Source organism: Aulonocara sp. 'chitande type north' Nkhata Bay, linkage group LG1, assembly GCF_057382095.1.
Source record: "Aulonocara sp. 'chitande type north' Nkhata Bay isolate Kocher_YH1m ecotype deep benthic linkage group LG1, A_spYH_male_GT1.1, whole genome shotgun sequence".
NCBI classification, from domain to species: Eukaryota; Metazoa; Chordata; class Actinopteri; order Cichliformes; family Cichlidae; genus Aulonocara; species Aulonocara sp. 'chitande type north' Nkhata Bay.
Genome location: NC_141344.1, coordinates 11,358,891 through 11,467,983, shown reverse-complemented (window position 1 = coordinate 11,467,983; position 109,093 = coordinate 11,358,891). Strand labels below are relative to the sequence as shown.

General features: G+C 40.5%; 2 protein-coding genes across 7 annotated transcripts; one reads left to right on the top strand and one right to left on the bottom strand.

Annotated features, from left to right (window-relative positions):
• Nucleotides 1-3,224: 3,224 nt before the first annotated feature.
• ubl7b (ubiquitin-like 7b (bone marrow stromal cell-derived)) lies at nucleotides 3,225-10,502 on the top strand. 2 transcript variants are annotated; one of them, XM_086269615.1, is made up of 11 exons: nucleotides 3,225-3,401; nucleotides 3,600-3,801; nucleotides 3,958-4,077; nucleotides 4,171-4,256; nucleotides 7,203-7,287; nucleotides 7,376-7,433; nucleotides 7,521-7,654; nucleotides 7,825-7,874; nucleotides 7,986-8,162; nucleotides 8,338-8,451; nucleotides 8,625-10,502. In XM_086269615.1, the coding sequence occupies exons 2-11, from the start codon at nucleotides 3,627-3,629 to the stop codon at nucleotides 8,763-8,765; spliced, it is 1,140 nt and encodes a 379-aa protein (XP_086125741.1). In that variant the 5' UTR covers nucleotides 3,225-3,401; nucleotides 3,600-3,626; the 3' UTR covers nucleotides 8,766-10,502. The 2 variants fall into 2 exon arrangements, with proteins under 2 accessions (XP_086125741.1, XP_086125660.1); XM_086269534.1 differs by having other exon boundaries at nucleotides 3,225-3,412.
• A 3,730-nt stretch (nucleotides 10,503-14,232) lies between these two features.
• On the bottom strand, nucleotides 14,233-108,191 carry shf (Src homology 2 domain containing F). 5 transcript variants are annotated; one of them, XM_086269209.1, is made up of 8 exons: nucleotides 107,513-108,191; nucleotides 93,078-93,210; nucleotides 39,526-39,744; nucleotides 38,612-38,704; nucleotides 35,600-35,650; nucleotides 24,493-24,667; nucleotides 24,269-24,388; nucleotides 14,233-18,415 (listed from the first exon to the last, which is right to left on the bottom strand). In XM_086269209.1, exons 1-8 carry the CDS (start codon nucleotides 107,942-107,944, stop codon nucleotides 18,229-18,231), a joined length of 1,410 nt encoding a protein of 469 aa, XP_086125335.1. In that variant the 5' UTR covers nucleotides 107,945-108,191; the 3' UTR covers nucleotides 14,233-18,228. The 5 variants fall into 5 exon arrangements, with proteins under 5 accessions (XP_086125335.1, XP_086125475.1, XP_086125277.1 ...); XM_086269349.1 differs by lacking the exon at nucleotides 35,600-35,650; XM_086269151.1 differs by lacking the exons at nucleotides 35,600-35,650; nucleotides 38,612-38,704 and adding an exon at nucleotides 30,494-30,640.
• Between the last annotated feature and the right edge of the window lie 902 nt (nucleotides 108,192-109,093).

The window sequence follows — 109,093 nt, the reverse complement described above, 5'->3', positions numbered from 1 at the left end:
TTGGTCCATCAGCCAGCCACAGAGACAAAAGCGAAATAAAAATAATGGAAACTGTCCACTGCAGCCACTGTCTGCAATATTCATACAATGTTCAATTATTTGTAATATCTTTGATGGGCTTTTTGTGCTTCTTCCATTCTTGGTGGATTCTGCTGTTTTCTTCTTTTTCTTTTCCCTGTTCTGGTCAGCATTCGACCTATACACAGCACTACCCACATCCAGCAATCTGCAGTTGAGATTGTGGAGGACTGCACTGGAGCACTTTTAGGTTGATTGAAAACCCTTCTCCATAGCCAAATACATATGGAAATGGACACACTCATGGTGCCATAAATTAAGCATTATTTGGCACACTTTTTTCCCCCACATGCAGTCATCGACTTTTCTTTCCACATACAGCATTGCTGTATTTCATAAAACACAACATTCAGAACAAAACAACACAATAACAGAGGGGTGTGCTACAAAGTGATATTAATGGCTTGGCAAATTAATTTCACTTTGATCTGCTGACAAACTAAAGTTATGGGCTATGGGATGGTAAAAATGTATCTTTAAATTGATTAAAGTTTGACATTTCAGAGCTCTAATGTGCAGATGTAAAAAAAAAGAAAAAAATATAGTGGTATTTAGAGTGCGCTCAGTGATAAATATACATACATACATATATATATATATATATATATATATATATATATATATATTTTTTTTTTTTTTTTTTTTTTTAAACTGGAATTAAATGTTTACCACTCTTCATGTAAATTGTTAAATTGTTAAAGCCCAAGATAAACTATTTTATACAGTATTAATCTTTTGTCTCATTTGCAACATGATTGCATTTTACTGTTATATTTTAGATGTTCTTTATTGATTTTTCATCACAATTTTATCATCATCATCTGCTAATGTCTCTTATTGGAGCAGTCAGCGCTCATAAGGATCATTTTGTGTGAAAGAAGAGTTATGCAACCCATGAAATGCACTTTTTCTTGTGAGCAAGCACAGAGCCTGAAGCAAAAAGCCTAGCTTAACTGAGAAAGTTGATAACCGCTGTCATGATACCCATCATATCCAGCTGGGTTTTGAATTTTGTCGAGCCAGCTACGGCAAAGAAAGCTTGGTTGTGTTGAAATACATTTATAGTATACCCTTCAGGAGAAACCAAAATTATTTGTCAAAAAGCTTGAAATTGGGGCCTAGATGCAGACTGAGAAGGCAGGCAAAGTAAACACACACAAAACGCACCTTTAGTAGCGAATGGATCTCATTCGCTACTAAAGGTAATGTTTTGTTTGTTGCTTCGATCCAATTCAGAAATGAAAAAAGTCCACAAACATGCAAGAATAAGAGTGGGAAACACACTAGAAGGATAAACATGCATGGTGATAAAGGCTGAGGAGAAGACAGTAGACTTTAATATACATAAGGGTAACCAAGAGAAGTGGACAAAGCAGAGTAAGCACACAGATGATAAAAAATAAAGACAATGAGACAGGAGTGTAAGCAAACCTAAACACAAAACTTTAGAAACAACAAGCAAAATAAGACAGAAAGAAATTTCTACAGAGGCCAGACCCACACAGACACCTAAGAGCTGCTAAACAATGAGGGAAACTGGAGTGAAAGAAAGCTGAGAATGTGTCGATAGTTGTGCACATTGTCATTTGGTAGGATATTAGCAGCAAATACAAGCAATGCAAGGGATAATACATAAAGGTTGTTTTTTTGTATAAAGGGTATAATTTTTTGATAAAGTCTATCAATGATTGCAGAACTGGTGATAACAAGGTGATTACAGAAGTGTATAATTTAATGGTATTAGCAGCAGTAGGACTTTTTTTTTCCAGTTATTCCCCGAAATTTGATTTGCATTATAATACAATCCTGATTTTATGAACTTTAAAAAGCATGTTAAAAATTTTCTTTCCCCCTTCCTTTTCCTTCAGTGACAGATTAGTAATGGATAGGTACAGCTACAGAGAAACAGGCTGACATATTTCCTGTCAATTATGTTTTTCACAAATGTTTACTCGTTAATTGCTCATCTAAAGTAATTGATTAGCTACCCAAGGGCACTTATTGCTCATTCAAAGTGGCCACTTACACTTGTCTAGCGGTTTATTGGTAATTCAGACTAGTCTTTTAAATGTTGTAGCACATGTTAACCAATCAAATCAAGATTTCTAGAAAATAATTGTCTCATTTAATATAATCTATTATTCATAGTATTGTTTACCTTTGTGATAATAGCCCATAGCCCATCCCTGTTTTGTGAGATGTTGTTTTATTTGCTTTGTTGATGTTGATTTTGTGATATGGAAGAATGTCATTATTAATCTGCTTTATGCAACAGACATAGATAGTGACTGATGAATTTACATATTAATGATTCCTTATATTAGAATATTTGCATGTTTGTTTATTCCAATTGGTAACACTACCAGTTCCCTCAGCAAGGCTCTCAAAACACTTTCCTCACACCTGGAAACAATATTCAGAGTTTTACATGTTTCTGTGTAAAACCTTTCAATACTGCATGTAAAAGTGGACTAATTAACCATTCAGTGCAGTATATACTGCATGCACTTTATTGGACAGTCAGTCCAATATAGTTAAGTCAGCATCATCAGAAAACAAAGAAAATATAATATAAAATATAATCTATCCACAGCTGTTAACACAAAGTCATTAATAATCTCTGTCATTAGTAATCTCCATATCAGTAAACTGATGCCCATTCTCTGAATACTGATTTCAGAGCATGAAAGCCCATTTTGGTATTAAGTGAATCCCTACTACAGCGATCAAGGTAGTTTTAAAAAAGTGGTTTACAAAAGGTTTATCAGTTGAGGGCTGGGGAATTTTGGACTGATTCCATCTTGGACAGGTAGGATATGAAAGTCATTCTATGTGGTGTTCCCACAGATGACGTGGGATAGAGATACTGATGTAACAGTCTGACCGAGAGCTAAGTTGGATTAGCATTTATTTTTCATTTGTGTGTGTGTGTGTGTGTGTGTGTGTGCGTGTGTGTGTGTGTGTGTGTGTGTGTGTATTAAAGAGTCATCACAAATATTCGAAAATATATCTATCTATGAATATCATAGAAAAGTGAAAACTCCTTCGTTTAGACAGTGGACGTAAACGCAACCTAGACACGTGACTAAAACCAGGAAGTGAATTCAGTGTCAACAAAAGGGTGAGTGTGCAGTTATTCGTATAGAGTTTTAGTTTTATTCTTAGTTCTGTAAGGCTCAGTTATTTAAAAAAAATGTTTTAAATCACCCAAACTAAACGGCATGAAAAGTTTAATTTAGAAAATTCGGCATGCTTCGTGAGCAAACGCTAGGCAGCTAACCGGGTCGAGTGGTAACGTGATTCATTACAACCTCGTAGAAAAGGTAATCGTCAGGTAATAGCGCATTTTGTCGTGAGTTCCTCCTGTGGATCATGGGTCTGAGGTTTATTTTGTGTCAAAAAGACCTGCCTTATCTTCACACTGAAGCAGAGTGAAGTGTAATATTATACTGTTAGCTAACAGTGTATATGTTGTGGTCTACCCCACTGTGTTAAGCTTGTGTTCTGTGGACTAATTGCAGGTGTGTAGGGTTATTAAACAGGAAGAGATGGCCTCGTCAGAATGGAATCTGTCTTTGAAGCTGGTTGATCAGCCCAAATCTACCTTCCACTTCCCGGAGATGATGCCAGGTGATGTTCCACCTGGAGGATACAGGGTCGCCACCCTGAAACAGCTTGTTGCAGCTCAGTTCCCAGACTCCATCCCAGACCCTGAACTAATAGGTACACCCAAAAACCTCCACTGTTAAACTTGGGTTGATATGAGACCTTGACATACAGCATGAAGTGCATGCTTATTGTTCATCATCCTTTAGCTGTCAGTGAAATCTGTGCATGTCTCTATGTGAAAATCTCACCACTCTTCTGTGTGTTTACCAGAGTTGGTCCACTGTGGACGCAAACTTAAAGATGACCTTACACTGGATGCCTGTGGGATTCAACCAGGATCTACCTTACACATCCTCAAAAAGACGTGGCCAGAGCCAGAGAGTAGTCCAGGTCTGTGTGTATGCATCATTTAAGCTTAAAACTGTGTTTAAGCTGTAAATGACATTGAACGTGTGAATCTGAATGTGTGTTTGTATTTTCCAGAGCCAGTAAACAGGGTAACTGCAGCAAGGGAGTTCAGGGTGTTTCATGCTGCTCTTCATTCTCTCAGCTCGGCCTACAGGGACTCGGTGAGTAGAGGAGAGGAAACACACTGACGGTAACTGAGCTGCTTAGGATTTCAGCTAATTTTTAGTGAGTGTTAAAAAGAACTTGATCCTTCATTCACTTCTTATGAGATTTCTCTCTCTCCACAACAACCATTTTGGCTAATATCTAAATTTTGTTTGAGGAAAAGAAGAATCAGAGATCTTTTGCTTGTTAGGCAAATGTGTAAACAAGCTGCTGTTTCAGCAAGGCGTGAATGCTGTTATGCACAGTATATTAGATTAGTTAATGACTTTTAAAATTAACATTGGTTTTCCAGTGTTAGTCCATGATGTGTTAACTCTATTTGAAGTAAAGTACCGGAATAAGAAACTCATTTCAGCACCTGCAACTGACGCATGCAGTAGAATGGGACCACTGAAGGTCACTTTGAGTCTCATGTCTTGTCCTGAAGCTATCATTAGCTTCTTTACTTTCTATCATTAGCTTCTTTACTTTCCAGAGCCCTGCCATTAGACAAGGTAGTTCATCTTTCAGAGAAAAGTACACAAGTGTTGACATTTTGTGTTTTTGAAAGACATTGTACTCTTCCATTAATGACAAGTATGCTTAAAACAGTTGGCCCTAAATATGAACCACTCAGCTGGAAATATTTTGTGGTGGTTTCACAGCTGCTTCTTGTGCTTTTTTTTTTTATTATTATTATTATTTTTACAGTGATTACATGCCTTGAACAGACAGAAGTGTAGTTCCAGAAAAGAAATGTTTTGTGTTGAGTTAAGGGAATAGTTATCAAGTGAAAACATGAATCAGCTGTAAGAATGGAAAAACAAAAATCATTCATAATTCATTGGCTTAGCTCTTTATTTTTCTTTTTTTTTTTTAGGCCATGTGGCTTCACAGCTTGCATAAAGTTATTTGACACAGGCACTAAATTTTATTTTTGTCATGCCTTAAACTAAAATAAATACATAAATAAGTAAACAAATAAGCGTTTGTCCTTGACCATGCTGGAATCTTCTCCACTGTCCTTTGGATGATGTCACATCTTTGTTCAGTGGTGTTTACCTCTGATTGCATCACCCTAGTTGCATGTCGGAGCTATGGATAAACAGACCCCAGGCCACTAGGAGCTGCTTTAAACATAAATGAGTTTAACTGTTGCAGCCTTTGCAGCATTCAATCTCAGCAACATTACAGCATGTTGGCTTAAAAAAAGATTGGACTAGGTGGATTCTACATAAACTGGTATAAATAAGTCACTGCTATTGATAGTGCACTATATGAACAAAACAAGTGTGCCACATATGCATTACAAGAGCTGCTTGGCCTTGGTCCACTGGAGCTCCAGGGGCACCTTATTCAATTATTAAATCTTTCCCCCATAAAGACAGCATTTGATGAACTCCCCGTACCCTTAATGATGAGTTTTCTGACACCCCAGAATAAATCTTTTTTTTTTTTTTTTTTTTTTTTAAGAGATGTTGTTTAACATCCATTGGAATTGTTTCTGGGTTTTTCCAAGCTGCACAGGCAGAGACCAAACCCAGTAATCTTGTTCTTTAAGCAGGCCTGACATATGGCAGAAGCCATTCACTTCAGAAAAACAAGTTCAACCGTTACTTATAGTGACCTTTAGAATAGAATAGAATAGAATAGAATAGAATTCAACTTTATTGTCATTGCACATGCACAGGTACAGGGCAACGAAATGCAGTTTGCATCCATCCAGAAGTGCTTTAGTGATATCCTTTCAGTCCTTTCAGGGAGTAAAGAGTTATGAAGTGTTTGCCCCAGTTCTTTGGTCCATATAGTGTAGCTCATAAAAGTCAGGTCAGATGATACAGTAGGTCCTGTAGATGTATATAATCAGACGTACTTGTTAGTTCACATGCTTTGGGTGCTGTGTTATGGCCCTCAAACATCATTGCTATCATCCTCAACTTGTCATTTACATTCTATATAATGTACTGTATTTGAACAACTAGTACTTGCCCATGCTACAGTATTGCTTGGCCTGTTTGTACTTTTTGGCATACTGATAGACTGCATTGCCACGAGAAAAGTGAAACAAAAAAAAATCAGGTTAATAGATGTTAACCTATAACATCTACAGTAGATTTAATAGATGTTGTTCCCAACAAGCTCATCTATAACTGGAAGGTTGCCGGTTCGATCCCCGGGCTCTCTGTCCTGGTTGTTGTGTCCTTGGGCAAGACACTTTACCCTACCCTACTGGTGTTGGCCAGAGGGGCCGATGGTGCGATATGGCAGCCTCGCTTCTGTCAGTCTGCCTCCACCAGTGTGTGAATTTGAGAGTGAATGAATAGTGGAATTGTAAAGCGCTTTGGGTGCCTTGAAAAGCGCCATATAAATGCAATCCATTATTATTATTATTATTATTATTATTGTTATTATTATTATTATTATTATTGTTGTAGTAGTAGTAGTAGTAGTATTATATGCTAAAAATGGGTAATTTTAGCCAATTGCTAACTGGTTGCTAGACATGTATAATTCAACTTTTGAGGCTATAAATGAGATGTTACTGGCATGAAAATAAAACAATAAGATGCTTTCATGTGGCTAAAAACAGGTTTTTTTTAGCTCATTGCTTGGTGGCTGCCAAGACACTTGATGACATAATATATCATGAATAATACTACAATTTAGTCATTTTAGTTTGCTAGTTGGTTGTTAGGCAACAGGATGATCTTATCATCTCTGATATCGATTATAAACTCGAGGGTCCTAAGATGCACCCTTGTGCCAAGTTTGGTTACTTAAACTCTTGATGGTCTCTGAGGAGTTTGCGATCAAAGAAACAAAGCTAACCCTAACAGAGAGGCAGAAGTTTCATATGTTATCGTAAGAAAACACTAGTAAATACCACAGCTGTTACTGTAACTGCTGCTACATCACCACTTCTTCTTCTGCTACTATATTTATTGTCTTTTCCCCTCTCATAGGTCTATAAAATGCTGACAAACAAAGAGTCTCTGGATCAGATTATTGTAGCCACACCTGGACTCAGGTCAGACCCAGTTGCTCTAGGTAAGGTCATTCTGAGTTTTATGAACATCTTTAAGCGGGTTTTGTTGTACCATGCAAATAGTAACAATTTCCTTAAATCCACACTCAGGAGTTCTCCAGGATAAAGATCTCTTTGTACAGTTTACAGACCCCAACATGTTGGATGGGTGAGTATGGCTTTCCTCTGATTTCAGCTCTGTTATGACGCATAATATTCATGTACAGTGCGGTGGATGGTTGTCTGTCTCTCATAGGTTAATCAGTTCACATCCGGCCCTTGTCAATGCCATCATCCTGGTCCTGCATTCTGTGGCAGGCAGTATGCCCGCTCAGTCCAGTGCCAGCTCTTCTCGCAATGTATCAGCCAGTTCATACAGCGATATGCCGGGTAAGCAATATAACTGAACTGAAGGAGGAGCATATCGATAAAGTAGTTCCAACTGCAAAATCATCTAAAATTCATTGTGCTGTTTCTTCCTTTTAATAATATTGTGCGTGTTTCTTTTAAGTGAATGTCCAGGTTATTAATCAGACAAAGCTTTTTGTGTTTTTTGGCAGGAGGCTTCATGTTTGAGGGCATGTCAGATGATGAGGATGAATTCCAGTCTGTAAGTCAATACAAAACTGCAAAGATCATGTATAGAAACACTGATGCCGTGTGATGTTTAATGTTGTTAATAGCCATAACGTCACTTGGTGTGCCTAAATATGTGTGACAGAGTAGCCCAGCAGGCCCCTCTAACAGAGGCGGAGTCTCTGCAGGAATGCGTCCAGTGTCCCTGAGCCATAGTGGAGCAACAGGACCGAGACCTATTACACAGAGTGAGCTGGCAACTGCACTGGCCCTTGCTAGCACTCCTGATAGCAGCGCTGTCACTCCGACAACGGCAAGCCAAGTGAGGGTTATTTCCATTTTGCGATAGATATTCAAAAACATGCTTAAATCTTTAAAATAGTACATTTATGCAAAATTTACTTAAGATTATAATGTTACACATTAAAAAAAATTACAAAAGCATTATTCCTAACACTCATTGCTTGCTTTTATTTCTCATCCTGTCTTTGATTAAGTCGGACCCCTCCAGTGGCATAGCCCCCATGCCAGCAGGGACACCAGTCAGTAACGATCTTTTCAGCCAAGCACTACAGCAAGCTCTGCAAGCCACCAACATGTCTGCTCTGCAGGTGAACTAACTGAATAAATCCCACATGTGTTCAGTTTATGGAGAAAATAATAATATAACTGCCATTTTCCTCAATGGGTATTGGCTTAGGTATGTAGTGCAGCTGCAAGCTTGTTTAGACAGGGCTATGTGTGGATAAAAGATTAGGCCTTGAACATGTTTTTGTTTTGCTAGGGCCGCTGGCAGTCCCAGATGCAGCAGCTCAGAGATATGGGGATTCAGGATGAGGAGCTGATGCTGAGGGCGCTACAGGCCACAGATGGTGACATCCAGGCTGCCCTCGAGCTCATATTTGCTGGAGGCCAAGGACTCTGAGCCCGTACCCCACGGACAGCCTTTTATAGATAAGAGAGCTTAAAAAAGCTGGTCACCCTGCTGCCCAGAAACAATAGAGCAAATTATGAGTGACAGTGTAAGGATTGCTTAACGTTTCCCAATAAAGAACAGAAGCAATTCAGCTCATCTCCACAGGCCATTTTGTTTCTTATTGATGAGACAAATCTTCTAATAAACTTGTTCATAATTACCATTCAAGCATTGTCCATGCCAGATTTATAGTTTGTTTGCAGTATTAAAACCTTAAAGAATACAACTCAAAGTTCATTTAAAAAGGTATTGGCTATATTTTCTTTACTACCATATATACCATCATTAATAGAATTAATTGACTCGTCAGGTTTAAATGTTGATTTAATTTTGTAATGACTAAAATTAACAATTTTTTATTTGGTTTCTTTTCTGCCTAATGACTTGAAGGTATGCACAGGCATATGGCCCATTGTAGATTTTTAACATTTCCCACACCTCTATAAAAGATCAGTTTTCAAGTTGTTGTTTCATATAAATGTGTTAAATAAAATCTTCTTTTATTTCAGCTCCAGAAGTTCCATTTAATGCACGTAACACTTATTCTGTATTTACATTATCCTGCCTGCATATGCAATTCCCCTTTGTGTACACTAGATGGCAATGCAGTAGTTTAGTACTGTGGAGAGTTGCCTGATTATCATCTTAGCACACTTGCTGCCCTTTACCCCCCCTATTAATTTAAAGTCTTGGGTTTGATCAGTTTTTTGCTGAACATTTCTTGGTAAATGGTTTGTGTTTGAAGTTGTGTGCCTTCATTTCCTTCAAAGGAGCACAATGCGCCTAGACAGACATCAGCATAAAAGAAAAAGTTGCACAGATAAGGTGAAAGCTTTATTAGCATTCTCTGATATTCCTGTGCTTGTTGGAGAATTGTTACATTAGTTAAGCCCCCTTTCCCCCCCAGCATTATTACAGACGGATACATTTGCTTTGTTTTGTTGTCTCCCGTTGGGGTATTCAAGGGGAGGACATATTGTTAAACCCCCCCCCCCTAAACACGCACACACATACACCCTTCCACCCCCTCTTCTTCTGCTACCTACCGTTCTCCATCTACAGTAATTGCCCTGCTTAGTTTTATTACGGCATCTGTGAATGTGACAGCTCAATCAGTGGATTGGCCTTTCATGAGCACAGCACCCAAACAGCGCTTTGTGTCTGTCTGTCCCCATTACCATTTTATATGCACGCACACCTGCGGGCAATTTCCACCTCCAACTGCCTCCAAGGGTATTTTAAAAATAAAGCATTTCTATTGTGCTGAAGGAAACTGTGTCACAGGTTCAAAAGAACAATGGTGAATAAAAGTGCCATTGCCTTTCTTGCATATTAAAAAGGAGACCGTTTCAGTCTTTCAGAAAGAATTGTTTAATTTGAAGCCAACAGAGTAGATGTGGCTTATTGGTGCTTGCTTTAGCTGCAGAATAAATTCAGTTCATATTATATATACTGGTGTTTTGAATGCATACTACTGTATCTAAAGCACAGCTTCCATACTATTCTGAACAGTTTACTGTGGCAAATGGCACTATGAGAAGTTGTCATGGAGATGCTCGATGGTGTGCGAAATGCTGCCACACATACAGTATGGAAAACATGTTATTACACACCATATTTAAGTCCCTTTTGTTGGCAGCTGTAGTATTGACTGTGTAATCCCTGAAATTATAAAACACTATTGAAACTGTTGGTACCTGTCGACTCTGTTTTCACCTTTCCATCTATATATATATATCTATCTATATATCTATATCTATATATCTATATCTATATATCTATATATCTATATCTATATATAGATATATAGATATAGATATATAGATATAGATATAGTAGGGGTGCAACAATACACAAAATTCACGGTTCGGTTCGATATTTTTTTGATACAAAAAAAATGTTCATGCCTTTTTAATTTGTCATTTATTAAATTTTCACGGCACATTCCGAACCACATCTCTGTGCGTTCATCATTTGTTTGAAGCCAGCTCACCTCCTGCAACTACTTTTCCGAGAATACGTGCTTCTTTTGTGGTTCGGACTCCTTCTGACATTTCTTTGGAGGTGGAGGAACATAACAGTAATTGCTTAAAGGAGCTTGCTTCTTCGACATCTTTAAGAGTTCTAAACAAATGTCTGTCCTCCTCCTGAAAATCTTATGTACGCAAACACGCATTGCAACTTCTGATCTTGTGCCCGTTTTTTATTTTGACAGCGAATGCGCACCTGCGGACCACTTATGTGCAGCCCTGGTTATTTCGCTTGTCATATTGCAGCCACAGAAATTCTTTTGTCCATGAAACCATAAAGCTGCACTTTCTTTTTGCCTTATCGTCTGATTTGTCATAACTTTTCCGTTTTGTGGTAAGCTTTTCTTTGGCTGTCACTTCTTCACCCCGACCTGTCTTATTTGTCTCAGCAGAATTAAAATATTGTGGCGAGCTCAGACAAGGAGGAGACGAAGGTGTCGTTTGGTCTTGCTTCCCGAGCTAGCCAGGGAGCACAGCCGTTTATTGACATCTGCAGAAGAACACTGCCGCTAGCTAACTGCTCAGCGCGGCAACAGCACAGCAACAACAACAACAACACACAGGGCTCCCTCTGACCCCGGAAGGACACACCGTCGCAGCGAGAGGGCGTCACCCGTCACTATAGCAACATAAACAAAACATAACTGTACAAACAGAACCCCGAACAGCCCTGACCCGCTACATAGCCCCCACCTAAGGGGTCAGTCGTCCCCGACGACCCCATTACCCCACACAAAGTCCTGCAAATGTCCAGGTGCCTTCTTTTGGCGCACCGGCTGGTCACGACCGGCGGGGGAAAAAACACTCGGGTCAGAACAACATGGGGTGCCACCATCATCCCACTTCTGACACCAATGTGGCGAGTTCAGACAAGGAGGAGACGGAGGTGTCGTTTGGTCTTGCTTCCCGTGAGCTAGCCAGGGAGAACACTACCGCTAGCTAACTGCTCAGCGAGGCAACAGCATAGCAACAACAACAACAACACAGAGGGCGCCCTCTGACCCCGGAAGGGCACACCGTCGCAGCGAGAGGGTGTCACCCGTCACTATAGCAACATAAACAAAACATAACTGTACAAACAGAACCCCGAACAGCCCTGACCCGCTACAATATATATCCTGCTGCTTTTACACACGCACTCACATAACGCTCAGCGATTCTCTGCGCGATCAACCTCTCACATGTTTAAGCTGCAGGAGATTTCACTTGTCATGTTTGCATAGTAAGCTAACGATTGATAAGACAACGTCAGAGGAATTGGTGCGCAAATTATCATCACTCACCAATCAGTGCTGTCGCTCTCTATACACAGTTCGCACGATTGCAAAGTGAAAGCAAAAAACAAGAGCAAATTCAAACGCGATTTCAATATGTCACATATTGGCAGTGGCTCACCGATGCCAATGACATAATTACCCAGCTACATTTCTGAAAGAATGCAAAAGCATTGACATATATTTTTCCTTCCTACGATAGCCCGACGGGCAGGGCAGACTGGAAAAATCGCTAGCCCCAGGACATGGGGCTAGCGACTTTGCGAGCCCTGTATCTGATTGAGGAATCACTCATCTTTGGAAAAGAGAGTTTATTACAGAGAAATGTCTCTTTCCAAAATAAAAGCTATACTATCCGCTTCTTCTGGGCTATATTCTCAGCAGCATATTAAACATATCAGGTCCCCATAAGAAGAATCATGTGCTAACGGCTGTCTAAATGACTGGGGTAAAGTTTGTAGCATGCGTGCTTGTTGTTTTTTTTCTGCTTCCACTTGTCTTTGCACTAGGATGATGTCGGTGTAAATGTGCAGTCATATTTGTTGTGTTCCCACTCGTTGACATGACATTAACGCCACAACACGGCAAATCTCCGTTAACGAGCTACCGAAGATCGCCCATGCATGGGGCTGGACAGCCAACACCTTAACGAGCTAACTGCGCTAACACACTAGCTCCCACCCATGTAATTGAGCATTGCGTGGCACATCCAACATACTGTTTTACTTTATTCCATGATGCGCTTACCTTCAGGGTCATATGTCACATGAAAACCAAAATAGTTCCAAACGCCAGATCTGAATGAGGGTGGGGGAGGTTCAATTTGCCATGTTGGAAGGAGAGCTTAACTTCTGTCTCGCTAGCTTGCCCTGCGCTCAGTGAATCTGCGTTCGACTACTCCGCTTAGGCTGCACTGTCGAGCGCAGATCCACTGAGCGCTCAACACAGACAGCATCGTCAGGAGGAAAGTTGATAAAATAAATTATATATATACATATATATACATATATATACATACATATATATATATACACATATACATATACATATATATACACATATATACACATATACACATATACATATATACATATACATATATACATACAGATATTTTTAAGACATGGACCAGAAATGGCTTAAACAGTTGGAAAAGGGTCCTTTTTAATGAATCAGGCCCTGAGCTTTGAAGCTGGCACAAATCTGCCCAATTATTCCCACAGTGACCTGGGATTCAGGTAATGAGCAAGGTTCTGGAGCGTGTCATTAAGGGCAATATATTAGGCCAATAGAAATCATCAATATCAGGCCTTTTGAAATGGTGTAAAAGCTTGTCTAATCAAGCAGCTTCACAGACAAGCAGAACATTACCAACACTATTCTCTAGATGAAATCCTCTGACGTGCTGTTGCAGGAGGATGGGATAGGGCTGGTATAATGGCTTCCATGCACTTTTGTTTTTCTGAAAGGAGGCAACTCACAAGTTATTAACATAAGGTCTGTTACCTGAGATTGCTTTCTGCCCATCGTGACTGAGCAGAATATGAAATGAGCTTCTGATAGACACGAGGCCATTTTATCCCCTTGTGGCCCATTCATTGCTTTCAAGCCATGCTTTTATTCGTTAGCCTTCTTTTGCGGCACACTTTTTGCCCACAAAAGGTTCTTTGATGCATTTCATCCAGGGTGCTTTAACCCTTCACGGAGCTTCTCTTAAGGAGAACAGAATTGAAGCAAAGAGAAGGGTAAATATTCTAGAAAAACTACTGAGGGGAGTTTCTGAGGGTACAAAGCTTTCTCCAACAATCCAAAGACACGCATTTCAGTTTAACTGGTGATTCTAAATTGGCTTTAGGCGTGGATGTGAGAGTGTGAGATTGTCTGTCTCTCTGTGTTAGCTCTGTGATGGACTGGCAACCTGTTGAGGGTTTTCCCCATCTCTCTCTGTGGCAGCTGGGATAAGCTCCAGTTCCCTTCATGAACCTAAGCTGCGTAAGTGGTTAAAAAAACTGAAAATGCAAAGTTCTGTTTTAATTGTCTCTTTTTGACCGAGGTTGTAAGTCAGATTAATTTGTGTTGGGTATGAGAAAATGAAGGAAAATGTAAACCGACAATGTTCACTGTCATTTTTTATTTTATAGTTCTGCTAAGAAATTGCTGAAAAAAAAGAAAATACACAGAACAATTTGATTTAAACTAACCTAAAGTTGTGGCTTTTGCATAGTTCACCGTTCCAATTACCTTCAACAGCTGGACTCAGTATATGATAGTGCCATGGTGAACTGTCTGGTTGAAAAGTAAAGAACTAACAGAAAACAGTGCAGCTTTTATCCATTTACAGGAAGTACATTTTTTAGAAAAGTTAAAAAACAAACAAACAAAAAACTTGTCACATTAAACAAATTAACGGCACTGATTTTTTTTCTTCTTTCTAGCAGTTGTTTCAGAAACCTTTACAGACCTATGAATAAAACCATCACCAGGGAAAATTAACAGTTGGCCAAGAAATGGCTGCTCAATCTGTCACTTGAGGTTTTTTCCAAATGCTAAAAAAAAATTATGTATTATTCACACTCTGTAAAATCTAGGATGGATGAGTACACCTTACATATAATTCTGATGTACAATAAAGGCCGAAAGATGTGATTAAAGGGAACCGGGAAACTAAATGTAGGAAACGCTGCCAATTAAACTTCAAAGGCAAGTCAAGATAATTGTACTGGAATGAAGAACAGAGTGAAAAATATATTACGAGACTGCAACAAAGTGGATCAATAAAGAACAACAAGGGTTTGCAGTACTGGCTTGATAATAGCTTCAGCATTCTGTCCTTGACTCAAACAATGGTCGCTCTTCACTGTTTATTGAAGGGCCTCACCATGGTAACTGGTCATGGCTGAGATTCTGAAAAGGGTCTTTTCCCCCCGCTTCTTTTACCAAATAATTACGAGTTTGCTTTATTGATCTGAGTCAGTGTAAAACAGGGACTGTCAAATCAAACCCAACTTTATTTTTGAAATGTATTTATTTTGTATTTATTTTGAACCTTGATGCCTCTATGTCCCCATACAATACATTCAATATATACATTTGGCCATGAGGGACTGTACAGAGATATGTTGAAGTAGTGCATACATACATGGCACGAAAATGTACACAAAGAAAACTCAAAGTTTCCACTTTACCACAGTCAAGTCTCAGGGCAAGTCTGTGGCTGATGGCTGCTTACACCAGTGCACACACATGCGCGCGCACACACACTCACTCATTCAACAAACACTGCTTCAAGCATGCACATTGTGTGTGTACGTACACCAACACACACAAGCTTTAAGACACTTCCGAGGGAGGAGAAGGGTTCTTTCAGGTTCTCATAAATAGATACACAAACGTAAAGAGAGCGTCTGCTGACTGCATCACCCTTTTTTCAAGAACACCCTCTCCTCTGTCTCCTTTATTCTTCTTCTACATCTTTCCATCTTCTTACTCTCCAAAGCTAAGGCCTCTCTCTAGACAGTGCTGCCATCATACGCAGGATCTTTCCTATAGTAGGGTAACACTCATCAGCAGCAGTAACTTAATAAAGAGCTACTTTCAACATTTGATCTCTTAAGTAGTGAACATTCGCAACATAAAGAATTCAACACACACACGGTTAATTTTAAATTTGCATTTCCTATTTGGATATCTTCTCTCGAGAAGCACATAGGTCCACTTCAACAATGCACTATTCCTCGATAAAGCTGCAGTGCCATGATGAGACACCCTCATGCGATAACAGCACCTGTCTCTTCACTTAATGCACCAGCAAAATATACCTCTAAATACATACCACATTCTGCAGTTTATTTTTTACTAATGCCACTCTAGTGATTAAATTTCTTCCTGGCAGACATCTTGTACCATCACATTTGTCATTAACATTTGTAGGAGGCACACACCTGACATTTTCCCTTCAATGACTGTAGTTTATAGTTGCATAGCACACAGCAGAGATAGTATTAAAGCCAAAAGTTAATTTGGCTTTATACAGAGTGGTCATGCTCACATAAGTCAGTTTCTAACTCTTAGTGTCTGTGCGACTACTGTTGGAAAACCGGCTTCTTCGGCTTATAATTTGCCAGTAACATTAGAAGCAAGCATGTCATTACTTTGAGTTGTTAAAATCCAATCAGCTTAATGAAAGAATACAGGAAGAAAGGGGGTAAAAACAACAACAAACAAATAAAAAAAAAAGAAAAAAGTCAGCCATAGGTGGGGGGGGTAGAGGTGACAATCTAAGAGGTTTGAGCTGTACCTGTCACCAGGGGCCAGCGGGGTTAAAAAAATAATAAGAAGAAGAAAACGACTGCAATTCTGAGTGTGTGCACACATTCTCATGTGCATACAAATACTGCACACACAGACCTGTTGGACACATGCATACTCACGCTTACACCTAGTATAGACATCTGGAGATTTTAATGAAAAGTGGAAGCATGACAGGTTGAAGGTAGGTGATTATCCGGTTTGGACACGCTGGACTGTAATCGATGTGTGTGCGGACGGGTACGCAATCGTCTCTCACACGAGGTTTGACAATCCTGTCGGACAGGAGACGCGGTGACTTGTGTCCCAGAGTGAGGCCACCGAGGCAAACTTGCACTTAGCAGAACTGGAAACAACAAAAATGCTGAAGCACCACAGCAAAAGAGGCTGGAGTAGTCCCATAAAACACGATCACGTTGGCACAGAACGATGAGGGTAGGGGTGGGGGGGAACGGGCCAATCACAAAGGAGTAACACATCAGTAATAATCACCCCAGAATAAATTACAGTCACAGAACAATTGTTAAAAGCAGAATTAGAAATCGACTGATCTAAGCGGACTGATTTGACCCATGCATTTTATAAGGCATTAACCAAACATTTCTTACGTTGCACAGTATTATAATAGTCACTATACATACAGTTGCTGATCTGAAAAAACAAAAAACTGCTTGTGTTTTCATTAAACAAATCTCAGATTAATTGTATAAAAAAAAAAAAAAAAAAAAAAAAGCATATTCCTAAAACTAATGATGCATTCTTTAAGGGAATTGGGAATGTCGAAGAGAGAGCAGATCAATGTCTGCAATCCCATTGTACCTATTGATCTGCACATGGGCGAATGAAATTGATTTTCTGAGGTAGACAATACAAGCATATTTCATTCTCCCGATGCAAAGCCATTCTAAGCAGGGGTAGTGGGGATAATTTGGTCCATTTGGACAGGCTCTGGTCTTTAGCCTCAGCCAAATGTACTGTGTCAGATGGGTTGACCCATCCATCATGCTCTCCTGCCTGTCTCAACACCACGGTACTTACATCGTCACTGGTGTGATACACCCACTCAATGATGGATAGCAGACAACATGCACTATGACAAGATAGAGAGATCAGTCTGCACAGCTCACAGGCTTGTTGTTTCCACGCAGCTGGGGACGCTCCATTCATACACAGCCAGTTTATTTAATATCCCGGCCACTGTATGAGGCACACGTGGACAATATCGTTCGACATGCATCATAAATGTTGCTTCCCTTACAGAGGTCTTATAATCTTCAAATCCCCTTTGCAATATGATTACAGTAGCAACAGAGCCTAACCGAATGAGACACTCAAACAAACATTTCAAATATAATCGTCATTTTGTGTACTCACAGGGTACAACAGTTTATGCTAAAAGGCAAATCCCAGTGACAAACGTTAAGTTGTACCTTTCTTTTTCTTTACGTCTTAAGTGCTATGGGTAATCAGCTCAACAGTCAGTGAAATGATGTTCTGTAGATAGTCAGTCTGATCTACTAAGCAGATGTCTATCATAAATAAAATAACATAACATAACATAAAATAAAATAATAAAAAACTTCTGCAAATCTGAGTCTGTATGTATGAGATAGTAAGCAGAGGGCCTTCAAACAGGTCTGGAATCTGTTGGCCAGTGAGGTGAGTCAAGATCAGCAGTTTAGGATGCCACTGTTCATCTTCCCGTGAGCCTAGTGGGCTCTTTCCAGAGGGACAGGAAACAGCGAGCCACAGGTTGGCCCAAAGTACTGCAAAGTAGATGCCTGCAAGAGACCTGGAGCACTATAGTGTCCTGATGGCTACAGGGTAGAGCAGGGACATATGTTCAGCACCTTTGATGGGCAGCTTGCGGCTGGAGTAGAAATGGATGATCTCAGGCACGCTGTCGAAAGGGCAGCTGTTCTGGCCCAGGATGTACTTGTTCTCCTTGGTCCGTGACAGCTTCATGTGCATGAAGCCCTGGCTACTCCTGGAGACAGAGGAAGACAGAAAAAGCTCAAAACAAAATTCTGATCTTTACAAGACAAAACCAGATTATTTTTATCATGCTCTGACACAAAAAAATCTTTGAAAAAAATAATTTGTTTTGTCCCCACTTCCTATATTTCAGGAGCAAAGAGGCCTTTCCTTGCTTCAGGCTCTGTCCTTTCACCCAAAAAGGAATTTGATGACAGTTCATTCAGCTGACGTAAAGACATTTCACTCAAAACCGTCGAAAACAGTCGAGCCAATTTGTAGAGGTTCTAAATACTGTAGTTGGGAGATATCAGTATGGATCAAAGCAACGTATTGACCGATTAGCGAGCAGACTGATATTGCCATTCCTGGAGTCACACCACAAGCATGCCTTAAAAAACACTAACAAGAGACAACAAGTATGTCAAAAGCATCAATCTATGGGAGTCCCAACAGATATCCTCTTTTGTCAGCTTCCCCTCATTTACTTCTCCAGTAGTTGTTCCCCACAGTATGTGACAGCGCTCTGAAAGCTGGATTACCTCTGATAACTTTGGAGGTGTCAGGGGAGGGGACTAAAAGGCAGGTTGCTTAAGGTGCTGGGTTTCACATGCAGTGCATAAGGATGAGGCTAATGAACCCCCAGGATAAATCACTCAAGCTGCAGCAATAAATGCACAGCAAATTAAAAGCTCCCCGCGTGTTCCAAGGAGCCTTCGATCAATACATTTTACAGCTTGCCAGTAATCTTCTGCTTTAAAATAGAAAATTACTTTTTTTTTCCCACTTGGGAAGAGATGCAACAGTAAGCTTTAGCGAGTAAGTGACACAAAACTAATGTTCACTGTAGCATGTTTTGTAAATATTCTCTTTTAGTAATTTGACTTTACAGACTAAATTAGCATAACAGCTTTTTCAATCAGCAGCTAATACCTCCAGCAGGTTATGATTGCTTTAGGCACAGTTCATTGACATTATAACCTGTCCTCAAAAATAAAGTGCACCAGCACCTGCCTAACATTTATTTTTTGGAAAATAAACTCTCGTGCAAAAGGTAAGAGGGGATAATATGTTAACCACATGTAGTAATAAAACTCCTATTTTTCACTAACCTAAGGATAACAGCTGTAAAGGTATTTACTTATGAGGCCAGTCAGTATAATCTACACTATTCCATTCTGTGCTTCAAAGTTTATACCGAGCAGGGCTCTTGTGAAAACTGTGAAAATGCACTAACCACAACAGACAGGAGCAGTGGGCTGTCAAGGCTGTTGATGAGGCTGCCACATGAAGCAACTACAGCAAATAAATTGATGTTTTTCCACAGTAAATATATGCATATTTTTGTAGTTATGCCCATTATCTTTGATGAACAGGAGTGACAACTTGGCTTTAGGCACCTGAAGCATCAGGCCGTTCTTTACTTATCTCCTAATTGCATGTATGATGCCGGTGGATATGTTCTCTCTCTGATGCACAGAGAAAACCCAGAACAAAGATAGCAATAAGATGAAAGGAAAAACAAAAAAACCAACAACAAAATACATATACACATATACATACATATATACATATAAATACATACACATATATACATATACACACACAGGTTCAATTTAGGGACACTGATCAGGAATAAAGCACAGATTTTTCTTTATTTTAACAGATAAGTGCGTGTTTTGGGGTTAGCATGATTGAGATTATTACTATAAATATCCAAAATATTTCAAAGCTAGTTCGGAGCTTTTTATGTGTAAGAACTGAAACAAAAAGCTGCAGGATTTCTAAGCCATTAAACTGAAATACACACGAGTGCCACCTCTCCATTATTGTGCAGATTTCCAAATCTCCGTTGCCACGGGTCTCAAAAATGCTATGATTCTGCAAATGGTGCTTTCAGAGCTCATTTACAAAAAAAAAAAAAAAAAAAAAAATCTTTCCTGCAAAGTGCATTTGATGAATCTTCACATGGAGCGCTGGGAGAACGGTGTTAGGTTACACAGAGGCACACTTAAAAAGGCAAACACATCAATAGCATCATTTTTAGATTCCCAGCTGATTTTCCATTTGGTGCTCAAAGCTGCTTATTATGTTACAGTCCTGCAGAGACAGAAACCAGGACAACAGAGCAACACGGCAGTGTTGCTGATAAAATAAAATGAATACGGGGCTATTTTTGAAAAGACAGGCCTTTGTGGTGTTATCATAACACTGCGTTCGTGAACTTATATTTGTCTAATCAGGATTAATCTGACTGGGGAGGTGTGCTGTCTTGTTTATTGAGGTTTATGACTTTGATTTAAACCGAGTACCACTCAGAGCAGGAACAGCCTGACAGCAATCACAGCTTATCTTCTCCTTCCATATATTGGATGGCTTCATGATTGATACTCTCTGTGTTATGAATCTAAGGCAGCAGAAAAAGCAAAGTCATATGCCAACAAGATAGTGAACCATAGCAAAAGGGCTGACCTCTTTAAGCCTTTCTGGGCATCGGATGTCGTATGTACTCATGATTTTATATTAGCATACACTAAACCTCCCTGGGATGATACCATTCTGTACGTTATCGACGCTAAGGTAAGTGGGTGAAGTGGCAGACAAATAAACATACAAACAACTCTTGGCATAGTTTTGTTCTTCGGCTGAGAAAGGTCAGGCTAATTTTTGTGCTCCATGCAGTCATTCGTCTATTATGTGTCATAATATGAAGCTGACATTTTGCATCTAAAAATGTTCAAAAATAGTGTCTTTGGAGGTGTTCCAGCGATAGAACACACCAGTAAGTTGCTAACTTACCCCATTTACCCCACTGGCATCAAACAGTCTTTGGGATACATTTCCCCTCCTCAACCAGTGGAAACAGGCTCTGCAGAGCTCTCTCGTGACGTGAAAAATGAAATGACACTGTGCTTTGAAAGCCCTGTGAAGGCTTTAATACAACTCAAATACCAAAAAAAAAGGTTCTCTCCACTGAGAGTAAAGAAGAGGAGCAGGTGGGGACAGGTGAACATAAAAAGGGGTTTAGGAGGGAAAAGCTTTCCGTAAGGCCAGAGGACTCTTGAGGCAGGAGGTCTCAGTGACGTCTGTCTTTATCAATAATGCAATACACATATGTGGCACCTCGCGGCCTCATACATTTTTCAGTAACCTCAGACATGTCGGATCTTCACCTTGGGTTTCCACTCATTTTCTGTGGCAGCAGGGGAGACGGGCTTGAGTGAGGAGGCTGAACTCATATTTGTAGGGACATGCCATTTCCACAAATGAGCATGACGATCGTTTTCTAGGTTTCAGCTGGTTTACATCAAGAGCACAAGATTCTATAACCCAAATGTGCTGACACACAGTTACACAGAAATTATGAACAATCTGCTGTTATTTAAGTCTATCAATACAAAAATAAGAAGGTTAAACTCCTAAGATGTTTGGTTGCTTACAACTTTAAGATCTCATATGGTTAAAGTGAGCTCCCGCAACAGGGTGTGGAATAACAGGGGGAAACCACTGATTTCCAGTGCTATTGGCAGACCACAGCTATTCCCAGGCAACATTAAACCTCATTCTACTTAAGATTCCAAAAAACCTTGAAAGTAGGCCCTGGAGCGAAACGCTCTAACAGACAGTGAAAAGGTATTCCTAAAGTGCTCGAGACACTTTATTCTATAGTTCTCACTAAGTCGAGACGAGTAAATAATTCTGCATCAACACTAATGACCTCATCGGCATGGCCTTTGTCCTCTCCTTGTTTTCAGACTGACAAACAGCTATTAAATGTGTCACAGAAGCCAGTCAACGTTTTATCTCTTAAAAGAGTAACCATCAGAAAAGCGCAGTAACAGGGGAGCAGAAGGATCCGACCTCACAAAAACACTTTCCAAACTGTTCTCTGATAGTACAGGCCATTATTATAAAGGTCCATCTGAACATCCTTTAAATGTGGATTAGTGGAATGAGACCATTACTGAACTAGAAGGTTAAAACATGTTTTAACCTCTCATCACTAAATACAACTTTACTGACCATTGCTCTTATCGTGGCCTGGCTGTGTTCAGTATAGAAAAAAAAAAGCTAAATAAGTTTCATGGCTCCAGGCCTTCCTCACTCCCCCGCCTCCCTTCTCCCTCACTCAATCTAACAATCAGCTATTTCATTACTGGAGGTAACCCCAATGGCATTAGACGGCCAGTCTCTTTTTAAACATACGAGAGAGATGGATGGATTAATACTCTCAAGCCTGGCACAAATTATACACTACATTTTCATATTTCAAAATGGGGCTTTTGCTTATTAGAGAGGCTTTCGTCAAACTCGCTGTCTTCATCATTACTCTGCATATCATCATCCCGCAGCAAAAATATTCACTTGTTATCTTTACCATTTTGTTAAAAAAAAAAAAGCAGACTTTTTACTTTTCTAGATCACATATTCAGGTTTGCACTTTACACACATCAATATGTGTCTTTTGAGTGCTAAACAAGTTATTTTTGTTGCTTAAACTGACATTATTACATATTCCTAACTCCAAGGAAAATTATTTTGGTTTTACTTTCCCAGTAACTTCATATTAGACTGTTTTGTGTGCCAGTCTTCTACAATGACTATGCAATAAAACATCTGTGCATTAACTGTTGACATGTCTGTTTGTCTTTTTATAGTGCTTAGCTTTAAGCATGCATTTACGACACAATGCATTTAATTCAAAATGACAACATTTGGGACAATTGTTACATATTCAGACAAATATTTTTCTCCTGCTGTTTGCAGTCATCCAAAAGCCAGTGTACTAAGTCAGCATCCTAACAGTGCGTCTTCTTTTCAGTCAGCAAGGCAGAACAAGAAGCAGTCATACAGATGATCAGCCAATGAGACAGGGAGTTACACAGGCAGTCGACTACGGTACTGTCAAGAGAATTGGAGCAGCAGCAAGCAGAATTATTATCTTTGTCTTCCAAGTTATATAAGCCTCCAGCAGGCTGACTCCACTCAAAGAACAAAGGCTAATCAATGTGTCTCTACATACTACAGTTTTATTTCATCTGATGGCTCCCACATAGTTGCAGAGATTTTTCTAAATGTCATGGGACTGAACCTTGCCTGCAATGGTTAATGGAGCATATATAAAGTCAGTTTGACAAGACTATTTGGTAACAGATATCGAAGCCGGTTAAACACTGTTGGTTTTGGAAGACTTTCAGGCCGTTTCATATTTCTGATTATGTTTCCGACGCCGTAGTCGTGACACCTGGTAGCAACGATCGTCAAAACAAATCCAGCAAAACTCCACATTCCTATCAAAGCGATGGGACTGCACTGTAGGACTTCAGGCTAAAGTAACCTCTTCCAACTGTCAGGCTACACGTAACATTTCAGAGTAGCTTTTTTTCGAACCCTCTGCTGGACGCGGCGGGGATCAGGAGGTCAACGATGAAAGTGCACCATTAGCCAAGTTGCGGGTACATCAGCAATTCGAGGAGCAGATTCTGTCAGAGGGGTTACTGAGCGGAGGTGGAGGACGAGCCACGGGCAAGGTGTACAGCAGGTGGGGGATAGAGGTCTGAAGGGTGAAAGCTATTACCATACAGAAACGGAAGAGTCAGCAGGTATGTCCGCACCTCGACAGGGAATGATGTTACACTAGTCCACTGTGTGTACTCTGCCACTAAGTAAGTGTAGCTACTATGATAGGTCACACTGTTTCGTGAGTGTGTGTTCCGTGTACAAATCACTGACACAAGTTGTCACAACAGGCAAAACGGCCCCGAGTATTTGGAATCACATTTTCACCAAGGCTGCCAACCGAAACTGTGCATCTGATTATACTGTTTGTGGATGGTCATTTAGGAGACGAGAGCAGAGTTCTTACTTGAGAGAGAGGGAGTAGTCGTTCTTGCTGGTCTCGCTGTTTCTCACAAGATAGCTGGCCTCCTTACAGAGCCTAAGCAGAGACTCTGCATCTGTTCGGCTGATGGCTCCATGGTACCAGCTACAGCAAACGACAGGAAACGAGGATGAGAAAGGAGGAGGAACAAAGGAATGTTAAGTAAGAAAGAGTCAAAGCTGCTAAAGAAAAACCAAGATTTGACTCACAACTGGCTTTCCAGCGGCATTGTGGGATCGATACGTTCCCCGAGAGAGGAGCTGCAGTGGTCCAGTGAAGTCATTTTGGTGTTGACCAGACAGCCACTGGAATGTCGCTGCAGCGGCCGAGTTTTCCCCTCCTTGGTGGGCGACATTCGAGACTTCTCCACACCATCAAACTGGACTGTAATAAGAGAAAATACAGCTGAAAAGATTTCATTCTGGACAGATTTGATGGTTCAAAATGGCTCTTAATAAAGACAAACACCTGTAAACACCATTGAGCTACACTTCAGATTAAGGTCACTTGGAAAAACAAATTGTGTTTACAAGTTACAACATCCACGGTGTCACATGTATCAATTAAACTCGACTACTGCAAAGTGTGAGAACCGAAATCCACGCTGTGCTTTTACCAACTTTCACACACGCGCACACACAGAGCCGCTCTGTTTAACTCATCCTACTGAAGGACATGTACACATGATGAAAGAGACATAAATCAATCTAGCTTGCCCGTGTACACATTCCAGTTAGGCAAAATACACACACACGCAACCTTCCTCCAAAACAAGCTCATGCGCCTGTAAATAATCCCATATATACTACTGTATGGCTGAGCATTTTCACTCTTTAAGTACACGCAAATGTGCACACACTTAAGTGCACGCCCAACTCCAACACCCAGGTTCTGCAAGTTAAACATTGAACTAGCTTTTCAAACTCTCACGGTCAACTGTGGACATGACAAGCTCTCTTGGCAGCCTCACAGGGAAGTGTTTGATGGTGTTTGGGGGCTTAAAGTGACCTATGCGCACACATGAAATGCCAGGGGTCACGGGGCAACTTCACAGCCAATCAGCAAACAGAAGATAATGCTCTCAAGGACAAATTAAATGTGAATTTACACTTGTGGGAAAGAGTTGCACAAGCTAAAGGAATAAAAGGCTGGACAGTGGATGTAAGAGTAATTATCATGCGTCACAGGCAGCTGAGACATTTTTCCTCAGTAATCCATCACTGTGCTTCATGCCATAACATCTAAAGCTTCTGAAATCCCCCCCCCCCCCAAAAAAACCAAAAAAAAAAAAAAAAAAAAAAAAAAAAACTATTTAAAGCTACTGACACGCTTCTCAAGCAATAACAGAGGGGCGGCTTCCTACATCAACCGTATGACAAGCTTTTCCTGGTTATTGTCGCCTGCTTCTATATGGCTCAAGACCAACAGATAGCCGTTTTTGTTTTTTTGATGGAAGTGGTTAATGTCATATGAAACTCGCATCTACTAGGCAACATCAATCTTTGCTGCTCTCTGTCACTAATGGCCATCCTTGCATCTAGTGTTTAATTACCAGGCAGAACATGGCAGACACTATACACAGAGACAGGCAGTGTGATCTTAACAACACGTCTACATCTGTCTAGACTCTGCATTCCAGTCAGAGGATAGCATTACACTTTACAGATTGTGAGCTTGCCAAGTGCCTCTGTATCACACTGAGTGGAAGGGCTGACAGTTTAAATCAATTCAACACTACTTACTACAAGTAGTTTACTTGAGTATTTAGATGTTGTGCCACTTTATTGCTCACCTCTATGACATTTCAGCTACAACTGATACATGTGTTTCTATAGAGCCTGCTCTTTTTCAAGATATTTCATTTAAAAAACCCCCCAAAAAAAACCCCCACATGATCAGCTTATAAAATGCAATTAAATGATAAAGAGTGTTACCATTCAAAAAAAGCTGGTTAGTGGTTGCTGTCATGTGTAAAGTTATTCAATGTTTAATTACCAGCAATTAAAACAAGTATTTTAATTATAGTAATTAAAAGAAGTGCCACTTCCATTAACAGTGAACTACTGCTTATTAACTCAGGATATCGGAAGAAAAGCTTGTAATGAAGTATTTTTACAGTAGTGCAGTTGTAGTCCTTTAGGAATATCTTTTCTTTTTCGAATACTTTCTATGACATACCATGATGTCATCGCAAGCAGTGCTTTTTTTTGACAGATTACAGCTGTTTCAGGTCTGACCACTAGGGGCTCCCCTTAACCTCCACACTCTACTTGCGGTTGAACTCGTTGGCCTTTGGCTCAATGATGCGATTCCCCAAACATAAACTCGTGGAAATGATTATTTCAAATCATTCCGGCTGTTATCTTTGCCTCTGCACATTTGTTCATTAAAGGCCGACAGCGGGCTGGTAAAATGACAGCAAAATTGTACTGTTGCATGACAGCTGGGTAAATTCTAGGTCTCACCCTTGGAAGAATACAAGTTGCTGATCCATGTCCTTGAGGTCTGTCGCTCCTAATATAGTAATTCACATTATGATCCCGTGTTGTGTCTGCATTATTTTATATCATAGAGTCCATTTAAATTACATGCTGAATACTGGGAATTTGATCCAAGTCAGATGAATATATTGTATATGTGTAAAGGTGAGAAATGGCGTTTCCATGGAAACTGACCAAGGGGACACGGAAGATGCATGTTTGTTCCATTCAGCTCCTGTCAATGCTGACAGATCACAACATGAAGATGGAGCCAATTGCTCCCTGTCCTTTGCTTTCGATTTCTCTCTGTTTGCATGTGTCCAACCTTCTTCTGCCCTTTGCCTTCTCTTCTATCACTCTTGCCTCATCATTCTAACTCTGACTTTTTCCCCGAGCTCTCTTGCCACTCAGTGGTAGAAACAGATAGGGGAAAATGGACTGTGGAGGAATGTCTCCACAGGAAAAAAGGGGTGTTTTGATCTGTTATCTCTGATGGTCCCACTGCAGGGCAGACTGTCGCCAATTACACCTACTACTACAACAAAACCCTTAAACAGTCTACTTGCACTTCCATATTGAGAATTGACTGTGAACATAATATTATCATCTCTTCACTGATTAGTGACGCAACCATAAGAGGCTGGAAAAGGTATCAGACATCGTTAAGGATACAGGATGCAATCTTGGCTTTTCCCTACATAGATCAATTTTGTATCTACAATCCACTCACCCATGTGCCTGACCTCAGCTCTTCACATTTCCCTCCTCTTACCCAGACACAACAATCAGTGATTTATTTGATCGTGATTAAACTGTTTTCTCCCCCCTCTCCGCTACCAAGAAAGGGTGGGTTGAGTGGCTATTCTTAGTGTAGCTCACCCCGTCAACCTTTCTTGTCAAAGTGGAGGCTTCACTGCAGGCAGAGTGCAGTGCTCTACAAGGAGAGTATTACCCTGAAGAAAGAGCCCCCCAAACTAAACAAAAGCCATCATTTTTATTTGCTCAAGAGTGAATGGACTCATGTCTGCTTTGTTAGCTGGGCGCCTCACCATCACCATTCCGAAACTGATGTAGAGTTATGTTTTAAGGCAGAAAATCAGTGGGAGTGAGGCAAACCAATTCCCCTCTCTCATTCTCCAGAGCACACAGTTCGAAACATGGACGACAGGAGATTGACTAGAGGATTGGCCCACGGGGGAACAAAAGCCGTATGAGGAAGCTTAAGAGGGACGAGAGGGTGAAAACCTCCACACGCACGCACACACACACGGTAACACACTTCTCTTGAAATAAACACATAAAGGCACATGGGCAACTGTGTATGTTATCAGAATTGTTGCTTGTAAAGCACTGCAAATGGAATTTGTGTATCAGATTGAACTGTCAGTCAGATGGTGACAGATGGCTGAAAGACCTGTCCCCTTCAGACACACAGCTTCCTTTAGAGACAACTATATAAAAAAAAGAAAAGTAAATAACACGCACACACACACCCCACACACATAAGAGGATGGGGAAAGAGTGCATGACAGAGCGAGCTGATTGGCTAAGGCACAGATTAAAAAGAAATGGCAAAAGGACATTCCACGATTACAAACCACGAGATAAAGCACTGCTATGTAATATAGTGCTGCAGAGCAAGGCACAGGTCAGCACAGTACATAATAATGTCACTGTCTAACAACATAAAAAACACTCCAAAGTAGAAGTCACAGTAATCAAAATAAAAACGAAGGGAATCAAAAAATAAAAACCACAAAAGTGTAGTGACATCTGTCACTGACGACTCAGCACAATTTAACTACTACTGTCTCCTCTTCCCCCTGTGCACAGATTTCTCTAATTAAGCAGGCTAATTAATTCTCATTTATTAATGATACTCCTATTACAAAGGATGACTAGTCTGAGGGGCAAAGTGTTTCATCGGCTGCTGCATTGTGAGGTGAAAATTAAGTTTTCCAGCTAGGACTTGTGAAATGATTAACAGGTTTCCAGCTTATTAGAATGCAGTGCACGCTAAAAATAGGATTAAACTTTTACGCCGATATTAATTATATGCACCAGGAACTAAAATAATTGCTGCATGGCTTTTATAATACTATATTTTAGAGCCCCACTGTGGCCGTTTGAAGCTATAAGCTTTATCTCTGATGAGTCAACCATCTAGGAATACGCTCTCTTCTTTTAAATAAATTTCAAAAGGAAATTCCAAATTAGGTTTTCCAAGACAAAGGAGTGACCCTACCAAGTGTCAGCTGGGGAATTCATTTAAAATTAAAACTGGATACTTTTTAATTACTTTGGTTTCTTAGATTAAAAGAAAAACGAGGTAAGATAAATGCTTCAAAGTACATATAATTAATTCATGTTAAAAAAATTAAAAAGATAGGAATCTCTGTATCACATCCAGAAAAAAGTGTCTGGGCGTAAGGTGTAGATGTATTATTTGTTCTGCTGATCTGCATTTGAATTTTGGTAATGATGTTATATATCTAAGGACTAAACAAATGACCCTATCCAGCTTTCTAGTCTGGCTGACTCATGTAACAGATGACTAATGTCTTGATGTGTGACTGAATGTCTGCCTATATGCTGAGGTCAAGAGAGTACATTGCAACTGTATTCACAAGGGTTGTGGAGGCCATCAAGCCCCCTCCCCAAGTCTACCACTTGGACCTTTGACCCCTAAAGATGTAGACTAGGGCCATACCGGCTGAGACAGAGAGGGGATCACTTTACAGCTGGATGCCGATCTTAAACCCACTCACTTCACCGAAGGAACCAGAACCTTTCTCATGGATTTACGGGCATAAATCAACTCCTCGCCCTGTCCTCGCCTACAACACACATTGGTGTCCTCTTACATGGCCTCACTAAGTCTTTCCACTCTGTCAGGGGAAATCCCATTCCTGAAATTAGTTCTGCTACATGTCCTTCTTTTCTCTGGATAATGACAGCAGACAGAGGGCAAGTGTGTGAGAGAGCTACAAAAATAAACTAATGGCTCTCTCAGTTAAAAATAGGTCAATTACTTATCCACTGCATGCAATGAAAAAGGTAAATATGGCAATAAGTCAAGAACTGAATTCGTCTCCAATGAGTTTGATTTCCTAATTCGTGTGAGCCACTTGTAGAGAACAGCAGACCAGAGGGACATCTGGGATGGTTACGAGTATGTTGACAAGAGGAAATGGGGGTCACAGCGAATGGCAATTACGCATGCAGAAGGCAGTTCGGCACAATTAAAACTAATGAGGCTTCAGCCTAAAACCTGCAAAAGAGTTGGTGATTTTCTGCCACATGCATTCCAGATGGAAAAGAGCAGTCATTACAGAGCTAATACCTATAGTCAGATTTTTCAGTACTTCTCACATATGGTAACTCTTTCAGTACGTCTTCAGTGACCAGAAAATTTGGGACAAACATAATCATACATTGCAGTAGCAGACTAACCCTACCTATGTTTTGGTAGCTGCATATGCTTGGCTAGTAATGTTTTTTAAATGTTCAGTAGAACTAAAATACTGAGCTGTATGCTATGTAAAACACCATGCCTTCATTAATTAAAGACGGATGGATGGATGGATGGATGGACGGACAGATGGACGGATAGACGGATGGACGGATGAAAAAATGGACGGACAAACATGCCAACAGGGAATAGGAAGATGGACTGGAGTGCCAGGGTAACTGATGGAAAGGATGCTGGACAATGAACACCAACACCCACCATGGTGGTGCTGGTCACAGCTCGTCTGTCCTGGCGAGGGCTGAGCTGTCTGGGAAGGAGACTCAAGCTCCTCCACTGGGGGAGGGCTGGTGTTGAGCTGGCCGACAGGAGGGGGCCATGGTAGGTCCTTGATCACTTTAATCTCTACTGCAAGTGTCACCAGAGGAGAGATGGAGGCAAGGAAACGATAGCAACAAGAATAATAAAGAAAGGAAGTGAGTTAGGAAAGGGAAGTAATGACAGAAAACAGAAGAAAAAGACAAAAGGTAAAAGGGGTAAGTGAAAAATACTGTGGATAAGAGCAGGAGAGTTGGTTTATACTGTGATCCAAAATTCAGCAGCAGCTGTGGGCTAGAAAAGGAAGGAATACAAGAGGACTGGAAAGGAAGGAACGTTAGTTCTAAAAGTAGGGCTGGATTTTATATCCGCTTCCACTCTGATGCAGAGCTGGATACTCAGATTGCTGAGAGGCCCTGAAGGTAACAAAAGGAATGTGAACGTTTTCAATTATCAAATTCAATAATACACTCAGATTCAGCCAATAACTACAGTCTCACCTTGGGAGAGATACACTAGATAGATGCAACAAGAAGTTCTTAAGGCCGAATTGTTCAAGCTCTAATGCATGATACAGTGCATAATATCCTTAAATAACATTCAGGCCCAAGTAATAATACTGTACTTTTAATGAGCAAACTATAAAATATAAACCTGCCTTAAGCCAAACTAGATGATCAGTGAAAACAGCGGAGCTGCATACACTCTACTGTAACAGTTGGTGCTGTGTTTGATGACAAAGACCCCAGGCCTCTATATTAAGCCAAGTCAGAGTGTAGACAATATCTGTAGCTAAAAAGTACCTAAGAGTAATCCATGAAGGCAATGGACGCTACCCTGGCTTTGCCCCTTAAATAATGTATGCCTCATGCAGTTGGGGCTTTACCAGGATAATTGAGCACTCATGCAGCAGCACATCTGTTTCCAGCACAGGGCCACTTTTTAACCAGCCAAGGATAATTAATGAATGAGACAGAAAGGGGAATGTTTTTCTTCATACAAGAGAAAGCCAGTGATCGAGCCAAGGCTAATAAATAAATGCAATCCATGGGTAATAGCTTTGGTGAACGACTGCATGTTCCTCGGGTGGTTGTGTTATTTTTGCTTAGATTTTGCAGAGGTCTCAAAAGACATCTTTGTGCCATCAAAGCCACAGCGATTGAGCAAATTCTAAGGTCACTGTCCATGGTGCTGGAGATTTTATTCCAGTTACGAAAGTACTGTAAAAGAAAAGAATTTTAATGTGCAGCTACTTTTGGCACATAACTATTAACGGTTTCTTTTAAGGTCTTATAAGTTAAAAACAAAACCAAAAAACAAAACACGCCATCCTATTAAATACATGTCATCCTTCATTCTCTTATCTCCTTTATCAAAACCAAATGCATTCGATGAGTACGTTAAGTTTAAAGTACGGAACAACAATGGCAAGAAAGGCTCTCAGAACAAACCCCAAACATCCGAAACCCTCATTGTGACTGATATACAGCAAATATTCGGTCATCTGTCCAATAAAGGGAGTGGCAGAATTGTTCAAACATGGACAAACAACAGGCAAATAGATGGGTTGATGCAAATCAGATATACTATTAACGCTGGTGCACAGACTAGTTTTTAGTAGGAGGATGAACATAATGTTATGAACCTGTCTTCCTCCCTGAAAGGAATTGAACCATGGTGGTGGTACAGGACATGTTAATGAGAAGCAATATCAGCAAGCTAGATGAAGGGGAGACTGGAGAATATTCAATCCGACAAGCAATTAAATAGCCGGGCCTGGGGTGTCAGGGGGCTAATCTAGAGAAAGGTGGCTGGAAGGAGGAGCTGCTTGCTGTCTGTCCTGATGGGAGAGGTGTAGGCTAGAGGAGTGGATACAGAAGGTCAAAAACTCTGCTAGATAATATAACTTCCTCTACTTTGGGGTGAAGTAGGGGACTCTCTTCCTATGAGATTAAAAGCCTAATACTCATTTCACATTGCAGATTAGCGTGTAATTGTTTGGGGGAGCAGAAGGCTGCCTCCACTCTGCAGCCTCAGTGTGGGGACGAGGAGATGATTTCAGCGAGCGTGGTTCAGACTCGCTTGGTTGCACAGCTGAATAATAGCATTTAGCACTGTGAAAATTAAGGAAAACTGATTCAATAGTCAGGGTTTTGGGTGTGTTTGTGTGCGTTTTTTTAAACCTGGGTGCCTCACCTTGTGAAGCATTTTAAGGTATTGTTACTCCTAAGGTTGTCACTGACTTTAGATGCCACGCTGCTGCACAGATGAGTGCATCTTTACACTGCAGGGACAAATTCATATTCAGCACCGAGGTGACAACAGCAGTTCAGGTGATTTACACATGGACCTGAAGGCTTAGCACACTGCAGCCCACATTTTCACAGATCACACTGCCCACACTGGCTCTATCACACTGCCCTCTATCAATACATACCTGTTTACAGCTAATGTAGATTTAGACCCATTATCAGGTCTGTGGGTGGTAAATTGTACTCTGTGTACAGGTTAACTGCATCAGAGACCGCACACGCATATCAAGTAGAAAATGTAAATCATGCTCAGTATGACATAAATACTGTGCATTTTGTAGGTTAGGTTAGTTATATGTGTTAATAATCTGAGTCATATTTGCACAGCACCTTTCTAAATGAAAAGAGAAATAATGCAGAGCCCAATTAATAATTCTGAACGTTCATGTGAATACATCCGATCTTTTTTGTCGTCTAACCTTCCTCACCTGGATAATCCTCATTCAATATTAGTACACACCTCCTCCTGTCGCTCAAAAGTGGCCATGTTAAAAATTTGAAAAGAAAACCCATCACTCATGTCCCTCCCATTGTACTCCTCCCTTTGGATATGTACTTTGTTTTGTGTTGACAGTGTAGTAAATAAAAAGAATAAAAAATAATGGATAGGGGTATGTGCTTTCCTTTCCTTTGTTCTTCCAGGAGCCGTTCTTTTTTTTTTTTCCTCTCAAAGCCAGGTATTTGTTTACCCGGGCTTTTCATTAGCCCATGGCACTTCATCACTGTAAACAGTGCAGCACCATAAATCACCAGCTATGCTTGTTTTCCACCAATGCCGTTTAATTTAGTTCTGCTTAATTTGGCTGGCTAATTGCATGCATATTCAAAACAAGCTGGAGTATTGTGATGTTTATGCCGCACATTATGAGCGGAAGAGCTCGAAATACAAAAACAGCCTCTTCCGAAGACGTGTTTGTTCCATCTGCACTCAAATCATTACAGATAACAACTGTGTAATGCTCCAGGGGAACTGAAATGCCACTTCATAATTTTTCCGGTATACTGTATCCATCACATTACATAGTCCGGCTTTCTTTTGAAAGGACCTGCGTTTGTATTAAAAATGAAAGTGACACAGAAAATGGGTGATGGTTAAGAGATGACAGCAAGGCCTTTTTCCATGCTCTTCCATATAGAGAGAAGGGAAAGATGGGTTACTGACAGCTGGCCAGCAGGTGCTTCCATGGGGGCTTTCTGGCAAAACGCTGCTTCTACACTTATAGCGGGAGGTTTACAGTGCTGTTGTGTGTGGCCAATGTGTGTGAGTGAAGATAAGACCCATGGCAGCAGCGCTCCGTAGAGAACGGTGGGACACATTTGAGGCTCATGAAAGAGGGCTGACAGGAAGGTTATCAGCAGGGTGTTGCAGCAGAGGCCAGTAGGACGAGACAGCGCTGCAGAGTGACAGGCAGCGGTGGGGGATATCGGATCAGCCAAGCACAGAGAAACTGAACCCCGACACCCACAAAACAGCTGGCTTTAACCCTGTTGCAAGACACCACGGTAGGACTGTAACTGAATCAATTATTTATTTTAGAACATTAGAATCAGATCTCAGATTTCTAGGTCGTTAAGTCCATGAAGATTCATTAAAAAAACCCATAAAGTTTCCCAAGACCTGAGGGGCTAAGCGACTACACTGCCTCTGATCTTCAGTGTTAAATGCACGGTACCCTGCAGGCCAGGAGTCAAGTGAAAGGAGTTAGTAGCAGGTAACAGGGCAAGGAGATTAGGTAACAGTGGCTCTTAGTCCCACTCCTGCTGAGACAGCACTCGGATTTCCAATGGCGACGTGTCCACGTCTGGCTGTGAGAGGGAGGATACTATATGCAGAGCCAAAATGTACAGGGTGATAGACATATGGACAAACCCTACACGGGCCTCATATACTAACGCTTCATATATGGTCAAATTCTAATGCATCTTGGTCACACTTCACCTCCAGAATCATCCATCACTTACTCAGCATCCAGGGAGTAAGGATAGAGGTTGTGTCGAGTACCTGTGTTCGGCAGCCGAGTATGGTGTGGCGCTGGGGTGGAGAGGGACAGTGAGGATGAGTGATTAACTAAACCGCAAGTACACAGCCTCCCAACCCCCTAACAAGGCAGAGGATTTACATTCCATTGCATACCTGTCAGGAGATAGTTCAACAGTGAATAATAACACCAGACCAAGTGTTGTGAACAGGCGTGCAGGCAGGCTGTGATAGGGACAGCTGAGGAAAAGGGGGCTGCAGCAAGGAGCATTACTCTACTTTGCCTCCCCAGCATTAATGAAGACAAATAGTCTTTTATACAGATTGCATTACCGTGTTATACCACTGTGGGAGGGCGTAGGCGGCACTTGGTACTTATTTAATTGTTTTTTTTCCTTTATTTTTGAAACACTTACTGCACAATTTAGCAAGGTTGTTCATCTTTTTTCATTATGTGCTAATACTTTGTTTGGCGACATTTTCATTTCCCACATAATTGTGGGAATATGAACTGTGAAGGTTTTGATGGGTTCAGAAAACCGCTTCTAAATCTAAATGGTGAACAATATCATTAATCATTTATATTACACAGGCGTAAAGTGCTTCAGCAACTATAGAAATGTTGCTGAGGAGAAGTGCCCTCTGGAAACCTAAAAAGCCCACTGAGCTATAATTAGTCCTATTTTAAAAAACAGGCTATCTGAGCACAGAAAGGCTGGAATCACAACTTACCGCAGCCTGATAACGTATTTACTTAACTGCTGACATCTGGAGGCATGGCAGCATCACCACAATGGAAATCAGGGAGATCTGAACATGAACAGTCAAACAATTACAAATCTATATATAAAACAAATAAAAATGTTGTCATATTCTGCATAAAACAAACTTAAATCAGATTTAGTCCTACAAAATCTGATAGAAATTTACAATGGAAAGCTTGGAAAATATAGTTACTTCTTTAAATTGGTGGTTTGGGTAATATTTTTAAAGCTTATGATAAAAATTAAGCCAAGGTTTTTGTTTTACATGTTCATGTATGTTTAGTTTTTAATTTGGACCTTTGTTTTTTTTCTGTCAAAACATCGACTTTTCTGCAAAATGGTTAGTGGTTCTGAAAATCGAACAATCACTTCAACTACAACTAGGTTTGGTAAATTACAAAAAAAGGCGTTTAGGCTTCTCAAGCTCTAACGCACAGAAAGTTCATGATCTAAAATTACAGGACCGCCCGAGTAACCCTGTCTCGACTAAGGGTGTAGGACAATTCCGTATTGGATCTGTGACTCATTTATGCCACAGATTTCCTGGCAATGAGAAAACGAATGGATCCAAAATATAATCGACAGCGGTGCAATAAAGCATCTCTGGGAAAAGACAAGAGTAGCTGGGCCCTAACCTAACTCTTAAAACCGTGCCAGAAGAGATTAAATGGGGATAACTGCTAAGCATTTGGCTCACATGACTTAAACATTGAAGCAATGTATAATGTCCTGAAGTCGCAGGTAAGCTTGTTGCAAAGATCAGAGACATGGGTGCAAGCACACAAACTTCAAGCTTGAAAGGTATGAAACTTTCTCTAAGCCCCTTGATGTCAGGATCCAAGGCTGGTCTGCACTGACACCTGCGAAAGCAACAAGCCCATGCTGACAAGGCTTGTCCTAGAGATGTCTTTCTTCTTTTTTCCTTTCTTCCCTTTTCTGGTGTTCAAATGTTGGGGAATTATTTCGGCTTGACTTAAGCATAAAACAGAACACAATCCAGTAATAAATCAAAGTACTTTTTACACTGCAGCTTTCCTTGAAAGACAACTTAAAGACTTATCTCTTCAATTCCAAACCAATATACTTTGACATGCACTGGAAATTGAATTAATCATCATCAAAAGAGGGACACTCTCTGTAAGAGGGGGGAGTTGAAAGAGGGATGTGTTGGTAAATAGTGTCTTAAACAAACTCTCCTGAGTGCTGCTTGACAGAAAAATAATGAGGGAGAGAAGGAAAGTGATTAAGAATGCAGCATCCCTTATTTAACTAATCACTAGCACAGGCAAAAGAACGCGACTCCTATGAAAACCTCGGGGCCGAGGGTACACAGAAGTAAACAGGAAACAGAAATTAAGTGGAAACATGGAAGGATGACAAATGAACACACTGACAAATTTATTTTATACATTTGCCTACAGAGTCTCACTACACTCTGCCTAACATGAGCCAATGAATCCCTTAAATCACAACTCCTGCCACAGTCAGATACATCTAGCTGAATGCTATCTATCTGTGGAAATCTTCAAAACTAGCCCAAAACCTCTCAGTGGACAAAGATAATTTTCTCATTTATTTCAAGAACTTATGCTATCTGTAAGCACCATTGATTGGTACATACCAGTACTCTCATTACCTGCAGGTATGCACCAAATACTCTTATGAGACTATTCTCCAGCAAATGAGATTCATGAGTTTGTTTCCTTTGCAATGCCACATAAGACTTTACACGTACTTAAAAATGAGGGAGCAGACCTTCTCCATCATTAATAACATTACAAATAATCTACACAAATAGAAAAGTGCGCTATTCCAGCGATTTGGGATGGATCCGTTTTGAAATAGTCACTAGCTCTGACTGGCTCTTCGAGGCATTACATCCAAATTAGATTCAACAATTGTGATGAAAGTGGGTTGGAGATGTGGCATTAATTACATGCTTTATTGTTGGATATTAAAACGTAGCTGTGCATGTAAATGATATTTATGGAATAATTCCCTTCAACTGCGTGACTGTGTGAAGTCCATTGAAACAACCCATTAACAGCACAACACCACAAGGGATTAATGCCTCTTTCATCTTCTGTATTGTAACCGTTTTACTTTATTGCAGTGCACTTCATCTGTGATTTCAGAGCACAAAGGGAAAAATAAAGGACACATAAAATAGAGACATTTGTAGAAAAAATTTAACTATAAAGAAATTTAATTACAAAAATGTGAATTATTTTTGTACTTTGCATCACAGTGAGTTTTGATTTACGGTGCTATACCGCGCAATTACTTTTGCATGTCGAAAAACCAAATTACAAGCTTTGCCACTTGTTCCCCCCCTCAACTATACACCAAAATGAGCCTTGAGGCCATGCGTGGTTTTAATAATGCATGCGTGTTGTTTTTATTTTGCTGTGCATCAGAGACCACTTTGCCATATTTTCAGTTTGTATAATGATCATTTCCACAGAAAGCCAAACCGCACTATTCTTGTCATGGAAAAAGAATAATTAACACTGCAAAGGGTGGACGAGTAAACACAGTTTGCTTCACTTCCACCCCTGCACCCTTCAACCCCATTGCCTCTTCTTTTAAGCAGTGCTACTGCACTTGCTAAAATTGTGCGCCTGCTGAAAGACTAATCTGAAGTACTTCTACCATGCCTTTGCCTTTTTTTTTTAGTCCACTTCAAGCTCTGGGGGATTGTGCAAGTAGCATACTGATAATGTCATTCTAATTAGCAACATTTTCCAAGGCGTTTTTCAGTAGGTGACCGCTGGGTTCATTTGGAGAAAACAGCACTTAGGATTCAAATGTTAATCAAATCGTGACATCGCTAATAAACTGTAAAACAAGCTTGTAATTTTAAACAGCATTTCCAGAAAGTAGAGTGCAACCCAGAGGTTCAGGCATCAGTTTCAAAAAGCTCTAAAAACATCATACAAAAAAAAAAGAAGAAAAAAAGAAAAAGAAAAAAAAAGGAGACAATCCCCAGTCCCGCCTCCATTGGTACCTGTGAGGGATTTGGAGTCCTTTCTGCCGTAGGGATCTGATCCAGTGCCATTTACAGAGCCCTCGTAGCTAATGCAGTCATAACAAAGCAGAGCTGTTCAAGGATGAAAAAGAACAAAAATATATATATATGAAGAGAAAAATGGGGCGATTGAAAAGTCAAGGACTGCTGATTTTCTTGAAAAAAAGGATAAAATACTTTTTTTTTTTTTAAATTTGGGGTGCATATTTATATTCTGGCGGCATATCTTTCCAGGAACAGCCCTGTTTGATGTTATGGCTGTTTTAGCCATGCTGAAGCTCTTAAAACCACAGTGACTACCTGGACCTACATGCACCTGCGCAACCAATCATGCCTCCCTGAGCAGCGTAGGTATCAACTTAGTTTAAACAGGCAGGAGCTGGATGAAAACAGTAAACAGTGTTCTGGACACCTGCAAAATGAAAGTAGCAGGTGCAGAGGAGAGGGGGGGAAAAAGCTTAAACAGAAAGGTAAAGGCAGCAGCAGCAGCAGCAACGGGAGCCTCATAACCTGACAGAAGCCATAATCAAATTTGTTAGTGCTGGAAAAACAGACGTCTGGGTTAGTAAAGAGAAACAGGTTCAGATTACGTTGTGTTAAAAGCTTGACAGTTGAGCCGTTAGATTCAGTCTCTGAGCATTTGACATTAGAACAAAGACTGCGAAACAGATCGAAATGAAATTCTGTTTGTTTTTTCCCCCCTTTTTAAAGATACTTACTAAAAAGGTAGAAATAATGTTTTCAGAGTAAAAGTGCATTATGCATCTCTTGTTCAAAAGTCTTCTTTGCAGTACTTTCAAGATTTATTTCACTTACTTCTCTCTGTGCCGTAAGTTACAGTGAGGTTTATATTCTCCTTCAGTGGTCATAACAATTCGGTCAGTCAGTCCTACCTGCAAAGGCTTTGGAAATCCTCTCCTTCTTCCACTCCCAGGGCTGGTCGTACTCCTCAGGGGGTCGCTCATCATCCTGGGGCAGTCTGCTTTCTCTGGGGCAGCGCAATCGGTCAGGGTCTGAGTCGCCACCGTTCTCAGCTGGCTCGTATGGTGTGTCGTACAAGGGCAGCTGCCTCACGGGTCCGTCCTTAGGACCTCTCCCGCCAGACCTGATCTCTAAAAAACATGAGAAAGACTCATTGTTAATGCTAGGTCTCTGACATAAAACTTTATAGATGAAAGCTATAAAGTTATGACTGTAGGTTCACTGGCAAACACAAAGGCAACATATTTTATCAGGCCTGAAGTGGATATTTCTTGTAAAGCACGGAATATGGAAGAAATATGGAAGAAGTAGCCTCACATTTACACTTTTAGCATCTGTGTTAATACAGGAATAAAACTGTGACCAGTGACATCAGTTTGATGGCCAAAGGGCACAACTAGCATCACCTATCAAGCTGAAGACTAGAATCTTGTTTTCTATGTGTTCAAATGAGAAAGTATCCATAGGCTGAGCAAGTCCCTCACTTAGTGGGTTTGGCAAATTTACAGTAATATAGAAATAATAATTAAAATATAATAATAAATTTAGAAAATAAACAGCAAAAAAACAGACTAACAATGTAGTAACTTGTGGTGAGCCAAGTTATCAAAACACTGTTGTACAATATTAAAAGAATGTGCTTTGTCTAAAATACCAAATGCATTTCTTGTACAACAGCTAGAAGCATCTCAGTCAGAGGCCATATGTAAAATAGCAAGGCAATGCAATAGTTAATACCGGCATAAGATGGGTGCAGATAGCACAAGTCCTGCGATATCAGGTACAGAGCACTGTCAAAAGCAGGCTATTCTCACTGAAATCTGCCATCAACAATAGTCAGAAAGCAAAATTGGGCATGAATAAATTGAAAGGCAGGGCCTCCTACAACTATTATTCAGTGAATGGCAGTGACAGTTTGCTGTTGCTATTTGCAGAAAGTGGGAAGCGAGTCTGCACTGAAATAAAAAAAAAAAAAAAAAGGTTGAGTTCATGCAAAAGCAGCTCTCTGCATAAAGCGTAGAAATCACACAGCGGTCCTCGATGAACATGCCCATCACTGTCAGAACCGAGTTGAATATAAAGTACCAATTTTCTTTCTCTCTGTAACATTTAACAACTCTTTGAAACCAACAGAAACCGTCACAAGCGTTAGAATAATTTTGTCGTAAATTATGTGAAAATGTCAAAGGGCCAAATAACGCCCCTGATCTTGATGTCACAAAAGCGAAGCAAGCTGTGGTTTCTTTTAAATAAAATGTTTTGTAGCCTCAATTTAGTTCTCAAGCCACATAAAGCCTTAAATCCTTTGAGCCTATTCCCTCTAGTGTAGAAATACTTTAATCATTGGTTTTGGAGGTGGATCCCAGAATAACTATTGATATAATACAGGAACGACAGGTTAGCCACAATAATAACAGTGTCACAAAAAAAGCAATTCCCAATACACTGTAGAACAATTTTCCATAATATCTGTATAACTGAGTAATAAAAAATAGCTTGAAAAAGCAGACAAACACCTATTATGTAGTGATTCACTGCATTATGGCGTCACCACACAAAGTGGTTAAGTACTGACACACGACATGCTCGTTTTAATAATACAAAAACACAGAAACAGTGCTACAGTGTATTCATCAAGTATCACTTGAAGAAGAAATATGACATACTAGATATTTTCCCCACAACCTACCTAATGTATGATTTCATAGCAACCTTTGTACTACTTGTCAGCATTTCTCCATCAGACTTAAATTCTTGGCTAGACGCACAAACAGAAATGATGACCACCTGGTGACCTAATGCATTAGAAATTTTTTTTTTTTTTCCAGAATGACCTCTCTTCAAGAAACACGGATGTTTGCAACTGGCAGAAAAGATGTGGGCACAACCCACATCCTCAACCCTGCTGTTCAACCCAGAAAGGGATTTTCCTTATGAATGTGACATCATTTAGCAGCAAATACTTATTGTATTAAGTTTATGTGCCACCACTCAGGAAAAGATGAAATGCAGGAGAGGATTTACAGTGCCAGAAAAGAAATAGCAGGATCAAAAAAAAAAAAAAAAAAGAAGGAGGAGGAGGAGGTGATTTTATCTATCATGGTGGTTGGACAAAAACAAACGTGGGCATAATGACATTATACTTTGTGCAATCTTTGTAGAGTTCAAGAAAGGGCTCCGTTTTTAAACTTTGGTACCCTCCTGGAACATACACCATTAACTGGTTTCTGGAACATTGCCAGTTTGTCTATAGACATCAGTTATAAAACGTCTACGTTTTCTTTTGTTTACATGTATAATCATCAGTGAAACAGAAGGCATTGAACGTTGCTTTGTTGTTCAAAGGCGGTGGAAATACAAAGTAAAACATCTTAAGCGTGTTAACCAAATATGACTTTCCCCCTGTAACTGTTGCATGCAAGGAGCAAAACTGTCAATCCAGTGTACATTTTTATACTCATGAGTCACGTCGCAAATCTAGTTAACATCACCTGACCACAACTAAAACGCATGCCCACCCTTTCACTCTCCATGTAAGAAGGTGAAAAAGACCTGACGATGCTAATGAAGCATCATGCCCTTGAGAACTCTCCTCTCCCTCTTCCACCGCCTCCTCCCCTCTCCAACCTTCCTCTTCTCACATGAAGTTGTTAGCAGCCTGCACCTTTCCTCCTGGGCCACATGAAGCTGTTAGCGGCCAGAACCACCATAGAGCAATGCGATGTGAAGAGAATGAAATATTATGCCACACTACTGCATAATTGCCTCTTGGCCCAAGGGAGCTCTTGCGGAAAAATGAGCAATGCGTTGAGCCTAATGGAGCTACCCGCCACTGGTGGTGGTGTAGGGGTGGAGTGAGGTGAGGCTGCCAGGTCCCGTATCTGAACGTAATCCCGCATTAGACAAACTTGCACTCTTTGATCTTGGCAGTTAAAAGCCTTGGTGTTATGAGATCCTACCACGATTAGGCCCTACCTTTGTTGCAGAAGAACAAATAACTCTGGAAGAAGGGAAAGAAAGCAAGTTGCAAGGAAGGGGGAAAATTAATGGGGGAGGTGTTACATTGGTGGGGTGAGTACACCATGTGGAAAGAACCCTTTAATTGAAGGCATGCTGCCTTCAATAAACTGTTGCGGTGGACTGAGACTCCCTGCTAAACCAGGCTTGTGTATGGAGACAGGAGCCTTGTTGGCCTCCTTACCTTTATTTGCATTTAAAAAAAAAAAAAAAAAAAAAAAAAAATTCTTCCTCCCAACCTTTCGTTCTTCCTTCTTTCCTACTGCTCGTCTTATTCATCTCGTCAGTTCCTGTTGATACACGTTTAGTAAACAGGGAGGGGGCACATCTGTCAAGACAAATTGCAGAGACTGGCCTGACCGTGGGGTTGCATGTAGCAACACTGCTGCAGCCTATATTTTGCATTTGACCCCTACCCTCTGATCAGGGTCAGAAGTCAAGCACCACACCCTCTCTTGATCTACCTCATACCTTCCCCTCCCCGGATGTCAGAGTTCCTGTCCAGATGCTGCACTTCCACTTTTTGCTTTTTACAGCCACCCCCCCAAAAAAGCTTGCAAAATGTGATTTATAAACCTCTCTAGGGGGCAGCAACATTGTTTTTGTATGTTGGAAAAGCCCTAATACAGTCCACCACCCTCAACAGGGTTTTCAAAAGTCATGTAGTGGCAGCAATCTAACACCCACAACCATCTGTTTAGTGCTACTAAAAAATATGTTTGCGATGGCAGCACACTGCTGAGAACCGAACATCTGCCTTTGCACCGAGAAGCAATTTTCCCTAATGAAAAATGACAAATACTGCATGCCAAAATAATAGGTGTCCACAACTGAAGGCAAAAAAACCAAAGTAAAATAAAATAAAATAGGAAAAAGAAAATTTTATCTCCAAAATAAGAGGCAGATCCAATCTTTGTTTTCATTTTTCTTCCTGTGGTTCCAAACTAAGGAGATTAATTCTGAGAGAGAGGAACATGTTCCTTGCTATAAATCCAGGGAGGCTCCTGTTCTACTTACTGCATGAGTAGCCCTCTGGGCATATTATCATGGCAGCGCAAGGGCAGTCAGAAAGCTCTGGATTAAATCAAAAAACATTAACTGCAACAAACCTGGCAGCCGCATCCTGCTGCACATAAAGAACTGATCAAACCATCCTGCCATCACCATCATCCAGACCGATTCTGTGTTATTTTCCTCCATTTCCATTATTGACTGTCAGTAAATTCACTGCATTTGCAAGAAAGTAGCAAACAACTACATAACCGTGCTTTTATTGCGAGGCTAAAGAGTGTAATATGTAAAAGAAAAACACATTTATCTGCCTCTCTGGTTGACTACCACCCACCCACTCACACTGAGCCAGAGAGAATTTGCTGCTGTGAGGCGCTTTCAGGGGCACAGGGAATATCTGGATTTGATTGAGGGCATCTCTTGAGCACTATTGAAGGATTAAATGTGACTGACTTTACACCCCTAGAAAACAATGCGCAGAAAATATCCAGGCTTAAGGATTTGCTCTGCCTGCTCTACCAGCTAAATCACTCTTAAAAGAAATCCTTTATCATTTGAGTTGGCTTGCTTTTTAACAAGGTGAATTTCTGCTGACAGCAACTCCTTAAAGTGAATTACAAAATATCACAAGTGAAACTGGATGTAGAAAATGAGACTAAAAATGGCTTTTTTGTTCATGTATTAAACAGATACATTTAATTGCATTTGCTTTCTGATTCGCTAAAATAATAAAAGACATGGTCCTCCCAAAGACACATATTTAACAGAGGTAGAAAAGGAGCTGATGAACAAAGCTTTGATTTCGTTCCGTTTGATTGGCCTAGTCTGTGACGAGAAAACGGGGTTGATCTGGTGTTCAAAGCCAGAGATTTGAGCAATATCGGGGGCCACCCACAGGTACTGTGTGTCAGTCAGAAAGCTCACAGACAAGTAAAGGTGTTTGTTCATTGACCCATGGCGCCTCTGTGTTGAGTATAAATCTGCTTAGTGACTAGAGCCAAGAGGAGGCTCTTGCTGCTGACGGTTCCCCACAGATCTCTGGGAGAAAAGTTTCAGTAAACAAAGACACCACAGTCCTGTCATCTTTGTGTCTGTATCTTGGCTAAATTATGATTTCATCTCTATGTTTTATAGAACAAAAAGGAGAAAAGACAAACATGAATACATTTATGTATGCCTTTTTAACAGTCTGAAAATATCAACTTAAAAAAAAAAAAATTCATAATAAATATATATTATAAAGAGTTTTTGTGAACCACTCAGCGTAAATGTTTTTCCTATCCATGCTCATGCTGTGACACGTTTGTCCACGTGTGTGGAGGACGTGCATCTGTGTCTCCATCAGCCTCCTGCAGATGGAACAAAAACAGCCATGTCATTTGTTCTCTCGCTCCTCCTTTCTCCTGGCTTAACACTGCACTTGAGGTGGATACACATTGAGGCCTGTGACAGTCTCACACACACACACACACACACACACACACACACACACACACACACACACACACACACACACACACACACACACACACACCTATGTATATATATATATATATTTATGGGAAGCCTGGAAACTAAGTCTCAGATCTAGTCTATTCATGCTTGGTCCAGAGAGGAGAATATTTTGGGTCTTGCCACACTATTTTTGGTTCGTTCCTTCCTATAATTTCTGTTTCTGTTGAAGGCTGTACTTACTGAGAAACAAATGACACACAGTGACAGGCGCTTGTCAGCAAACCCACATAATTGGGTCACCTTTGTGAACTGGTGAAAGAAAATCTATTAAAATTATTTAATACAAGACATAAATATGTACTAATTTGTTCAGCGATGGTACAAAAAGAACCTTCTATCAAAATAGCAAAACATAAAAGAAGGCATTGGAACCAGCCAGTCACATATCATATCCCAGCGAAGGCATGCCTGTGTTAGTGTGTGCACTTTATGCGTAAATTGTTTGTTTCTCTAGGTGGCCTGAGGGAGTAGAAGATGAACAGTGTCTTCCACAGCACTCTGACATGTATATGGATTCATTCCCTTACTGGAAAAGAGAGTAAGCCTAAAGAGACAACATACACAAAGCAGAAAACAAGACAGAGGCGGGCGGTGACGGAAGTAAGCCAGACAAAGTAGCGGAGACAGAGAGCGACGAGGGGAAGAGAGGAAAGCATCGGAAGCAGACAGTAGGGATGTATTTAAAATAAAAAATAAAAAAAAGACAACAGTGACAGCGAGTGAATAGAGAAGGGGAGGAAAAAAAAGAAAATTAGAGACAGTCAGGTGATGCAAGTTTGCCACAGAGAGAAATATAAAGAGAGAACATCAGGAAGTTGAGGAGAATGAAAGCAGGAAGCACAGATGGTGGGAGAGTGTGGCAAGAATAAATATATATAATAAAAATACATAACAGCGGACAGCTCTAATGAACACATATCACTTGATATTTGAAGCTCAATATTAAGAGACCACTGCTTCTGAAGGGTCAGGAGCCAAGAGGAAGCTTTTGCTGTGAACTGGTTTTAAATATGAAGGAGATGTAAAAATCCTCTTCAACATAGTCTTCTTGCTTTAATTCTCATAGGAGGGGAAATCCTTACTAATCAGTCACACCATTACCAACTATAACTAATACACAATACTCTAAATTTTACCAGCCTCTAAAGAAAAAACATCTTCAGATTTCCTTTACTGCATTTCTTATGATGCTTTTAAACTCATGTTTAAGATGATTTCTTTCTGTAGAGTGATCCATGTCTAAAGTGCGTAATATGAAAACAGTTTTTTCCCCAGATGTATCCGAGGTCTAAGCAAATCAAAAACAACCATTTAGAGGAGCACACTTAACTATTCGTATCAGGAAAGGCTACAAAGAAAACAAGTGTACCTAGTATTGCTTTATAGAGAAAAAATATATATCAGTGCTGCCTTCTGCAAGTCATCAGTTGCAAGATTTATGACTTAATTACTTTGGCATGCAGACTAGAGGAAGCGGGAATCAAACCACTGAACCTGTAACTGGTAGACGATCAGCTCTACCTCTTTAGCAATGTTTACATTCAAGAGAAACACCATGAACCCAAATACTTGTAGGTGTGGTGGAACAGATTTAGTCTCAGAAGTAACAATGCTAAAACCATCAAGCGTGGGTGGGTGAGCTTTTGACTATACCATAAATTTTGTCTTTTGAACATTTACAACCATTTACATTTACAAATGCAGTCTGGAACTCTTGTTCTGCCTGCTCTACAGAGGTGGCATACATGTATATAATCGCATCATCAGCCTAGAGATGTACTTTTGCTGGAATGCTTGCGCCAAAATAAATAGAAGATAAAATCAGTCCGAAAATGACCCAGCCTCTAAACTCCCCAAATTCCAATCTGATCACTTCTTTTGTATGTCCAGAATGAATGTGATTTCTAGATGCACTACTTTGCAAGTTCTGTAGGTTGTGCCCCTTGCTAGACTCCACAGCGTACCCTCGGAGATCCAGTATCTGGACTGTGACAGATCAGGATGCATGATGGGAATTTTCACAACACTGGTTTCAAACATTGTCTGAGAACCATGAATGTTGTCTACAGCAGGTAAAAACCTAAGAGATCAACAAAGTCATCCAGAATTCATAATACAGTTGGCAAATTGTTATGCAAATATTTTACAAATATCAATCTGACTGTGGTGCTAAGACACATTGAGAGATTATCAGTCAGCAGGATTCAGGTCATATTTAAATTTTGGCCAAAGTGTTGGACTACTCCCAACTCACTGACATCGTCATCACTGTCAACAAACTACTTGATGAGGTCAAGCACTCAACACACACAAACTTAACACTTGAATAAGTCTTGAGTTAAGCCTAAGAGCTTCCTGTTTTATTTAAAGGATCAGCTTAATAGCTGACACAGTCTGGCAGTAATGAGTAATTAACTGGATTTTCTGATTACCATGGGATCATTTAACACTGTAAAATCGACTCCCTGTGATTTGATTCTCGCATCACTGTCTGATTGGCACTGCCTCACCTACATAAACGCCTGCCCACTGTAGGACCAGCGCATATAAGGTGGCATTGATTCTTTGCGTAGCTGCAATCACAGCTCATTAGGACTGAGGTAAAAGCTCATTAATAGAAGATTAATGGGAACAGTGGCTTGGACAGGTGCCTACCTAACAACATGAATCACAGCATAGTCCGAACAGCTAATTTATACCGCTTCATGGTGAACAAACAAAAGACAAGCGACAGATCAGCATACTGACACAATGACAGCAAGCACAGATACGAGAAGTCATTTGCTCTGGCTGTCAACTGCACTGCAGTAATAGAAATTCCATTTCAACCGACAGTCAAACACACAGAAGCCGAAATAATTTCTCGACAAACAGTGAGGAAGACTTCATGTGAAGCAGAGACAGGCTGCTTGGCTGATGCTGCTGGATGCAGTGTCCCACAGCCTTATGGGAGCAGAACATTTTTTCTGACGACTGTAGCTCTGAGCCATGCTACACTCTGTAGCTATTGTTCCTGAGCTGAGATAAGACATACGGTGGATTAGAGGGGAGTGCATCCAGAGTTCAGGTTGTGTATAGCTGGTGAAAGGAGAAGACAGCATGGGAATGGGATTGGTTTTGGGAATGGAAATGGGAAGAAGAGAGTGGTAAGCACCTTTTGTCCTGATTCCTGGGTGGTCACAGAAGAGGGGGACAGGGGAGTCAGATGACACGTGGATGTGGCTATGATGTATTGCCACTTCATGCCTCTACCCCATTGGGGGTCAATAGCCCATTAATGTTGAAAGGCCTCCAGCAACAGTCAGCAAAGACCCACTCGCGCCCCCACCACCTTGCTGCCACAACCTTCAACTAGCTCACATTCCTCCCGGGAATGTCAAGACAGCTCATTCTACTTCTCTTTTAGAAAGAAAATGCGTTGGAAAATGGACTGGACATTGGAAAGGAAAGTGCTATATAGGGCCTACAAGGGCTGTCTTATCCTCCCCAAATTATTTGCCAATATAAACAAACAAAGAAAGATTTAAATTGTAAAATTTTACATAAAAAAGATTGATAAAAAAAAAAACATCCAAAAAACCCCAAAGATTACAAATTTCCCAAATATCACCATTCAAAAATCATACAATTCCCAATTAAATATATAGTTTATACGATCTGCAAATCATCTTCTTGTGTTTTTGGTTCACAACTTTTTAAAGATAAGTTTGTATAATATACAAAGATAATCACGTTGGATTTCCAGTTATACTTCCCCAAGAGTCTAGCTTCAACAAATAAAAACAGAAAAAACAACACACGCACTAAACACTTAAGCGGTGAAGGCGCGAGAATCTCATGCTTTTAAGTCTATTTTTTTTTTTTCTACATTTTGCCTCATTGTGTGATAATCCGATAATCTCCCCCTGCAGCACAACAATGCAGACAGAAGCCGCAGCCTAGAAATATGAGGAAAATTAAGTTCTATCACCTCCGCACTTAACGGTGCTGACAGACACCGCGCTCTCCTTAGGCTGTCTCTCATTAGTGGAGATAGATTCATGCTCAAACGCTGACATATTTTACTCTCAAACTGGGTTGCAAACAGAGGACAGAAGCAAATCATTTCTTGTGGCAAAATTATACAACCTGAACTGTGCGTGACCTCAGTTTTGCTACTCGTAATTCACAGTAAAGTCTAAACTACAAATACACCCAATGAGCATTTAAATAATAAAGCATAATGCCACTCTTACTATTCCATCACTTCAAAGTCATGGCTCATTTATGAGTCATATTGCGCATAAATGAGGACGCTATTGCAACGAAGTAGGAGAAATAGTGTAATTAGCTCAACAGAAAGGCATAAATATTTATTATGTCCAAAAAAAGTTAGATTTTCAGGCTAAAGGGGGGGTACATAGGGAGACGCCAGAGTGCTTGGTATTGATTTGTTCTCTTTATCCGAGATAGCTACTTCTGCTGGTGCAGCATTGTGACCTGTGTACCAATCCTGCTATTCCAGAGGACGTACGTGTCCTTGGGGAAAACGTGCATTAGCGAGGCTCGGGCAATGCAAATAGTTACACAGCATTGACCGTGGTCTCTCTTGACACTTGTGCTGTTTTGACCTTCAGATGAGTGCTGCCTCTTGGTAGGTGTTCCCCACTTGATTACACATGAGGAGAAGTAAATACAGTAAAGGCGGATTACCACTGTAAGCTGCTAACAGTGTTTACATGACTGCCTGTGATCTGATCCCTGTCACCCTGCTTCTGAGCAAATGAAACAACATGACTGCCAGCAGATTAAACAATGGGGAACACCAACAGTCTTAGAGAAAGTGGGTTCGAAATATTTTACAAAAGGATAGTTGCAGTCCACTTATCAGATTTCCACAGCAAACTGCAACATATTGAGCTAAAATGCAGAATGAGCAATACAAGTCTTTTGGCAAATACACAAAATAAACTTTCAAAATTGGACCTTTGTTCAGGAAATGATCGAATTTTTACTGAAGTGTATTTTGCCAACAGCATTCAGAAAACAGACTCCCTTGAGGTCAGACGTAATTGATAACTTGATCACTCAGGCATTTGTGCTGCGCTGGTTTTATTTTAGCCATTCAACTTCATCCTCTATAAAAAGAAAAGATGTGGCAGAGATGTGGCTCTAACGATATAATGGGAGAGTGGATAATGTTTTTCATGTTTTATGTTTCTGGTGGAATGCATTTTTTATAAAGCCCACGCTCTAATATTGAAAGCATCCAGTCCAACGATCAGACATGAATCATTGCAAATAGCCAAAGCCTAATTAAAACCTACTGTAAAAGTGTCTGACTACAGCTAGAGACTGCGCTGTCGGTTACTCCAGCTAAACTTTACACATATGCACTGGTTTCAAAAAGCAAACAAAAGAAAAAGAAAACCAATAACATATCGTAAAAGCTTTATATAAGCAAAATGATTAACGTCATACACTTCACTCCTCTAGCGCCTTTATGTACTTTGGTCTTTGGATCTGCAATATATCCAGTGAGCTGCACAAGAGTGAAAGTCTACCCTGTGTGTGTATGTTAGTGTGTTTGTTGTCTGTCCTCTTCAGCTTCCATTAGATCAGACATTAGACAGCCTGGAGAGAAACCTCTGATAAAGTCCAGTCAGACCTCTCAGCTCTGTCCAACCTGATTCAGTCTGACAGGGCTGATAGACCAGAGCTGGGAAGGCACATGAAATATGAGCTAGCAGTAAGGGCCACGGCATTTCTTATAAAACTAAGGTAAAAAGGACCGAGCAATTTGCAATAAAACATCCAAATGTGCATCGTTCTTTCTCTGTGCAACCAAACCACATTAAATCTGGGTTTTAGAAAGGGAAGTGCAGTAAAGTCCTTATATGCTCCCACGAAATCTCTCTTCATTTTCATGGACGTTTTACCCGCATGCCTACCAGTTGGCACAAATATGCTAACCAAGCTCCCAACAGGTGTAGCTGAGACCAAGACCTGCCTGACTACAGCGCAGACTGGAAGAACAAACACCGTCGTAGCAGATGGTCATTTGCATCATTTTCTCATGCGCCATTGTGGCACTGAGGAAAAGGCAGAAATGGAGTATAACAGCAGGGGTTTTTACGCAATATTTCACCATTCTTATAAGATGTACAGAGAGCGAAAGTAAACATGAATGTTGGTCATGCTAATGAATGCATCCACAAGCTGGAATGCATTTGTGTCACAGTACAGTTGTTGTGTTGCTGTGATATTCAGATCCAAACAAGAAATTTATAGCATATTTTTATCTCATGAATTTGTACCCGTGCCTTTTATTAACTCACATGATGTATTGATTTCTTTTTTATTAAAGCTTTTCTCTCTTGTTTTATTACATCATCTTTCATGACACTCAAAAGCCTTTTGATTGATTTGTCACACTGTATCAAAATTAAAATTCTTTATCCCTTGTTGGTATTTAGGTCAATATTTGACAACAGCGAATGGGATGATGCATATTTTTTGTTTCCATACAAACAATACATATTAAAATTTCATTAGCTTTCACATGGCTCACTGTTAATCAAAGCGTTTTAAAATTCATGGCACGAGCTTACACATCAATACTGCTGAGCACCTGCCCTTGAGGAGTAAACAAGACAATGCAATAGCTGGCAAAAAGAAGAAGAAAAGAAATGTCATTTCAAAAGAAAGGACAAGAATACATTTCAACACGGTTGTCAATTCAAATCTTGTTTCCAACCAAAGTCGATTTTATTAAAAAAAAAATTGTTATAAAAGTTGACGTGTAGTTATGGTGAAGATTAAAGGCACATGAGCCAATGTGTGCTCATGGTGACGGTATGTAATGAAACTCAAACGTCAGTTCAGTCTCACTCCAAATGAAGCTCTTAATTTTACTCTTCTTCAAATTTGCTTTATTCACACTCTACAAGGAGCTATCCCATAAAAGCGAGCTCATTTTCCTTAATGAGTCAAACACAAAACAAAAACTCCAGATGACTGAACAATGAATGCTAATCGACCCCAAGAGTGCACTGTAGAAAATGAGCTCTTGTAAACAAAACTGATTACCAGTGAAAAAAAAAAGTTGCAAAGTAAACCTGGAATAAACTAGTTCTATCGCTCCTCATGAATACATTTCTTAAACACCTAAACGACTTCCACAGCGCTCGCGTCCTTAAGTGGGGTATGACATGTGGCACTTCATAAACTACAGGAGCAGGAGTAATTTATGGACAGCTGATTGATGGTGTGTGGGAATTAGTGCTAAAGATTTTCGACTTTTTTCTATGTGTCAGGTTAAAGTACTACCATAACAAAAGGGCTCGTCAATAAAGGCTCGTAATGACCGACCCTAGAATTAGTATACAATTTTGACGACAGGATCTCTGCTTTGCATTTTCTTGTGGAAATATTAAAAAAAAAAAAAAGAAATTCAGCAGAAGTTTAACTTCACTCTTAACCTTTTTTTTTTTTATTGTTTTTTTAGCACAACTTTTTGCTCATTTATTTACACTTGTAACGTTATTCTTCTTACTCTTAGTTTAAATTTTATTTATGAGCTGCTGACTTTAATTTAACAAAGTATAAATTGGCCTTGCAGACAATCTGAAATCATAAGTGCATCCCAATCTAGTCTTTAAAAAAAAATTCAATCAAATATAATTTAAAAAATGTGCAAAACTGTATAATAGGTACGAACATGATTTAATCAGATAGGATTGAGGAAAGACAAACATAGCTGCCTTGATTCGCAGTAAAAAACAGCTCGCAACGTAATAATACGATGTCAGTGTCTGCTATGCCAGGTCCCACACCTTTTTTACACTTTTATGACACCTCTCTGTTGGCTGGACCCCAGACATGTGCCTGCAGTATGCCATGTGGGCTTCTCCACAAATTTGCCAGCAGCAACAGCAGCAGCGCTGGTCGTTCCTCTGCCAAACATCCGTCAGCGCTCTCCTGATTTTTATAGTTCAAGTTCCAAAAAAACACCACCAATGAAACTACAGTTTGCCAGCGCTGTATTTTGGGAAAGAGTGTGTCACTATTGCAGAACAGTTATTAACATTTGACCGGAATCAGGCTCAGGACTTGCGTTAAATGTCCCTTAAAATATATTCATACCCCGCCTTTAAAAGTCAGCGGGAATCCTGTAAAAACACTCATGCCAATAAAAACTGGATAATGCTGAGTGAGTAATTTTTGCCTCATCCCTTTCCCGGATCCAATAATGGTCCATGCCATTGCAGAGAAAACAAAAAACAAAAAAACCCAGCAGAAGGCTGAAAGAACTGCCAAGCTATAAGGCTCATCCCACTGATGAAGCAGCAGAAGTTGGTGTGACAGTACAAGTCAAAAGAACGGCTTGTTTGCACTGCAACTAACTCTTTGTGGCAAAAAAAATAAATAAAAAATGCACTTTTACATTTATAGTATATACGGAAGCCATTGCAGGCAGTCAACATGTAGTAAAGATGAGCCAAACTAGGTTTTACTCTCCCACTTCTTCCACTGTTTCCCTCAGGAGTGTAATCATCCTCCATGTGGTTTGGCCGCCTCCTTCAACCCCAGCAGGAATGCCTTCTCCATTGCCAAAATCCCTTTCACAAAATGTGGATGCAAGCAAAACACAAAGAGCCAGGCCGTGGAGCAGGATGAAGCTCATTCTGTCACTAGGGCAGGGAGCGTGATATCAAAGTGTTATAAGCAGCTGCCGAGTATGTTTTGTAGGAATGCTACTATTGATTTAAGCCAGCTCCCTCTGTATATCACGCTAGTTGGAAGGAATGACATGCTGGCCTTTTTTTAACAATAGTTATTCACATACTCAAGCATGCACGAGAACACACATACAGAGAACTCCACCTTTTAGGTCAAAACCATCTATTACTGTGGTCTAAACTACAATATCATGGCTTCACAAGGCTGCATACCTGCTATTAGTCTGGTATTTAGCTGGTTATAGCACTAGCGAGTGGGAGGCTTCTGGATTTGTCTCCTTCTGCAGCTGTGTGGGCGACTGTATTCAAAAAAGGCCATGTTAATGAAAGGTCACCTGGTACGCACAAATATGAGACAAGTAGCTACATGAACACATTTGACGCCACAGACGATTGGCACAAATGTGTGGAGAGCACACAAGATGCATACCAGTGGCTGACAATCACACGCATGGATGTGCCGCACTGCCACGAAAAATACTCCCTACCCCACCTCCCTACAGAGTAACAGGGGTGGGCTGACAAGACCCATCCCGCTCAGAGCTGCTAACACATTCTTGCACCTGCTGCCTCACTCCCGACTGCTCCTCATGCGCTCTCTTTAGGGAGCACACACGCCGGATTCCACACATGTGTCGCGGCTGACTGTTGAACGGTCATAATCTTTCTGCTATGCACAGTTGTGCTGTTAACTTCTGACAAGTGTATTTCTAACTTGAGCGCTCTGTTTTCTTCAATGAATAAAACATAGTTTTGCTGAAAAGGAGCCTCTACGGGACTGACAGGACATTAGGCAAATGAAGAAATGTTAGCGGGGAGGAAGGAAGCAATCTCTGCCATCTTATGCGAGGAGTAAGACTTTTGATTGTAGGTCTACTTGTCTATATACGTGTGCGTGTGTGAAATGTGTGACAGGGAAAGAAACAAACATGTAGGCAGGCCCTGCCCTACAAAACATACGGAGGAGACAGGGGTTCTGTGTTCTAGTTCTGTGGGCGTGGAGATGAAAGACTGAGAAGTCTGACTTTTTGCACTTCCTGCTGAGACATAGGAAGCTACCAAAATCCTGTCAGGAACAGGAGGGGCCAATTTCTTCTGGCTCAAATTTTCTATAACTTGTCAGCCTCTGCTTCACACACTACAGAGAAAGACAAAAAAAAAAACAAAAAAACCCAAGATTGCTGAATGACATTATCACCTTTCTTGTGTGTACTCTATATGCGATCATGTCACAAGAGAAACAGAACGATTCAACACTTACAGTCTAAATAACAGTGGGAAAGACGAGAATATTGTCGGAAGCGTCTTATCATCATGCTCTGTGTGTACTGACATTTTCCACTGCTGTTGTGTAAATTCTTGTGGACACAGTGTGGAGGATGTGGCACCAGCGAAAGCATTCTCTGCTGGCTAAATGATACCTGACCTTTCCACTGGCAGTCTGCAAAACAGGGAGCCCAGCTCACAAGTGAGTCTTGATAGGACACAAGGGGCGGAGCGGCAGATGAGGCTGAAAAATATTTACGGCTCCAAGAACTCATGAATACACGCGTGAATGGATGAAAAAGATGACACGGTTGTTGCAGATGAGGAGGATTATCCCATCCTTACGCTTTTGTTCCCTTGAAATGGTTAATTTTGAATGGCTGTCTGCTTGCATTAGCAGGCTTCATTAATAACATTCATTAGCCATTCAGGGTCTATTTGAACAGAGCATCAAGAATCTTCAGCCTCCCCTGGCTCCCGTCCTGATACACTTACATGGACCATGTAATGCCTGCAGGACAATTCAATTAGGAAAGAGGCATTTGATCACCATTAAGACTTAAGACTCACATCTTAAAAGCATAATTTATCACCATCAAGGTCTATTGTATGACAGTGCTAGATTAGACGTCCTGAGCATTTTCTGGAAGGTGACACATAGCTTCTTAGAACTGTTAGGGGTAAATGAGATTAGCCTAGTCTCCTCCTCTCTTTAAAAAAAAAAAATGGAGCCCCGAAGAACTAATGATACAGTCTCACTTGTTTTTTATTGTTTTTACCTACAATAGATCATGACTGAACACAAGCCATTTGTTGTCCTTCTCATCATAATTACACAGTTTCCAGGAGAGAGCAGCAGAGGCAGAAACAATCAATCACAAGAAGCCCATCTGCAGATGTCTCTTTAAATCATCCACAAATCAAGGCCATGAACAATATCCACCGAAACCAAAAAGGGGAGTTGTATTGAAACAAAACCACTCCAAGGTCCATTTGCGGTGAATGAAACCTTGCCAAGTGGAAGGAGAATGAGCAAGAGTTGAAAAATGGGATGAAAAAAAAAAAAAAACAGAAGAGGGGAAATGAAGATGCCAGGAAGTAAGGCAGGGTAGTGTGTGAACAGCCCTCTGTGCCAGCTGACCCACTGTTGGCAGGTCTGGCTGCTGGGCTCTTGCTACTCTCAACAGCACCCAGACGCAGAGGGGAATCCGAGGTAATTTGTCCACTTGTTTGGATGATCCACCATCTGCCACACTGCGAAAGGCCTCAGGCCCAACCTTAAGGCTCAGTGTTGGACTCAAATGCTAAACATATGGGGGCAAGCAAAAATGAAGTCCAATTTTTTCTCAGGGCACCACAATTTCAAAACAAGACATAATCAGGGAGCTCCAAAACAAAAATCGAAAAAGCATTCTTTCTGGACAAATCAAGCATGATTTATGATGCAACATTTTAGTCCATTTAGTAGCATTTTAGATAATTAACGTTTATTTTCCAGGTTTATTTTTAGAATTTGGGATAATCGAAAGCAGCAGATTTTCTTTACTTCTTTTAAGTGTTTATAAGTGTGAATATTTTGCACAGGGCAATAAGACATGGACTGCAGCTCAGCTCAGTTATTGCTTTCATCTCTATCGAACATCACAGGTCAACTCCAATTTGGTGCTAGCTGTTTTGTTTGCTAGCAATGGCTAAAGCTAATTTATTTTTATTCAGTTCAAGTCTGTTTCCTTATAAAGTCCCAAATCCCAACCACGGTCAAAAATGATCTTTGATCAGTATCAATGCAAACTTCAGCCTTATTTGGCAAGAATTCTATGTCATTGCTACACAGTAACTGCAAACTTCTACAATATAACCTATGACGTAACCTGCCATCTGCATTTCGGGCTACTTTTTGTTGCAATTTTTGAGTTTTTCAGTAACAGAATAACAACCATGTCACAGTATATGGAATACAAATCATACAATTAATATAAAGACTCACAAATGTTAGCAAATTCCTGAAGAGCGATTGAAAAATATTAGAATGTAGGTGAGGGAACGTAAAAGGACAAAAGAAGAAAAACATGTTTGCACCCTGAAAACAAAGACGACGACGCTGGAAGTAAAAAAGTCCCAGCACTTTACTTGTTTGCACTGCATATAAAACTCTGGGACATGAGCACAAGTTAACTGACACATAATCTACCAGCACAAGCATAAATGCAAGCAACGCTGTCAGCCACTTATGTAGGTTATGTATTAGACTCCACAGTGATTCACAGCAGGAGTCTAAATCAGGCCTCAGTTAACACATTTTTTCGTTTGTCTCCAAATAACCTGGTACCATTCTAATATTCATGAACAACATCGAATTAGTCAGAAAAACACGATATAAACCAACAAATGCAACAGCACAGCACATTTGTAAATGTGCACTTGCAGGATGTAAAACATGCTATTACGGGAACTCCAAACTGCAACTTTACTAAAGCAGAATCTGTAAACATAGATAAAAACACACACGCTCAGTGATGCGCAGTGACTATCCTTCATTATTACTGTAGGTTCAATCAGCTGTTGGTGCTGCAGTTTCTCCAGCAGTGAACAATTAAGAGACAGACAACCTCTTAACTGCACTCTCTTGGATCAAAGACCATCCTGGTCTTCTGAAGTTGCAACACAGCCCAGCACTTAACATTCTCTGATGTGAATTAGAGAAAGCTGTAGAATAAATTCATAATATTTAAATAGAGATTGCAGGTCTGCAGGTCTGCAGCACCCACACTGGCACAAGGGAAACTATATTTGTACCACCAAAAGGAGGATAGCAAAGCGTACTGAAATGTCATGGAAAACCCATTTCAGGAAGGTTTACCATTCTATCAAGAATTATTGCTTTCAATTTCCTGGTTGTTTATAAGGATAGGAAATGGAGGAACATGCGAGGCTTCATCATTTACATGACTGGGCCCTCAAATGACCTTTGAAAAATAGAAAATTACTTTCCAGATTCTGGAGTGAAAGGAGAACACAGTTGTAAGAAGTGAATACTGAAAACAGCAATATCCAAGTCTATCATTATCAAGTGAATAAACATGACAATATTTTGGTGCGGTGAACATCATCCTTTGGAAATTAAGTTCTTAAACCAGCTTCAGCGCAATACAGGTTAGCTTACTGCACCTCAAAACAATGAAGAAAAAAATGAACAGGTAAGCCGACAAGAGTGGAATGAAACACAGAGTGAGACTTGGCAGAAAGAAATCCAAACAACAACACTCTTGGTCATATGCCTAAGATTGCTCGCCACACTATTTCTCTGCTGTATTTCTTTTGACAACAGAGTGTTGCGGCAGCTACTCACAGTGCTTTGAAGTGCCGTGAAATGACACAAACAGTACTTTCGTAAAAGGATGAACTGAGTCACCGGGCAGTGGCGTGACCAGGTCTGGAGATGATTACTGCGAGGAGGCTGTGAGGAGAATAACTTTGGTGAAGAGTGTTCTGCTTTTTGGTCCTTAGCTTGGCTGCATGGCTGCATAGTTAACAGGTTCCCCACTAAGAAGATGACTTTGATTTATAGTCAAATGAAGTAAACGATTATCCTGGTGATCAAAGCCTGGATTTCCCCTCAAGTCACCAACATCTGCTGGTCTTACATAAACATTGTGCCCTTAAGGAAACATCACCGTGTATCTATTAATAACTGATGATTTTCTATCACTAGCTTTAAGTCACACAAACACTGCATATTTCCTGTCAGAATTTTTGATTTTCCACAATCAAAGCAGGTCAACATTCTATTCTATTCTATTATTAGCAGGAAACCATTGCCACAAAATGAACTGAGTCAGCAGATTACTGTTTGTATCGCACACACGTTTTGCTGCCATCTTAACCGCATGCAATGAACAACTTCTTCCAGTTATGGGTACTAGTGCAGGGAATTAAAGTTTCTGTAAGGCTAGCATGTGCTGAGAGCAGCTGGATCCCCAAAGACTGTGCTCATCCATATAGGCAGTGTCTGTATGGATGGACACAGACTGTGCTCATCCATACAGAAACTGCCTATGAGAGATACTTAAGAAGTCTGCATTTTGGTTTAACACTGAAGCAGAGCATTATGGCTTTATCATTAAAACCATTTATTTAAAAATACTGAAAACAGCTATGCCTCTGAGGAGTTGTAGTGGAAATTAGAAGTCTTCATAGGTCCGGTCAGACCTGTCTTTTTGAACTCAGTTGAGTTGGAAAAGGTACAAACGCCACTTAGTCGAATTGGGTCAGGGAAGATCCTTTACAGGATTTGTGGGTCAATATGTAAAATGTCTGGATTAATTTTTATATAAAATTATGAAGCACATAAGCAAACTATTTTAGTTCCTTTTAGTTCTTACTCGCTGCTCGTGTTATTCCTTGTGCTGCCGATGAGGTTTCTGTTTTCTCTCCATTACAGCCTCATTATGGACTGGGCTCAGCTATCCTTCGTTTCAGGTAGGCTGTTTGTTGGGTTCAGCTATCCCTTTTTTATTGGAATCCTAATGTATGCAGATCAGATTCCACAGGTCTGCTTCAGATGGGGTCCAACGTTTTTGGAGCAATGAAAAATCTCAACCGCAGACCACCTGCCAAACTGCAACAAAAATCCAATAAGTTACAAGGTCTGGGAGAAATCCCGTCTGAATTCTCTTGTGCCATAATTTGCATCTCCTATTGCTCGTTCCAGCTAGGCCATATGTAGACAAGTGAATGGATGTGTTCTGGTTGCCCAAATCTGTAATTTGACAAACACATTACATGGAGTTCTCAATGTTATCAGAATTACTGTTGTTTTTTGAAGAGCGGGACGGGTTCATTTTCTCAATGCTTACCGGTGCAACTTGAGCATCTGCATGCTCTCCCAGACTGCTGAATGAGTGCAAATTGCTGTAATGAAGCTATTTCATTATGGGGATGAGCAGTGCTGAATAAACAGGAACAACAAGGCAGAGTGCTTCATTGAGCCATCTGTGGAAGTACTTTGGCAAAGAGTATTGCTGTGTTTACAACACTGATGGCTGGCAGTAGGACACAGATGACTTCTTGCTACAGTAAGTTGAACAAAAGTCATGTCCACTGATCTACAAATATAACCACTTGAAAGCAGTGGGGTGGTGACACCAGAAAAGAATGGATAGATAAGAAAGCTCATAGTTGAAAATTAATCTTAAGTATTGTCAGTGTCATCTTTATTGCAAGGTCATCTGATTTTAAGGCATATTTATAACAGCAGGAAATTAATTTTAGCCTTACAGCTATCTAATCTACCAACCTCATTATGAGACAAATTAAGACAGCCCCTTTATAAGAGAATGCTTGTACTGTAGTAAACTAAACACAACACAGAAGAAGCAGATGATGCAGACTGACAGGACAGTCAAACAGTAATAAGAAATATACCCAAACTAAAAACAACAGGTAAATCAGATATATAAGGTAGAATCGGCTTTCTACCTGATTTCCTTTGTTCTCACTTAAAAATAATACTTTTTTTATGCTGAGGACTTTAAAATGACAAGACACAACGTAAAGCTAAAAAACACAGTGAAAGCAACACTGTGCTGACTTCAGGGAGTACTCAGGAAGGAGAAAAGGAGCCAGGGTCAATTTCAGCATTTTTCCACCACCCCCTTACAGAAACGGATGAGAAATTGAGTTAATAAAAGAATCGAAAAATGGGAGAGAGACACCACTGTGTCAAACAAATGCCTTTGTAGTTGCTGCTGCTGGTGCAGCATGATGCCATGCTGGAGACTTAAGGCGCTCTCTGACATCTGATAAAACTGAATCTAGAGTTGATGCTCCAAGAAAAGAAAAAAATCCACTTTTTATACACACTCACTGGCCACTTTGTTAGATACACCTGTCCAACTGCTATTTAACACAAATTTCTAATAAGTTCATTCAGATAAGGCATCAGTGTTTTAGGCTGTGAGTGGTGGTGGGGTGGGGAGTATTTTCAACAGTGTAGCAGTCAAACAAACACAGAATGTTTATTGTGGAGTTTTTACCTTACAATATAGAGTGCCTTAAGGTAGGGCTGTGCGATATGACCAAAATCTCATATCCCGATATAAGAATTCTATCGTCCGATAACGATATAAATCACAAAAATGTAACATTTTTGCAGATTCTGTGAATCTCGGGCAGCTCGACTTGCGGGAAGTGTTTTCAGCTGCGCGTCGTGTACCTGGAGTCGAGTGTTTTAACCGATGTATGAAACTATAAATTTTTAGACATAAGTTGTAACGGCCGCCGTTTTCTTTGAGAGTATTTATTACACGGCGTGCTGCGGGGAAAAGCCTGTTCTAATGTTTGAGTCTAAGGTTTCTTTTTTAGCACCTGGCAGCTCTTTTTTACTTCTCATCCGTAAATAATCTGCTCTTTCACGTGATTCAGTTTATTTTGAAAAATCTCAACAGGATGTTGAGGTTTATTGTGAAAGGTTTATGTGGAAAATAAACAAGTGGACACGCGATGGTGTTACCGTCGTTGTTGCTAACCACAACACATAAAAAACAGGCGCTTGTCTGTCCTTAGTGTGGTTATATTAAATGTAAGAGAAAGAGAGAACTTTAAGAAATTAACATAGCCACTACAGTGACCATCAAAACGATGAAAAAAATATTGCCGTAAAGTGACACCACGAAACAAACAATAGCGTAAAATGAAACGATAGACGTTTTTATATCGTCATCCGATATATATCGTTATATCGAACAGCCCTACCTTAAGGCAACTGTTGTGATTTGGCGCAATATTAATAACATGGAAATGAATTGATTTGAAAAGTGGGTGTGTACATATTTAGACATCTTTGTGGGGACAGAAAATACCCATGCTACTATACTTGTGGGGTCCAACGGTCACTAATAAGGGCAAAATGCCCGTCCCCATGAGTTTGAAGGAATTTTTGAGGCTCAAAATGTGGTTTTAGTGTCAGGGTTACAATTAGGTTAAGGTTAGGTTTAGGCTGAGGGTTAGGACTAGGCATTCATTTTTGATGGTTAGGGTAAGCGGCTAGGCAAAGCATTATATCAATAAGAGGTCCTCACTAAGATATGAAAACAAGCTTGTATGTGTATGTACAATACTTTGTCTGAAAAGCAGTTGTTTAAGGAGGAGTTGTAATTTGTCAAAAGGTAGTTCATGATGGTACTGTAACAAAGACTGCATAAATGAGTTAATTTTCAGTCATGACACACTCCACGGATGATTACACGATAAAGACGAATACATCCAACGCATCAATCGCCAGCCTCACAAATGTCCGGATCAGCTCATTTTCATGCCAGAGTCACATTCTCCAGACATGTCATAATTACTTGTCTCCTGACATTCATTAAGTAACATGCTGATTTCCCTCCTTCTCTCAATTGGGCTTAATTGACCGCTTTTAAAAGCCAAGCCAGTTCTTCCATTAGAACAAAAGCCAGACAGCTAAATGTGTCGGAGAGTGGAGAGTGCGTGTGTGTGTGTGTGGGCACCACTCTGCACATTCGCAGCAGTAATGGGTTGGGGCAGCTGGTCTCAGTTTTTCTGTCATTCCTGTGACAATGATGGAGGCTAGATGGCCGGGCAAACAGCAGCACTCAGCCCTGCATCTTATTCTAACATTGTGCTGCTAACGAACAGAACTGCTCAATGAGCTTCACGTTACAGAGGCAAACTGGCAATCCTGTTTTACTCAGGAATGAGAAGTTTAACAAAAAAAATATGCAAAATATTGTATTGCTGTACAAAAAAAAAACTGTAATAATTTTACTTTAAGAATGACTCTTAAAAGTTACCTGGTTTCTTAAACAGGAACACCTGTGGTGAATGCAAAATTTAACAATTGCCTATTTTCTTAATCGATCTTTTAATGGAAGGAACACAGATGGGCTTTATCCACATCACATTTATCTCACATTTGCACAGTTATCAGCTTATCACAATCAGCAGTAGCTGCTGAGCATTCCCAATTTCTCATTTTCTTGTCACTTAAAACAGAGCCTTCTGTCACTTTGCTGGCTGTGTGCCATGTCTCAATTATACCTGCTCTCACCCTGGTGATGTTAATACCTTTAATTCTTTTTAATACCATTAGAAGTCACAGCCAACCATCCTATCATCACATATAAACTCAAGTTCAATCTAATTTCCACTTCTTCCATTTATTTAGCGCTCTACTGTCCGTAATGGGAGCAGATTAAAATATCTTTGCATGGTCTGAAAATTGAGGACATTTTAATTAAATATGTCTTGAATGAAAAGGTGTGTGCTGTTAGAATACAGAGTGGCAGTCAGACGTCAGACTCTGTTAGCTGGCTAACTGCAGTGCTACTGCAACAGAAACCGGACTAAGGAGCACTGGAGGGAGCTGAAATGTGGCTGGATGGATTCATGGCAACAACAGGAGGACGTGTAACCCTTTGGTCTAAACTAAACCTCACACTGCATCTGGAACTCTGCACTGCTGTTGGGTCTGAATAAATGCATGTAATGAGTGTAGTTAGGAGAGATACGGTGCATGACTGGACCACTGACCTTTCACTTAACTTTTCCCCTCAACAGCAATCCTCAAGACATAATTTAGCAACCACAACTAGGCCTGTCAAGGCCTGTCAGGCTCAGTTTTCTCCAGATGCTAAACTATATTTATTGGGATGTAGTTAGAGTGATACTGGGTGGCAGTGTTTTGTTTTTTTTAAACCACTTTTCCAAAACTATACACACACATTCAGAAATCAAAGGAAACCACTAAAATGTGTGTTTATGTGCCATAAATGCTGGCTAGTTGGCTCATGTACATCCTTAAAAATCAGAGTGGTTCTCCTGTCTAATAATCGCCCCACTTAATTAAACCACTGCATTCATATCATATTACTTAGTGATGCAGTACTGAAAGTGTTAAATCTGTGTATTTTACAAACACTTGAAAGCTAGCGTGGCACGGCTTCATTCCTAATTTTCCTAAGAATGAAATTCCATGATCAGAGATTCAACCTTCAGTTTCATGAGAGGCAATGTTATCGCAATCCACTGAAATATTTCCCTACAACACGAACAATAAGGTCTTTCAACTATGAAAATGTAGGGTCAGGTCAGGGGCGCACAGGACAAACTCTATGAATATAAATCAGCTATGAAGGAGAGCTGCCAATCCAGAATCAGAATCAGAATCAGAATGGGTTTATTGCCAGATGTTGAGGTTTACAACATTAGGAAATTGCTGCGGTGCTTCAGTGCAGACAATAAGAATTAAAGTGCTATGTAGAAAGAAGATATGTGCATGAGATATACATGAGATATATACATGAGAATAAGAATTATGAGTGCTACGTAGAAAGATATATACATGAGTGCAGGTGGTGATCAGTGCCAAACATGAAATGATGCAGTGACACAGCGTAGGGTCATGTGTTGAAGCAGATATTTGGCAGCTGCACACAGAACAGAGTTGGAGGCACCATCCAAATGTGTCAGAAAAGTCAAATATCAGCTTAACAGCATTTCCCCCTGCATTGCTACGAACCTCTGCATTAAATTCATCAAACGCTAACAGGAATAAACACAGGAACAACTGACAGCTTTTGACTTGAACATCACTGTGCTCTCTGAAACTGAATCAGGCTTACTGTTATAAGCCATATGTTTATCATTTTCCTGTCTGTGTCCCTATGTTTACAGTATTACTCAGCAACAACAGCAGCAGCAGCTATGTAAACTAATTTGTGAGTGACATTTATTAATCCAGATAGGAAGATCAAAACCTTCCTGTGACACCAAAAGCATGCTTTCACAGGGTCGTAAATCGCAGGCATTTTGTATTTTCGTTCGCTTAAGGGGGGGAAGCTATATTGCCTCAGCCTAGGTAATGTCAGTTTATACATTAACTCAGGTAAAAATTACATTTGCTGTTAGATGGCACTGAACATGTTATTTTATTTTAGCCAAAATAAATGGATTACAGGCTGATTTTGGAGACAGTAAAAAAGATACTAAGCACTAATAACTGAGAAAAATCTATAGCTTTTAATGTAAAGTAGTGAGATACACTCTTTTTTTTTTGCTCCTCATTGATTGCATTTGTTTTGCTTTCTTACAAAAGGTAACATAAAAGACCTGTATCTCAGAAGGGTGAGATAAGTAATGTTGACATGACAGAGTCCTTAAGTAGCTGAATGGACACATTTCTGTGTGTATCCATTCATTTTGTGGTAGGAATGCCTCAATGAAAAACAGACTGAGTGGTTCAAAAATAGCTGGAGTGCTGCTGCAGTTGCATCACTGCAGCTGTGTCGACAAACTTACAACTGCTGACTATTTACAGTATTAGGCTACAAAGCATATACGTCTGCATCACCGAGCTGATGTTGGCTTTATTTAGAAAACCTTTAGCTGTTACTCTCCATTGTCTCAATTCAAGCTTTTTCTTTGGGCAGCTCTCAGATTGCCACTGTAATTCACATAGAATTAGAATTCCAACAGTAGACCTACCATAAGAGCAGTAATAATAGCCCTTTACAAGCCACACAATTGCTTGCCTGTCATAAGGAGAAGGTACAATGAATCAACAGTCATACTTAACTGGAGCAAGATGACATACCTTTTCCATATGAGAGCATCTGATGGGTTATTTTCAGCTATCCAATAACTTTCAGTCTCAGTATTTACAATGCTGACTCAGGCACAGGTGAAGTTTCAACACACCAACCGTCGAGACTAAGAAAGCTATTTTTAGAGTAAAAGTTCCATGCTATGTGCAAACATAAGGGTGTTAAATTAGCTTAATGCATAAACATGCTATTTACAGTATTACAGTCTGGCAAAGAAAACAAATAGCAGTGCCAAAACAAACATCACACATTTGAAGTAATATATCCATGAATCCTCACAAAAGAAAAATTAAGGTACTATAGTTTAAGATTTTATAAATCACCAGCTCTGTGGCAGTAGAGGCCAAATGGGAGCATCAAGGAAACAACAAAAGAACTCCTCGACTCCCAACCCGATAAAAACTCATCTTATCCGACTTATCGCAGCAGAAGTAGAGTTTACACAACTCTACTTGAAAAGTGACATTGCCGAACGGATTTTCTGCCCTGCATCTGAAGGGCCAGCTTGAACTTCAGAACATGCCTGAGGCCACTTATGAAGTGAGGACAAATCAACCTCGAGGCCCACAAATGTAGTGAAGTGAATACATAATGGCAGCACCGGCACTAAGGTCTGCATTATCTTAACTCATATATTGTGGCTTTACGACAGCAGGGCATGGCTGTGCATTAACTGGGAAGCACCGATCTTAGGAAAACAATCATTTTAGACATACGGAATAAAAGACATATATCCAGATATCTCATCGTTTTATATCTTAGACATTCTCACCATTAACCTAAGGCAGTGGCAAAATTTCAGCATGGCAAGCATTCAGATCCTGCTCTTTGCAACCTCATCTCTCTGATTCAACACTTTCCTGGATCCGCCTCAGCTATTTAGGACATTTTAATAATGCATCATCTAATGATCAAAGCCAATTAATAGGCAGAAGAGCCTTTTTGACTCTGTGGCTCTTAACCTTGTAAGGCCTTCAGTTCTGTTGAATAAATTATCAGCCAACGGGATCTTGTGTTTGCATAGTGTCGTTTCAAGATTGAAAGGCCTGTGTGGGCAGGAGTGCACACTTATCTTTTTAGACTTACTCAGGCCTCTTGGGTATTTCTACAAGACTTGGTATATCTGCAGCCTTGGCAATACTTCTCTTTGTAGGAAACACTGATAAACATCAGCTGACTCAGTCCTAACTTTGGCAGTGGACACCTAGTCCCATTAGTAAACATCATCAGTATGAAGAAAAGGTGTCAAAGCAGTGAGGCTCAACAATCGGGAGTGTGAGCACGAGAATCCTCCGACAAACAGGAGTGGCATTCTCAGATGAGAGATGGCGGGGAACCAGATGCTTTATTTATTTTGGGAAAAAAGCAAACATGCTCTCTGTCAGCATGACCTTGTTACACATTTAAATATACATAGAGTACGCCTTGCCTTGTACTGACAGCGTTGAACTGCAGGACAAACATGGTCACTGAACAAAAGCTGCAACCTTATTCAGGGATTAAAGTCAATCAAAATGAGTAAAAAGGGAAAAAGCCAAAGCTAAAAGAAAAGAAAGCTTTAGAGCAAATTCAAACATTACACAACAGCACCACACTATGTTCCATCCGTCTTGTGCAAAGACAGACAGGCTTGCATATAAAACTCATATTCACCAGCACATACCCATCCATCACTTTTAAAAAAAAGGGTTCATAAACACAATACGTAAACAAAGAATTCTTAGCCTACATCCCAAAAGGTTTACTGTAATATTATTATATTACAGAAAATGATAGTTCAGTAGCTCTTTTGTATTATGCTACACACTAGAGACTGTTTTGTTTTGCTTTATTGCAGGAACTGCATACCTTTTCTTAGGACAGAAAAGTATGTTGCATGTGATACAGTTTGTTAGACTCGGCTAAGTTTAAAAAAACAAAAACAAAAAAAAAATAAAAATAAGGAACCCAAGATCATTATAGGTAGTGCGGAGACGGCGGGATGTCAGACTGCCTCCCTTTCATTTTGTTTTAAGAACATGACCTATTTCTTTCAATGTCTCTCCTGTACATTTCGTCTTCTTTCCCCTGGTACATTTCCGTGCTTTCACAGAACAGAGGCCTGAAAAGGAATGGGAGTTTTCATTCCGGATCTCCTTTTCAATTAAACTCCTTCGCTTTGCCCGGAGTTAAAGCAGTCCAGCGCTTATGCAATCTTCCTCCAAACACTGAGGCTAAGTGGCAGAGGGGGAGAGAAAGAAACACAGAGTGAAAAGAGACAAAGAGGTACGAAAAGAGTGCGGGACGAGTGATCCTTGCAAGTGTCTGGCACCGTCTGACCCGGTGAATGGCTTTCCTTTGTCAGGATATGGAGAGCGTGGGTGGGTGGTGCTTCCGTCTTCATTCGCACACTTTCTTCGCAGATGAAGCGACTCTGTTGCCACACGCCTCCGCGCAGCTGTCATAATCGGACCAGGCAGCAGATAAACACTGTGTCTGCCCACCTGAAATCAGGGGCCCCTGTCTCTCACCAGGTCCCCAACTGTTCCATTAGAAATTCTGAAGTTTCCATTGAACGGGCTACCAAGCTGGAAGACTTGGAAAATAGAGGGGGCCCGGCTGGAACTGCAAAGGAACTTTGATATATGTAGCGGGTGATAACAAAACTCCCCAGGGAGCAGGAGGCAAGCTGGAATGAGAAATGGAGAAGCCACAAGGTTTCGCAAAAAATGCTGCGGTTGCTGTACATAAACCCCCTCCTCTCCTTCCAAAACCCTAGCAGCCCCTCTCTGCATCCTCAGTGTGCACAGTCGCTGCAGGAAATACTGGGTCACACTTGTCTAAGAAAGACTGTGGGCTGCTCATGCTGGGATTTTCTGCATGGCACTTCACAGCTCTAAGAAAGCCCAAAGAGTCTAATTACTCAAGATGAAACCACAGCATGCGAACAAGTCCTACAGAGAAAAACGTCCACTATGAAGAATGGGCTTCATAGATGTACAAAATCCAAATGAGTTTAGTGACGGTTTATCTATAATCCAGCTGCGATGGCATAGCTTTTACCTAATGTAAGTAGAAATGACACAAGTCTTTTACAGACTTAAATATGTCACTCTTCATAAAGCCATCTGGCACTCTAATCCCTATGTTTACACATATATGGAAACTCATACACAGACTCACTTCACTGTTTGCTTGCAGTAGTTTGAATAATCACTACCCGCATACATAAATCCAGTATTCATAGCAAACAATCCCTCAGGACTTCCAGTTAAATATGAGAAGAGCATCCAAGGAAGAGGCCTCAGAAAATTCAATGCATCTGCAAGTAATGGGGATAAAGCCTTCGATATTTTAATCTGGGCATATTTGTGCGCATGGGGCAAGTAAATGAGAAACCAAATACATGCTCTATTGCATTTCAACATACAAAACATTAACATAAAACACTCAGGGCCAGAATGTGAGGTCAGAACTGCATAGACACAGCAAGTTCATTTCATTAATGACCAATATTCTCCAAAGAGCGCCACAAATTAGTGCATCAAAATTAGCAAAGAGGAAGAGGGACTGAGCAATCCAACCAAAATAATACAGCGTAAACACAGGTATACGAATCCATTTCTCTTCAGAAACAGTATGCCAATTCAAATCAATGAGAAGCAGCTGAAGAAGAATCCATATCGTTTTGATATTGAGACAAATGCTTCGGTTAGAAATTGCTGAGGAGTGCTTATCATCTTGCTGGTTGAGACTGTGGTTTTCTGGAGAAATGTGTACCAATAGGTTGACTGCTTATTACAAAATATTCAATTATAGAAACTAACTTGACCTGTAGGCTATGCAGAAGAAGAACATGAAGCATTTATGTTTATTATTTATTACTGGCAAACATCAATTTGGTTTCTAACAGATACCAGGAAGGATACATTTTTAAAAAGGTTTCTCTGTGTGCGTGAGTGCATTGAGCACAGGCATGCATGAGACACAAGATATTTTCGTTATGTGCCAAAATCTGAAACACTGCCTGTACAACAACATGCACCCATGTATGAGTCTCGTAGTGGGATTCTCCAGCTCCCTCGGATTCTCACTTTGGTTCAGTTAAGTTATGCTCCATTTCATCAAAATCCCACTACTCCTGATGATGAAATATGTTGGAATCAGGTTTAAACATGCAGAGTGAGGACTCAATGTAGAGTAAAAGGACACGGCAAAAGCTTAAGGACTAGGCTCACAGCATTGAGCGATCCACCTTTGACATCTACCCACTTCCTCCGATAAAATCACTCCCCCCCCCCCAGTCCACATAACCCTCCTAGTGTCAACTCCCACAAAAACACCAGGCATAAAATAAGGCATACTTTTTATTATATTGTATACAATTAAAAAAAAAAAAAAAGTTGCAGTAAATTGCCTGCTGCAAACCTTAGCAAATCATGCTTCCGTGATTCAGTTGAATAGGCCCTCACAAAGTCTGTCCCTAAGAAAAACTTCTACAAGCACATATTGCAAGGCTCTTTGAAAAATACCTGTATCCAACATTTTCAGTCACCAAAGTGACCCTGTGCCCCTTTAGTAAACACCGGGAGTAGCTTTTTAAAAAGGGTTTAAAGAGGTTGTTTGTTTGTTTTTTGCTAATGCAGACCATTAGTAAATCTGGCCCTTGGAGTACTGTAAAGTAATAAATTTTTTTAAAATCCATTTCTCAATCAAATCAACTTATGCCTAAAGCTGTTTATGCATACACACTGTTACAAACATTATCCCACTGAGAAATGTTTGGCGAACAGATTTGCTAAACACTGTCTTAAGTTCACATATAATAGCAGCTTGGGTTCCTTGCCCTATGCTGAGGATGACGCCACTTGTACAACTAAAAAAGTGGCTCTCTCACTCTTTTGGTCACTTCACACAAATCATGACTACAAATGAGAATTTGAGCCACTGGAAAACTGATAACTTCCACCTCCAATTCCATTTTCACATGACTTCCTGTTACTAAAGTGTCAATCTCACCCTGGAAGATTTCTAATCAAGAGACAAAAATCTCTCAATTTCTTCTTGAAGGTAGAAATTTGCAGAGGTGTGGACTCGAGTCACATGACTTGGACTCGAGTCAGACTCGAGTCATTAATTTTATGACTTTAGACTTGACTTGAAAAAATGTTCTAAGACTTGTGACTTGACTTGGACTTTTACACCAATGACCTGGGACTTGAATTGGACTTGAACCGGTTTACTTGAAAAGACTTGATATTTCACCCCAAATATAAAACTTAACATGCATATTATATAGAGATTGAAAATGTGATGTCATTCAGGGGTAAAACCGCAAAGGATTCTGGGAACTCGTGGCAAGCGGTACTAGCGCACGCAGGCTTTCAATTGAAATCAGTCACACAGCGATAAAAAGAAACACAAAAATGTCAAGAAGCTGTTGTATTATTAACTGCAATAGCCGGTGTTGCATGACAGCCACGGGAAGCCGACGGGTAAAGAGATCGGTTGTTATCGGATTACGACGTTGAAGAGAAATTGTTCGAGCCATGTTTCCGAAGTAACAAAGACGCGACGGATGGCCTGGATTGCAGCCATTCAAAGATCAAATATAACGTCCCAGAACACTCCAGCTCACAGGTTAGTCTGCTCCAAGCATTTACACGAAGGTCAGTGTTTTTTAGTAGTTAATACGTCATTTTCATAACATAATTGGTGATATAGGTTACAAGCAAGTCTGGCGCTGAACAGAAATTGTCGCGCTATGCTCCTTTGTTTATTGTGCATAAATAGTGAATTGTCCTGACACAATATTGCGCTAAACTTCATGAGTGTGTGCACTCACTCCAAGAACCGTATAATTATAAATATGCATATAAATATGCTACGATGAGATAGCTGACTTCATCTAACTAGCAAATGTTTTCCAGGCTACGTTGGTGATACAGTTTTTTTTTTAATATGTATGATATTTTTGTCATGCGATTTTAAAGCTGGTCCTACAACCGCATCCAAGAATAACATGCAGCTTATCTCAGAACTGTCGGTGAAAATTATTCTTGGAGCTAGGTTTAATTGAGCTGCATTTTATAGAGGTGCAATTTCACAATTTGTGTATATTTTCTAAGTTCACTATTTTGTCATGTGTTGAGAAAAACACAGATTTTAAAATTACATGGTCTAATATTTACATTTAGCATAACTGCAACATTATTTTTTCATTTTTTTTTTTAAAGACTCGAAAGGACTTGAAATTCAAAGTTTAAGACTTGTGACTTGACTCGGACTTTTACACCAGTGACTTGAGACTCGACTCGGACTTGCCTGACATTACTTGAGACTTGACTTGAGGATAAAGACTTGAGACTTACTTGAGACTTGCAAAACAATGACTTGGTCCCACCTCTGGAAATTTGTTCCTGCTTCCTAAAAGTCCAATTTTCTATTTGCCAACCATGGCCCAGGACTACCTAGCACTGATAATCCTGTCTGCTGCATGTGAGGCTTCAAATTGTTCACCAGCATGCTGAAGGCCACAGGTTACTAAAAAATACTTTTGTAATGCCATCATTTCAGTTTTTTTACTACTGTCACACACATTAAACTGAAAATATTTCATTTAAGTCGTTTTCTTAAAAATAGCGAGTATCTCAAAAATCAAAAAAAAAGTTAGGTAATGTTCCCTTAAGTGGCTTTGGTGTTACAATCATCTGGGGTTACTGGGTAAAAATGTTATACAGGATAAGAAAAGCCTGTTGTTATTCTGATGGTCCTGGAGACTCAACACTGCTTTTGTATGGTCAGGAAATTACCCACCTGGTGCAATCCAAGTATAGAGGCTTTATTGCTCAAGTGTTTTGTTGTACTGAATCCTACCTCTTAACACAGAGGGAGTACTGGTTACTGAGCAGAGACTGAAGAGGGTAAGGGTCTCTCCATCTGATCCCTGAGGAGCTGTCCTTTCCACAGAATTCATTGGTAATGTCAAGTACATCAATGTACCAGCAAAGCGGGGAGAGCTTTCAGGGTGCTCAGGGTATTTGCATACCCTCATAGTGGGTCAAAGATGGAAAATAAATAAATAAATAAATAAGAGCAATGACCATATGTACATATGAATATCTTAAACAATTTCATGAGCATGGTCACAAAACAACCACAGGGGATGTGTTGGCTCGAAGTCAGACTGACTTAGCTAAATGTGTTTCCAGGAACAACATGAGAATGAGTTCATTGTCACTCTCTTTTCTAGTTAAATCAATGTAATCAAATTAGACTGCTTCATTCCTTCGCACTTTGGAAAAAGAATCTAAGCTAACACACTGTCTAATTAACGACATCACATACAAAAAGCATTGTACACAACTTCATTCTCTTGTCGAGTGAGTCTCACCGTTCTCTGACTAGCACCAACACCATGTCCATAGGCAGAAATCGCACGCATAATGTTCTTTGATACTTGCAGTTAACTTAAAATTACTATGCACCACCAGCCTTTGGTGTGGAGAATCGTTTTGACTGAAGTTGTTCACTTCAGTCTGCTTTATCTGTCCTGTTTATTCTATTTGCTAAATCCAAACTGAGAAGGCAGCCAGGGGACACAAAGGCAGCAAAAAGAATGGAGTGAGAAGGGAAAGAAATAGAGCCAAGTCTCCTCTGTGTGTTTGTGGGTGCTGATGAGCTAGGCAGAGAGGATATGGAGAGGGTTTCCTGTGGGGCAGCAGTCTGCTCTGAATGGGCCAGCTGTTCTTTGCTCATTCTCGTGTCCCAGTGCCCACCGAGCAGCAGGTCTCTGCCAAAAAGAAGGACAGGCACAGCTTCACTACGGCGCACACACTGACAAAGCCTGCTTTTGTGAGGGGTTCCATTCAGAGGTGACCAACAGGCTCCAGGATAGCTGGGAAGACCATATGCTCTAAGCAGGGCAGAGCTTCTGCTCCTTCTTCGGCTTTTTCCTCAGGACATAGTCCACCTCCATTCGACCCCACGACTGGCCTGGCTTGACCTGGCACAGATAGTCTGCAGGTGGCCTCGGGGACCCCAGGGAGGTGTTGATGGGCTTGGAGTCCAAGCCTGGATGCCCTGCTAGTGACCCACTGACAGTGACACGTGGGCCTGCTGACGGAGCACTGAGCGGGAGCAGAGAGGAGCACGGTGAGGCCAGACATCTGTGGACTTATGCAGGGCAGTGGAGGGTTAACCCTGAGATGGAGGGGTTGAAAGTAATGAATACCTTTGCTTTGTTTTTCAGTGAGTGCAACACGAGCGCATATGAACAGACGAGGAAATAATGGAACAACTGAGTGGAATCGGTTAATCATTTACTTCTGAATTTCTGAGAGTGGCAGGTCTTAAATGTTTCACTTTACTGGCAATGGATCCACTCTGGTGGAATGCAAAAAACTTCCCACCTTTGGAAACTCTAAAGGAAAGCCTAACGCCTTTCTAACTAATCTCAGTCATTTATCTTAATGATAAAAGTTCAAAAGAAAGCACATATGCTCAGCCTACTGAGATACTCTGGCATCATCATGAATAATAACATGGTCCCAATCACCCCACTCAATCAGAGCAAGAAGCAAAACAGGCACTGGAATTGTCCTGAGTAAACAAAGATATTGATTATATTCACGAGGCAATAATCACTGGATGTGAAGTTGTAATTACTCTTTAATCTCACTTTCAAATGAACTTCATGGCAGAATCCATTTTTCATCAGAAAGAAATTTCACGCTGCTTATGTGATATCATAAGATGCAAATGTGATGTGTTAATAAACATTTTTTTGCAAGACTTGTGATTTAAATATGATTAATGATGGTGTTTTCATAAAAATAAGACAATGTAAATAATAAATGTAAAGCTGTTACAATTAAATAAAGAATAATTCAATGTTTACTATCATTTTTCCTAACATAGGCTTGACTTATTAAACGTTTAAAAATGTATTTCAACTATTAAACATATTCTAATTAACATTTAATCTTATCTAGACTGTATTGAGACACAGACATACAGCACATGCTACTTAGACTGGTCTCTAATTCACCTGCTGCCTTGTGTAAGCAACACATCTCTGTCTGCCACATCTGCTTGGGTTTAATGAGCTCTGAGGTCTGATAATGAAATTACTGCCTGCAGAAAACAGCACTGTGACGAGGTTTTCTTCACTCACATTCAGGAGCACTCAGCACACAATACTGATGTGCTTGCACATATGAAAAGGGTGAAATGGTTGCATTATCAAGCATCATGTCTGTAAGTATCACTGGAAAAATAAATACCCCAAATAAAAACACCACATCAAAAAACCAACTGACGTGGGCACAGTGCAAATTGATTCTTGTGCACCTGAGGACCATTTTAACACACACGTTGCTGCACTGGATGTGTCTCTTTGGCTCTGGGTGATTGGTGACTGCTCGAGCAGTGAAAGGCGCACCATAAAGCCACTCTTAACAGGATGGAGGATTTCCTGCTGTCAGCGAGGCCTGAAAATCGGAAATGTCACTAGTTGTGGTTTTTGGGATATTTATTGCCACTCTCTTCACTTTTACTCCTTCAAGCCCAACGCTTTAGGTGCTCGTCATCATGAACAGTGTCCGAGCCACGCACAAGCCCAAATATAACGCAGGCTGATACTGCTTAATACAAATATGCTTTGACAATATTTCAAGACAGGATATAGGATTCTGTGTATAATATTTGGTGTGTCTGTGGCTCTGTTGTAAAAAGTTCCAATATGCTCCTGTTTTATTCATAGGTAAAGAATCTGGGGGAGTCAACTACCTCTATTATATCAACTATATATAATTTTTAATAATGTCCATTTTAGGTTACAATACAGGGAAGGTTATGTAGACTGAAGATATACCAGTGCTCAAAGGTACATCATCAAAATCTGTCTCCTGACAATACAATGCAGTAGTATTTAGACAAGACTTAAATTCACATCCTATCAGGTCAATGTAAAACATCACAACTGCCACACCTCTGAGTAGGCTTCCAACATGACGGACTATAACATGTTCTGATTCTTAGGATGTAAACAAAAGCAGTGATTTATAATAGACTAAGGCATGTGCCGTGTTTGCCAGTGCAGATCCAATTTACTAACAGCGAGTGGCAGTAACTCAAGAGCAAGTGACGCCATGAAGGTTAAAAGGAAGGTCCGTGTGTGTGTGTGTGTGTGTGTTCAGCCATGCTTGCTCACTGGCTAACCAACAGTAAAGTGAAGACTGGCCACGATTCTTCAGAGGATGAGTCAGATCACAGATGACACATCTGGCTGGTTAAACAAGGACACATATATGCTGGAAGTTAGACTGATGTTGTTTTAAGACCAAACCAGAGACTGTGAGGTTGCGTTATCCCTAACAGGGCACTGACTCTGAAATCTGAAGTGGCATTAATCATACAGAGAGAAAATAAACACAGGTTAAAAGATGCCGTAATCTGAGAGGATAACTGTCAGCTTGGTATTAATGATGTCATGATTATACTGAACTTTGATTGTTTAGAGATTTGGACAATGGTCATTTGAAATGCAAATGCTCTTCTGTAAAAAGCACCACAGGCTGCTGTAACTCAGAAAAGAAAGGGATGAATATGGACAACTATACCTTTAGTTTTTCCTAAAACTAAAAAAGAAAAAAAGAACTTACAATGTGTAGCTTCAGTTCCTGTTTTTCAGTCCCAAAAAAATCTATTGTCATTCTGTATTGTGAAGGCATGAACCAGTACAATCAGGTAGCCTAACTGTCCGCCAGGGACGACTCCAGGTCAACCAGCCAGTGCTTTATCCCCTGTAGTGATCCCACATGAACAGCGGTCAGCTTCTAGCTCCTGCTGGATTTCTCTGAGGTAACTTCACAACCCACAACCCACTCTGACTCGCTTTCTTTTTCTGATATACTCCCTGACAAAAGATAGACAGCTATGGAAAAAAGGAGAAAGACATATGCAATGGAGAAGACATGTTTTGAATCAAAATGTTGCACAAGCTAAGTACAACTCATAAATTCAAACTGTGCTACAAAGACAGGAAAATTGTGTGCTTTGAAGAATAGCAAACCTGTGTTTTAGAAACATAAAAATAGAAAACAAATCAAATTATCGCTCCACAGTCAAATATATACACCTAATAAAATGGGAATAAAACTGTGAAAAGAAGCAGCTGTTAGAAGGAAATCAATTTCACTGCAAAATAGTTTGTAGGAAGCTAAATATGAAACTACCCAGACTGAAGGAATGTGTCCTCTTTCCCATTTAGTTTTGAAGATTGAATAACCTAACATAAGAAGTAAGGATGCGTGAGAGAAGAACACAGCAGAAGAAGCAAAAGCAAAGACACTACTTCAGTTCCAAGTATCCACTCATCTGCATCAATACAGCCATCAGTATTTTCAGATCACTGAGATGTGGGTTAACCATGACCCTGTTGCTCTGGGCAAGGGCCACAAGGGATAGGCTTGCTGTGAGGTCCCACCCTCCCGAGTCTGTGCTCAAGTCTGGCCCCAGCTCCCTTAATCACCACCACCAGAAAGTCAATACAGCGCACGAGTCAATTACCTGGGGAGGAGAACTCAAGGCTCGACATCCACGAGTTTCCCTTATCCAGACCACCAATCTTTCTGACAGCCAAATCATAGGCAACTTATTGGATTCGGTGGAGAAGGAGATTTTTACATTAATAATTCACTCTGTCCGTGGCTGCATCTCATCTCCTCTGTGCTACAAAAAAAAGTGAGACCACACTGGTGCACAGAGCAGGCGACAAAATGCAATGCTTGAATGGAAATGAACCTCTCTCGCTGTACTACCTCATTCTCTGCTTCCTTGCCTCTTCTCTCCTCTTATTTGTTTCTCCAATATTTTTTTTCCCCTCTCTCAGCCTCCATCTTCATACTCATTCTGGTTGGCTGGTGATAGCAATCCTGTGCCATTTCTTCTGCTTCTCTACTGTCACAAACACTCAGCCTCCCACACTCACTCTCTAAACCAACAATGCCGTTGAGAATAAAAAGCGGATGACAGCCTCGAGTATACTTTCTGACTTTCATCTCAAAGATTTATTTTAGTCTAAATGACAGGTAAACTATTCTGGGGAAAACTGTGTGTAAGGTTTATTAAAAAAACAAAAAAAAAACAACAACAACTCCTTTCTGAATGGAGTATTTATGGTCTATGGATGAGAGTATATCAGTGCCCCTTCAGTGTCCCCATTGCTTCTCCACTTATGTTTGCTGTTTTAATACTGTCAGACCTAGAGTCTTTTCTCCTTCACTTTCATCCTCTTTCCAAATGATGTCTCTTCCTTTCCTCCATCTATTTACCTCCATCCCATTTTGCTCTTGCCAGTGGTGTCCTGCTGGTGATGGAGAGCCGCATTTCCTTCGGTGAGCTGCTGCCCTTAATGAGGCTCCTCAGCCACACACCGTATCAAATTAACAGGCTGCACCAAACTATTACAACCCATACCCACCAGCCGGGCCCCGGGCAGACCCAGCGCCTTACCTCATTGCACCCACGATCGCACTGTGTGATTGATAAGAAGGGATGTGAACAAAGAGAGTAGGGTGTGCTACAGACCTAGAGAGAAAGAACACCAAACTCTGAATTTTGTCCCGTAATGACAAATATTAGGCTTTCCAAAGAGCAATTATCCTCCTGATGGAATCAGTAATGAGGGGAAAAGGTCACAGATTGCCTGTGTGAAATATTTCATCTTTAAAAAAAAAAAAAAAGATTTAAGACACAACAACAGCTGCCATAGTCTCCCAAGGCCACGTTTAAATGCTAGTGTTGGTCTTATAGCTGCAAATGTGTATCTTTTCTTTTTCTGGAAAACCTTGACCCCTGTTTCAATCCAGGGGGTCAATGTGGACATTGTGGAAGACTATAAATATCTTTGAGTGTACATAGACACTAAACTTGACTGGGTTAAAAACACCACTGGACTCTACAGGAAGGGCCAGAGTCGTCTCTATTTTCTGAGGTCTTTCAGCATCTGTCAGACAATATTGAGGATTTTTTACGAGTCTGTTGTGGCCAGTGCCATCCTCTATGCTGTTGCATGCTGGGGCAGCAGGTTGAGGGTCGCAGATGCCAACAGACTCAATAAACTGATCCGCAAGGCCAGTAATGTTGTGGGGATGGAGCTGGACTCCCTTAGGGTGGTGTCTGAGAGGCGGATGTTGTCCAAGATAAGGACAATGCTGGAAAATAGCTCCCACCCACTCCATGACGTGCTGGCTAGTCAAAGGAGCATGTTCAGTGACAGACTGAGATTACCAAAAAGCACCACTGAACGACACAGGAAATCGTTCCTGCTCGTGGCCATCTCCCTGTACAACTCCTCCACCTAACACACTGTAAACACTGCAATAGTTACACTCTGTCATTTATTATTTTACTGTAGAGTGTGTGCAAAGTTCACAGGTTAGAGTTAAATGTCAATGTTATATATTTCACTACTGAAATATTCTTGATATTTAGAATTGAGTGATTTGTATATATTAGTGCCATTTCTTAAATTTGTAAACTTTGTAATATATTGTATTATTTAATTAGTTTAGTCTGTTACTGTTACTGTCTTGGAGCAACAGTAACCCACATAATTTCCTTAGGGTTTATTAAAGTATTCTCATTCTGATTTAAATGTTTGCTACAAAAACTTGCAGTTTTAAAGACCTAAAAAGATTTTTTTTCCCCAGCACCAGGCTTAAAACATGCAGATGGGAATGTATGCACAGGAGAGCGTGTTATGCTGTAACCATCCATCTGGCTAATTGGATCTCGAATCTTAGAACACACACTTGACATGCTCTGATAAGGTTATAATCTCCCTTGTGTCTTTATAGTGCTGGTTCCCTATTTTAATTAGTCACCTCAAGTTTAGGATGGCATCTTCTATAAAGAAGAGGGACTCTGACATCACGTGCTCGTGAGCCGAACGGAGCAAAGCAGAACAGATGCGCTGGAGCCAAAATGACTGTTAGGTGATACAGCATTAATAGAAATAGTACATACGTATTCATTGTTCAGCACAAAGACGTGAAGACATAAAAACTAAAAAAAAGGAAAGGGTAAATGTTTAAATCAAGCTACAATAATAGCTGGATTACTCTGCTAGGGGAGATAACGGCGTGTGTCTGTGGAAGACAAATCCGGAGAAGGTCATTCCTGAATAAATGTCACCAGTAAATTGGCTTCCAGGGAAGGAAAAAAAAAAGCTGGGTTATTTTACAAGACAACAAGGCTTATTATAAAGGAGCTTAATCCATTGTCTATCACAGGGACAACAGGAATGTCCCAGACTTCTGCCTCCTGGCTAGATGATAGCAAGAACCTGAAAAACCATGAGGTGAATACTAGAGCAAAAAACAAGACAAAGAAGGCAGAAAGAAAAGGAGAGAAGAAGTATGCTGGCACTTCAAACCCTCTGAATCCAAACCTTTTTGTCAACGGGCCTCTCCACCTGCATTAATCACAATGAAACAGCAGTTACCGGCCAAGTGTCTTCGGACTGCACTGCTCACACAGACAAGCGCGAGCAATCAGATATAAAAATAACCCGTTTCACCCAGAAGCACCCAGAAACAACAGTGAGTAGTAACACTGTATATAAGAAATTTAAAGTGCCAGAAAAAATGTAATCGCAATATTTCTCATTTTTCTAAGTCTCTAATGAAATGAGCCTGAGACATTCTGGGTGGTTTGGTGAAATATCTGATGTGAGACATCAGAACTGGAGCTTGAATGAAATTTCAGACACTATAAAGCTGTTCTTTTGTATGCACTGCAGAGCATCTCCTTCCTCTGTTTCATTCTTTCGCTGTCCTTAAAACACATTCACCTAAAGTCAGGTGAATGTGGAGGTGAGCTTAAACTGCACGCGAGCACGGCTTGAACTGTACAGTTACAAAAGTGACAAACACAAACTGTAACACTCTGAGACTGGCTTTCTACTTTATGAGATTTATGAACATTCACACACTATCACCTCAAAATTCATGCCACTGAAACTAATAAACTAATGAGGCACATTTTGAATCTTTCTGTCATACAAAAAAGAAAAAAGAAGCAGAGCCTTCTATGCCTTTAAATGTTTTGTACTGGCTTAAGTATATTGTACATTTGCATCCCTGTGAGTGCCGAGTGTTCCAGTCTTTCCAGTTTTTTTTTTGTTGGTTCCCCATCTGTTCTTTTCGTGTCCTTCAACAGCTGCAGAGTGCTAGCCGCCCACTCGCACATACTCACACCTAAATGCTCCCTGTCACACCAGAGTGTCAACAGGCCGATTTCCACTCTAGCTCAACCGTCGATTCCGCAGAGAAAAAAAACCCAAAAAACCACACACACACACACACACACACAGGTCTGAGGTGAGGTTGGTGCTATCAGTTTGTCTATTAGTAATTCAGTGAGTCTGTCATGCTCTCGCTTGTTCTCTCAGCAGCCAGCCAATAAAAATCAGACCAATAACTCCCATAAAGTAACTGCCTCCAACAAGGACACAAACTACAGCCTGAAGTTCCTTCACCACTTCAGGGCAAATGGCTACTTGACATATAAAATGACTCAGTGAAAAGTGTTAAGGAGCGTACGAGAGCAGCCTCTGTGCATGCACGCGTGCATTAGCAGAGCTCATGCATGTGTGCCGCAGGCCCCAGGTAGCCAGCAGCGGGTATGAATTCTGCCCTGTCCTCCTCTGCAGTGGCCCAGACATGGATTAATGGTGTCATTAATCTTACCTTTAAAATGAATGACTTCAGCACCTCCAACCTGCGCCATAGCGGTTGCCCAGTCCCTCATCTCTACTCCTTACCCCCCTCCCAATCCACTCAGCTGTGACGGATGGATAGTGGGTCTGGATAGTGGGTCTGCCATCCTTGGCTTGGCACAGACCGACTCAGTGGGATATCAGAGGCCTGAGAGAACTCTCTTGCCAGTACCCATTGCTTCCTTGCAGACGTGCTGCTAATTTTGGTGCCTTTGTGTCTATGGCCATCTGCAAGCTTGTTAAAAATCATTCATTGTCATACCAGTTGTAGTGTGTGACCATAAAACACAATAATAACAATAACTGCAGTTATATATAAATATTTCCTCGACGGACCAAATTACGCTCAAGTGACATCATCACAGAAAGCATGATAAGGGCGTCTATATAGTGGTTTTCATACCAGAACTGTAATGTGAAAGTCACGTTACCTCCTCACTTTCCATTTCAAAAACCTGCTTGGCTCTAGGAATCGGCTCTTACATAAGTAACGATTTCATCATGTTTTCATCAAAAGCCAAACAACATCATGTGATTTATGGATGAGTGACGTTGGAGTAACTCAGTTATTTTCAATATTGACTAACCTACTGCTGCTTTTTCAGTGAACCGCTGAATCATTGAATCTATCAAATTTAAAAGAATAAGAAAGAAAGTTCATGTCGTCAGATATTTTTGCTTTTGTATTTACCGAGCGAAACACCAACGGCTAATTGAAATGCTGTTCTCTCATCACCGCGTGTGTGAATATCTAATGGAAATGCAGAATATATATCGACAAATGCAGCACCGACGTGCACAAAGCCATGTGTGAGCTGCTTGAGCTCCAGTGCTGGATGCCATTCATCACTAAGTGAGAGGGAGGGAGGTTATCAGGCTGAGCTAGAGATTTCTCATTTCATCAATAAGTCGTCAGTCTTCCTGTTCTTCCCTTCTCCTCCCACCTCCTACACCTTCCGTTCCTCAGCTCTGCCAAATGACCGTCCACACCACGGAGGCTGCTGGCCATTATCCAGCAGGCCAGAGACACACTTACACATACACAAAACCACATAGCCATAACCTGCTGGACTGTATGTCACTGTCAAAGTCAAGGAAGCACACAAAAACTGTTTTAAAAACACCAGTATAGGGAGGAAATATTTTGCTGAGCATGTGTTGTTGTTCAGCACCGCGCACAGTTCAATAGAGGCTCATTTTTCACATTCTGGCGGCTGAGCATCAGATAAAAGTTACGTCCCTTTTATTTGAACAACAGTTCAAATAACAGCAAAATTTCCACGTGTTTCTTTGAAATAACTTAGCCTTTACTTCCTCTAACAAACCAGAGATTATAGCCACAGGGAATCAAGGAAGAGGAGGAAGTCAGACTATTTATAAAGTGGGTGTCTTTGTTTAAGCTAATTATTGAGCAGAGCTTGACATTTATCTTCCTTATGTGAGGATAAGGCTTCATAAATGAATCAAAGAACCAATGAAATCTTAGAAGTAACCAAAGAAAATCTCCACATTTTATTCATTTGTAGTTCATGTTCTCATGAAATAATGAAAAAGGAAATTTATGTCCCAAAACACCAGCATACCATATTGAAACCCATCAAACCGAACCATTCCACGCTGAACATAACAGCTAGATGAAACTGCAGTTCTTCTCTAAATGTTGTTTCTTTCTTGAGCAGGATCACTTTACAGTTCAGTATTTCTAGAAATAAGACCCAGCTCTGCTCTTATTACACAGCGCATTTTGTTGACAAGACCATTTTTAAAAGTTAAAATAATATGGGCCCAACAATAGCACCAAGCCAAAAAAGGACCACCTGACACCAGCTCTGGGACTGTGAAGGACTGGTTTTGCATCACTTGGTACCACCCTGTCAGATCAATGTGTAATAACTGTCAGTCACTTCTCATGGGATCATGAAGACGTGACATAAATGGGTAGCTCGCTTCTGACAACATCTGGCAAGCAGCAGTGAATGGGGTGCAGACTTAATGACCAGTCAGAGAGCAGAGTGTAAAAGAAGACCGTTTCGCTGTTATCTATTAAATAAACACTCATAAATTATAGTCAGCCTCAGTGGGATAAGTACAGACTCTGTGGTCAGTAGAAAACCTTGAAAATAAGGTTACTGTAACTATGGAACCCGGTTGGAAACAGGCAGGCACGCAGCCCCTCCCCTCACTAACAGTCGAACACATGAAAAGTAGTTGATACGCACAACACCGAACAGCATGTTATGAGAGGTCAGTCGAGAGGTCAGCCAAGCTGCTGTTTCAGCAACGTCTAAGAACTGTATCATTTTCAATGCTAACATGGGCAGCGCACACAACTAACGTAAGCCATCTGTTAAGTTATCAGTATGGTAGTGGCTATTGGCTAACGTGGGAGCTAAATAGGAAACATTACCTGTCCTGCCGATCTAACATTAATTTGACACACTGCAATAAATCATGTCTAAAAAGTGTCCAAGTCCCAGACTGAAGAAGGGGAAGGTCAAGTAACTTAATAGAAACTCATTATATTATATTAGATTATATTAGTATAAACATATACACATGCTGTATCTTTCTGCACTACAACTTAAAAAGAGTGACGCCACTGATGTTATTTTTATTAATACAGACTCCTGGATAAAGTTTGTTAGTGAGGTGCAAGCAGTGAACTCTGGTGACCTCACATAACTGGCTGGCATGGAAACGTTTCCCACATCTCGTGCTGTTGGCTCCACAGCTTCATTATAACAGTTTACCCCTGAGAATGTAAAGTAATGCACTTTCACTTTTGATTTTTCTTTTCACTATGAATGTTCTTCTGCTAGTCATTGTTGTGAAATCCACCTACACTTCTTACCCCAAATTAGCAGCACATCATAATGTTCCAGTCAGTACAAAAACTGGTTGTAGACATTTCTCTCATTTGTTAGGAAATCTTCATGTTTTAACTTTTTTTTTTATATAAACTGGTACAAAAATAGAGAGAGAGGAAAAAAAGAGCAGCTTTGAGTTAATTACATGGCCCAAATGAACTTAAATAGTAGTTTGTAAGGTGCAAGAGAAGGAGGAGGGTGTTAATTATTCACTTTCCTATCCAGTTCACAGCTACTGGCCTTGCAGTCAGCACTTATTTATAGCTGCCTATAATCAGCTGGGGTAATGCATAAATGTTTTGCTGAGGTAATTCTTAAGTAATTCTTCAAATACTCCAAGACTGATGTGAAGGAACAGAAAACCAAACCGGAGAGGATAATTGCTGAATCATTTTATGCTAAACTAACAAAACACTCCTGGGAATCTAAATTCATATAATGATTGCACGGACTTCCAGAAATGTTAAAAAACATATCACTTTACAAAAGTGCCACTGTCAGTACAGGCTCCGGATATCCCTCGAGTTACAGCTTGAGGCAATAAAAGCCGTGTTACAGGCCAAGAAATGTGCAGCCACATGTACCTGCCATTGCCTGGGGTGAGTTTAGACTGCCATGACCGAGTGTGGGGGAGGTGGAAACCTTTTGGCACACTATGCTTCCATTCTTTGCCCTTAAAAAAAAAAAAAAAGACTCCACAAAGTAACCCACAGGTGCTGTAACACGAATTTGTTCCCACCGTCTTTGCCTCTAGGTCTCCTTCTCTTGTCACTCCCTTTACTTTCTGTCATGGACAGTTGCTCTCTTTTGATTTAGTTTCTCCTGCCTTTTGCTTTTATTTCAACTCTTTGCTTTCACTTTCTCCATCTCCAACAATGACACATCTAAACATGTTCTCTCATCCACTTAAACTAGTTCTAAACTGGTAATATTCCTGGCACCTATATTGTAGAGGCAACAGAGGCTTAACACCACACTATCATGAGTAACTGAAATAACTAACTCCACGGCTAATGAATCATCCTTGGCAATGGATGGTCTCCACAGCATTTTGAGTGCGGTGCATGAGGTGCCAAATCTAGGAGCTTTTTCCCGGCATGTGTTTCAGTCACAAAAGAGCGAGAGTAAGAGAAGGAATGAATACCCATCTACTCTGAGTCAACCATCATGGAAAAACATCAAGGTTTTTTTCTTTTTTTGCTTTGGGCATTTTGGCCCTCTTGCACAACTCCCATGCCGTGAAATGACAGAGCATGACCTAAAAGATGGGATGAGGACAAATTGAGGTTACAACTTTGACACTGTGTGTAATAAATTCACCACTAGCATAAAATATTTCACACTGGGTTATTTTTGTACGATACCTCCAAATACAAACACATTTTTGGTGTGGTGTAGCTACGGTTTGAGGACTGGCAAGTGGGCCGCGCTGGAGTTTGTTTGCTCAGGAGAGCTCAATCGTGCAAGATGTTTGCACAACAGGCCTCTTCTGTACTGTGGGAAATCTCTCACATGGTTGTCTGCCTGGCTAGCTGACTGGGAAGCATGAGGATGAGTGTGTGTGTGTGTGTGTGTGTGTGTGTGTGTGTGTGTGTGTGTGCGCGTGTTCATTGAGAAATAGCTTGACGCAGGCTGCCCTGCAGTACTAGTCCAGCCCCTTGTACTTGTCAGTGGAACAAGTCTCAACAGCTACAATAATGTATGACGGAGTCAAGTGGAGGAGATAATATTAAAAAAAAAATTTAAAAAAAAATTGCAAGGGTTTATTCAGGCTTTTCTTTTCCCAAATAACTCCTCCTATGATTAGGTCATAGGCTATTTCCTGTAATAGCTGAGGAGATGTGTGTGTATACTTGTAGGGGAAGGTGTGAAATACTAGAAAGGAAAACGTCTTTTTGTCATAAACATTCAAATTAGTTGCATGCCACAATAAGCATTAATATCACAAGTAATAAGGGGGGATAGTCTTCTATTGGGGTTATACACACATGTACCACAGACTCCTACTCTCAAACAGAAATAGCACATGCAAAGGCTGACGCGTGTAGACATGACAAACATTCAAGGCATTCTAGAAACACACGCAGGAAACATAAAGACAGTGTGTCTGTGCACATCTTCACATAACTACAGGAGGTGCAATGATTCCCTGCCAGCAGCCAGTGCGGAGAAGCTTATGGGGGGTGGGGCTGGCTTTTCAGGTTAAGGAAGTTGTGACATGCCCCTCCAGTAGGCCCATAAATCAGCCAGCTCAACCTCACTAAGGATGGCTCTTGGGAAAAGAGACACGGAGCACACAGCACATACACAGGCACACAGGTCTCGGTCTCAAACACATACACACGCGTACAACAGTACCCGACAGTGCGCGTGCCAACACACACAAATAGCAGGAATGCACACTTTGTTATGTAAACGGCTGTGGCACTTCACCTCAGGCCTTACATGACACACCTCCCACTATGAGGTTGAATGTGTGTCTTTGTGTGTTTAAGGTGTGAATGTTGTTAAGGAATTATAATTGTATCTTCAAAATAACACCTTCCGGTCTCAAAACAGTTCACTTGAAACCAGTTAAAAACATAATTCTTTTTTTAATAATAGAATCTATACAGCAATCTTTTTCAGGTGTGCAAGCTTTCAAATTTCATTTATAGCAATGGCAAGGGATCAAGAAAACAATCAATGCATGTGCACGTCAGTGGAATATGCCTTTGATACAAAGTTGTAAAAGAAAAGCATCCTTATATAGTATATAGTATAAGGGGAGACTTTCTTTCATTATTACAAGGTATGATCATCAGGGTGCAGATGTAAAATAGACTGGACTCATCTTCGAGGCAGGCACTGCTTCCATTACCACTGTCACTTGTGACCACCTGCACATGTGCATCTGTAATGTACACTGGATTTCCTCCAACTCAAGTTTGAGAGTTGCCATTTTGACACAGTGAAGGCTTTTCAGTGCACTGTGTGTAGGCGCACAGCAACAAGACACGCACCACAGTTCAAGTTATGTTCATCCTCAGTTGCCTTAGGATGTTAAAGTTGAACTGATTCTAAACTTGACCCTCGAAATGAACTCATGGTGCACAAAGTCTTGTTGACACTGAAGATCAGTGTGCTTCTTCTGAGTTTGGATGCTACAGACTTTTCCACTGAATTCTTCCCTTTCATTTTTAAATCCTAACTGGAAACCAAGCACTTGTCACCAGTGAAATCTGGGTCAGTTTAACACAGAAATTGTGTTCAAATTTGAGCTCACAGTGATCACAGACATACACATGTAGGTGACCAGAATACACCTCTAGGGAGCAATCTGAAAATAACAGCAATGCGCAAATGTTCTTCTTCTTTTCCTTATATTTCAAATTGCTGGCATGTCCCAGTCTTTGAAGTAACTTCCGCTTAGTCATGCTGTTGTTCATACAGCTGCCTTTTGGCTGATCACAACCAAATTTCTACTCAAAGCTGTGCAAAACCACAAGTAACGATTAAACTCTAAAGATGTCATCAAACTCTTGGAATTGTATACCTGAGTCTGTGGTTCCCGGTGTTTATGACATGGCTTTTGTGTCACAAAACAAGGAACTATGCAGTTCAAATGAGGTTATCTGAAGACACTACAGTATAATTACTGTCACTGATCAGAAAATGTATTAAACGCTCACACTTCGACTGAACCAACGTGTGTGTCTGCTGAATGAGGTGAGCGCAGACGTGTAGACACATAAAAAGCTAGAAGAAGAAGATGAAACAGTTAAGATGAAACAGTTTCTATAAAGAAACAGTTAAAAAGTCAGCGGATGAGTCATTTTCAGTCCACTTCTTAAAATGAAAACAACGGAATTTGAATGAAAACAATGGAATTTGAATGAAAAGAACGGAATTTGAATGAAAACGACAGAATTTGAATGAAAACGACATGAAAACGACGGAATTTGAATGAAAACGACGGAATTTGAATGAAAACGACGGAATTTGAATGAAAACGACGGAATTTGAATGAAAACGACGGAATTTGAATGAAAACGACAGAATTTGAATGAAAACGACATGAAAACGACGGAATTTGAATGAAAACGACATGAAAACGACGGAATTTGAATGAAAACGACAGAATTTGAATGAAAACGACATGAAAACGACGGAATTTGAATGAAAACGACAGAATTTGAATGAAAACGACATGAAAACGACAGAATTTAAATGAAAACGACGGAATTTGAATGAAAACGACATGAAAACGACGGAATTTGAATGAAAACGACAGAATTTGAATGAAAACGACAGAATTTGAATGAAAACGACATGAAAACAACGGAATTTGAATGAAAACGACGGAATTTGAATGAAAACGACGGAATTTGAATGAAAACGACAGAATTTGAATGAAAACGACAGAATTTGAATGAAAACGACAGAATTTGAATGAAAACGACATGAAAACGACGGAATTTGAATGAAAACGACATGAAAACGACGGAATTTGAATGAAAACGACAGAATTTGAATGAAAACGACATGAAAACGACGGAATTTGAATGAAAACGACAGAATTTGAATGAAAACGACATGAAAACGACAGAATTTAAATGAAAACGACGGAATTTGAATGAAAACGACATGAAAACGACGGAATTTGAATGAAAACGACAGAATTTGAATGAAAACGACAGAATTTGAATGAAAACGACATGAAAACAACGGAATTTGAATGAAAACGACGGAATTTGAATGAAAACGACGGAATTTGAATGAAAACGACAGAATTTGAATGAAAACGACATGAAAACGACGGAATTTGAATGAAAACGACATGAAAACGACGGAATTTGAATGAAAACGACATGAAAACGACGGAATTTGAATGAAAACGACGGAATTTGAATGAAAACGACGGAATTTGAATGAAAACGACATGAAAACAACGGAATTTGAATGAAAACGACATGAAAACAACGGAATTTGAATAAAAACGACAGAATTTGAATGAAAACGACATGAAAACGACAGAATTTAAATGAAAACGACGGAATTTGAATGAAAACGACATGAAAACGACGGAATTTGAATGAAAACGACAGAATTTGAATGAAAACGACATGAAAACAACGGAATTTGAATGAAAACGACATGAAAACGACGGAATTTGAATGAAAACGACAGAATTTGAATGAAAACGACATGAAAACAACGGAATTTGAATGAAAACGACATGAAAACAACGGAATTTGAATGAAAACGACAGAATTTGAATGAAAACGACATGAAAACGACGGAATTTGAATGAAAACGACATGAAAACGACGGAATTTGAATGAAAACGACGGAATTTGAATGAAAACGACGGAATTTGAATGAAAACGACAGAATTTGAATGAAAACGACATGAAAACGACAGAATTTGAATGAAAACGACATGAAAACGACGGAATTTGAATGAAAACGACAGAATTTGAATGAAAACGACAGAATTTGAATGAAAACGACATGAAAACAACAGAATTTCAATGAAAACGACAGAATTTGAATGAAAACGACAGAATTTGAATGAAAACGACAGAATTTGAATGAAAACGACATGAAAACGACAGAATTTGAATGAAAACGACATGAAAACGACAGAATTTGAATGAAAACGACATGAAAACAACGGAATTTGAATGAAAACGACAGAATTTGAATGAAAACGACATGAAAACGACAGAATTTGAATGAAAACGACATGAAAACGACAGAATTTGAATGAAAACGACATGAAAACAACGGAATTTGAATGAAAACGACAGAATTTGAATGAAAACGACATGAAAACAACGGAATTTGAATGAAAACGACAGAATTTGAATGAAAACGACAGAATTTGAATGAAAACGACATGAAAACAACAGAATTTGAATGAAAACAACAGAATTTGAATGAAAACGACAGAATTTGAATGAAAACGACAGAATTTGAATGAAAACGACATGAAAACAACGGAATTTGAATGAAAACGACAGAATTTGAATGAAAACGACATGAAAACAACGGAATTTGAATGAAAACGACATGAAAACGACATGAAAACGACAGCATCTGAATGAAAACAACAGCATCTGAATGAAAACAACAGCATCTGAATGAAAACAACGGAATTTCAATGAAATGAATAGAATTTGAATGAAAACAATGGAAGTTTAAAACAAACAGAATTAGAATGAAAACAACGGAATTAAAATTAATTGGAAAGATGTTTTCATAAGAGACTATTTTACACACAACTTTGAGTTTGCAAGTTGAGACGGTTACGGTCCATTTTATGAGAAGGTAGACAGACCATTTTATAGACGGTATAAACTTGGCCAGCAGTAATTAAATAATTAAAACTTGCTTTGACAGTCATAAATAGAAAAGTTTGTGTTGTGCTGGCATGTTTAGGGTTTGGTGTCCATCTGCACCCATCTGTGGAACCAGTAGTGACATAATTAGACAGAATTAGGGTCAAAAGGACCTCTTTTGCTAGAGTGCAGCAGTCTGTGCAATAGTTCCTCCTTCTCCTGTTAGCTGATGAAATTCTGAGTGTGCAGCTCTGCCTGACTAAGATGCTGTCAGAACGAAAGATGCAGCAATTACTCTATAGCATAGCCAGTATGTTGATGCATTGGTGCGTGCATCCGGCCTTGCACAGTGGGAGAAAGTGAAAGAGCCTGACCCTCATATCTCTGAGACGCCCTTGGGTGAGGCATTTGACCCCCAACTGTACCAGTGGGGCTGTAGTGTGCAGCTTCCAAGTTTGAATCTGGAATTTGGTAGCTGTGTGAATATGGAGGAAAGCATTTACTAAAAAGATTATTCATCCCCAGTGTTTCTTCTATACTTGGTTCTGTGCAAAGGTCTTGAGCCACCCATAATTTCTTTATATATTTTGCCAGGGGAATAGGTGCAGCGATTTACTGCAACATCCGCAAACATACATGGAAATACAGGGTATAAGGCAAAAACAGAGTTTGTACATTTCTGATATTTGCTACGATCGCCTCTGCTGTTCAACACAGCCTGAACCTGAAGCTTTCTTGTGGTTTCTTTAAGTGGACTTCATGAATACATCTCTTAAAAGACAGTCAAAATGTATTTTCTCTTTGGATGTTGCTTGGCTTTTGTTCCATTCTGTGTCAAGATGATCCTATACTGTTGAGGTCCTGACTCTGGGGAGGCCAATCCAAGGGTTTTTTATCTATCCAGGTATGCTTTTACTGCATCACAAGAACATCTCGCTTCTGGGCATCAAAATATAAACGATCGAAGGGGATGTTCAAGACTTTTGCACAGCGCTGTATGTGGCCAGTATGTTAAATGTAATAACTTCTTTCATGTCCCTGATGGCATCCATTGAGGAAATAGCAATCCAAGGACTTTGAATATTAAAATATAGACAGTAAGTATATATAGATCTCTTCAAAGCTCTCTTTATACAACACCCCACCAAAAAATGGCAATCAATACATATAAAAAATGAAAGCAGGAAGCCTGAAAATAACACCACCTCAGGTTACAAAGATAGCAACGACCAGAAAAATAAAGTGAAAACTTAATTGAATCAAACAGACAGCTACTGCCAGAATAGAACTGTTTGTCAATATAGCCAAATGCAGAGCTGTGTCAAGTAAAATTTATAAAGCAGCCAAGAACTTGGAATAAGCTCAAGATTCTAGCGATACCACAAGTCTTGTTGAAATTTCTTTTTTCCTTTTACGGCTTTCTCATTCCGAGAGAGGAGATTTATCCTGAGTTTTTGTACTCTGCAGAGGCAAAGACTCGGCCAGAGGTCAAACCAGTAAGACAGATAAAAACAAGAGATTGTCTGGAGGCCCATTAAAAGAAAATTGTTGTAGAGGGACAGAGACATTCACGTCCTGCCTCCGTGGTAGCAAATGGAGCAATGTAAGGGCTGGTTAGAGGAAACAGTATACGGATCATATGTCTGTGGATCGGGACTATCATATACAATACCTTTTAGTCAATTCACAGTTCCAAATCTGCTATTCATATTTTCCATCATTCTCATTTTGGATACTAAAGTCAGTAAAAGAGAGGAAAACAGCTGCCACTTGTTTTGTTTGCTTAAAGATATTTCCTCAGTTCTCTTTTTCCTTGTGCATATTCCTTGCTCTTTGTCACCGCTTTGCTCAGCCACAGGATGAACGTGCAGTGACGAAGCCATATGGGGAATGTGGTTAGACTAAATTCTTGTGTTAGCACACAGCTATTGTTGTCGAGAATTTTAAAAAAAGCCTTCCTGGAAATCACAGCAAGCGGTTGTCTCCGTGTCTGCACAGTTCAATGAAAAATATATACATATAAAATCTCCTTCTCCTAGAAGCATTGCATCATTTAAATCCTTGCATGATTTTTTTCTTATGGGCAAAATCACAGCTTTTGAAAATGGTTTGACATCTTTTGTGACACACTAGTCATTTATGCTCTGCTGCACCTGTCTTGTAAAATGGCATCAGGGCATCTGAGCCTCTTCATTAATTCATATAACCTCATCACACTGCATATTAATGACCACTCCACTACAATAAGTCCTTAACTTGTGATTACTGCAGGTGTGGAGAGGGTTAGAAACAGTCATGTGACACATGCGGACACACAAAAGGGTGACTAGAGAGAAGATTTAACATGTTGACCTACCTGCCATCATCTTCTGGGCTTCGTATGGCTCCATGTAACCATCGTTCTCAGTTGTCACTTTTTCTGTGGTGGTCTGAGTGCCGCCAGCCTGCTCGGCATCAAAAGGGTCCGCGTAGTCTTCAAGAATAATGAGCTGTAGGAGATTTTTAAAAAAAGAAAAGAAATAAGGTCAGGTTGAAGGAGAGAAAAAGTTTGAAAGAGCAACCGGGGAACACTGCTGAACACTCAACATGAGTATGGTGCTTTGTGACAGACACCACTTTGGCCCCGGACAGTACCAAGCAATATCCACTGAGGCAAGCCAGAGAATAAAGGGTGAAATACATAAATAATGCCCCACCTCTGCATGCCCCAGCACACCGCCACAATGCCTCAGCTTTTAGCCTTACAGCACACTCTGCTACTGCTGGTTTGCCTAATTATATGATAGCCTTGTGACAGGCCTACATTTCAAAAGTAGAGGAAAGAAGACCACAACTGCTCAACTTTCTTAAGAGAAACAATTTGGCAGATTTATCCCGAGCTGGCAGTGAGCCACGGCTAATTGCAGTCTTGCTTTTTTGCTGAGCATTTTGTGCAGTGGATGGCAATTAGGTGGATGTCCTGAGACCCAGAAATACAGCTCAAACCTTTAGGGAGCAAAGCTAGCCCACTTGTACAGTGCCTTGGGGGGATATTGCTTTCCTTGAAATGTTTGCTTCATTTATGAGCACACCACTTCAAAACTATGGACCTTGAATTTGAAAGGATATAAACTCCCATTTGAACCATCTGTCCTCTTGAGCACTGGCTCTAATAAGGGTGTGTGACTGAGGTCATTTGGACCAGTGGCTAGAAAACGCACTTTTTCTCTGGAGCCTCTGTCTGCTCCTACCAATCAGTGGTTACAAGAGAAGAGAAGGGCAGGGCAGTGCGTGTTACGTAATCTGAAAACATGTTAGTAAAAGGGCCTTTTTTTTTTTTTTTTTTTTTTAAAGGTCAGTGCACAAACAAGAAAACACCTAAATGACTGTGTGAATATGTACGACTGGCACTACACCCAATGAGTCATGTGTAACAGGAAGGGATTTGGTCTCATTATAAACAAGCTCATCACTCATCTGGTGGATGGGAGCGGGAGGGGCAGAGTGGAGGTGGACTGAGGCTCATGCTCGCCATGCTGTGCCTCCACCGAGCCAGCGTTCTTTTGAGAGAAACCTCTGTCCATTTTTGCCGCAGAGAAAGCATACTCCCCGAAAGCCAACTCCATATCCAGGCCACCCATGAGAGTGCCACAAACACACAGACACACACACACACACACACACACACACACACACACACCTGCCAACCCTCAGGGAAGAAAATGCACAGATACACCCTCAAAATTCGTGCCAGAAACGCAGGAATTTTAACATCATCGATCAAGGTTAAGTATCATTTAATGCAGTCACACATTTAAAAAAAAGAAGAAAAAGACATCTTGAAAAGTTTCCAAGTATTAAATGCAAGTTCACTGTCTAGGGATAGTTTGTAAGCTGCTTAGTGACAGGGAAACGCTGGCAGGTATATTCCTGCTCAGATCATCCTCACTATATGTGGATTAGGCTATAATAGCATAGAAAGTAAAGCACCGCGGATGTGTTCATAGCAGCTACTCTGAGTTAAATCTGCTTTCTTCAGTATTCACTCTCCATCTGTTTGGGGAAAATAACTAGGACTTTTCTTCTGCCACAACATAATTATGGGTTCCTTGAATGTTTTGCTGCTGTGAATTCAAACAGCGGGAAAAATCCAATACAAACATCATCCTGGTTTGTTTTTGCGCTGCAAAAGATATACATATTTACAGAAAAGCGAGATTAAAATTCAGGCAGTCTGATAAGTGACATCTTTGCAGCCCAAGAGACCCTAAAATTATGCATCAGATCCAGTATCATTACCATCTTGCACCTTCTTGCTTGAAAACAGCCATCGGTAATCATATTATGTGGCAAATCCACTTCAGACACAGAAACTACAAACACAGCCAAAATCTAAGAATAAGTAACCCTCATTAATAAAAACTGGATTCTCCTTAATGGCAAACAAGTCCAGTAGATATCTTACTGTGGTTTACTTATTGCAGCAGAGTGACTCTTAAAGTGACTTTAAAAGGTGTATCATTCATTTACATAACTGCTTTCCTCCAGATGAATTCACTTTAACACAATACAACTGCACAGCAATGTACGAGTACAAGCTAGAGCTCCCATGTTCACATAGCAAAAACTATACTATACTGTATGTTTACTCCTAGCAGTGTGTTAGCAGAGCTCCCTGCTTGAACTCAATCACCTTACCACTTAATGCACCTTCATCATGGGCCAAAGGATGTTTGAGCAAATTTCAGGAAATAATGGCAATCACTCGAGTAATGCGTGGAACCACACCAAATGCATGACATCATACTTTGCCTTTCCTGTTGACATAATGTAGGACAAATAAAGGCTGGGCACAAAACTTCTGAAAGAGAGGGGATGGATGCGATCGTGGATAGAAACCAAAGCCATCATTTGAGATTCAAACGCCATCCTTTGTTTTGCCAGAAGCTTGAATTTAAATTAATCAGTCTTGCAGTCTACCAGTGCTTAATGTTCAAGGCTTCAAAATGTTAGCTGTTTAACAAAGATAGTAGCATAGCACGGGTGGGCAGAGAAAGCAAAACACTTCACTCAAACGTAAGCATCATTTTACCTTCCTGAACTACAAACATAAAACAGCTATGTGCAATCAGTGATAAGTGGGCCTTGAATTCTTCTTCTCTGCTTATCTGCAGGAGCTTTCAGTATTTCAAAAACCCTTTAAATAATTTAAAACATTCTGTTTTGGAGCTACAATCAAGAAATCTGTTGGACGGATTAAAGGGATGCATCCACACTTGTGATTAACAGTACTATTAATCATGATCTCTCATTCCTGCTCATAAGTGCTTGTCATAATGATTTGCATGGTAAAGTGCATGTATATATGAGGCTCAAAGCTGGGAAGTAAATGGTTTTTCGGCATGTTGCTTGTGTTTGTATTTCAGTTAGAACCGAATGTGAACTCATCTTTTTTTTAATTCAAAACCAAACTTAAGTATCAGACCAACTAGTTTTCAGTCTCCCCACCAATATCAAATGAAACTATGTAGTACTGATATATCGAGGTCATCAGTTAAGTTTCATTTTGAGTTATGAGGCAAAATCTCATTAAAAAGAGTGACACTGAGCTGTTTGATAAATACCTCACGGAAAATTGTAGACTATATGATCATTATTATTATTTTGGTCTTTAGACCAGTAATGTGTACACGTATGGTATTTTATTGTCATCCATAAGCTGGTAAGAACATTATGAATTTCATCCCACGCAGGTCATTGTTTTGCACTTGGAGATCTCTAAACTACTCACAGTCAGATAAAGTCTATTTGGTGCCATCATACAAGCCCTGCAGTCCAATTCAAGATAGGACAGAGGAGGTGGTTAATATATCCAAATTGTTCCAATGTGTTCTTCTTGTCCCACTGCACTAATGACTACTTGTCAGTAGGACGAACAAGGGGCTTTGAGGAGAGGGGTGCTAGAGAGCAGTGGCGTCGCCTGGGGACACACCATCTGCCTTACGGCATGCCAGGGTGTGTCAAGACTGCAGCCAAGCCACACTTGTCATGAAAGTAAAATTCCCCCCTCAGCACAAGACTGCAGTGCCTCCATATATCAGGTCTTTGCTAAGCTGTGATGTAAGTCTATATAAATCTCACAAAGCCACCTGACGGGCTTAGGCCATGTCCCTGTGGTATCTAGGTCCTTTACTGGTCTGCAGCATAGAGAGAGAACTCACTCAATTACTTTCATTCCACAGTTCAGATTTCGGCTGGCCACGTCTTATACCTGCCAGAGCTCTGGCAGGTATAAGACGTGGCCAAGGAGATAGCAACAGACTTCTTGAACTGCACTGCGGCTCTCAGGCGATGAAGCCGACTTCAAATCAGTGGGAACAGAGGGAGAACATTAGCAATGGAGGGAGGCTATAATAGGCACCTGCCACTTTGGCTCAATGTCCGTGATGCTAGAGCTTCTAGGATTACACTTTGATTTTACCCTGGTCTTCCATTAGAAGTGAGAAAGCGCAGGCTGCGATCCTCCAGCAGTCTTAAAGCATAATGTGTTTAGTCGGCTCATCAGATAATCAAGAACAAAAGAATCCAAACGAAAAAAATTGAAATCCACAAACTGCATTAGATGAAATTTGAGCACAAATGGTTTAAGGGCAACACAATAGATCGCTGAATACTGAGCAAGCTACATGTCCATTGTTGGCATTTTACAACCCTAATCCATCAGCAAATGGATGGTTTTTTCAGGAAACAGAAAAGAAAAAAAAAGACTTTAACCATAAAAAAAAAGAGGAAAATTGGGATTAACACCACTCCTGTTAAATAAACGCAAGCAGAGTGATGATATTAATGTCATATACACATGAGGAATAGAATGCATCAGAGGCTAGTCAGGGTTCAAGCCCTATAACTACCACAAAAGTCAGCAGGCTGCAGAAAGAGGGAGAAGGGAGAAAGAAAAGAAAAACGAAAGAGGACTGACGTGTGTGATTTATGTCTCGCGCCACAAGGGATTTCAGCCACCGATAACCTAATACAAGTCTGTGCTTAGTGGGTCAATTGCATTAAGGCATTTCAAAAGGCTTCTTTGTTCTTGTTGCTCTTTTGTTCTTCGGTGTAACAAAAAAAGGAAAACATGCCACTATTTAAAGAACAGTCAAGTTAAAGAATATAGGAGGGGAGGGGAGAAAAGACAAAAGCTGAGGAGACACTATTGGAGACTGACTTGTATAAAGAATGCTTTCTCCTGTGGGGTGGAAAAAAATGTTCATGTAAATCCAAACTCAGCAAGCTGTACCTCATTGAAATGCCTCTGCTGATAGCTCTCCCATCTTATCGTTGTCTATAAACACAGGATGAATGCTGTGTGGGCAGTCATCCTAAGATAACGTGGCTACATTTCCCCCCCCCCCAAAGAACATACCAGTGAGAAACACTCCCTCAAGGCAATTTATTTAAGCAAAAGCGATCACAGGCTCTCTGTTGACATAACACAGTTACCATCAATAAGATACTTTTATGTTTCTAAGAAGCAAGCACAAATCTGGTTACATTTCATTGAAAGCCCCTTGTGCAGTCCTGAGCTTTGCTGGGTTCTGCATCTCCCAAATAGATTAGGTAGATGGAAAACTGGCTTTGCCTCTAAAGGAGAGACGGTGCAGGAGTGCAGTTCCTACCATACAGGCCTGACATTAATGAAACTTTATTGAAATGTTTCCTAAGAAACATGGTTGCTGTTAGAGCATTTTGCCTCTTTGGAAGCTTTGAAGAGCGATGTGCATCCTTTAAAGGCCTGCTTAGGAGTCTGCAGGGGTACCTAATCAAATTAATATATTTGCTCTAAAGGCGCTGCCTTGCAATCAGTCACAAGCTACTGCAGTCCATGCAGCAATGAAGAGCACTTCAGTGGAAATAAACAAAAACCCTGTTTATTTCAAGGTGTGTTCATTTGATTTGCTTTTAATCTAATTGGAGAATCAGTCGAGAGCAGCAATTCAGTGTCAGTAAACATGCATCAGCAAGGCAAGAAAAAAAAAATGGAGACTTCGAAGGAAACAAGATAAAAGCACCCCCCACACTTCTTCAGAGCATTTATAGCCTGATCAGGAGTCGCGCTGTAAAATAAACAGAAGCCCCTTTCATTTTCTTTTCATAGCACCATTTAGTGTACCAGCAGCTACTATTAGCATACTCAAAAATACTGCAGCCCATGCACAGCCATCAGTTGTGCACGTGTCGTCCTCAGACATCTGCATTGTGGGTGCTGACTTATTTATTACACCCCACCCCTGTTAAGATTTAGACCACATTAAAATGTTGTTCTGATCTCTGCACTCTTGCCCATGTGGAGCGGCTTTCGCACGCCAGCTAGGGTGAAGCTGGTTCTTTTGGCACAAGTGATTTAGGCTGTTGTTAATCATGGTTTGCATGGGAATGCTTCCAGATGCAGCAACAGCAAAACTGATACCATGCGTCACAATTCAGTGGAGAGACAATCCGGCAATGTAGAAAACAGTTGAGTCAGAAAGGAAGGGGATGTAAAAGATATCAAGTACACCTGGATCGTCCCCACACCGGCACTGTGAGAGCACCATTAACTGTGCAGTGAAATAAAGACAGAGGAAGAAATACAACTGTCAACCACAATGACAGCAAGTAAAAATGACAGAAGACTATGTTATTTTTACCTTTTCGTGATCTTTTTTCAGCTCAGAGTAGACGTTCTGGAAGTTCTTTGTGAGCTCATGAGAATCAACTTGGATAGTTGATACTCATGAGTAATGTGGACTGATAACGAACACTTTTGGGAGTGATCAAGGCCTTGCTGAAACCCATCTCAATGTGTGCATTTGTGCAACTTGAGCAGACACACTTGTGCAGTGTTTGTAGGTTTTAAATATGGTATGTTTTATATCTGTATAGCATGTGCCTTTATACTAAAGGTTTAACTATGTTCAGCAAGTCTAATCAGCTGCTAGTGACCCAGAAAAGCACACATTTCACACTTTAACATCACCACCTGTGAGTAGACTTCTTTACTAAGACAACTGCCAATCATGAGTATCAAATCATTTGCCTTCCTTATCCCATTTACAAGTGGATTAGGATTCTCACAGATCCTAATTCAATAAGGGAGATTGACAGAATCACATAGTGTAATTTTTGAAGTACTGCCTTTGTAGTGCAGAGTTCTTTTTAGACATTATTACCTTCCCCAAAAGCATCTTTAAAAGCAAATGAGAGTAGGCTATAGAACCTCTACACTCTAAACTGCATTTTGGTTGTACTTAACACAGAACACTGCAACCTCGACCACAATAATAGGGCAATTTAAACAATCGCTCCAATTAAAGCTGTCTTGTGCCTTTTCCTAATTTTATGTAGAGTGCTCACAAAATTAACTTGAAACAAAAGCTTGTTCTCAGTGATTATAATAATTATTAAGCCAGTCATCGTTAGCTATTGAAAAAAATGTATGGCTTTTTGTATCGACTTGTTGGGGGAAGCTCAAAAAGTCAGAAGAAAGACAGTGTAAGAAAATAATTTGGTGGCATTGGAAAAAGGCAAGAAGTAAGGGTTTAAATTAAGATTCAGAAATCATCCAAACAAGCTACAATGTGACATTTAAGCCACTAAACAATCAATTTTACAGGTCAAAAAGTAAGTAGATATAAGCATGTTTTATGACATGGTCTCTTATATTAATTGCTCAAACAACATTTCCTGCGGATCTACCTGCGGATCTACTCCACGAATAGTATCCAGTGTGGATTATTTCACATATATAAAGAGCTAAATCTGCACCCCCACTTTTCTGCAATTACCTACTCTTTCCCGATCTCCTGATAAATGCATATGCATAGTTTGTTAGCAGAAAACACCCCAACCTGTCCCCAAGGATCCCCTTCATTGAAACGCACTCCACACAGCCACTTAAAAACTCCAGCGAGGGGAAGGGAGGGGGGGGGGGGGGGAGAGAGAAGCCAGCGGGTTGCACCCTGTAGAGGGGACGCTGCTTTTAATATGTGACAGATATTCAAGATTAAGTACTTGACGACACGCTTGACAAAATCCAATTTCCTTTCTCTGTCCCCATCCTTGTGTGATAGATTTATTGGCAGTGTTTCTGCTACATACACTAAGTGGTGCCACACAAGAGTCAAGAATAATTCAGGTACTGTGATGGAATGTAGGAATTTTCATTAAATATGATAATCCTGTGCTAGTGTGAACAAACAATTTGTCCTCAACACTACAGGCATTACGATATAATGCCTCGGTTTTAAGATATAAGAATAATTTAAGATGGAAAGAAAAAGTTGTCTGCCCACTGAATGTTTATGCTGGCATTTGCAGTGAAAATGCAATATGCTCCCATTTGATGGTTTTATCATAATGTACATGTAAAAAAAAAAAAACGCCATATTTTAGTGATAGCTTCTATAAGACAAAGTGACAAACAGGAGAATAGGGCTTCATGTAATAACACGATGGGATCCACAGGGAAAGAAGCTTTGATTATGAAAGTGTGATTCACTGAGCAGGGAGGAAAACAAAACGCACTGGCGGCGTTAAACAAAGCTAGAAATGTTTTCACGCTATGTGAGGATGAGCTGACTGAGACTGGGAGCTCTGTGGCCTCAGATTGCCTCTGCTTGGTGAGGATGTACTAAGGTTGCTATACACTGCCCACTGTGACAATAGAGCTAGCGCAGGGTGGAGTTCCATACCGCTGCTATTGCTACGCGGCTTCCCACCTCTCTAAGGAGCATAGCGAACGGCAAGAAAGGCTACGTTCAGATGGTTGAGGAACAGTCACTACTCTGTTTCAACAAAGTTATGTGCCTTTTGCCACTTGAAACTTTCAGAATTCTCAAGTAAAAACAGCCACCAGGAGCATTTTATTAAAAGAGGGAAAAGCAGAATAGGCAGCCAGAAAAGAGGGGCAAGCACAAACTTGTCAAGTTAAAAAGGGAATGTCACCAAGTTGTAAACACTTCCTGTCAGGAAGGGAGCACTTCCTTAATCCTGGAGCAACCAAGCCACTCTGCATTTGCTACCATACAACTTCAGACAGTGGTTTAATTCTATTCCTTTAATCTTATCACCAAAACAACTGATTAAAAAAAACAAACAAACAGACTAATTTTAAGAAACAAAAGGAGTAAAACACTATCTTGTCTGCATAAATGATGCAGTAGCATTACAGCAGTTCTATTTCTTTTACTCAAATCTTCTCTCATTCAAAGAATGCATGAAATGAAAAGTCTGGAATCCCGCTCAGAAGAAATGGAAGTGTTCGGCTTCCTGGTGGGCACTTAGATCACAGGGCAGCTCTGTTTGCAAGACGGAAGTCTGGCTGCCTCCTGCAGTGTGACACAAAAACAACAGCAGCCACTTGCATGCACCAAATTAGAAAAGAAAAGAAAAAAAGCAAATCAGTCTATCTCTAGGACCTCTACAGCAAGGCAAAAAAAATAACTATTTGGTTACAGATGAAGTTTGCATGGCTTTTAAATCAGAGTTAGAGTGAGCTTGCAAAAATACGGCAAAAAGCCACTGCTTTATGCAAATTCTCTCTTTGTGTCTCAGATGGCATGCAAACTCATTTGTTTCTCTTTTAATCTGTGTGTGACGACCTGCCTGCAGACCAGGGCTGCCTGCTTGTACACTCAGCTACACACACTGTCATTAAACAAAACAGAGCCATGTGTCTACAACTCCCTAGCCGCCAGAGCTGCAGCACTAGTCTGCAGGCTAATTGTGACCTGGTGGAACTATACGACTGATGTTTCGGCGCAAAGCTGGAAAAAGCAAATCGAGCAACAAACACAACAGACTCCATCGGGACTCTTTAAAGTGGGAGGAAGGTTCCCTGTTGGAGAGAAAAGAAAATGAGCAAACAATGGCTAAGGGCCATTATTCCCGAGGCCTACAACTTTTATGCGCACGTGGTGGGATGGCTGGGGAAAAAAAACAAAAAACAAAAAATCCACTTTAGCCATGGCTAGTTATTACACTCAATGATGTTAGCTTACAATGTCATGATGTAAATTAAATGGATTTGTGTTTCCACCAAAATGATATCTTGACAAAAGGCAAAACCTTTCCATACTTTAAAAGAGTAACTGTTACATGATGGCTCACATCTTCCACAACAAGATGACCTCATACTGTTTTAGACGAGGTGGAGCTTAAACATTTGAGTTGTTAAACTCAGTGATCCTTCCTTCCGTTCAAAGAGCCCTTCTAAGATTCTTGTTCAGGTCAGGAATGCATTGTAAAGCTCTGTTATCAACAACAATAGAGCATAGAAACGGTGAGTATAAAAAATGTTTGGAATGAAAGACTACATCTGTGGCAGAGGGCAAATAAAACTTATTATTGGACAGTATGATTTAAAAAAAATGCTGTAGATGCTTAGCATAACTCAGGAAATTCAAGGCATTCCTGAGCCCTTTAGTGGATACATGGGTCAAAGTGGAAATGAAGAAAACACTCTTACAATCAAGCTTGGCATATCTCACCAGTAACATCACTGTCTAGTCCTCATTGCTATGATTCAGAAAAGCCATAACAACACGCAAACTTAATTATGTGACACAGTTTAACACAATTTATCAAAATAGTGAGTCACAATGTGCCCGCAACTACCGAGCATGATTATGAGAAACAGCAGCTGCAAAACACAAGACAGCACGACACAGCTTTCACACCAATCTGTTGATTATTTCAACTTGGGCATAAAATTGTCACAGCAGTGGAAAAAAAAACAACAAAAAACACCACACATCCCTTTTTAGTACTGCTATACAATAATTCCATTATACTATATTTATTCAACAATTCAACATACGAAAGACATGACTTTAAGATATATTCTTCCAACTGAGCGAACACAAATAGGTTCGTGAAAGACTAGAGAAACAGCTGCCAAACCGCACTGCTCCAACAACCAGTCAGGCCTGCTATCAACCTCGCCAGCCTCCGTCTGATACAAAAAGCCAGAGAACTGCAAGTAAAAGGTGAGCTATAACAAAACATGATGGGCTCTCATGTTTTCATCCATTTTCTGGCTCCCTGAAGAAAAGCACTCTCGCAGACCCAGGTGATATTGATGTTTGTGCTTGACATTTTTCCTATCACTGGCAGAGATGAGACCGTGAAAGGCCAGTGGGATGCATTTATACAACTCCACTGATGTCTGGAGTGCCAGGGTGAAAGGCCAAGCGGAAATATTCAGGGTGTGGGGAAATGAAGCTGAGCGGAGATTAAACATGCACTACCGGCAGTGTAATGTGCATGCAGTCCAGACAGTCTGACCAATGCAAAAGACAAGGAAATGTGTCGGTAGAAGTATATGAACTCGTACCAAGTTTGATGTTTTTGCATTCCCGACCTTTTTATAGTAATACAATCCCTAAACTTTACCCCAAGACAACAGCTATACGTGAATGCTATGGTAAAGTTAAAAAAAATAAGAAATAGCACATTAACTTTTCCCAAGCTGATCACTTTTAATGCATATGGCTGATAAGATTGGATTTTAACCCTAGCAAATGTAGGAATCTCTGTGTATCAGTCTCTCATTGCGTTTATCGACAACTGTTCACCAATCCAGTTCAGATACAAGGGAACATATTAATGGGAACTTGAGTAAAAGCAGTGACAAGTGATTTTTTTTTTTTTTTTTGGGGGGGGGGCTGTACTATCTGTTGGTAATGGAAGACACTAGCAGCACATAGTACGTTCTTATATCCTCCAAGAATGCGAAAAACACTACCGATCTTGGGAGGGTATACCACAGTTTTTTCTCCTCCAGCAAAATCTATTGAAATTCAGAGTGAGGTCTTGTAAAAAGGTGCACAGAAGGAAAATAAGCATAGAGGATATCTGTCTATCCAGATGCCTCTGCAGGCTGCACAACAACTGTCTGCAAGCCTGATCCAACTACTCATTTCTATAGACAGAAATACAAGCTGGCTTGTGGGATCACTGAATCAAAGGTACTACGGGCAGTAAAAAGAGCCAAAGTTAGATGGAACAGCCGTTTCCCAGGTGCATTGACAGATACCGATGATGACAGGCACCACTCCGCCCAGATGCAGCACCCTGTCAGCTCTCCGTTATTGCTTTTGTTTACACATTTTCAAATGGAGCTCATCACCACTTTTGGGTGTCCTTGAGAGAAGTTAAGTTAGTGCTGAGTAGAGCGATGAGCTGGGAGATGAGGCCTTTAATTATCTCCAAGGCAGGATGATAATTGATCATCTCTCTCAGCTCACTGTACCATGAAGGGCTTGGCATCATTAAAAACAAAATGCATCACAATACTTTGAAAATATTAATCTATGAGTTAAACGCCATAGTCTGCATAAAACTCCATGTTAAAAGTGCAAATCAAAGTAAGCGCAAAAAGATTATTTGAAATTTTATGAGATGAAATGGAACACTTTGAAATTGTAAGAATAGATACAGTGTTCTCACTTCAGAAAATTCACTCCACTCTGCTATTGGCATTTCAGGCATTAGGCAAGCAGTGATATAATTAGAATTCATGAGTCAAGTAATTAAAACATCAATGTAACTGAGCAGTGCTGTTAAGGCACTTGTGCGCTTTTTACAGAGTCTCCTAGCAGTCAGCATTTAGTCTGCAGCAAGACAAATAACTATCACTATGACTGGGAATCTACGCTTAGATATGTGCTACAAGGTGGAAACACATTTCTTTTTATCATTATGCAGATACCCCTACATTTGTGGTAACACAATGCCTAAAGAAAAATAGCTATGAAACTGTTAAACACGAAGAACTCACAAAGACGACCACCTACCTTTAACCTCTTAACATTAGGCTTACTGCAGAGATTGATGGAACACACAACTTCATTAACAGCATTTTTAAAATCCACACCAGGAGAATCCCTTTAACAAGGATTTACAAAAATTACCGTGGCCGGCAACAGTCGGAAAAGAAATCCTCAGCTTCCACACAAAATGTAATCCTCACAAAAGCCTCACAATGCTCTTTCAGGAAGTTAAGGAGCGTAGCTTACGGCATTTCAAGGGCTTTTCTCCAAATTTCTCATCCATCATTTAGAGAAGTAAATATATGGGACATACCCGTGTTTTTTTGTGGGGGAAAGATTTGTGAAACAGTGTAATATTTTTTGGCAGCTATTTTTGCTACTTCATCTCACTCCTCTCTCCGTTACTGCACGTTTTTATTGAAACTTCATCACCTGACAAGAAAGCCTTAAAAACCTTCTCTTGACATACTGCTTAAGCTCCCCAGCTGTCAGTATTGATTTAGCTCATCTATAACACCAAACATGCTTCTCGGCGTGAGGTATTTAGCCCATACTATGCCATCAATTGTCTGTACATTAAAGCCATGTGTGCACATATGGGGAGAGAGGTGAAGCACAGATGCAAGTGTAATTCTAAATGAGTGAGATCTAAATAAGCTTCAATTAACAAGAGACAACTGTAATTTCTTTAATCAGCTAGAACAGCTGCAGTGCCTGGTTAAAACTGTGTATTTTCATTTCCTGCTTTTTCTTCTGATAACACATAGCTGCCTGATTCTCAAACCGGCATACCAAGTTAATGAGGTCTGATAAAAAAAAATAGGAAAAAAAAGAAAACGAGCTGACAGTGTGGGAAAACAAACACTGAAACAGAATATCATTTTATGAGTTTCACTTGGTTCCTGTTTTTTGTGTTGAGGGTATATGGGAAATTCAGGGGATGGTAACAATCTTCTTGCGCGTCATTAAACCTGGACTTCCTTCGCGCAACACTCTTGTGGCAGGCTGCAGACACACTGGAGTATAAATGAAAGTGTTGAACACTCCAAATGTCACAAGACAAGTGTGAAAGGTGCTGGAGGAAGTAACATGCAGGTGAAGCCAAGAGGCACGCAAAAATTTTATAAGAGAGGTGACTGAGGCGTGCTCTGAGTTATGAGCACAGGTTTCAGTTAACAAGGTATGCAGAGACTGAAAATATTCTTAAGCTGGATCAATCTTATAAAACCACATGTCCTTACGCCCACTAATACCAAACATCTCAGCTTTCTCCAAATAAGCCCAGTGCATGGATTCCTGAGAAGCCTGGCATGACAGCATGCTCCAAGGCACAGCGTGTTGTCTGGCTGTCAGTCTCCACATTCACTCTGAGAAAGTTAAAAAAGCAAAAGGTGCGAAGTATGTGCTGGCAGAGCCAGGAGAGGATCAAATTAGAGCATAATATATCCATAAACTCATCACAAGTAATTTCCATCTAAGACAGCAGGCTTTACTGCAATGAACATTCGCTAAATTGGTCTGTCTAGATAAACAAGATTAGATTAAAGTTCAATTAAAGCCACTGTCGAGATCACAGTTGCTCGAGAAGAAGCTACAGATGGGCTGACAGCAGTGCGTCTGCACGTGAAGGCTCAAAAGGTGAGCGAAAGATCATTTTTTGCATTAAAATGAAAACCGGGCATATCAGCTGACAAACTGAGCTATTTATCATACGGCATACAGTCTGTGGTGTAGCTTTTTACAGGGGCTGATGTCGCAATTCTGGTGGAAAGCCGTTGTGCGATTGTGATAACAAGTTCTGCCGGTTGTGACGATTAATTCCTCACAGCAGTAAAGTGCCATGTTCACCACACACGTTTTCCCTTGAGTAAAGTTTTAAGCGAAATAGCTCTAATTTGGTTTTGAGGGAAACGATTTGTTCACATACAAATATTAGTGGGAGGCAGAAAGTTGTTGCTCTGTATACGACTCGGGGGGCAGGCTGAAAGGACCAAACTTTACCCACCTTCTCCTTGTTGTCGAGGTCCGAGGGAGGTGAAGTAGGAGATTTAACGCTCCCTACGGGGACAGCCTGGGTGACCGTGACACCCCCGCCGGGAGCTGGGCTGCTCTTTTCGATTGTTTCCACCTTGATAAGTCGGTGCTTTGGTGACACATACTTGATATCCGGTGACCCCACAGTGTTCAAGCTCGGGGGGAATGAGATATTTCCACCTGGAGTGTACGGATCCTCGAAATCCAGGTCCTTTTGTAGTTTGTAGGCAGCGAGGATGTCCGGCTGAGCGGGACTCGGAAAGGTGGTCCCGGAGCTTGTTTGTTGGAAGCCAGGCGCACCGGGCACACCGGTGTGACAGTGTCTGTAGTCCGGTTTCGGAGGAGCCGGTGGTGGTGTTTTGGTAGTTTTGAATCCTAGGTGCTCCTTGAACCACTTGGCCATGCTGCCAGTTCATCGCTCTCAAATCAATTCATGTAGTTTAGTTCCACCTTTCGTGCCAGAGCAGCCCGAGTCTGGTCATCAGTGAGGGATTCTCGGGTCACACGCGGCCAGCCGACTGGCTTCGGAGCGTGTCGCCAGTCTCGTGCGACTCTGGCGGTCCAAAGAGGACTGCGCGAGCCGGCCAAAGAATAGCTACTGGCACTTTCTGATCTGCCCTGCCGCAACTCTGTCCCCGTCACACACGCGCACACACGCCGCTGTCGCTCTAAGCGCTCGGCTGCGACCCACGTCAGGTTTAAGCAACATACGAGCGCTTGTGCAAGAGGAACACACGCCCCCCCACTCCTCCACAACCTGCCCTCCCTACCTGAGAACACTGCACTGCCACCTACCGGACTTCGGGAAGCTTATCGTAACCGTCGAAAGCACAATCGCACCTCTGTGTACTAACCAAGTAGAGTCTAATCTCTAGCTTGTCTCTCTATTGGCATCCATGAGGACATGTTCTGGTAAATGCAGAGCATGTCTGAGCTTCTGGGTGTGAGGCAGCCGTTGAATAACACAGGGAGGTTTCTTAAACTTACTGCTGGTCCTTGACAATACTTGATGAATCGCTTGCTGCCATATAGTTGGAACGGTTTATGTTGACTTTGAGGTAGCTTACCAGTGAAATTGAGTCATTAAAATAAATAGGACCTGTCCCATTCTTGTGCAGTTGTCCAGACATATAAAGCAGTATTAAAAAGAGACCTTTTTTCACCAGTGGAGCTCAAGGGTAAACTGTCATTTGCTTATTCTTGTTGCTCTTTTGTCCAGATGGCCACTGCAGTGCGTTTTAATTGCAAACTGCATTGCAAATGACCAGCCAGAGCCTGAACTAAAATTGCGTACCTTCCTGCTAAGTCCATTATACAAATCCACGGGTAGAGGATGTGATTTGTTTAAAGGAACAATACAAGTAAACATCTCTCTCCAATGTGTCTTTCAATCTATTTGACTGATAGGGTTTTGGGGCCACAACACTAATTGCCTTTGCAATAGGAGGACAGATGAAAAAAAAAAGTCCCATTCCACCTCCCAGAGACAGCAACAGTCTGCATTAATGGGAGTCCTGGCTGCAGCGCAGCAGGTTTTTATGAAGCAATATTT

Bases quoted from the DNA above. Each gene is read 5' to 3' on its own strand.
- ubl7b (XM_086269615.1), top strand. From the start codon at position 3,627: ATGGCCTCGTCAGAATGGAATCTGTCTTTGAAGCTGGTTGATCAGCCC. The intron at 7,434-7,520 runs GTGAGTATGGCT...TGTCTCTCATAG, and splicing joins GACCCCAACATGTTGGATGG to GTTAATCAGTTCACATCCGG. The intron at 7,655-7,824 runs GTAAGCAATATA...GTTTTTTGGCAG, and splicing joins TTCATACAGCGATATGCCGG to GAGGCTTCATGTTTGAGGGC.
- shf (XM_086269151.1), bottom strand. From the start codon at position 107,944: ATGGCCAAGTGGTTCAAGGAGCACCTAGGATTCAAAACTACCAAAACA. The intron at 93,211-107,512 runs GTGGGTAAAGTT...AATCTCCTACAG, and splicing joins ACCTCGACAACAAGGAGAAG to CTCATTATTCTTGAAGACTA. The intron at 39,745-93,077 runs GTAGGTCAACAT...CATGTTTTTTAG, and splicing joins AGCCCAGAAGATGATGGCAG to AGATCAGGTCTGGCGGGAGA.